Source organism: Apodemus sylvaticus, chromosome 1 (genome assembly GCF_947179515.1).
Source record: "Apodemus sylvaticus chromosome 1, mApoSyl1.1, whole genome shotgun sequence".
Classification (NCBI taxonomy): domain Eukaryota; kingdom Metazoa; phylum Chordata; class Mammalia; order Rodentia; family Muridae; genus Apodemus; species Apodemus sylvaticus.
The window spans coordinates 555,982-700,160 of NC_067472.1; the positions used below are offsets into that span (position 1 = coordinate 555,982).

General features: G+C 40.9%; 1 protein-coding gene, 2 long non-coding RNA genes and 1 other non-coding gene across 7 annotated transcripts; 2 read left to right on the top strand and 2 right to left on the bottom strand.

Moving 5' to 3' along the window:
* Positions 1–6,267: 6,267 nt before the first annotated feature.
* LOC127675427 (uncharacterized) lies at positions 6,268–15,661 on the bottom strand. Its single transcript, XR_007975480.1, has 2 exons — positions 15,410–15,661; positions 6,268–6,625 (listed from the first exon to the last, which is right to left on the bottom strand). It is a non-coding gene; the product is annotated as an uncharacterized LOC127675427 (long non-coding RNA).
* Positions 15,662–16,048: 387 nt separating this feature from the next.
* LOC127685328 (uncharacterized) lies at positions 16,049–21,232 on the bottom strand. 2 transcript variants are annotated; one of them, XR_007977821.1, is made up of 4 exons: positions 18,957–21,232; positions 17,972–18,115; positions 16,566–16,746; positions 16,049–16,160 (listed from the first exon to the last, which is right to left on the bottom strand). It is a non-coding gene; the product is annotated as an uncharacterized LOC127685328 (long non-coding RNA). The 2 variants fall into 2 exon arrangements; XR_007977819.1 differs by having other exon boundaries at positions 16,049–16,746.
* A 5,911-nt stretch (positions 21,233–27,143) lies between these two features.
* Cacul1 (CDK2 associated cullin domain 1) lies at positions 27,144–96,173 on the top strand. 3 transcript variants are annotated; one of them, XM_052182446.1, is made up of 9 exons: positions 27,144–27,925; positions 53,469–53,595; positions 54,426–54,528; positions 76,614–76,709; positions 78,995–79,097; positions 84,762–84,851; positions 88,000–88,078; positions 93,607–93,650; positions 94,014–96,173. In XM_052182446.1, the coding sequence occupies exons 1-9, from the start codon at positions 27,544–27,546 to the stop codon at positions 94,052–94,054; spliced, it is 1,065 nt and encodes a 354-aa protein (XP_052038406.1). In that variant the 5' UTR covers positions 27,144–27,543; the 3' UTR covers positions 94,055–96,173. The 3 variants fall into 3 exon arrangements, with proteins under 3 accessions (XP_052038406.1, XP_052038407.1, XP_052038402.1); XM_052182442.1 differs by having other exon boundaries at positions 27,147–27,925; positions 87,940–88,078; XM_052182447.1 differs by lacking the exon at positions 84,762–84,851 and having other exon boundaries at positions 87,940–88,078.
* On the top strand, positions 59,821–59,927 carry LOC127676508 (U6 spliceosomal RNA). Its single transcript, XR_007975984.1, has one exon. It is a non-coding gene; the product is annotated as a U6 spliceosomal RNA (small nuclear RNA).
* Positions 96,174–144,179: the final 48,006 nt, after the last annotated feature.

A 144,179-nucleotide genomic window follows, 5' to 3' on the forward strand; every position in this document is an offset into this window, starting at 1 on the left:
AAGGTGAGGTGTTAGCTGAGAGTTCAGGGAAGAACAGGTGTTCTGTGATCATCTTGTCAGCAGATACCCAGATATTAGGCTGGAATAAGGGCTGGGGAGATCCCAACTCCAGGACCTGTCTACAAACCATCTGGAATCCCTATATCCCAGGCAGTACTTTTCACATCAAACATTTGACCTAGCTTTGTGAGGGTTGTGATTGATGTCCTCTTGGTCCCCTAATGGATGCAAGCAGACTGCTTGCAAAGCCATGTCCTGGACATACCCAACCCAACTCTACTTGTGAAACAGAAAGCAAAATCAGACAAATGAGTTGGGTAGGACAAGGGCAAAATCCAGTGTGAAGCTCTAAAATAAAATTCCTGGGGTTAAGAACCCAAGCTGACTCCGGGGGGGGGGGGGGTGCCCTCTTGGGGAGAGTAGGTAACATGCTTTAGGTAGATGTTTTAGGGGAAGTTCATGTGTGTATCATGTGGGTATTGTGGGTAAGGCAGTAAGGGTTGCTTTTCCTAACACTTTGAGGATACAGTCCATCATTTCAGGGAATATGTGGGGGTGAGAACAGCTTTAGGCTGTGGAGGTAGGAGCACAAGGCAGTTTTGATATGAGTCTGTAGTTGGGACACAGAGAGATGGTTGCTGGTGCTCAGTTCACTTTCTCCTTTATTTTTTATTTTTTACTCAGTCTGGGCTCACATTTAGAGCAGGTCTTGGTTAAAACTCTCTGGAAACACCTTAGACACACACTCAGTGTTTTATCTTCCAGAAGATCCCAGTTCAGTTGACAAGGGAGGTAAACCACCTTCTGCCCATCATACTTCTAAGTCACCAGGCTCCAGCTTGGGATGAGTAGTGGGGTCTGTGTCCTGTGGTCAAGCAGGGCTCACATGAACACAAAAAATCATGGGTCTTGTAAGTAATCTGGGTGGCACAAACCAGAGCTTGGGGAGGCAGAAATGTAAGCTTTGGGGAAGCCTAGGGTTATGGAGGAGGTCTGAGGTAGCTAGTCAGATCTTCAGGGGTGGAGAGACCCTGGTAAAACTAGACAAGTGACTTTAGGTACATGAGCCTGCTGTGTTAGGTAATGGCTTGTTCTGCAGAAGGCTTTTAAGTCTCACTGTCTGTATCACATTGGCTTTTAAAGGGGTAGACCAGCTCTCTGTCTTGAAAAGCCGGGGCTAGGGAGATGGCTCAGTGTTTAAGAGCACTGACTACTCTTTCAGAGGTCCTGAGTTCAATTCTCAGCAACCACATGGTAGCTCACAACCAACTGTAATGGGATCTGATGCCCTTTTCTGGTGTGTCTAAAGAGAGAAACAGTATACTCACACACATAAAATAAATCTTTAAAAAAGACACCACCTCACACCAGTCAAAATGGCTAAGATCAAAAACTCAGGAGACAGCAGGTGCTGGCGAGGATGTGAAGAAAGAGGAACACTCCTCCACTGCTGGTGGGATTGCAAGCTGGTACAACCACTCTGGAAATCAGTCTGGCGGTTCCTCAGAAAACTGGGCATGATACTACCAGAGGACCCTGTTATACTACTCCTGGGCATATACCCAGAGGATTCCCCAGCATGTAATAAGGGCACATGCTCCATTATGTTCATAGCAGCCCTATTTATAATAGTCAGAAGCTGGAAAGAACCCAGATGTCCCTCAGCAGAGGAATGGATACAGAAAATATGGTATATTTACACAATGGAATACTGTTCAGCTATTAAAAACAATGAATTTATGAAATTCTTAGGCAAATGGGTGGAACTGGAAAATATCATCCTAAGTGAGGTAACCCAATCACAAAAGAACACACATGGTTTGCACTCACTGATAAGTGGATATTAGCCCAGAAGCTTGGAATACCCAAGACACAATTCACATATCAAATGATGCCCAAGAAGAAGGAAGAACAAAGTATGGATACTCTGGTCCTTCCTAAAAGGGGGAACAAAATACCCACAGAAGGAGATACAGAGACAAAGTGTGGAGCAGAGACTGAGGGAAAGACCATCCAGAGACTACCCCACCTAGTGGTCCATCCCATATACAGTTACAAAACCCAGACACTATTATTGATGCCCACAAGTACTTGCTGACTGGAGCCGGATATAGCTGTTACCTGGGAGGCTCTGCTAGTGCATGACAAATACAGGGGGGGACACTCTCAGCCAGCCATTGAACTCAGCACAGGGTCCCCAATGGGGGAGCTAGAGAAAGGACCCAAGGAGCTGAAGGGGTTTGCAGTGCCACAGGAAGAACAATGAGCCACCCAGTACTCCCAGAGCTCACAGGGACAAAAACATCAACCAGAGAGTGCAAATAGAGTTACCCATGGCTCCAGAAGCATAGGCAGCAGAGGATGGCCTTTTTGGACATCAAAGGGAGGAGAGACCCCTGGTCCTGGAAAGGCTCAATGTACCAGTGTAGGGAATACCAGGACAGGGAAGTGGGAGGGGGTTGATTGGGGAACAGGGGGAGGGGAGATGGCTTATGGGACTTTGGGGGGGTGGGAACCAGGAAAGAGGAAATTATTTGAAATGTAAATAAAAATATATCAGTTGTAGTTTGTAGCTCCCTGCAGCTACTACGAACTGGGTTGCTGGAACAGAAGCTGAGGGCTAGATGGGGAAGGGGCGAAAAGAACAAAGCCAGGATGATAGGCCCCAACTTTAATGGGGGTCAGACCTTCTAACAGTTTGGGCAAGCCCCTCCCCCAAGATTCCAGACGGAGTTCCTATGAAGTCCACGGGCTTCGCTTGGGGGTCCCTAGGCGCGACTGCTCAGGCAGCTGGGTGGGTCACCTGCTTAATTCAGGAATTTGAAGTCCTGGAGGAACAAAGAACTTAACCTTCACTCTGAGCTTCTCCACCCTAGGTGGAGCAGGATTCTGACTAGGTGGGGTAGTCTTTCCCTCAGTCTCTGCTCCAAATTCTTCCGGGAATCTGTGCTCAGCAAAGACTAGGAGTTCACCTTGACCAATGTCAAGTTCACTCAGAGCACTCCACCCTAGGATAAAAATTCCTGCTGTAACCTACTTCCCTATTATGCCCTAAAATCAGATTCTTGCCCGAAACCAGGAATTGTCCTTGGCCAATGTCAAGTTCCTACTATGTAGCATGACACCCCAATATGACTCTGTACATATATCTAATAAAAGAAAAAAGAAAAGGAGAGAGAGAGAGAGAGAGAGAGAGAGAGAGAGAGAGAGAGAGAGAGAACAGAAGGCTTTTAGTGAATACCTCCAGCCTTCAGGCACCAGAAAGGAACTTAAGACACTAGAGTATCTCTGCAGGATTTGAAAATTCAAAAGAACTGTTGTGGCCTCAGTACAATTGGACATAAATATGGGCTTTTCAAGAGGAGTCATCATTAGTGTCTACGATGACTGTGTGTTTTGTGGCTTTTATAATTATGTCAGTCAAAAGATGTAGTTCAAAACAAGGTTCAAAAATGGAACAAAGTTTAAAATTCAAGTTTAAAAAGTAAGTTAAAGCTGGTTACTTATTTCTCATACAATAAATTTTTTTTGTAAATGTGTGTGTGTGTGTGTATGTGTGTGCGCATGTGTGTAGCTTGTTTCCAGTTGGGCACACATGTGTAGGTGATCCCTTCATGTGGAGGTTAGAGAATATCTTTGAGTGTTGTTTTCAGACAGTGTCTGTGTTTTATGTATGTCTGTGTATGTGCACATGTGTGGAGGTGCAGATGAAGGTCAAGGGAGTTACTGCATCTCTTAGAGCTGAAGTTGGCATTTGTGAGGCAAACAGAGTGGGTTCTGGGATCTGGACCCCAGTCCTCTGATAGAGCAGTAAGTACTTTGGCTGATGAGGCATTTTTTTCAGTTCCCATGCTAGTTTTTGAGACAGGGCCTCTCACTGTCCTGAACCTTACCATGTAGGCTTAGATGACTGGCCAAGGATCTCTGCCTCCCCAAGGCCAGGATTGTAAGAATGTACCAGGCCTGTGTTTTTGTTTGTTTGTTTGTTTGTTTGTTTGTTTTAAGCATGATTTTGTGGATCAAACTCAGTGTTTGCAAGGCAGGTACTTGACTAGCTGAGCCATCTCAGTAGCTCTGTAAGGAGATTTAATGAGGCATATTGTTTAGACTTAGAGATGAGAGAGGAGTGCTGATGGAACTAAACTCAATGTCCAGACATTCTGGCCTTGATCATCATTTTTTGTTGTTCTTGTATTCTTTTTGTACGTGCACACCAGAGCATGCGCGTAGAGCTCAGAGAACAATGTACAGGAGTTAGTTCTCTCCTTCTACCATGTACGTGGGTCCTAGGGGTCAAAGTCAGGCTTGGTGGCACGTGATTTTACCTGTTGAGACTTCTTGTTTGATAAGTCTCTAGAAGTTAAGCTCTGTCTCTATAGGACATTTAGGTTTTTATTAGTTATGTTGAAGTTTCTAAATCTTAGATTGCCAATGGACAGCCTTCTTTCCCTTTCTATTGCCTCTTATTTCCCCAGGCTTGGTAGATCCAACCTTAATTTGAACAATGGTGGCAGAAGTGTAAGAGGAAAGGAAAAAGAACAGCACTACACTGAATTGTGAGCATGCAGTGAGCTCTGAACGTTAATATATCTCTCACCCCTCAATTCCTGTGTTGAAATCCTCATCCCAAGGAAAGAAGAGGTAATTTGGTCATAGGTACGGAGCTTTAGCACCTACATAAGGGAAGCCAAGAGAGACTCTGAACTGTTTTCTGCAGTGTCGGGACTAGGCAAGAAGTCTCTCATCAGACAGTGACCTCCCCTGCCCCCATCCCTACCCCCACCCCTGCTGCAGGAGCATGGTTGAACTCTGTAGCTTCCATACTACAGGAAATATTCTTTCATTCTTAATAGCTCTCCTTCTCTCCACCCCATTGATGGCATTTTACTATATAGGCCAAGTCAACTAAAATGGGGAAGTTGCAACTTGGGGTGAGAGGGCAGGATCCTAATACAGTTTGAGCTATTAGGTACACTGAGTTGTGAGTTCCCTTTAGTGGAGATCCTCTCCAGAGCAGGCTGACAACTGGGACTATTTTTATTCTTAATCTGCGAGGAGAATCATAGCCATTTCGAGAAGGTGACATTTGAAGCGCCTCCTGGTGTTTGGAGGTTTGGGGGTAAGCAACACTGTACTCCCTGTCAGCAACATGGAAGGGAGCAGAGGGGTTCTGGCAAAAGTTCTAGAACCAGGGTGGATCCTGGCCGCCTCCGGGGGAGACCTGGCGTGGCCTCCTCTGCTCTCTGGAAAGTCGGTCAATTTTTGTCACCGCTGGAGCTGCTGAGGCATTGGACATAAGAATGCACTGATTGGGTGAACTTCCTAGGGGAAGCAGCGGTCCTTGGAGGCTCAGCAAGGAAGGGGAAGACAGCATTTTCCAGTTTGCTGCCTTCTGCTGGGGAAGCCCAGGCCAGGGAATCTGGGAGGTGGCTCTGAACAGATTGTGTGCCCAGTTTGCTTTTCCACACCCACTGTCCGCTAATCTAAGACTGGAGAAAAGAAAGCTCCATGGAGGAAAAGTGGACTCTGAGGAGAGAGATGGAAGGATCATGGGGGCTTTTCTCCAGTCCAAGATCCGGGAAGGCACCCTAGAAGCAGCCTGCTCCAGCGGTAAAGAGCTTTGGGCAGCAGGTAAGAGCAGACTCCTATTAGAACGGGCTCAGGTTTCTGCAGTGCCTGTTGCCATGGCAAACAGCCATTCACAGAACCAAGCTGATGGTTCCAGAATCCAGCAGTTTAGCCTGTGACCCAACCCAGTGAAGAGGAAAAGCTAGAAGCTGAGCCTCTAACTTCAGTTTAAGCAGTCTGTCTCACCTTCCATGTGACCCATGTGTCTCTTCCTGCCTGAAAATAGCTTTTCCCTCAGCCTACTGTTTTGGAAGGAATGTGTAATGTTCTGAGGTTCAACATCCCTGCGCCTTAGAAAGGTGTTTTTCCTCTTGGTGACCAGACTGAATCCTCACCTTTGAAAGGACCCCTGTGTCACTCCTGAGATGCTTGTGGGGTGATGCCCTGAATCTGGCAGATTCTCAGATAAAGAAATACAGATGATATTCTAGAGAAATGAGTACCCAAAGTCACTAGAGGTTTTTGGAACCTGGTAGTTAGACTTCTCAACTACACAGAGCTTGGCTGTTAAATCCATAGAATAACCCGTCCAGCAGGTCCAGTTATTCCTGGGTCCCGAAGAGGCACTACCTGAGGGTCAAAAATGGGGGGGAGAGAAAAGGGAAGCCAAGCATGCTAATAAAGACAAGTCAGTCTGGGTTATGTCAAGGCTTCGTTTAATGTCGGGGAGGTAAGTGGGTTTTAAGGCTTACAGAGAAGGAAATAACCTTCACACCAGACAAAGGAGGGAAGGGCAGAGACACCCCTAGGGGTTGAAGCAGGAAGCAAGCGAGGTGGTCATCTGGTCATCTGGAGAGGACACCCGGAGTTAACGCCAGCAGGTACATTCCGTGGTTAGGGCAGGAACATCTTATGGTATTCTCGGAATCTTCTCACACTGATAACTCAAGGAGAAGGCTCTAGTTAATTGTTCTTATATTTTAGCAGCCACCACCTTAGGGCCATGAGTAAGCATTAGTCCGAATAGCTCAGGACGGCATCCCACAATAGAAGATCTCTGTTTTTAAAAACATATATTTATTTCAGGAGCTGGATAGATGGCTCAGGGTTAAAAGTGCTGTTTTTTTAAAAAAGAGGTTCAGAGTTCAGTTACCAATACCCACATGGGGACTCACAGCCATCTGTAACTCTAGTTCCCAGGGATCCAACACCCTCTTCTGACCTTTATTGGCATCAAACATGCACATGTATACATTCAGGCTGGAAATACATAGAATAATAAATCTAAAATATTTTGACTATGTGTATATGTGCCTGTCTCTGTGTGGGTATGTACATGTGCATGTGTGTGCCTACAGAGGCCAGAGGTGGTGTATCCACCTGGAAGATGGAGTTATAGACAGTTGTGAGCCATCAAATATGGCTGGAAACCAAATTCTGGTCCTCTATTAGAAGAGCTGAGCATCTGTCTGGCCCACAGATGCTGTTTTTTTGTTTTTTGTTTTTTGCCATATTAGTGTTTGTCCTGGGTCTGATCCCCCCTCCCCTGCAACTCCTTTCCTCTCTCTCCTGATCATGTAACAGCAGCATTTTTACCCAGGGACACAAGGCTCTTCTCCTCTCTGCTCCCTTTATCTCCTTTCTGACTTTAGTAAGTGATGACCAAGACTTTGTCCAGCTATTGAGCCACAATATCCAGACTCTGAAGAGAAAGGAAACAAGTTCAAGCTGAAAGACAGGCCATAGTCAGACCAGGTAACCAGCTATGGGGAGAGGGCCAAATGCATGCCAGGTGTAATCTCAGCAAGGCTATTCAAATGACTACTGTCAGGTCTATTATTTGCAGCAGGGCTGGGAGTCCAGGAAGGGCTATAAGAACACAGGATTCTGGGTAACATCTATTCAAACAGGAGCTAGGCCAAATGCTGCTGGAATGCTGAATGGAGCGGGTGTGGAAACTGAGGCAGGAATCTTGTTGGATTTGCTGGACCAACCCACATCTAGGCAAGGTTATGCCTTTTAGGATGACTTGGTCACACAGCCAGGCTGTGAGCAGCAGGACCTGTCCTCAGCCTCAGGGCTGGCGTTACCAGTGCTGTCAAGACACTGACTATCAGCAGGCCCGTGCAATGCTAAGACTGCCACAGGGATCCGTACTTGGATAATAGATGAGAAGAAGTACAGGTTATACTTCCTGCCTGCTCCCAAACCCCAGCAGCACAGCTTTCTAAGGACATCTTAGTACTTCCATCTCCCAGAGGGAGCAAAAAGCCTGACAACCTGGTTGTAGGGCTTTAAGGTGTCCATAACTAACTATTTGTGTGCTATGATGCCAGGGAAAGGCTAGAGGATACATACTTAGATGCCAGCAGCCTGACTGGAACCTTGTATCCCTCCCCATCTGAAAGCCCTTGGAAATCTCACTTGGAATGATTCATTCCACAAACCATTGAAACCTATTCTGTGCCATGAGCACCTGCCAAGTTTCAGATGGAACATTTGACATATGTTCTATCAACCACCATAGTAACTTCCTATCCCCTTCAAGGCACACATCCTAAAGACCTCTCATTGGTTTTCATTTCATAAGGTTTCTACCACCTGCTGATGGTACCACAGTCTGGGGCACAAACCCTTGCCACACAGATCTTTACGGGACACTCAGCATGCTGTAACACTATCTTATGTTTGGGTGAATGTTAGAGCTGTCCTCTGTTAATGTCATGCACAAAGGCACCTAATCTGCCTTCCCAGCAAACCTGGCCTGTCATGTGCCAGCTACTGAAACTACAACTTTAGCCTCCCCCAGGTGGCGCTGCCTGCCAGCCCACAGCAGGCACAGCTCTGTTCAACAGCATGTGTGCACCTACTTCAAAATGTCATTGAATTTTCTCTATGTTGCTTTATCAAAAACAAGTTGGTACTGGGAGAAAAAGAAAGTGCTAATATTAGAGCTAAGCCAAACAACATTTCTGTGTGCACTGGCTACTTTTGTGTCAACTGATGCCAGGGAGTTTGGTAGCTGGTTGGCATTCTTCCTTTGTGGATCAGCCTAAGGTTCTGGCGTCATCCATTAGTGGTCCCTACTTCATTGGACAGGACACCACAGAGTCACACAGCTATGGTAGAACCCCTCTATCAATCTCACAGGCAACTGCATGAGAAAAATTTTAAAACTCTTTTTCTTCTTTCTTCCTTTCTTTTCTGTAGTGAGAATTTTTGTTTCAAAAACAAAAACAAAAACAAAAAACCCCTGAACTATGGGAATATGTTTTTTGTTTTAATCTGAGGTGTGGGATATAGGCCTACTTTAGATTTTCTGTAGCAGCTGACTATGATTTTTCTCATGCTCTAGCAGGAATGTAATTTTGCTAGCAGCAGATATTTTCTGTAGTTGTGTGATGTTTGGAATTCTGGGGACTTTTCAGAGGGTATATATGCTGAGAGCCTGCCTGTCCAGGACTAGTTTGAAGTGGGACATAGCATTGGATGTAGAGGTAGCTTTAAAGACTTATGGTCTCTGGCCTTTAAACTTCTAATTCTGTTGAATGCTGAAGCTGCTGGGATTCTTAAAAAAAAAAATCTTGCTTACTCTGAGGTTAAAAACTGCTGATTTGGGCGACTAACACCTGTAGCCTAACAGTGGAAAATTAAGTAAAGGATTAATTGCTAGGGCTTCTTTCTCTCTTGCCCAGAAGCCTTGCCTCTGCCTGTCAGGTAGGAGGGAGGTTTGGCTCAATAAACTTTTATTGTACCAGGAGAAGAGTCATGTTTGCAGAAAGAAAAACTTTTACACATGAAAATATGCATAAACTCACATTCATATACGAATTCACATACACATATACCTTCATGTAGTATGTAGGGCTCAGCTACTTATCTCATAATTACATGCTTACACATGCATACTTAGATATCCACATGGAGCAAAAGCCCAAGCGCCAATGTAGAAAGAACTCTGGATGAAAAAAAAAATGAGCAGGTGGTGGTGACGCACGCCTTTGATCCCAGCACGTGGGCAGCAGAGGCAGGCAGATTTCTGAGTTCAAGGCCAGCCTGGTCTACAGAGTGAGTTCCAGGACAGCCAGGGCTATACAGGGAAACGCTGTCTTGAAAAACAAAAACAAAAACAAAAAAAGAGGTTTTTGTTTGTTTGTTGTTTTGTTTGTTGTATAAACAAACAAACAAACAAACAAAAAACCCTTCCACCATTTTATTGCTAAAACCAGGTCTGTAAGAAAAAAACATTTTTAGTAAGACTAAGCCTGTCTTGCTGTTAAGAAAAGACCTATTCTGTCCTATGGTAAGGAGAAGCCTGCCTGCTTGTTCTGCTCTCTCTGAAGCTTCTTCTTTGTCCCTCTTTCTCTCTGCATTCTGAATATTGCTCTCTTCTTCTACTTGTGCCCTAATCTCCTCTTTATTTCTAAGGGAAAGTAAAAGGGGAAACTCAATCAGGTTATATGCACTCTAAATTTCTAAGTTGCTCTCTTGATTTCTAAGTTCCCTTTTAATTTCTAAGTTACTCTACTCTTCTGTCCTTTTCTTTCCTCCTCCTAATATTGCTCTCTCCTCCCGAAAGACAATGTTTGTAATGTCATTCCTATAATGCATGTAATGTATTCCTAGGTTTTTTGTACCTTTTCTAGGGGAATAGATCACAAGGATTTTTCCAAGCATCTTTTTTTTTTTTTACAAACATTTGCTAAAAGTGAAAGCATAAATTCAAATCATAAATCGAATAACAAATTTACAACAGAGATGTTTATACTTACACATATTTTCATAAAGAATTATCTGGCTAAACATTAATTTTCTTTCATTGGCTTCACAGGTTCATGGAGAGTTAAAGATTATAATTTTTGTGACTAAGCATTGAAGTTTTGTATAAATAAACCCAGTCAATATTTTATCTCTGTCCTTGCACCTATAATAAATTATTAGTTCCCCTTTATGACCTTTGGTTAATTGTTTTACAACTTTCAGGAATATGTTCTAAGTTACAAATGCCTTCTTTCTATGTCAGAAGCAATTAACTTGTGACAATTGAAGACTGGCAGAGTTCTCATTGCAGTTTTTGTATCAGAGGAGGCTTTAATAGCTAGCCTATTATAAAGGATTTAATAATTCCTAGTATAATTTTGGGAATTCCTATAGGATCACCATTAAGAATTAAGAAATCATGTATTTGTTTATGTAGCAACACTACAAGACAGTACATCTTCACTGATCTGCAGAAATCTGTCCAATAGGGTGGGCTAATACCTAGTGATTGTAATACATATTTAATAATAACAGGAAAAGCATATTCATAGCAGGAATTTTTCCTAAAATGTTGTCCCTTTTAGAGAAGAGTAAAAGAAAGAACCCAGAAAGTAGCCAAAACCCAGCTACACTTCTCTTCCTTTCCCTTCACTTCTCCTTCATCATCCCTCCCTCTCTCCCTCCCTCCCTCCTCTTTTCTTTCTGTCCTCCCTTCCTTCTCCACCTGTCTCTCCTTTCTTTCCTCTTCCTCCCTTCTCTCTTCTTTGATTGTGTTGCTGTATGTGTGTTAGTCTCTTTTCCTGCTTCTGTAATAAAATATCCTAACAAAAGCAGGGAAAGGTTTGTTTTAGCTTATAGTTTGAGAGTACAGTCCATGGTAACGAAGAGGTCATGGCCAAAGGATCTCGAGACAGTTGGTCACATGGCATCCAGTCAGGAAGCAGAATTGAACGCTGGTGATGGGATCCCTTTCTCCATTTTAGTTGGTTCAGGTCTCAACTCGAGAAATGGTGCCACCCATATTTAGAGTGGACCTTTCTACCTTGATTAATCTATTTTAAGAAAAAACCTTATAGGGAATGGGGGTGGTTATGATTAAAATATACTGAAGTCATGTACGGAAATTTCAAAGAACAGATTATTTTTAAGGCCCCTTACAAGTATGCTCAGGGGCTCTTTTCCTAGGTGTTAGGTTTCTGTATAAACTCCACCCCAGAGTTACCTGGCAACAGCCAGTTATGCTCCTGCCAACACCTGTCCACTCCTGCCAACACCTGTCCACTCAGTCCACTCACACCTCAGCTTGAGATTCTGTTCCCACAGAAACAGATTCCTACTATCATAAACCATTCTTCCCATGCTGTCCTAGGAATTTGCCTGTCTGCATTCCAGCATTTATACACTACGGGCATACACTGCCATATCTAGATTTTTGTGTGAGCACTGGGGATCTGAATTCAGGTCCTTGTGCTTATGTGGCAAGCACTTTATTCACTTAGCTGTCTACACAGATGTTGGAAATTTTAGTATATGAAAAAAACACATAGTTGTTCTTGACAGAACAAGTCCATATTCTTCAAATGGAATATGATCTACTGGGCTTTATGGAGACTTTGATGTTAAAAACTAAGAAAGTAGGCTGGACTGAGGGTTAAGAACACTGGCTGCTCGTCCAGAGGACCAAGGTTCAAATCTCAGTACCCACATGGTAGTTCACAATCGTCTGTAACTCCAGTGCCAGGGGATCCAACACCCTCACATAGATATACATGTAGGAAAAACACCGATGCACATAAAATAATTTTTTTTAAATTTTATTTGTTTATTTATTATATGTAAGTACACTGTAGCTGTCATCAGGCACCTACAGAAGAGGATAATAGGTCTCATTACAGATGGTTATGAGCCACCATGTGGTTGCTGGGATTTGAACTCAGGACCTTCGGAAGAGCAGTCAGTGCTCTTAGCTGCTGAGCCATCTCTCCAGCCCATAAAATAATTTTTAAAAAAAACCAAGAAAGAAATTTTCTTTCTTTGGGTAAGTGGAGGATACCCAACCAAAGAAAGTTATGGGTCCTGCATACACATGTATGCACATACCCACACACAAAATAACATCTTCTTTCTCCATATAGAAGCACCAAGAGCCAGTGAGGACATAGTAAGGAGATGGCCATTTGCAAACCAAAAAGAGAACTTAGCAAACCACCAACAATTCTAATTAGATCCCAATCACTCTGGTGTTGCATTCTTGGACTTTAGAGTTATAAGAGAAACTTGTCTATTTGTTATGGCTGCCTGAACTGACTAATTCAGGTTTTATGAACAAAAGCCATTTGGGGACCACTTAGGAATGGGTCAGTATGACCATGACAATTAAAACTTTTTTTCTTGATCACTGGTTCCATGCCCCTCCCAGAGGACTCTGACCTTGGTCTGATGATTTGCTTTGGCCAATGAAACACAACTATTATGCATGCAGAGGCTTGAGGGTGCTTAGTATGGAATCTTCTGACATCTGGTGTCAGACATCACAGCTCCATGGAGGTTGAATGCCTTGTGGCAGGATGATTGCAGATGTCCACACTGCAGCCAGAGCCTTATATTTAAGACCATCCTCTACCACAAGCTGTAGCCAATGTCACCCAGTCCTTAACAACTAACCAGATCACTCAACAGTCATGAAAAAGTATAGAGCCATGTATTACTTGAAGCCAACATTCTGGGTGCTTTTCTTTGGTTACTCAGAAGAGCTGAGGCACACAGGGCAGTGTTAGTCTACCTGAGATCTTCAACCCAGTTTAAATTCTTCCAACTTTATTTCCTTTTGCATCCTCTGAGGCTAGCTGACAGATGTATTTACCGTGTTGCTCACAGGCCACAGGAGGCTCACAGTAGCTATGAATACAGTCCAAACTGTATTTACTTGAAATATGAGTTTTTTGTGTGTACATGATTGGTGTTTTGGGGGGAAGTCAGTTCTCAAGCATACTCTGCAGGTGATGTCATATTGTCACGTCTAAAGGTTGTACATGCCTAAATGTTTAGTCTAGCACATAGTACATGCCTAAAAACATTTGTTGGAGTGAATGAAGATAAGTGCAGAAGTCATGCATTATTTTTAAATGCACTGCATGGATTATTTTACTTAATCTTTGCCTCGCATATGCAGTAAATTCCTTATCATGCCCATTTTACAACAGGGCATTTGAGGCTTAGAGAATGCAGTATAAGTTACTATGCAGTAAGACATTATGCAGTATAAGATCAGACCACTAGAACTGCTAAATAAGGGTGAGCTCTCTTTCATCCACCTGTCTTCAAGCAGCCTTAGAAGTACTGCATATATCCCCAGGATTTCAGGCAATCCATAGTTCCACATGGAATGTGATTTTAGCTGTGGGAGCTGTAAATAACATGTTCATACTCTCTCTGTTGCTTAAACCACTCACCAGGTCCTTAGGGCACACAGTGGAGGCTGACAGCTCATCAATTTGACCTAGGACTAGGTTACTTGTGACAGGGACAGCTGTGGACCTGTCGTGTCTACAATGGAGGTCATTGATAGAGGTCATTAGGAGTAAAAAACACCCAGCCAGGAGCTGGCAGCTTCCAAAGCCAGTAGTTATGAGAGGAGCCAGGGTGCTGCTCCAGCTTGGACTTAGAACTAGTTGATGCCAGATGCAATCCCTGGAACCCAGGTGGTGCCCATTATGTGAAGAGCTAAAGCCAGCTTCAGTGGAGGGGTCTATGCCAGGCAGGAATGACCAATCACCATGCTGGAACAGTGTGTGTAAAGCCTTCTGTTTGTCCATCTTGCTTTCAGTCCAGGCTTGGAAGGACAGAAACAGCCCAGATTGGAGGGCAAGGTCTATGCCCAAGCTATATGCTGTGCCACTGGCTTTAATAATGGTGGGCTCTAGTCCTTGCTGGCTAGATTCAGAGGAAGACTTTTCTGGTAACTGGTTGTTCACCCAAAGCCTTCCATATCTCAATTCCCAAGTTTCCTTTCTGTTGTTTACTTCAGTGTTCTGTCCCTAGACCCATTTTGCCTTTACTAAATGACACTTGTGACTCAGCACCTCACACATGCTGGGCAAACACAGTATCACGGAGCTACAGCCCATTTATATATGTTTTCTTTACCATCTTTCCCCAACTAACCTTAAGTTCCATGAATTCAATTTTTTGTATGTCTTTTCCTCCATCCTATCTTCAACATGATGCCATGCTGAAAATTGGTTGGAATTAAAAAATTCTGGTTGTGCTGGAGAGATGGCTCAGAGGTTAAGAGCACTCAATTGCTCTTGTAGAGGACCTGAGTTTGGGCCCCAGCACCATTGTTAGGCACCTCGCAATTTCCTGTGGCTCCAGCTCCAGGAGATCCAGTGCCTTCTTCTGGCCTCCTTGTACACTTGCATTCATGAACACTCCCTCCCCCAATACATACTTTTAAATAAAATATTTTAGAAATTGCTAGGTGGCATGTATGCATAATTAGTACTTGGAAGGTTGAAGCAAAAGAATCTTAAGTTCTAGGCAACTCTAGGCAACACAGGAAGACCCTGTCACAAAAATAAGAAAAAAAAAATCTGTTAAGTATTTTGGGAGACAGGGTGTCTGGCATTGTCTGTGCTGGCCACAAAAATTATGATCCTCATGCTTTTGACTTTTGAGTTTTGGGATTTCAGAACTATGCACTACCATACCAGGCAAGGTAAATTCTTGAAGACAGACATTGTTGTTGTTATTTTAATTACATTTTAATTTTTATCTATGTGTGTGTGTGTGCCACATATATGTAGGTGCCCCTGGAGGCCAGAAGAGGCACTGGACATTGGGACTCCTGGTGCTAGAGTTACAAATATTTGGAAGCCACCTGATGTAGGTGCAGGGAATAGAATTCTGGTCCTCTGAAGGAAAAACAAGCTCTCTTCATCACTGAGCTATCTGTAGGCTTGGATTTTTTTTTTAAAAAACCTACTTATAATAAGGGATTTTGAATGCTTCAACCTCCCTTCTAGCCCACTGTCCAAAGGTAGGGGAGAAAAGATGGTAAATAGGACAAAGGGGTGTAGACCTGTTTAGAAGTAGTTCTTTGAGGTGATTCCAATCTCCATTTCTCAGGATACCAGCAGTCCAGTTTAGTAAGGCCAGGATAGCAAACGAGAATCAGCAGCAGTGGCACGATCCAGCAGAAACAGCCAGACCTCTGCCAAATCGGCAGGAGTGACCAGGATTACCCAGGGACTTCAGGAAAAAGTTCTTTGCCATGCCACACTCAACAAAGCTAAGATCAGCCAAGACCAGTGACCAACAATGTGCTGCAAAGCTAGCTATGCAAGCGCCCACATCACTGTCTGTTGAGTCCTATTTATACTCTCTCCAAACATCATATGTCCTTTCATGGATCTTGACTAAGCAAAACACATGAGTCTGTATCACATGACATATCCAGAAACTTCCACTTTAGCTATCTTTCCAATTCCTGTTTTCACTATTTCAATAAAACAGGAAAGTAAGGTTTAGAAACATTGGTGACTTGCTCATGTTTGAACAGCCAGCAAGTTTACCATATTCTCATTGTGTCCAACTGACTATGAGGACTGCTCTTTCAGAATGAGGCAGGTGCCCCTGTGGTGAGAGGAAGTCCTTGCTTAGTGCACAAGCCTCTTTAGAAAAAGCAATAATGTCTCACACACCATTTTCTTTCCACACATCTTTAATAATAATTAAATAAGTAATCTCAAGGAATTTTTTTTTCCAGGAAAGAGTCTTCAGGCTCACAATCAGACTTTCATGGTGACATTTGGCTGTGAGAGGCAGAAAACCTGAAAAGAAAGTTGTGTAAATGAAACAGAGACCCAGAGACCCAGACAGCATCTCAGGACTAGAAAGGTAATTAATTCCACCATTGACATAGGACTCCTGCTTCTTGACCTGGCTCTCATCAATCTATGTTACAGTCTAAGATGCTGCAGTTCCAGCCATCACATTTACCTTCTAACCATTAGAAAGAGAGAAGTCTTCACCACTTTAAGGACCACCTCCTAGAAGTTAAATGCAATGACCCAATTCATTCTCTTTCTACTAGAAGACCTAATGAAAGAAAGCGGTAGGGGGAAGAAGCAATAATTTTGTTCCATCCCTGTGTTTGAAACTACTCATGACACCCATGGCTCACTGCCCATGACAAGCCCTAATCAGAAGGCTTCTCCTTTAAAGACAGGACTTACCTGTGATGGGGGTCTCGGGCTGATAACAGAAAGTTATAGCCGGGCGGTGGTGGTACACACCTGTAATCCCAGCACTCTGGGAGGCAGAGGCAGGCAGATTTCTGAGTTCGAAGCCAGCTTGGTCTACAGAGTGAGCTCCAGGACAGCCAGGGCTATACAGAGAAACCCTGTCTCGAAAAAACTAAAAACCAAAAACCAAAAACCAAAATCAAAAAAAAAAAAAAAAAAAAGTAAGTTACTCTGTGTATGCTTCCTGGGAAAGGGAGACTTTATTTTCCTCCCCAAGGTGTGTGCATAGGATGCTGTATCCCCTCATTGCATTGAAGCCCAGTAAAGAGGAAAAGTTGGTAAAGAATTCTTGGTAGTGTCACTGGGGTACTGGGGGTGAAGGTAGGGGACTATCACTGTAGGCTGATCAGATAGGACTCTGGATGATCCAATTTATTGTTGCCATATTAAGCAGGGAGAATAGGCCTGGAAAGAAATTGAGGGAGCAGATTATTTGATGCCCTATTAAGCAGGCAGGACCTGAAGCCCAGTTGTATGAGCTTACTGTGCAATCAGGTGTATAAAGGTGCCCTCAGGGTAAAGGGCCCCTAGTTCTAGACAACTGTGGCTATAACTCAGGTTATACTTGCTAGCTAGTTAAGTTCTGAAAGGGTAGGAGAATGGAATTAGGCTGCTCAAAAGAGGGATGGAACATGGGAGTAACCCATTTGGGCCCATGCAAATGTATGTCTGCATGTAACAAACCATCAGCATCTGAAAAGCAAGGCAAACGGCCCCCCCACCCCTGCCCCAGGGAATACCACCGTCACACTGAAATAAAAGCCCTATGCCCAAGATACTAGAGGAAGAGGGGATGGTTTCAGGGTAGACTAAGCCCTCTCCATATCTTCTCAGAAAGGAGGAAAGTGACTCCCTTCCCGATAAGTCTGGTTAGGTGAGTCCTCACCAAACATGTTACCCCCACCAAGGGCCAGGGCCTTCTGGTGAGGGCAGAAACCTGGACAAGAAGGCTTGGAATAAACAAGGCAGGACTGGCTGTGCAAAAAACTGTCAACAACCACAAGGAGGACACAAGAGACAGCCACTTATTTAAGGACTGGACATGGAACAAAGTTTTCACTAGAAAAGTCCTTGTGCCTGCCTGAGAAAGACATTCATAGGGCACACTGGCTCTTCCTTCCCTGGGCAGGTGTCCCTATAGGCTTGGTGGGGTCTCCCTGAAGGGAAGGCAAGTTATTTGATTTTCAGATTTCCAAAACCACTCCTAGAATTCAGATTTTGAGGTGTGGTGATATAGACAGAGACCTTTCCTTAAAAAAGAAAAAAGTCTAAGAACCACTAGCAGCTCACACTGAGTCTCAGTTTTCTTAACACACACACACACACATTTTACTCACTTTATAGTAAGCATAGGTCCAGACATGTGAAATAACTTGCTTGAAGTATGAAGGTAGCATCTGGGGTAGTGAGCTGTGATAGGCAGCCTGCTTCCTGGTTGAGTTCAGGCTTAAAACCCCAGTGACCCAGCAGGTGACCGGAGCCTGCAAGGAGTGGTAGGTGGTTTGCCATGCTCCTTGGGTTCCTGTCATGTAGCTACAGCCCCCCCCATCCCCCCTGTAGAGAGGTATGTAGCCATCAGTCACATAGGAGCAGCACCCCAAGCCCTTCCACATGCAGATAAGGTATCCCCAAGCTCTCAGACCAAGTCAATGGGAAGTACCTGCTGTCAGACCCTGACTCACCCCAGAACTGTATATAAGAATCTGATCAAGAAGGAATAAAGGTGTGAGATCTACTCTGTCGTCCTCTGAGAGCTTCTGTCATAGGAGCTCTAACACTGCCACTTGGGAAGAGATCTGCTCTTCTGCTTCCCACATTCCTCCCTGGCTAGTCAGGCTCTTATTGGCTCAGCTAGGCCCAACTCAGCGCATGGCAACTTAGAGCAACTGAGACAGCAACAGCAGCTGAGGTGGAGCCAGCTGCAGCAGCAGAGATGACTCCCCCTCCCTGCTGGAACTCTCTCTCCTTTGCTTGAACCCTTGCACCCGGCTGGGCCAGAGATCTTCGTGGATAGCCTCCAGTACACAGGCACACAGTAGCACATGATGAAAACAGGTCATGCATCTGCCCTGGAGTAATTTAGACACACTTGCAAAGGGAGGCAGCCACATAGGGCAATGAGTGCCAGGTGACAAGTAGATGTGTACCATACTCACAAGGGAGGCAGATGATACACACATTCCAGTTGATGGGATGGAACCACTTAGCATGGCTAACAAGTTCAGCTGGAAGCAGTTCAGATAAGAAGGCAGTTTAACAGTGTGGGACAGAGGCCAAAGACCACATGGGCCTGCCTAAATGGAAGTTGGACACAGTACTTACCTTGATTCCCTGCGGCTGGACATCAGGATCATTACCAAGGGCTAAGACAAGAAAATGGATCTGGGGACCAGTTTGCCCTGAAATGAATACTAAACACACAGAAATAGGTTTCAGTGTCAACCTATTTAAAGATGGTAGCTCAATGAAAACTTAAATAGGTGGGTTGAGGATATGACTCAGCAGGTAGAGCACTTATTTAGTGTTCATGAAGCCCTGGGTATGATTATAAATGCTGCACATGGTTTTATATGTGACTATAAACATGCACATAAACTACATGGTGGTTTATGTCTATAATCCCAGAACTTGAGAAGTGCAGGTAGGCAGATCAACATTCAAGGCCAGTCTGGGCTTCAAGAGATCCTATCTGGGAAGAAGGAAGGTGGGAAGGTAGGAAGGAAGGAAGGGAAAAGGAAGGAAAACCAAAATAGTAAAATACCTTTTATAGTTCTCCTGTACAGGTACTTAGGGACACATGTCCTTTCTTTACCTTTTTTCTAATTACTTGCAGGAGGCTCAGATGCATGCTGTATTCTTTCTCCAGAGATCACCAGGTCTCAGCAGTTAAGTGTGCTTTGTTTGGTTTGGGTGTCTCTGCTCACTGCAACCCACAAATCTTGTGTGGAGGAAGAATGGACATGTGGTATGTTGAGCTCTACCTCCGTGGCCTCAGCTGATTCTTTTTTATGCCACAATGAGTGGTTATTGCTGGTTGCTTAGGCTTTATCCAGAGACTGGGTCTTTATATCTGCCTTGTGGCCTTTTCTTTTTGTAACTACTTGGAGTCTTCGTAGTCACCCTTAAGTGGTCTGCTCTTATGGCAGTGGTTCTCTGGAGGCTTAGAGTTTTCTAAACCTCCTTTATTTAAGGTTCTTGAATGATTCAAACTCCCTTCTAGCCCACTGACCACAGGTAGGGGAAAAAGAAGGCTTATAGGAAAAGGGAGTTGTGGACCTGTTTAGAAGTTGTTCTTTGGGGTGATTCCCTGCTTCATTGTCAGGATATCAGCAGTTCAGTTCAATAGCAAACACAAAACATGAGTTGGTAGCAGTGGCAGGATCCACCAGAAACCACCACTGCTTTGGCATGAATCAGTGGAAGGAACCAGAATCAGCTGGAATACCATGAGAAGTTCTTTGGTGTGTTTCCCTCTGTGAAGTGAAGCCCAGTGAACCGTAGTGAAGTGTTGCATGGTATCACAATGCAAGAGCAAACTTTGTTTGTGGGTTTCAATTTATATTCTTTCTAAATATCAATGCCTTCTCACTTATCTGCTTCAGCAAAACATCCTCTCACAAGACAGCTTCCAGAAAAACATGTGAAACTACTCATCCTTGGTGAGTAGTAACAGAGAGAGGGAGAAGGGGAGACGGTAGAGGAAATAGAGGGGAGGGAGAGAACAGGAAAGGAGAGAGAGAAACAGTGACAGAGACAAAGATACAGTAACAGAGAGAACATGAACAGGTATGTGTGGATGCACATGTATGTGCAAGCCCTAGGTTAATATTAGGTGTTCTCTTTAGTTTCCAAAGAAACCAGAAATTTCCACTTCAGTTCTCAATCTTCTAATCATTTTCTGTTGCTACTTCATAACTATAATTTGTTACTGTTATGAACTGTAAATCTGTTTTCTGATGGTCTTAGGTAACCCCTGTGAAAGGGTGGTTTGACTCTACAGATTGAAAATCACTTTTAGGGAAGAACTTCTACCTGCGTGTAACAAACTTGTAGGGAGAAGCAGTCACTGATCTCCATTAAAATACTAGTGTTAGATGTTTCAGGAAGTAATAAACCTGTCTGCAGACAGTAAACAGGACAGACATTGTCATTTACTCCTGTAAAATCAGCATGGGGAGGCTAAGCCATAAAAAAACTTATAGCAAGATACTGTTCTACCTTCCCATTTAAAAGAGCTGAATAGGATTATTATCACCTTCATTTATTATTCTCATTGTTGTGACAGGAAAATACCTGAAGAAAATAAGATTGGAAAGATTTCTAGTCACAGTACTTTGTGGAGGTGGAGGCTTATACATGGCTTGTTCACTTCTTGGTAGGTCTGGAAGCAGACAGCTTGATCCATATCACTTTTAAGGCCCATCCAACCTAGCTAGGTTCCACATCCCAGAGTTTCCATAACCCCCTCAAAACAGAGCCAGATGCTGAGGTGTTCAAGCACACATATTATATTCAAATTATATCATCTGATTCAGCAATTTCCCTTCTAGCTATATATTTCATTCCCAGTTTAAACATAGGCATCCAAGTGAAATTGATAGACATGTTTGTAGCAGCATTAGTTATAATAGTCCAAAGGTAGAAACAACATCAATGTCTATCAGTGGATAAATGAACAAATAATATTGTGTCCATTCAATGGCATATACAAAAGGAATGAAATACTGATTAATACTTTATAGCACAATGGGATGGAAGGTATTCTGATTAGTTAAAAGCTCTAGATGTAAAGGTCACATACTGACTGATTCCATCTATAAGAAATAGCTACAATTGCTAAATCCTTGAAGATGGAAGGTTAGTTGGTGATTGCTGGAGGCTGGGAGAAGGAAGGATTGGAGAGTAATTTTGTAACAGGTACCAGGTTTTCTTTTAGTTCCATAAAATCATTCTAAAACTTGGTGTAGGGAGCATCTGGATAACATAGTGAATGTACTATACACCACGGGATACTTTACAAAAGTTAATGCTATGCTATATATGGTTTATCTGTATTTTTAAGAATGCAAGGGATGCTGTATGCTTCCTGCTGTAAACCCCATGCTCTAGAAGGGGCTCATGCATCCTTGGTGAGTAGTCAATGTTTGTGTTCATATTTCTGCTGTTTCCCCCATGCTCCAACATATATGTTTATTACCTTATGTGTGTGTGCACACAAGTTCTTTATTACAACAGAGAGAAGGAGAAGGGAATACAGTAGAGGAAATGGGAGGGGAGGGAGAGGACAGAAAAGGAGAAACAGAGAGACAGAGACAAAGACACAGTAGTAGAGAGAACATGAACAGGTGTGTGTGGATGAACATGTATGTGCAAGCCCTAGGTTAATATTAGGTGTTCTCTTTAGTTTCTATTTACCTTATTTTCTGAGACCAGGTAGGTCTCTTCCTGAATCTGAAGCATTCTGACTAGGTCATCTGGTCAGCAAGTCCCAGAGTGTGTAATATCTCTGTGTTCCTGGTACTGGGATTACAGATTATTATATCATGCCCAGCTTCTTCTGTGGGTCTTGAGGATCAGATTCAGGTCCTCAACCTCTGAACAAGCACCTTACCATGTACAGAGAACCATATTGGGGCAGTCATGCACATGGTTTGAATTTGACATTGGTCAAGGACAATCCCTGGCTTCGGGCAGGAATCTGCCTTCGGGCAGGAATCTGCCTTTAGGACATAATAGGGAAGTAGGTTAAAGCAGGAATTTTTATCCTAGGGTGGAGAAGCTCAGTGAAGGTTAAGCTCATTGTTCCTCTTGGCCTAGGAATTCCTGAATTAAGCAGGTGACCCACCCAGCTGCCAGTTGAGACCAGGACCTCCTAGAGAAGCTAGACAACTTCCACTGGAACTCAGCCTGGAGTCTGGGGGGAAGGGTTTGCCCAAACTGTTAAAAGGTTCGACCACCATTAAAGTTTTGGCCTTGATCAGTGAAACATTGACCTGGCCCTCCTTTTCGCCCCTTCCTCATCTATCCCTCAGCTTCTGTTCCAGCAACCCAGTTTGTAATAGCTGCAGGCAGCTATATAATACAGCATTACCACATCCCCACTTTCCTCATCTCCCTTTTGAAGTGAATGGGCAGGGCACTCCAGGCTGAGGGTGTGGCTTCATTTGCTTCGAAGACAAAGGAACTTCCCGGTAAAGTTCAATATGCAGAAGTTATACAGATATAATACTTAGGAGCCATTGGCCCTGAGATCTGAGATCTTACTTGGCAGACATAGAGCAGATGTAAAGATGTCTGGGAAATCCCTCCTTAGAGTCACCTCTGATGCTGAGAGGGGCTATTTAGGCCCATTGGTCCTTATGGTTCTGACAAGGATTTCTCCTTGCTCAGCCTCGCTCAGAACCTATGGAGTCACATGCAAAGTATGTGAATTTGCTTTACTCAGTGGATGCACAGCATTCATAAGCTGGCTTCCTGCCTATGAAGTCTTGGGCCCCCAAGTTGTGCAATACCTGAACAATTAAAACATTTCCTAGATTGTATTCATCAATTTTCTGACAATAAGGTGCCCTCAAAAGTGTCAGGCTAGGCTGGGCATGTGGTACATACCTTGAATCCCAGCACTTGGCAGGCAAGCTCTGAGTTTGAGGCCATCCAGAATAACAGTGAGACCTTGTGTTTAAAAAAAGTGGCCCAGACTTCTTACTAGACACGAATTGATACTTACTGCATACTTTTAGTTATATGACATTCATGACTAGGCGTAATGAGTTTTAGGAGGTGTTTAGAATTACAGTGCTTATAGGACATAAAGACCTGATTGAGATTTCCAAAACCCACATAAAAAATTCAGGTGTTGTGTCCTGCCCTGAGATGGAGAGAAGTGGATCCTAGGGATGGCTTATAGCATTACTAGTCTGAATGGGCAACTTCCAGGCCAGTGAGGAGCTCTGTGTCAGAAAACAATGTGTATATAGTATTCCGAGATTTACTTCTGACCTCAGTACACAGGTGGAACTCCAGGTACAATATACAGTGCACACACCTGTGCATATGTATACCTCCCACTCATAAGAACAGGTAAACCTATCTGGGCATGGTGGCCTTTAGTCCTAGCACTCAAGAAGTAGAGGCAGGTGGATTTACATGAGTTCCAGGCCAGTCTGGTCTACAGATTGAGTTCCAGGACAACCAGGACTACACAGAGAAACCCTGTGTATCAGTAGGGTTCTCTAGAATCACACAACTTGTGGAATACATAATTTATTAGAATGACTTACAGGCTGCAGTCCAACTAATCCAACAATGGCTGTGAATAGAAAGTCCACAAGACTGGTTGTTCAGTCTCAAAAGACTGGGTGTTTCAGCTGGTCTTCTTTGCTGGAATCCCAAAGTAGCCTCCAGAGACAGTGAAGGGAATGGGCTTGCCAGCAAGGCAAGGGCAAGCAGTCAAAGAGCAAAAGTTTCCTTTTTTCATGTCCTTACACAGGCTTCTAGCAGAAGGTGTGGTCCAGACTAAAGGTGTGTTTTCCCATTTCAAGATTCTGATCTGAGATGTGACTTCCTATCTCAAAGGTTCAGACTAGAAGTGGATTCACTCACTTCCAACCAAGCAGAATATCTCTTATAAGCATATCTTTGATATCTGAATTTTAGTACATTCCAGATGTAGTCAAGTTGATAACCAAAAGTAGCTACCACACCTATCTCAAAAAACAAAACAAGAATAGGCAAGACTAAGTGATGATTCTTTGTGTAATGCCATATGCTATCTAAAAGAGTCTCTTTGATTTGGAATTTGACAGATGAAAATACAGTGAGAATCAGAGGGTCTAAGGCACTTGCTTCAAGTCACACAGTCATTGAGAGCAGAGACAGGACTCAAACTCAGGTCTCCTACTTTGAGCTCTCACACCCAACTCCAAGAGGAAGCAGTAGAAATCCTAGATAGCAAATGCAGCATCTCCTTTCTATGATTTTAGTTAGTGTAATATGAAACACACCACCATTCTAAGTTAATCATAATTAGGCAACCAGAAGGCTGGTTATGCTGTAAATTCAGATTAAGGAGCTGTTGTTTTCAATTAGGCTTTATAGGAAGCTTCTCTGACAGTTTTCTTGGCCTCTGAGAAAGTTCCACATTTCATTTTGTCCACAGGTCTGGGATGTTGGTAACTAATGTTCTTGGGCACCCTCAACCTAATGCAGACTTGAACCTGGTATATCCCATTGGTAGCAAAGGCTTTCTTTCTCTTTTCTCTCAAAGAGAAATAACTCAGACCCCAAGGGGGTTTAAATATTATGCAGTGAGAAGCTCAGAGGTAAGTCAGTTCCAAGGTTGACTGGTCTACTTTTGAAACATCTGTGACTCAAGCACTCACTTGTCTTTTTGTGCAGCAAATTTATTAAGTGCTGACTTCCAGCCTCAGGCTTGACCCTATTGGGTTTTAGATGGTTGGTTCTGGCCCAGGCTTTTCCCTCAGAGGGAAACATTCCTGTCCCACATCTCATGATGTGTATTTTGGTTTCCATAGACCCTTCTAAATTCTTTGGGCAGAACTGCAGTGCCAATTTGTTCTTGAGTCAACCCTCAGCAACATTCATTCTGTAGTTCATTTTGGAGGCCATAGTTTACTGAAACCTGTGCAGACTAGGAGTGGAAAGACTGAAAAATGAGGAAGAGAAGGGAAAAGAGCCTTTCACCCTGGATCTGGTTGAAGTATCTCACCCCAGAGACAGGCCAAGGTGAATGGGATTTACTTGCACTCCAGCTTCTCTTACCCACAACCCAAGGCGTGGGAGGTTCCTTCCATCAATTTAGTCTCAGTAACTCGAGGTTTCTTGTAAAAATTAAATAAGATACTCTACAGAACATGCTTAGCAGAATGTCTGGCATGGAGTTAGCATAGGGGTAAGCAGGCTCTAAGTTCATGTAACATGCCTTGTGGGCTTAGATTTTTTAAAAAATTCTACTTTTAATAAGGGTTCTCAAATGCTTTGACCCACCTTGTACCACTGTCCAAATGTATGGGGGGGGGAGGGTAAATAGGACAAGGGGATGTGACCCTTTTCAGAAGTAGTTCTTTGGGGCAATTCCAATCAGGATATGAGCAGGCCAGTTCGGTTCAGTAGTGTCAGGATATCAAACAGGAATCAGCAGTGAGGGCACGATCCAGCAGAAACTGCCAGACCTCTGTTGGATTAGCGTGAGTCAGTGGTATCCACCAGACCATCCAGAATAACAAGAGTTTTCTGCTGTGCCTCTCTCAAGAAAGTGAAGATCAGCAAAGGCAAAGATTAAGGACTCTAGATCAATGAAGCATTGCAAAGCTAGTCCTTTTTATACTTTCTCCAAATGTATCCTCCTACCTGTCTTGCCTCAACAAAACAACACATGAGTCTGCCTTAGCAAAACACCATGTGAGTTTACATCACATGGCATATCCAGAAACTTCTACTCCAAGAGGCAAGCAGATCTCTGAGTTCAAGCCCAGTCTGAGATAGCAAGTTCTAAGTAAAGAAAAGCTTAGGTCCAGGTATGGTGGTAAGCATCTTTTAATCTGGGCCATACCTTCTGCTGAAGGCCTACATAAGGCTTTTCTGACAGGAAGATCTCTGAGTTCAAGGTCATCTGAGACAAAGCAAGTTCCAGATCCAGGCATGGTGACACATACCTTTAATCTGGGCCACACCTGGAGACCTACATCAGGATTTTTTAAAATGGAAGATTTGCTCTTTTCTTTGCCTGCTTGTCTCCTAGGACTGAGCAACTGCTAGATCCTTGAACTCCGATTCATGGCTGCTGCTGACCATTTTTGGGGAGTTGGACTACAGACTGTAAGTCATCAACAAATTCCCTTACTATGTAGAGACTACCCTTAAGTTTTGTGACTCTAGAGAACCGTAATAGTTCTGCACACTGGTCAGAGAATGTGGTTATGTTATTCCTCAGACACGCAGAGACACCTGCTTAGAAACACAGTATGTTTATCTTTTGTAAATGTTTCACATACTCTAGGAAGGAATGTGTATTGTGCAATTTCTGAAGCAATATTCTGTCCTTTTCAGTTTGGGATACCTAGGGCTAAAAAAGGGCGCACACCAACTGTCTACCCTTTTTAGAATCTGTACCCAGGGCCTACTGCCACACTGTCATTTCATCCCCAAGCAAAAGCTCAGGCTGTGAGGTCAAGGCCTGGGTCGCAAAAAGCACGTTCGGTGGGGGAACCTCACTATGGAAAGGTTAGCCAGCATGGGGCATGAAGGGACACTCGGGAGGCTGAGGAAAGAGGACTGCTTGGAACAAGGCTGATATAAGAGCTACGGTGCGCCGTTTTTTCGTCCATTCTCGGGTACACCCAGACTAGTTCTGGCAACAAATTAGAGAATGCGCATGCGTTAACCCAAGTCCTTTATCACGTAATGTCGGTCGGGGGCGGGGCCAGCGAATCCTGGTCTGGACACCTGGTCTAAACTGATGGGGGGGGAGGGGAGGGAGAGGGAAACTTGCGGCTGGGTGCAATCGCATTTAGGTGACTCATTGCTCCCTCCCCTTTTTCGCCCAGCTTTCTCCCGGCCGTCCCTCGCATCACGTGCCTTCCTGGCCGCTTCCCCCCCCCCCCCAACCAGAACCCTTTCCAAAGGCCCGAAGAAACTGCTGAAAAATGTCGTGAGGGACGTCGCCCCTTTGCGGCTGCCTCTCAGAACCAGACCCCGGGAGTGCCCACCGCAGTCAGCGGTTCCTCCAGCGGAGTCCTCCTGACGGAGGGCCGAAAGCACTCGGCGCGCCACTGGAATTTTTCCGCCACACCCGCGAGGGCTCCGGGCGATGTGAACTCGAGGGGGCTGTGCTCCCAGGCCCGGTGCTGAGGTGGGCGGGCAGGTGCCTGGGAAGCCGCGGCCCGGCGGGATGGAGGAGAGCATGGAGGAGGAAATGCTCACCTACGAGGCAATGATGGACTACCAGAATCACAACAACTGGGAGGCCGCCGCAGACAGCTTCCGGCAGCCTCCGCCGGCCCCGCCGCTGCCCCCGCAGCCACCACGGCCCTCGTCGTCCATCCCGGATCCAGGCCACGAACTCCCGGGGGGACAGCTGCTGGCTGTGCACGCGGGCTCCTTGGAGAGGAAGTGTCCTAAGGAAGGGCTCCCGATGGGGTCTCCGCCCTTGCCTGAGCCAAACGGGGTGATTATGATGTTGAAGAGCTGCGACGCAGCCGCGGTGGCCAAGGCGGCCCCTGCCCCCACACCCAGCTCCACTATCAACATCAACACCTCCACCTCCAAGTTCCGTGAGTCTGCCTCCCCCCTTCCCCACACCCCCCTTCCCCAGGCTTCTCTTCAGCTCGCTGAATACACCCCCCCACCCCACCCCCCAGGCCTTAAAGTAACTCCACTTCCTTTGTTCCAGGTTTAGTTCTCTTTCCTTCTCTTAACCCTCCCACCCTCATTTGGTGTTTGCGGCCAGTATCTGGCGGCCCGGGTTGACTGTTAGACCAGCGCAACCTTAGATTATGCTTCAGAAAAGATCTTTATTACTCCTGGTCATCTCTCAACATTAGTAAGCTCTTTCCTAGTGCGTCCTCTTTAAAGTTTCATCTTACAAAGCGAGAGGGAAAAGTAAGGCGGTCTTGAGTTTCATTAGTGACAGGCCTTTCGTCTGTTTTTGCAGCCAGAGAGCAAAGAAATGTGTTCTTGTATTCTTAGCCGCTGTACTTTAAGCAGATCAGGCATCTGAACGTTGGTCTTTGTCATCTCTTTGTTCTCCGTGATATTTTGCATCCTATCACAGAATTCTGAGTTCTACTATGTAGTTGGAATTGCTACAAGTATTTTGAAGTTGATGTATAAAAAATCACGTTCCAGAGAAGCGGTTCAGCAAGTGACCATCACCAGGACCCAGCCGCATATTGAACTTTTTAGCGGTCTGCCTTAAAATTCATTTGCAGACAGAAGACAAAAATGACCCCAAAATGTTTACAATCAGGTAGTGTGTGCTTCCAAAGCTAGGTAAAGAATAGGTAGGTACTTTCTAGCTCTGAGTGGTAGGGTAAAAGCAACGTGACCATTACTGGTAGCCGGGTCCTTGCTAACTGCAAATTTAAAATGACATCTCGTTGGAGATTTTATTTCTAGTTAAGAAGTTTTTTTTTTTTTTTTTTTTTTTTGGTTTTTTTGAGGCAGGGTTTCTCTGTATAGCCCTGGCTGTCCTGGAACTCACTCTGTAGACCAGGCTGGCCTCGAACTCAGAAATCCGCCTGCCTCTGCCTCCCAGAGTGCTGGGATTACAGGCGTGCGCCACCACCGCCCGGCAAGAAGTTTTATTAAGCTATAACAGTAATTGCCCACCTAGCTGTGAATTTTTTTGTCCTGATGCTGATGTGTAGTCACAGCCTTAGAAAAAAGTATTTATGGGACTGGCATACTTTACTTATTTGTCTTCAAGATACTGCTTTAGGCAAAGACACTTTGGTGTGGGTATAGATAGGAACATTTGCATATGATTATCCCCTGTTATACATACATAGGACAATCATTTACATAATGCAGTTTGTATGTTGGTTAAGTTGTGAAACTAGATTTTATAGTTTTGGTGTTACTTACCTTAAATGCTGCAGGCAGTTTGGATTAATGCTTAAGTCGAATTTCTTTGATGACTTAAGAAATGAACATTAAGAGCAAAAGTCATCAACCAAGCTGAGAACAAAAGGATTTGCCAAACCAAAAAATTATTTCTTGAAAAGATTAATAAGGGGAGTTAGGGATGCAGCCTGGTTGGAAGAGTGCTTGTCTAGCAGGCAGGAAGCCCTGGATTTGATCCCAGCAACTTACAAAACCTGGTGGCTCACAGCTACAATCCCAGCACTCTAGAGGTAGAGACAGGATGATCAAGAATTTCATCTTCTTTAGCTGCATATCCTGTTACAGGCCAGCCTGTGATATGTGAGACCCTGAAACAAAACAAAACAAAAAGGCTGGTAAACTATGCAGACCTGTTAAAGATTGGTCAAGGGGGAAAGTTGTAAATAAATGAAAAATAAAAAGAATATTAGATTTTAAAAAGTTACTATATGGTAATAAAATTGAACTATTTGACTCAGAACACAGGTATCAGAAGTTATCTAAGCTTGGATGGACTAAGCTTTGACTCATAGTACTAGTAGTTATGAAGATTTTCCCTTTCAAATCTCCTGTACACAAACTCCATCACACTTCCATAACCTTTTCTTTTTATAAATTCTGGAATGTAGGGCACAGAAGCAAGGCAAAACTAAAACCCCAAGCCCATTTTAATTTGCTTAGTGAAATCTTGATTTAAAACTAGGTAAGATTATAGTTGTGTTACACCTATTAGCATAGAAATGAAAATCCTGTATACTATTAGCTCATCAGATCTAACCATGTCAAAAGAATCTTGATTCATGGTTTGTCCAAGTTTTTTTCAATATCGATATATTGCTGTAATTTATCTCAGTAGTTTGGAAAAAAATCATGACTTGATAGCTTTTTTTTAATGCCAATTGTCTAGTACCTAGTTGATACTGTGATATTTGAAATTATGATAACTCTTAGTAATTTAAAGAGTGCAGGATAACTATTTAAAAGTCATTACCAGATACCCGTAGCTAATAGGAATAATAATTTTCAATAATTCACTAGAAGATGGTAACTACCCATGGATGTTCCTTAATATATTAAGAAAAGTCCCTGTTGCTTGTATGTCAGCTCACATTTTTAATCCCCCTCACAGAAGGATCATTTGAGTTCCAGGACAGCCAATGGAGACTCTGTCTCAAAAACAAAACCAAAAAAAAAACCAAAAAACCGGAAACAAACCCTTTAGAATTTGATAATAATATCATATATCAAGAACTACTGAAACCAAAAGAAAAACTCAGTGTAGATGGATTGTTTGGTTGAAGACTAGGATAGAAAAGAAAATGTATACTTGTAGCAGTGGTACCAAAAGTAGACATCTATATAATAGTTTAACAAAAATATAGTGTCTGTAAGTGAAATAACCTCAAAATACACAAGACTAAAAGATAGTGAAATTTTAATAAGGAACTAAGGAATTTGCTAAATGGCTGAAGTTTCCATGTTCTTGAATCTAATTATAGAACTGCCCCCTTTCTCCATTTGAATCTAGAAATTCATTTATATACCACCAACATTATGTTTGATTAGTTTGACAAACTGTGTTGTTAACTCCAGTACTTCTGACACAGTACTGGCTGACAATTTTGTAAGAAGGTAACTAACTGACTATATATAGATTTCAATTCTGTCCACCAACCCCTTATATGGTATATCATGTTCAGGATTGTTGTGTCCTGGACTGGGTGTTTTATGATGGAATGTCCGTCTATCCTTGGTAGTGCCCAGTATCTTTAGATTTTCAGTTTCATTGTGTGATGTCTTTTCCAGTCCTTTTGTTTTTAATCTAAACTGCATTTATTGTACACAAAATGTGGTTGGATCTTGCTTTTTTAAAAATTTATTTATGGCAGCCTTGTCTGTCCTCCCTCCTTCTTTCCTTCCTCCCGCCCCTATTCCTTTCCCTCCCCCCTCCCTTTTTTCTTTCTTTTCTTTCCTTCTAATTTTGAGACAGGGATTCTCTCTTTGTAGCCCTGGCTGTCCTGAAACTCCTAGACCTTGAACTCTATGGAGATCTACTGGCCTATGTCTTTGAGATTAAAGGAATGGCCACCATGCCCAGCCCTCAGCCTCTTCTTTCAAAAGCCCAGTTGAAGACTTTTCACATTTACTGTAAGGTTGAAGTCCATTATCTACTTTCTTTCTCTTAGTTTTTTTATCTTTTGCTCTTTTTTTTTTTTTTTTTTTTTAAGGCCTTGGCTGGCCTTAAAATGACCTTTTAAGACTCCAGTTCCAGGGAGGGAGTTCTTGGCCATACCCATACATTGTGTGGATCTTAAGTGTTTTGCCCACTTTTGATGAAATGTGACTTCAGTTTGGCTTATCACCATCTGTTTTGCTCCCTAGTGGTTACCCAAAGAGTTGTAGTGTGGAAATTTAAGTAAAGTATGGCCTTTGCTAGACTCCCTCACATAGAGTATGAAAATCTGTAGTTCTTCATCTCCCTTTCTTTCATTCTATTTGTGTGCTACTGCTGTATATAGCCATCAGACACTTAGGTATACCATGACCCAGGTAACTATTGTTTAATGGTAGCCATTTAATATTTTTAAAATGAAAACTACGCAACTTATTGGCCATCTTTGGGTGAACAGTTGTGAGGCATTCAGTACATTGTGTGGTACAGTTATTGCTTTGTCTAGTTCCATGCTACCAAATAAATGTTTATACCCATTATGCAGTCAGTCCCCACTCCTCCTCCTAGCTCCTGGCATCTCCTAATCTGCCTTTTTCTGTGCTTATCTTTTCTAGAAACATAAGATGAGATTTACTTTTAAGAGAGTCAAAACCTAGTGTTTTCTAAATAAGAATGGCCTTTGTAAGTTTTTATATTTGTATGATTAATAATCAGGAAGTGGTACTATTTGAGGATTAGGATTAGGAGGTGTGGCCTTGTTGGAATAGGTATGGCCTTGTTAGACAAAATTGGTCAAAGCCCATACCAGGCTCAGTCTCTGTCTCTGCCTATAGATTAGGATGTAGAACTCAATTCTCTAGCATCATGTCTGTCACCATGCTTCCTCAGGCTCTGACACTGTAAGCAAGCCCTCAGTTTAAATGCTTCCCTTTATTAGAGTTGCCATAGTCCTGGTGTCACTTCACACCAATAGAACGCCTGACGATAGCTGGGAAAGAAATCTTTTATCCTTTGTGTTGCTGTTCTTTCCTTTAGCTTTTGGCTTCCTTAAAAAAATTAGCTAATTTTCTTTTTGTATTTTATCCTAAAACACTTCTATTTGTAACCCAGGTCATCCTGGAACTCATTTAGTAGATCAGACTGTCCCCAAACTCTTCACCTGTCCCTGCCTTCAGTGCTGGGTGACTTTCGTGTGCCACCACCACCCAGCATGGTAATATTCTTTCCCCCTACCCACCCACCATTTATTTCTTTACTTTGCAAGTCCATTGCAGTCCGCTCTCCTTCCAGTCCCTCCCTCCTATACCCCCTCCCCCCACCCTTCTCTTCACCTTTGAGAAGGGGGAGGTCCTTCCCTTCTAAACAACCCATCCTGGCACCTCAAGTCACTGAGGACTAAGTAAATCCTCTCCCTCTGAAGCCAGACACCACAGCCCAGTTAGGGGATCACAGTCCATAGGCAGGCAACAGAGTCAGGGTAAGCCCCTGCTCCAGTTGTTGGGGGGCCCAAATGAAGACCAAGCTGTACATCTACTATATATGTGGAAGTAGGGTTGGTGGCAGCTAGGTCTAGCCCTTGAATGCTCTTTGTTTGGTGATTGATTCTCTGGGAGCCCCCAAGGTCCAGGTTAGACTCCGTTGATCTTTTTCTGGAGTCCCTGTCCCTTTTGGGTTCCTTAATCCTTCCCCCAAATGTTGCATATTTTCTGAGCCGAGTCTAGGTCTCTGCATTTGTTTCTGTCATCTGGGTGGAGCCTCTCAGTTATGCTAGGCTCCTGTTTATGAATCCAGGCTGTGCCTCCAAAGGAAGGCAAGACTAGCAATGTGTCTCTAGATCTGAGTACAGCTTGGCACATTTCCCTCCAAATTGGCAGGGGTTGCTTTGGTTCTGTTGTCCTTGACTTAGTCAGCTTTTGCTTGTCTGTAGAAGTCTTTATTTTCTAAGAATATGTTTTACTGAATTCTATATGCATAGTCCCCCTTTTCCCATTAACATTTCAAAAAATGTCTTTCCATTGTCTCTTGACCTTTACTGTTAACTTAAAATCAGTTATTCTTTGAGAATATCATACATTCATACAGTGTATCTTATTTATTTATTCTTATAGGATCTTTTGGCCCTAGCTGTCTTTGTAACTGAGGATGACTTTGAATTTCTCACTCTTCTGCCTCCACCCCAGGAAGTTTGGAATTGTGCCTAGTTTATGCCTGCTGATTATCTAACCCAGGGCATTTTGAAGCACTCTAGTAACTGAGCCACATCTCTGGCCCTGCTTTATCTTTTTAAGTATCAGGAATTTAACTGTGGTGTTCCCTAAGGGCCAGTTTTTCTGCGCTTATCCTCCTTGGTTTTCCTGAATTTAGAATTTGTCAGATAATCTCCCCTACCCTCACCCATTTCCACTTGGCAGAGTACTGCTTTATGAGTAGTGAAGCACTGTTCATTTGTTTGCTCTTTGAACAAAATTAGTTCTTTAAAACTTGTATGTGCCTGTGCATGTGCTTCTGTAAGCAAGCCCTCAGTTTAAATGTTTTCCTTTATTATTTAAATGCTTTCCTTTATTATTTCCTTTATTATTGTAAGCAAGCCCTCAGTTTAAATGCTTTCCTTTATTGAGTTCTTTGTATATATTGGATATTAGCCTTCTATCGGATGTAAGGTTGGTGAAGATCTTTTCCCAATTTGTTGGTTGCCGTTTTTGTCCTTTTGAGGTGTCCTTTACCTTACAGAAACTTTTGTAATTTTATGAGGTCCCATTTGTCAATTCTTGATCTTAGAGCATAAGCTATTGGTGTTCTGTTCAGGAACTTTTCTCCTGTGCCTATGTCCTCAAGGATCTTCCCCAGTTTCTATTCTATTAGTTTCAGTGTGTCTGGTTTTATGTGGAGATCCTTGATCCACTTGGAGTTGAGCTTAGTACAAGGAGATAAGAATGGATCAATTCTCATTCTTCTGCATGCTGTCCTCCAATTGAACCAGCACCATTTGTTGAAAAGGCTATCTTTTTTCCACTGGATGTTTTCTGCTCCTTTGTGGAAGATCAGGTGACCATAGGTGTGTGGGCTCATTTCTGGGTTTTCAATCCTATAACATTGGTCCACTTGCCTGTCACTGTACCAATACCATACAGTTTTTAATACTATTGCTCGAGGTCCAGGACACTGATTCCCCCAGAAGTTTTTACTGTTGAGAACAGTTTTAGCTATCCTGGGTTTTTTGTTATTCCAGATGAAATTGAGAATTGCTCTTTCTAACTCTATGAAGAATTGAGTTGGGATTTTGATGGGGATCATGTTGAATCTGTAGATTGCTTTTGGCAAGATGGCCATTTTAACTATATTAATCCTGCCAATCCACGAGCATGGAAAATTTTTCCATTTTCTGAGGTCATCTTCGATTTCCTTCTTCAGAGACCTGAAATTCTTGTCATATAGATCTTTTATTTGTTTGGTTAGAGTCACACCAAGGTACTTTATATTGTTTGTGGCTATTGTGAAGGGTGTCATTTCCCTAACTTCTTTCTCAGCCTGATTATCCTTGAGTATAGGAAGGCTACTGATTTACTTGAGTTAATTTTATATCCAGCCACTTTGCTGAAATTTTTTATCAGTTGTAGGAGTTCTCTGGTGGAGTTTTTTGGATCACTTAAGTAGACTATCATATCATCTGCAAATAGTGATAGTTTGACTTCTTCCTTTCCAATTTGTATCCCTTTGACCTTCTTATGTTGTCTAATTGCTCCAGCTAGAACTTCAAGTACTATATTGAAAAGATATGGAGAGAGGGCAGCCTTGTCTAGTCCCTGATTTTAGTGGGATTGATTCAAGTTTCTCTCTATTTAGTTTGATGTTGGCTTCCAGTTTGCTGTATTGTAGAGTCCAGCTCACACATTTTTAACTGTGGGTTTTCTGGAAGGAGAGATGGGTAAGGAACAGGTTGCAAGAGAAATCACTTGGAGAGACACAACATCACATGGCTTCTGGTTTAAGTCTCCATCTTTAATGCCTCTTTTCCCAACCAACAAAGGCAGACCAAGCCCCTCCCCTGAAGGCTGGAAACTGGTTCTTCTTGTTCTTCAGGAGGTGGGTGGTCAGGTTGCTGGCTGCTATTCTTGAGAGCAGTGGGCAGGGGGCAGTCACAGTTCCTCCCTTCTATTCTTGAGAGCAGTGGGCAGGGGAGGTCACAATTCCTCCTTTTTTTTTTTTTTAATTAAAAAAAAAAACCAGTGGATAACTATATACGTCAAAAGACATGGGCGTTGACCAGTGAGGGAAAGTATTGACCTGGACCCCCTTAAACATTAATTTACATCTTTTTCAGGGGAGGGGAAATAGACTGCCTTAATAATTTAAGGACAATCTTTCAATGTCAACCCCTATGCAGCCGGACATGCTTTTCAGGGAAACTGGGAAGCAGGACATTTCCTTTTCCCTTGCAGTGCCTCACTTCGCACCTCAAACTGATGTCCATGTTTGTTAAATTAACAAACATGCATAGATCTGGTTCTATGCAGCCCCCTCTCTCGGGATCCACTGGTAAAGTAAATACCCTGTGAATATGAGTTGGCTGGCTTTCATAGCTGCCCATCTTCGAGTCCTGGAAGCCATTGTTGTAGCAGCCCACCTTTGAGTGCTGTATCTGAAAGGTATCTGCTTGAAACACAAAATAAGAGATTAAAAGGAAAAACTGCTTGGACCGTTTCTCTAGAGGGCCCATGGTATTTAATTTGGTTGTAAATTAGTAGCTCAGGAATAAAACCTGGCTTGCAAATTAATGGCTAGAGGGAAAGCAGCCTACCTTCCCAATATGGGAGAAGTAGCCTTAAGAACATTATTGAATTAGTCATACTTACCAGCTGATTCAGGGTCTCTATTTACCTACCATATCAATCTTTCTGGTAGCCATTGGGCTCCATCTTCTTTTTGAGAGAAAATATAAATAGAACATCTTTTCTATAATAAAACAGGATCTGGACCGTTCCATGTATTGGTTAACGAGTCCCACCATTTAACCATGGCAATCCCTTGGTATAAAAACTTGTGACAATGATTGATTACATTTAGAGGCTTCTTTCGAATGTAGAGAAGTGAAAAGAAATCTTGAACAAGTATCAATGCAAACATGTATAAATTTTAATTTTCCAATTTTGCATAGCAAGTTACATTCATTTGTCAAAAATGATAGGGCATAAGGCCACATGTATCAACCCCTAAATGAGGAGCTGGAGATAAGGAAAGGCAGTTGGGCCATTGTTTTACAATAGTGAAAACAAAGATCCTGATGGCGTATTAAAATTAAACATGCCATAGGTTTCTAATAAAGGACAAATTTTCCAACATACAAGTTAATTGTAAAATGATAAAAAATATAATTTATACGTTGAAAAACATTTAATATCATTGTCAGCTCTGCTAACTGAGCTGAGCCCAGGTGTTTCTATAACTACCTGTTTATTATAAATAAGATATCTAGCTCTTCCTTCAGAAGAGCCATCTATGAAAATCGAGAGTATTTTTATGCAGAGGCTATAAAGATCATATTAGGAAATAGAACCTCATGCATATCTAAGAAACATTAATCTATCTTGAGGACAACAGCAATGCCAATAAATGAATTCTTCTATCTCATCTAGGCATTAGCATGCCTGGTGATAGGAAGCCATATACATTTAGCAAGATTTCCTTGGCATCCAAATTTTAAAATTTTCTTAAAAATATATATACCTTAAAAATATATATGCATAATTCAAATTATATGCACTTTCTTTTCCCTTTTTTCTTTTTCTTTTTCCCTCTTTTTCTTTTTTAAGAAGATATTGTTTTGTTTTGTACAAATGTTTTATATTTCCTCATCTTTGAAGACTATAAAGAATCAAATTGTCAAAGATATCTCAAATGAATAGCCTTTATCAAATGGCCAGTTCCAATGTTTGTTCTAATCTAAGTTGGAACACCAAGCATATACCATAACATAGGCAATAACTATGTAACTATAGAAAATAAACATAGCATTCTTAGTTGACTTTTGCTAGAGCCGTTGCAATTACAATGCCCAAAAATGAATCATAGTTATATGCACATATTTTGATTTTCTAAATTAGAAATATGAGTATCATTTATCTGTAAAAGTTAATTAAGTCCTCTAGAATCAACACCATTATGTGGTAGAAGTAGAAATTGAGGACATCAAGAACAAATCTTTATAATTTGATGTACATAAAAATATAAAATTATTTTTTAAGCTTTTACTCTTTTGATGGTACAAATAATAAATGTGCTTGTACATCTGAATGTTTCCATATAGCCTCTTTGGGATACAAACTTTATGTGCCTTGCCCCAAGGGGTCCTGTCCAGGCACCTTTTTAAAGATTAAATTATAAATAAGTATATTGTAGTTGTCTTCAGACACACCAGAAGAGGGCATTAGATCTCACCACAGGTGGTTATGAGCCACCACGTGCTCGCTGGGATTCGAGCTCTCATGCTCCTTGAATGAGGGCCTAGCCTTTAGCGGCTGAGCCATCTCTCCAGGCTTACAAACATAAAATACAAGAGTCTAGCTCTCAGCACCCATGGCTATCTATCTAGCCTTTGGGTTAGCTTATAAATATCTAAAGGATAGTAATTTAGAGAACATATCCTTTGTAATTTGAATTATATTTGTATAAACAATTGTAAAAATTAAGAATTAGCAGTATTAAAAATAGAACAATTTTAAGCAATTGTAAACCATGAGCTTTATATATATTTACTATTATTAAAAGATTGATTTTTAACATCTTAAAAATAGCTGCTATAGCACCCAAGTACTGAAGCAGGAAAAACTTAAAGGAAGAGATGTTATATAAACTTTATTTCCATAGTTGATAAAATCTTTATGGGATGTATGTATAGAAATGTAAAGCAAATTGTAACAACTTGTAATAGATCAACCATTAATAATAATTAAGTTGATTGCTGCTTGAAGCAAGGAATAAACGTTTTGTTAGGCTCTTAAAACATTTCTTTAAAATATCTCTATAACATTTTAACAACACATCAATATCTTTATTGAAGGATGTAAAAACTTTATTTTATGAGCAAAAAATGTGATTCTATATCAACATTATTTTTGCCAAGGAATGGCAGTGAATACATACCATAAACATCTGATTATAGCAGCATTATCTGCCTTGAAAACAGAGGTTTAAGTTCTCCTGTGGCAAGCTTAAAGAGATGTCTTAGCCAATTAACTTATTTTAATAACCTTTAAAAATTATTTAAGAAATTTAAAAAAACCCATAAGGAATGGCCTGTGTCTCTATAAACAAAACATTTTTATAAACTAATATTTTTATAAAACAAAAGAGATTTTTATAAATAAAATATATTAAAAAATGTAAGATCTCAGCTTCTTTTATTGAAGCAAAGACAAAACACTCCTTTTCACATAAGGCAAGGCTATATTTGAATTGTATTTTGAATTATATCTATATGAATCTATCACAATATTTTCTAGACCAGAGCGCACCTGGTGGGAGAGCACGAAGGCGGAGGAGACAGTCCCTCTTAAAACCAGCTGCCCCAGGTGTGGCACGCAGAGAAGAAGTGGCAGGGGAGACACTTCCCTTCTGCTGTCTCACGAAAAAATTGAGTTCCTCAGGCCATGGCCAGAGGCCGAGTACTCCCTTTCATGGGCCGTACTCCTTTCATGGGCTGGCCTGGGATCCCGCCTGCAGCATGTGGCCCCCTGACCTGGAGCAACTGGCACGCGCTCCAGCTCTGTCTCTAGCAGCTCGCCTGGGCCACCCCACTGGCCTGCGGCCTGCACTGTGACGTGCGCCACCTGGACAACCTGCTCGTGGCCCGCAGAGTTCTGGACTCTCTCTTTGCTGAGTCAAAGTGACCGGGGCCTACATGGCAGGGACTCCACTCTAGCCTCTTCTCTACTCGCTCAAGCAAACGCTCAAACTTAGCAGTCTAAATGGCTGCAACTCTAAGCCATCAGCCAAAACCAGCCTCTAAATCTATATGGTTTAGGATATATATGGTCAGGATATGTAAATCCTTATACCGTTAAGACCAATTAAAAACAAGAACAAAGCAATTACCTAAATCTTATAAGTTAAACCAGAGTTTTCCCAAAACTGGAGGCTACTTGTCCTTTAAGAGAAAAAAAAAAGATTGAGCACACCGCAGCTGCCGCCACCTGCCACCACCGGCCCTCTGAGCTCTGGGCTCACTCCCTGCGCTCTGCCTCCTAAGTGCTGGGATTCTTGGCGTGCGCGCTGCCTTTTCCCGCTGCTGCACCCAGCTTTGAGTCAGCTTGTGGCCTGCCGGCTCAAGGCCCCAGCAGACTGAATTTTAATCAATTTTTATTTTTAACATGAAACAAACACTCATTCACACAAAACACAAATAAATGTACATGTAGACAGATAATGGTGCACTGGGACAAACAACATAGAAAGGTACACAGAGAAGCGCGCTTGTTGTTAAGCAATTGCATCCATTTTCCTTTTTTCTTTTATGTTTCTAGAAATATTTTTTTTTGTTTTGTTTTTTACTGTTTTTATTTTGTTTTATAATTTATGCCCTATTTCTCTTGCCTGATGCAGTTTTAGACTGCGGACAATTGCCTAACTAAATTCCCTGTTCCAAGTTGTCTTTACATCCTAGCTGATCTCAGTGCAGGGCCTATATACTGAGTCAGTCTAGCCTGTATCTTTACACACTTCTGCAGCAACATTCTTTAGAAATAAATGACATTATTAGCACTAAATTAATACCCTGTTGCTTACTGTGCCCGATATATAAACTTTTTCCTTTTCTTTTTCCTTGGAGCTCCTAAATTCAGACAAACATACCTCATTCTGCCTCTCCGTTTCCAGTTATAATCCACGTTGGCGTCATATGTAGAGTCTAGCTCACACATTTTTAACTGTGGGTTTTCTGGAAGGAGAGATGGGTAAGGAACAGGTTGCAAGAGAAATCACATGGAGAGACACAAAATCACATGGCTTCTGGTTTAAGTCTCCATCTTTAATGCCTTTTTTCCCAACCAACAAAGGCAGACCAAGCCCCTCCCCTGAAGGCTGGAAACTGGTTCTTCTTGTTCTTCAGGAGGTGGGTGGTCAGGTTGCTGGCTGCTATTCTTGAGAGCAGTGGGCAGGGGGAGGTCACACTGTACATTGCTTTAACTATGTTTAGGTATGGGCCTTGAATTCCTGTTTTTTCCAAGACTTTTAGCATGAAAGGATGCTGAATTTTGTCAAATGCTTTTTCAGCATCTAATGAGATGATCATATGGTTTTTTTTTCTTTGAATTTGTTTATGTAGTGGATTGCATTGATGGATTTCTGTATATTGAACCATCCCTGCATGATCGTTTTGATGTGTTCTTGGATTCGGTTGGGAAGAATTTTATTGAGTATTTTTGCATCGATATTCATAAGGGAAATTGGCCTGAAGTTTTCTTTCTTAGTTGGATCTTTGTGTGGGTTTGGTATCAGCGTAATTGTGGCTTCATAGAATGAGTTGGGTAGTGTTCCTTCTGTTTCTATTTTGTGGAATAGTTTGAAGAGTATTGGTGTTAGGTCTTCTTTGAAGGTCTGATAGAATTCTGCACTAAAACCACCTGGTCCTGTGCTTTTTTTGGTTGGAAGATTTTCTATGACTCCTTTTATTTCATTAGGGGTTATGGGACTGTTTAGATGATGTATTTGATCCTGATTTAATTTTGGTATTTGGTATCTGTCTAGGAAATTGTCCATTTCCTCCAGATTCTCCAGTTGTGTTGAGTATAGGCTTTTGTAGTAGGATCTGATGATTTTTTGATTTCCTCAGTTTCTGTTGTTATATCTCCCTTTTCATTTCTAATTTTGTTAATTTGGATACTGTCTCTATGCCCTTTGGTTAGTCTGGCTAATGGTTTATCTATCTTGTTGATTTTCTCAAAGAACCTGCTCCTGGTTTTGTTGATTCTTTGTCTGGTTCTCTTTGTTTCTTCTTGATTGATTTCAGCCCTGAGTTTGATGATTTTCTGTCTTCTTCTACTCCTGGGTGAAATAGCTTCTTTTTGTTCCAGGACTTTCAGGTGTGCTGTTAAGCTGCTAGGGTATGCTCTCTCCCATTTTTTTTTTTTTTTTTTTTTTTTTTTTGGAGGCACTCAGGGCTATTAGTTTTCCTCTTAGCACTGCTTTCATTGTGTTCCATAGGTTTGGGTATGTTGTGCCTTCATTTTCATTAAATTCTAAAAAGTCTTTAATTTCTTTCTTTATTTCTTCCTTGACCAAGGTATCATTGAGTATTGTTCAGTCTCCGTGTGTATGTGGGCTTTCTGTTGTTTTTGTTGCTATTGAAGACCACTTTTACTCCATAGTGATCTGATAGGAGGCATGGGATTAGTTTGATCTTCTTATATTTGTTGAGGTCTGTCTTGTGACCAATTATATGGTCTATTTTGGAGAAGGTACCATGAGGTGTTGAGAAAAAGGTATATTCTTTTGCTTTAGGATGAAATGTTCTATATATATATACCTGTTAAATCCAATTGGTCCAATGCTTCAATTAGTTTCACTGTGTCCCTGTTTAGTTTCTGTTTTCCTGATCGGTCCATTGAGGAGAGTGGAGTGTTGAAGTCACTCACTATTATTGTGTTAGGTGCCATGTGTACTTTGAGCTTTAGTAAAGTTCCTTTTATGAATGAGGGTGTCTTTGCATTTGGAGCATAGATGTTCAGAATTGAGAGCTCTTCCTGGTGGACTTTTCCTTTGACCAGCAAGAAGTGTCCTTTCATGTCTCTATTGATGACCTTTAGGTTGAAAGCCAATTTTATCTGATATTCGGCTTGTTTCCTGAGATCATTTGCTTGTAAAATTGTCTTCCAGCCTTTTACTCTAAGGGAGTATTTGTCTTTGACACTGAAGTGTGTTTCCTGTATGCAGCAAAATGTAGGGTCCTGTTTACGTATCCATTCTGTTAGTTTATGTCTTTTTATTGGGGAATTGAGTCCATTGATGTTAAGAGATACTAAGGAATAGTGATTATTACTTCCTGTCATTTTTGATGTTATTTTGTATATTTGATAGGTTATCTTCTTTTGGGTTTGATGAAAGAAGGTTACTATCTTGCTTTTTCCAGGGTGTAGTTTCCCTCCTTGTATTGGTGTTTTCCCCCTATTATCCTTTGTAGGGGTGAGTTTGTTGAAAAATATTGTGTAAATTTGGTTTTGTCATGGAATATCTTGTTTTCTCCATCTATGGTGATTGAGAGTTTTGCTGGGTATAGTAGTTTTGGCTGGCATTTGTGTTCTCTTAGAGTTTGCATGAGATCTGCCCAGGATCTTCTAGCTTTCATGGTCTCTGGTGAGAAGTCTGGTGTAATTCTGATAGGTCTTCCTTTATATGTTACTTGGCCTTTTTCTCTTATTGCCTTTAATATTCTTTCTTTGTTTAGTACATTTGGGGTTTTGATTATTATGTGACGGGAGGTATTTCTGTTCTGGTCCAGTCTGTTTGGAGTTCTGTAGGCTTCTTGTATATTCATGGGCATCTCTCTCTTTAAGTTGGGAAAGTTTTCTTCCATAATTTTGTTGAAGATATTTGCTGGCCCTTTCAGTTGTAAATCTTCACTCTCATCTATGTCTATAATCCTTAGGTTTGGTCTTCTCATTGGGTCCTGTATTTCCTGGATGTTTTGGGTTACCAGCTTTATGCATTTTGCATTTTCTTTGACTGTTGAGTCCATGGTTTCTATGGTATCTTCGGCATCTGGGATTCTTTCTTCTATCTCTTGTATTCTGTTGTTGATATTTGCATCTATGGTCCCTGATTTCTTCCCAAGGTTTTCTATCTCCAAAGTTGTCTCCCTTTGCGATTTCTTAGTTGTTTCTACTTCTGCTTTTAGATCGTGGATGGTTTTGCTCAGTTCCTTCACTTGCTTGTTTGTGTTTTTCTGTAATTCTTTAAGAGATTTTTGTGTTTCCTCTTTCATGACTTCTGCCTATTAACCCAAGTTCTCCTGTATTTGCATTTCCTCCTTATTGGTTTCTATCTTTTGACCCATATTTTCCTAAGTTTCTTTAAATGATATATTTGTTTCCCTTGTAAGGGCTTCTACCTTTTGATCCATTTTCTCCTGCATTTAAGAGATTTATTTATGTCCTTCTTGTGTTCCTCTAACCGCATCGTGACCAGTGATTTTAAATCCAGATCTTATTTTTCTGGTATGTTGGGGCATCCAGGACTTGCTGTTGTTTGAGAATTGGGTTCAGGTGCTGCCATAGTGCCTTGATTTCTGTTAATAACATTCATAAGTTTGCCTTTTGCCATCTGGTTATCCCTGGTATTAGTTGGTCCTGTTGTCACTGGCTGGTGCTTGAACCTCCTGTGAGCCCGTAAGGCTATTTCCGCACCACTGGATGACTGGGCTTCCCCTGGCCCAGATCGCTGATGTGCTGCCCTCCTCTTGCTTGCCATTGGGGCCCTGGTGTGTCCTGCCCCAAGCAATGTTATATTGGGGTTGTCTCTGTGAACCTGGTGCTTGCTGCCTGTCTGCTCCGTCAGGGAGTGAAGAGGCGGGGAGCCCCTCCAAGTGCAGGGGCTACCCTGCAGGGCATAGGACCCACGCCTGCCTGGCACACAGATGAACGGCCGATCTGCCCAGATCCTGGGTGCTGGCAGCAGTCTGGCTGTCTGCGTCCCCAGAGATCTTAAACTCAGGATATCTCCGTACCTGGGGCTGCTTGTCCTGTCCTACCGGGAGCAAAGATCCTATTCTATTTTTTAAGGCAGAGTCTCACTGTGGCTCTGGCTGGCCTGGAACTTACTAAGATCTGCTTGTCTTTCTTTGCCTTTCAAGTGCTGGAATTAAAAGCTTGTGCTAACATGGGTGGCCTGCTCATACTCTTACAACTTCATCAACTTCATCAGATTCAACATCTAGTGACTTGGTTTTTGCTTTTCCTTTTGGTTCCTTAGAGCTGAGGTATCCTTATACTCAGCAGCTTCCCTTGTACTCAGCAGCTACATCAGTAGATGTAGTGACTGCACCTACTCCCTGCCTTTTCCTCTCCCCTCCCTACCCCTGTGCACACATGTGGGTGTCTGTGTGTGGGGTGTATGAAGATCAAACTGAGGACCTGTATGTACTAGTCAAGGGCCTGCTGCTCATAGAGGCCCTCAGCCTCTATGGCTGCATCTGCATTTTTTATTGGTGCATTCCTGTGTGAGTATGCATGCATGTCAGAAGCCTTCTAGTAGGTTCCTGATAAAGGGCTAGATTTTGCCTGGCTGAAAAGATGCTGCATAGTGTCTCATTATTTAGCTCTGGCCATCCTGGAACTATGTAGACCATACTGGCCTTAAACTCATAGAAATTTTCTTGCCTCTGCTTCCCAAGTACTGGGATTAAAGATGTGTGCCACGGGGTTAAATTTGCCCTGGAACTTTTAAAATGTAGCATCCTTGACTTTAAACTTGCTACCTTGATACCTATGAATGGCATCCGATGCTACTTTTACTTTTGTAGTTTGAGGAAGCTTCTGGGATAATTTCTTATGTTGACCTGTCTTCTTTTACATTTCTCCTTTCTCTTCATTCTCTTGAATTATTGATAGACCTGTGGAATTTCCCATTCATTTTTCTGATAGTTAGCTAGATTCTGGTGTCTTCTATTTCTCTAAATGATCTGGGAAAGTTCCCTGATGATTTCTTCATCCCTCTCTTAGATTTTTAATTTTTGAAACACCTGGATTTTTGTCATGACAGTTTTTAATTGTATTTTTTTTTTTAAAATTACACTTGCTATTGTGTATATTTGTGTTCATGTTAGCATGCTCCTGTATACTACAGAGCACATGTGGAGGTCACACGACAGTTTGTAGGAGTTGGTTTTCTCCTTCCACCACTTTGTTTCCAAGATTGAACTCAGGTCCTCAGGTTTATTGGTAAGCATTTTGAGCCTTTTGCCAGCTCTATTTATATACTTTTGAGAATAGTAATTACAGATATTTTTAAAAAAGATTTCCTTTATCCTTTGAATTACCTTTGCTTTTAGCTTGTCATTTTTTGTTTTGTTCTTCATGACTGACCCCTTACCATCTATTCTTATTTAAAATTGAGACTGGTAGGTCTGTGTTTGTAGGGCGCTTTGCCAAGTTGTTAGTGTTGTGCTTCATTTTACATTGATCAGGTGCAGAGTATAGTTTTGCTGACTAACTGCCAAGTGCTAGTATATACTCATAGAGTGTCTTTCTTTGGGGGGGGGGTGTTCAGTTTCTAAGAAAAAGATATTGACTCAGAAAAAGAAGGGGTGGAAAGTGGAGTAGGAAGTATAGTGTATTTCTCTTGGTTGATAGCCCTCAGAAGTATGGGGTTAGGTTTGATAGTGAGCACTTTTGACCTCTGCATAGTCTATCAGCTCTGGGCTTCACATGCTCTTGCCAGTCCTCATCTGTCTAGATCTTTCAGAACTCTGTTCTAACTTTTTACTGTTTATTCTCCAGCTGTGTGTGGAAGTAACAATTCCTGGCTTCTGGTCTTAAATGTTTGGCTTCTGCTTTGTTCCATCTTCAGACCTCAGATATTTTAGGATTTAGTACCAAAGAGTGATCAACCTATTGAAATGTTAAGAGACAATAAAGAATTGTAAAGTGATGGTATACTTGTAATTAGTGTAGTTTAGAACAGATTTCCTTTTTTAAATACTTTCACTTTGGTGAGAGTTTGAATTAGATGGAGTCGGTACCATAATAGATGTCATTATAGCCATGACTATTTCATAAATGTACTGTCACGATGGGTTTTTGTTTATAGCTGTCTCAAGTTAAAATGTGATGCTAGAATTATAGAACAGTATTTGTCGCGCAGTCCCTGTAGAAATTTCCATCTTACACAGTAGCCATGGCATTGAGTGTCCTGTTGCAGGCAATTTACTATCCTAGTCTATTCTTCATGAAGAAATGGGTCATAAGCAGAACAGTAATGATGTTGTTATCTTAATGCTTTACAACGCTTCAGTGTCTGGGAAAATGCACTTCATTTGAAGCAAAAATGTATGTTAGCTAGTGACAGAAAGTTGGCTGGCTGTGATCTTACCTAGACTACAGCACATCTTTTGGGGCAGGTGAGTAGCATAGAACTCTTAGATGCCAGTGTTATCTGGTTATATGTTTATGTGAATGTAACTCTAGAACACACATGACTTTATAGTATCTACAATAGACATTTAAAAAAATGAAAAACAGCTCTTGGCCTGCTATTGGGCCTTAGTGGAAACTGAACATTTGACAATAGGACACCAAGTTACTATGTGACCTGAACTGCCTATCATGAGCTGGGTGTTATCTGACCTTCCAAGTCATAAAGTAGGGTGTGCACAACTGCAGTCTGTTATCAAATGGAAGAGGTATATCCTTGATCGGGCCAGAGCAGGTCCTGAAGGCACAAGCAAGTTACATGAAGAAGTTGCTCAGATGCCTATGGTTTCTACTCCTGTTACAATGCCATCTGCTGCCAAGCATGCACCTATAGCCTCATGGGGTGTTCCCTATGACCAGTTGACTGAAGAAGAGAAGACTAGGACCTGGTTTACTGATGGCTCTGCACATTATGCAGGCACCACCCAGAAGTGGAAACTGCATTACAACCCCTTTCTGGGACAACCCTGAAAGATACAGGTGAAGGAAAATCTTCACAGTGAGCAGAACTTTGGGTAGTACATATGGTATTACAGTTTGTTTGGAAGAAGAAATGGCCAGATGTACGATTGTTCACTGACTCATGGGCTGTAGCCAATGGATTAGCTGGATGGTCAGGGATGTGGAAAGATCACAATTGGAAAATTGGTGAGAAAGACATCTGGGGAAGAAGTATGTGGATAGATCTCTCCAAATGGGCAAAGGATGTGAAGATATTTGTGTCCCATGTAAATGCTCACCAAAAGGTGACTTCAGCTGAGGAGGAGTTCAATAATCAAGTTGACTTCAGCTGAGGAGGAGTTCAATAATCAAGTGGATAAGATGACCCGTTCTGTGGACAGTCAGCCTCTTTCCCCAGCCATCCCAGTTATTGCCCAGTGGGCACATGAACAAAGTGGCCATGGTGGCCGAGACGGAGGTTATGCTTGGGCTCAGCAACACGGACTTCCACTCACCAAGGCTGACCTGGCTACAGCTGCTGCTGAATGCCAGATCTGCCAACAGCAGAAACCAACACTGAGCCCCAGATATGGCACCATTTCTCGAGGTGACCAGCAAGCAACCTGGTGGCAGGTTGACTATATTGGACCACTTCCCCTGTGGAAAGGACAGCGTTTTGTTCTTACTGGAGTAGATACTTATTCTGGTTATGGATTTGCCTTTCTTGCATGTAATGCTTCTGCCAAAACCACCATCCGTGGACTCACTGAATGCCTTATATATCGTCATGGTATTCCACACAGTATTGCTTCTGACCAAGGAACTCATTTCACAGCCAGAGAAGTGCGACAGTGGGCCCGCGATTATGGAATTCACTGGTCTTACCATGTTTTCCATCATCCTGAAGCAGCTGGTCGATAGAAAGATGGAATGGCCTTTTGAAGACACAGTTACGGCGCCAATTAGGTGGCAACAGCATGGAGGGCTGGGGCAGAGTTCTTCAGAAGGCAGTATATGCTTTGAATCAGTGTTCAATATATGGTACAGTTTCTCCCATAGCCAGGATCCATGGGTCCAGGAATCAAGGGGTGGAAAAGGGAATAGTTTCACTCACTATCACTCCTAGTGACCCTCTAGGAAAATTTTTGTTTCCTGTCCCCACAACTTTAGGCTCTGCTTGCCTAAAAGTTTTTGGTTCCAGAGAGGGGAGTGCTCCTACCAGGAGCCACAACAAACATTCCATTGAACTGGAAGCTCAGATTTCCCCCTGGCCATTTTGGGCTTCTAATGCCCTTAAACCAACAGGCTAAGAAAGGAATAACAGTGTTAGGAGAGGTGATAGATCCAGATTACCATGGAGAAATTGGATTGCCTCTCCACAATGGAGGTAAGCAGGATTATGTCTGGAGTGCAGGAGATCCCCTAGGGCATCTCTTAATACTACCATGTCCTGTGATTAAAGTCAATGGGAAACTACAACAGCCTAATCCAAGCAGGATGACAAAAGGATGACCCATCAGGAATGAAGGTATGGGTCAATCCTCCAGGAAAAGAACCAAGACCTGCTGAGGTGCTTGCTGAAGGTGAAGGAAATACAGAATGGGTGGCAGAGGAAGGTAGTTATAAATACCAGCTAAGGCCATGTAACCAGTTGCAGAAACGAGGATTATAAGTAATATGAAAGCTTCTATCTTATTGTGTTAAGGATACATTTGTCTTTCTTCCAATTACTTTAACATCAATTGGTATTGAAACACTAAAAGAATGTTCCCAAGGGACATTGCCCCTTTGTAAATTCACAAATGCGTTTGCGATTGTACAAGAAATAGTTATATCATGTTAGGTGTATTCACAATCTTGTTATTCTTTCATGTGGACATGAGATATTATTTGTGTCGAGTTAACAAAGGGTGGATTGTAGTGGCTATTCCTGGTTGTCAACTTGACTATATCTGGAATGAACTACAATCTAGAATTGGAAGGCTCACCTATGATCCTTATCTGGAGGCTCAGAGATATGTTTCTGACCTGGATCTTGGCATGGAGATCTTGAAGCATAGTGGCTATGAATTTCAGAAGATTAAGACAAGGAGATCCCCGAGTTCAAGATCATCTGGGATTAAAGGCTTGGAGGCACACGCCTTTAATCTGGGCCACACCTCTGCTGGAGACCCACAAGCCTGTAATCTCGGCCACACCCTCTGTTGGAGACCTACTGCCTTTAATCTGTGATATACCCTTTGCTGGAGATATATAAGGACATTGGAAGAAGGAAGATTTACTCACTCTTCCTTGCCTGCTTGCCTCGTGGGACTGAGAAACTGCTAGATCCTTGGACTTCTATCCACAGCTGCTGCTGCCCATTTTTGGGGAGTTGGACTATAGACTGTAAGTCATCGACAAATTCCCTAACTATATAAAGACTATCCTTACGTTCTGTGACTCTAGAGAACCCAAACTAATACAAGTTCTCTATAGTGTCTCCAAACCCCTGCTTAGAAGTCCTCCAATACCAAAGCCTTTTCATAGAATTTGGCCAAATAGAAAGAAATGTGATTTCACTAGGTTTCAGATAGCTGCTCTCTTCTATTGGCAAATGTAAACATTACCAAGTAGGTGGTACAGAGTTGGGTTTTTTTTCTCCTCAGAAGCAGACTATTTACAATGGGGAGTTTTTGTTTTTAAATTGTTCTCCTAGTAACAACTGTTTCACTGTTCTGTGTTCTTTTGTTTTTGTTTTGAAATGATCTCATACCTTTACTTCTGGAGTGCTGAGGTTGCCAGTTTGAGAGTCAGCAGTATTTAAGGTGGCTTTCTTGGTAGGGAATAGGGGTACCAAGTGGAACTTTGATGAGTTTGCATGAAAGGATTTCTTTGCTGCTCTTTTAATATTGTCTTTAATATATTTATTTATATATTTAATTGACCACAGTGTAAGATGACAACTTACTAACAGTTGAGAGAAGAAAGTAGGTGTGACCTTCCCTGGCTACACAGAACTATTTGTGATATGGGCCAGTGGTTCTTAAACTTGAGCAGTCCTCAGAGTCATATGGGAAGGGCATGTTGAACAGATTCCAGGGTGTCTTTCAACTCTGGTGTTCTGATTGGGCCTAGGGTGGAGTCTAACAGTTCATATGACTAGCTGCCTTCCCCATAATGCTCCTTCTGTTCTAGCCATTAGGCTTTGAGAACCAGTGTTGGGAGTGGAACCATCAGTCTGCTTTAGATAGACCAACCTGATGAAAGTACAAGTAAATTCGAGAGGATTGTGGAGTAAAACCAACTTGATTTGCAATAGCCCATGTGAAATGGAATAGTATATGTTGCATTGTTTCTCCAATAAGTAATAAATTTTGTCTAAGGTAGTTCATTTCACAGACTTTATGACTACTTATCAGCAATTTGGAGTTGGGGCTCTATGGTGCTTGTGTCAAATGCTTCCCAACTCCTAGCAGGGTTTGTCTGTAGTCCTACCTGTCTTGGAACTTGCTCTGTAGATCAGGCTGGCCTCAAACTCAGGTCTACCTACCTCTGCCTGAGATTAAAGGTGTGAGCCATCATAGCTGTCCAGCTTGTGTCATTTTAATAAGGTATTTGGTTAATGAACGTGTCTGCTGTGTGACTCTGATAGTTTCCTAGCTTTTAGCAGCTGTATAGTATCTCCCAAGCCTCCAGGTTCCAGCTATATGTGTTTTAGACTTAGTTTCATTTTGTTGCAGTAATGGTAGGTTTAACTATTTTAGCAGTCAGGTTGTTTGAGTTTGCTGTTTCCCACATATATTTTGAACCTCACCTTTGTGGCAGTTGTTTTGAGAAAACACAAATTTTATTTTTTAATTTAATTAATTTATTTATTTTTGGTTTTTTGGATTTGGTTTTTTCGTGACAGGGTTTCTCTGTATAGCCTTGGCTGTCCTGGAACTCACTCTGTAGACCAGGCTGGCCTCAAACTCAAATCCGCCTGCCTCTGCCTCCCAGAGTGCTGGGATTACAGGCGTGTACCACCACCACCCGGTCACAAGTTTTATCTTTAGTTTGAATGTCTTTGAACTCACACCTTCCAGTTCACTAGCTTTTCATTCTTTTTCCATCATGCATTCCAGGTTGGCCTTGCACTTACTGTGTATTTCAGCCATCTTCCGTCCTCAGCATTCCAAGCACTAGGATTGCAGGTGTGCACCATATGCCAGGCTGTGACAGTTCTCAGCCACTGAGCTTAAATTTCCCAAATAGAGATTTAGAATGTCTCTAGGAGACTTGCCTTCCTCCTCCTGCACCCCAACATTTGGAAGAGTCAAACCCAGGGTTTCATGGTAGATAAATGCTCTACAATTGAGCTATATAGATCCTCAGCCCTGCTTTAGCTTTATGTTGTCAGAACTTTCCATGCCCATTTTTTCACTCTTAGCTCTGTGATTCATTTGCCAGTTAGACTTGTCACATTTCCATTTCATCTTTACCTCTATAGACTACAACTTTGATTCATTGTATACCCTACAGTTCTGTTGGTTCTGACACAAATAGAGTGGCATATTGTTATTTCAGTTTCATACAGTGAATCTCATTGCCCTACAGATCTCCCAGTTAACCTTTTATAGATAAGCCTTTTCTTATCTATAAAAGCTCCCTGGCAGTCACTGATATGTTTTTATCCTTAAAGTTTTTCCTATGTTAATATTATGTACATGGAACCCTTACAGATATGGAGAGGAGACTTTTGGATCTGTTTTTCTTTATTTAGTACCCCTCTCCTACCATGATATTGATAACAGGACCCAGGGCTTCTCATATACTAGGCAAGTATTCTACTGAGCTACATTCCCAGTCCTAGCAAAATGCACTTAAGATTATGCTATACTGAAGCTGAACATGTTGGCACACAGCTATAGTCACAGCATTTGAAAGGTAGAGGCAGGGTGACCAGGAGTTTAAAGTCTTCCTTGGCAATATAGGGATTTTTAAGGGCTACACAAAATCTTGTCTTATTAAAAAAAATTCTACCATGTCTCATGAGTTAATAAGTCATTTTTTAATTGCCCTTTAACATACATTTGATAGCACTAAAAGCGAATTGATTTAGAGAAAACTGAATAATAATGATAGTACTGGTGTATATATCAAAAAAATCTTGACCCTTAATGTCTAAGGTTAGCTGTTAAGAGTGTGATACTAAGGTTTCCCTTGACCTGGTCTCTCTGTCTGGAATTTAGCCATATATTCTGCAGAAAGCCATTAAACTTTCCTGCTTCCCAGCTTTTTTGTAAAATAAGTAATAAGATACCTGATCTGGAAGTTATTACCTCTTACCTCCCTAGGTATTTAGGGTTCCCTGGATTTAGGAACACCTTGCTGAGGCTTTGAAAGGACCCCTGGTAAGGGTTTGAGTCTGTCCATTGGAATGAGGTGAGCCTTCTGTGCAAGATTTCCAGGCCATATCTTTTTCCTTGGGCTTGTTAAAATTCCAGGTACTTAGAGCCCAAATTAGTATGTCTGAGTGCAACTGGTGATACAGTAAATCTCAACATATTTTGTGGAAGCCTCTTTTGGGACTACAGCATTATTTAAATCTCAGACCCTGTACTCCAGTCATTAGATAGGTTTTACCCAGGCATATCTATAAAGATTAATTATGGGAGGCCACAGTTCCTGGAATCTTTTGTAGTTCATTAATGAGTCATTATGGCACATAATTGTGAAAATAATGTACTAAAGGTTAGGGTATATATATATATATTTTTTGTTTGTTTGTTTGTTTTGTTTTTTCAAGAGAGGGTTTCTTTGTGTAGTCCTGGCTGTCCTGAACTCACTCTGTAGCCTAGGCTGTACTCGAACTCAGAAATCCGCCTGCCTCTGCCTCCCGGGTGCTGGGATTAAAGGCGCCACCACACCCTGCTGATTAGGATATATTTGAACGTGCTTTACTGATGATAGAAGCTTATAGCAAACTGGGAAAGTAACCACTGGCTGCTTAGTATTACTGACCAGATTCTTTATGCTTTCTTTCTCTCTTCAGCTCATTCTCTCTCTTCCCTTCCCCTCTCCTTTTTTTGAGACAGTGTCACTAAATTGTCTCAGTGCTCACTGTATAGATTAGAATGTCCTAGAAGTCCTAATTCTCATTTATTCTCTCTCTCTCTCTCTCTCTCTCTCTCTGCTGTTTCAAGACAGAGTTTCTCCAAGTTGTCCAGGCTGTCCTGGAACTCTCTCTAAACCAGGCTGCCTTCAAACTCACTGCCTGCCTCCCAAGTGCTGGGATCGAAAGCTTGTGCCACCGCTGCTGGGCTAAATTTCTCTCATTTTAAAAATTGAAATGGGTTGGGTAAATAATGGAAGGAAAGATTTTGATTTAATATACACTTGCTATGATTTGTATTTCCATGTGGCACATGGTAATGTTTGTTTTACTTTTACTTGTAGTAATGAATGTTATAACAATTGAAGATTATAAGAGCACATACTGGCCAAAATTAGATGGTGCCATAGATCAACTTTTAACCCAGAGTCCTGGTGACTACATACCTATCTCCTATGAACAGATTTACAGGTAAGTCACCATTTAATTTTCCTGAGTTTGAATGGGATTTGATTGCTGACATGAATGTCATATATAAAGTATGTAAGATGAAGTTGGACGTTTATAATCTCCACACCACTGTATTGGAGATTTTAATCTCCACACCACTGTATTGGAGATTTGGTTCAGAAGTGGTTTTCAAAATACTTCAACTGCTTCTGCTTGCTTGCCTGCCTTTTTGATAGAGTAAAAATCCTGAGGCCAGTTTAAAACAAAACAAAACAAAACAACTAGTGGAGTATCTGCTATAAAAATACATGTTTTTTAAGGGAGATCCTTGTTAGCTCTGTTGATGATGCTTAGTGACATGCAATTCTAGTTCTCTTTGATATTTTTGGAAGCATCAGATTAGGAACTAGGGTGGGAAATGAGATTACCCAAACAGTGACAGGAAGAAGTGACAGCTATGTTGTTCCCCACAACTGGTATACAAGGAGGATGTATTGCAAACATCTTTGTGAGTTAGAAACTTTCTCTATGTTGGTACTAATCTATTTCTTAGTTTGAAATATATTTTTTAAAAAGAGTGAGAGCAGGTGGTTTATAAGGAGTTACCATATTTTTAAGGAGTCACTCAATTTTTGATTTCATGTGCCTATTTAATATGTACTACCCAGGTCATCTGAAGTTAGTTGGCAATGTCCTTCCCATCAGAGCACTGACTAGGGAGGGTAGGTTTTTCTTAATTTCTGGTTCATTAGCATTTAGGTTGGTGATTAATATTTTGTATGTGTGCTTTAACATGGGATTGCATGGAATGCTTTTTCATTGACTTGGTTTCTGTGCCTTGTTTCTTGCAGTTGTGTGTATAAGTGTGTGTGCCAGCAACACTCAGAACAGATGTACAGTGATCTGATTAAAAAAATAACCAGCCACTTAGAGCGAGTTTCCAAGGAGCTGCAGGTAAGAAGTTGAGTGCATCGGGTGTTTGCTGCTTTGAGTGTTTCTGATAGGGTGGAGCTAGGCTGTCGAACAGTTGGGATCTTATCAGTTTGATTTAACACAAAAGTTTATACTTTCTAGTTAGATATTGACTAAATGATCTAATCTTCAGAGCAGATTGAAAATTTGACATAGATTGTATGACTTTTTCTTTGGGATCTATTTTATCCATAACTGGTTCCACTTAATACCACGTCTGCGTTTCTTTTACTTAAAACCTTGTTTTTTCCTGTTAAAGTCACTATCTGGTGAAATTTAAAAAAAAAAAAAATCAATCTATCTATCTATCTATCTATCTATCTATCTATCAAGAACATTTTCTCCTACTAGTTTCTAACACTTTCAGTATGAACAACTGAAGCCAGCTATTGGCAAACTCTTACAGGTGATCTTAATATCTGGGTAACAGCAGAGAACTCTGATTGGAGTGCCTGGCCTACCAGTCTTTCCCTCAAACACACTACCTGTGCCCCAGAGCCGGATACTACTCAGATTCTGAGTAGAAGTAACAGGGACATTAGATAACCAGGGTTCACATTAAGGTGAGAAATAGCTCCAACAGTAGACTGTTTGGGACTTGTTTTCCATTTACCTTGTATTTTTTTTTTTTTTTACATTTATCTTGTATATGGGGTGGGCAGTGTGTACATGTGCCACCTGCTGTTGTTTTGCACTTGGTTTTCTCCCCCCACTGTGTGGGTCCAAGGGTAAACCTAGGTCATTAAGCTTATTAAGCTTATTAAGCTTGGCGTCAGGTCTCTCATCTTTACATACTGAGCCACCTCATTGGCCCAAGGATATTGTTTTGTTTCCTTTTTTTCTCAATTATAGCCAGAGCTTCATTTTCTAAAATACACAACTTTGCCTATTAAAATTTTTTCACCTTTTTTTTTTTCTTTCTTTTTTTTTTTTTGATTCTTTGGATTTGGCTTTTTCGAGACAGGCTTTCTCCGTATACGGCTATAGCCCTGGCTGTTCTGGAACTCACTCTGTAGATCAGGCTGGCCTCAACTCAGAAATCCGCCTGCCTATGCCTCCCAGAGTGCTGGGATTACAGGCATGCGCCACCACCACCACCACCCGGCTTATTTTTCAGCTTTTTTAACTGAATACAATTTTCTCATTAACACACACACACACACACACACACACGCACACGCACGCACGCACGCACGCGCGCGCGCGCGCATATAGTTGTTGTTGTTTCTATAGCCTAGGTATCGTGTGCCAGTTGTAGATGAAACCCAAAAGCTATTATGTTTTAAATAGTTTGCTTTTTAATTGTCAACTCTGAATCCCTGAAAGAGAGCTTTCTGTTCTGTTCTTTGTATTTGCCATTCCTCTGGTTTCTATCACTATCCTTTCATGAGTGCTTTGGTGATTTTTCTCCCTTACATTATGTATATAAGTTTATTTAGCCATCTTTTGATTGATTGGTCTTTAGGTAGCTTTTAAACTAATAACACTTTGAACAATCAGTTTGGTAAGTATCATCTTGCCATTCACAAAGTAACCAGATTAGACTTCCAGGTTTTAGTCATGTCCATGTCAGAGTCCTTGTTTCCTCACCTAGGTAATATAGCATTTCTTTAGGAAGAACTTATTAAAGATTAAAACAAAACAAAGGTGCTCTTTTTAGTATTTCAAAAACTAAATCAGTAAATGTAAAGGTATATATAATATAATACCAGGGACTTTATTTTTAGAGTCTACACATTTCACTAAGTTTGAAAAGTATTATTTAAAACCTTGTCTTTAAGGTTCTGGGAATCAAATTCTCAGGGTCTTGTTCATGCTAAGCAAATGCTCCTCCCCCCCTTCCCCCCAGTTGTACTAGCTGTTGGCTTTTTTGAGATAGGCTCACTGGGCTTCACCTAACAAACATTGCTGAGTTACAGTTGTGCTGGCCTTGATCGGGATTATAAGCATGCCCCACCCTGTCAATTTTTAAAGTGACTTAGTTTGGAAGATTGTAGCTAGTTCTAAATAGCTTTAAAGTAGGAAATTTTTAAAGTAGCACGGGGACCTCAGACTGGTCTTGGCTTTGTCACTCAGCATTTGTAGGCCCTTTTTTTAAAAAAAAAAGTTAACATCATTTTGTCAACTTTAATGCATTAAGGTCAAGTAGCTTTATTGAAATACTTGTGATCCCTTTATACTAAGTTGTAAGATGCTGTGTTTTCCTTCTGCTTCCTGCCTTGTAGAACCTTCTTTCTCAGTATTATATCATTTCTGGTGACTTTTTTAAAAAATAAATAAACCTATCATCTATCTATTTATTTATTGTATATGAGTACACAGATGGTTGTGAACCTTCATGTGGTTGTTGAAAATTGAATTTAGGATCTCTACTCGGCTCTGCTTAATCTCGCTTGCTCCCGTTAACCTTGGTTCGCTCAGGCCCAAAGATGTATTATTACAAGTACACTATAGCTGTCTTCAGACACAACAGAAGAGGGTGTCAGATCTCATTATGGATGGTTGTGAGCCACCATGTGGTTGCTGGGATTTGAACTCAGGACCTTTGGAAGAGCAGTTAGTGCTCTTAACCACTGAGCCATCTCTCCAGCCCCATTTCTGGTAACTTATGGATAGCCTTCCTGGAATTCTTGTCCAACTCTCAAAACAATACAGAACAGAATAGAACAAAATAGACTGTTGGCATTTGTCTGGACCCAGAGCCTCTTAGCAGTAGCAAGCCTGTTAGGTCTGTGGTTGTGTACTGTGTTTGTATTCATACCTTCTTTGGCTCTTCTCTGAGGTAAGGATTCTGTCCTGGTTTTTTTAGCCTTTTTTTTTAAAAATTATTTTTATTTATTTATTTTTTTATTGAAAAGGAAAGTAAGTAAAGGGAAGTAAAAACACTTTATGATAAAATTAAAGATTTACATGGAAAATAATTCAGATAAACATGTTAAAATTGACAATTATCATGGAAAATGAAGGAGTAAAATGGTAGACATGTAAAACATTGCTAAATTATTTGAAATATGGGATAGAAACATTTTATGATAGAATTGAAGATTTACATGGAAAATATTTCTGATAAAATTGTAGAAAAATGTAGAAAAACCATGTTAGAATTGAAGATCATCATGGAAAATTTTATATAGATATAATAATGATAGGCATAAAAGTATTCCTAAGTTGATTAAAAGTGGAATTATAAACACTTTCTGATAAACTTGAAGGTTTACATGGAAAATATTTCAGATAAAATTGTAGAAATATATAGAAAAACATGTTAAAATTAAAGATTATCATGGAAATTATATAGATAAAATAATAGGCATAAAGATAATACTAAATTGATTGAAGGTGGAATTATAAACATTTTCAGCTAACATTGAAGATTTACATGGAAAATATTCCTGGAAAATTCAAGAAATAAATAGACAAACACGTTAAAATTGACTATTTCATGGAAAATTTTACATAAAGAATGGTTGACGTAAAAACTCTTTCTAAATTAATTGAAGGTGGAATTAGAAACATTTGTGATAAAATCAAAGATTTATATTGAAAACATTTCTGATAAAATAGAGGAAGTATATAGAAAGACTTAAAATAGTTATATATAGTATATATATAATATATATTATAGTATATATAGTATATAAAAAGACTTAAAGAATTAAAATCGAAGATTATCATGAAAAATAATGCAGATACAATGATACACATAAAACATTACTAAATTAATTAAAAGGGAAATTACAAAACATTTTCTGATAAAATTGAAGATTTGCATGAGAAATATTTCTGTTAGTCTATGAGTTTTTAAAGGGGAGTTGAGTCCATTGTTAAGAGATATTAAGGAATAGTGATTGTTGGCTTCCTGTTATTTTTAATGTTACTGTTATGATTGTGTGGGTATCTTCTTTTGGGTTTGTTGGAAGATTACTTTCTTGCTTTTTCTAGGTGTAGTTTCCCTCCTTGTGTTGGCATTTTCCATCTATTATCCTTTGTAGGGCTGGATTTGTGGACAGATACTGTGTAAATTTGGTTTTATCATGAAATATCTTGGTTTCTCCATCTATGATTGAGAGTTTTGCTGGGTAGAGTAGCCTGGGCTGGCATTTGTGTTCTCTTAGGGTCTGTATGAGGTCTGCCCAGGATTTTCTAGCTTTCATCGTCTCTGGTGAGAAATCTGGTGTGATTTTGATAGGTCTGCCTTTATAAGTTACTTGCCCTTCCCCCCCCCCTTTACTGTTTTTAATATTCTTTCTTTGTTTCTACTTCCACTTTTAAATCCTGGATGGTTTTGTTCAGTTCCTTCACTTGGTTGTTTATTTTCCAACCAGTAATTCTTTAAGGGATTTTTGTGTTTCTTCTTTAAGGGCTTCTGCCTGTTGACCCCTTTCCTCTTTAAGGGCTTTTACCTGTTGACTGATATACTCCTGTATTTCCTTAAAGAGTTATTTAAGTCCTTCTTAAAGCTCTCTATCAACATCATGAGATACAATTTTAAATCCTACTCTTGCTTTTCTGTTGTGTTGGAGTATCTGGGACTTGCTGTGGTGAGAGAACTGGGACCTGATGTTACTAAGTAGCCTTGGTTTCCTTTGGTAAGGTTCTTTTTTTTTTTTTTTTTTAATTTCCTGGCTCCCTGGTGCAAATGGCAGTGGGCAGGCAGACTTCAGTCCCAGCTGCTCCACTGATCTTAGGCCCTGTGTGCTCCTAGCTGGTCCCCTCCAGAGAGAAGGTGGAGATCTCACCTCTGTGCTCAAAAGTGAAAGCCAACTGTGGAATTTCCCAGCTCCCTGGTGCAAATGCCTCCCTGGTGCAGATGCTCCCTGGTGCAGATGGCTCCCTGGTGCAGATGGCTCCCTGGTGCAGATGGCGGCGGGAAGATATTTGTCCCAGCTGTGCCACTGATCACTGAAGGCTGTGGAGTCTCCTGGCTCCCTGGTGCCTTTTTCTAGCCTTAATATCTGGTACAACTTTAACTTAGAAAACATTTGTTGAGTCAGTGTTCATTAGCTTAGTTTGACTTATGCCAGTGGTAGGAGTATTGATTAATCTTTCGAGAACTGATCTTCATGTTCAGTAGATGCTGAGGTAGTTTTGTACAGGGCAGGACAATGTATTTGGGTGGAGTATGTTATTTGCAACCAGGGTTTTTAAATCTTGAGCCAAAACAGTATTGTGGGATGAGTTGCATTTGGCAGATAAGTAGATGCAGTTGACAGATCAATGGGTTGGACCCACAGGGCATCAGTTTTTGTAAAAGGCATCTTAAAATAGCTACTGGTGCTCGCTTTGGCAGCACATATACTAAAATTGGAACAATACAGAGAAGATTAGCATGGCCCCTGAGCAAGGATGACACGCAAATTCGTGAAGCCTTCCATATTTTTTATACCTTTTTCTTAGTACCTCATGGTACCTTCTCCAAAATCGACCATATAATTGGCCACAAGACAGACCTCAACAAATATAAGAAGATCAAACTAATCCCATGCCTCCTATCAGATCACTATGGAGTAAAAGTGGTCTTCAGTAGCATCAGAAACAACAGAAAACCTGTGGAAACTGAGCAATATTCTACTCAATGATACCTTGGTCAAGGAAGAAATAAAGAAAGAAATTAAAGACTTTTTAGAACTTAATGAAAATGAAGACACAACATACCCAAATCTGTGGGACACAATGAAAGCAGTGCTAAGAGGAAAACTCATAGCCCTGAGTGCCTCCAAAAAGAAAATGGAGAGAGCATACACTTAACAGCTTAATGACATACCTGAAAGCCCTGGAACAAAAAGAAGCTATTTCACCCAGTAGGAGTAGAAGGCAGAAAACTCAGGGCCGAAATCAATCAAGTAGAAACAAAGAGAACCATACAAAGAATCGACAAAACCGGGAGCTGGTTCTTTGAGAAAATCAACAAGATAGATAAACCCTTAGCCAGACTAACCAAAGGGCACAGAGACAATATACAGATTAACAAACTTAGAACTGAAAAGGGAGATATAACAACAGAAACTGAGGAAATTCAAAAAATCATTAGATCCTACTACAAAAGCCTATACTCAACACAACTGGAGAATCTGGAGGAGATGGACAGTTTCCTAGACAGATATCCGACACCAAAACTAAATCAGGATCAAATAGATCATCTAAACAGTCCCATAACACCTGAAGAAATAAAAAGGGTCATAGAAAGTCTCCCAACCAAAAAAAAGCACGGGACCAGATGGCTTCAGTGCAGAATTCTATCAGCCCTTCAAAGAAGACCTAACACCAATACTCTTCAAACTATTACACAAAATAGAAACAGAAGGAACACTACCCAACTCGTTCTATGAAGCCACAATTACTCTGATACCAAAATCACATAAAGATCCAACAAAGAAAGAGAACTTCAGGCCAATTTCCCTTATGAATATTGATGCAAAAATGCTTAATAAAATTCTTGCCAACCGAATCCAAGAACACATCAAAACGATCATCCACCATGATCAAGTAGGCTTCATCCCAGGGATGCAGGGATGGTTCAATATAAGGAAATCCATCAATGCTATCCACTACATAAACAAACTCAAAGAAAAAAACCATATGATCATCTCATTAGATGCTGAAAAAGCACTTGACAAAATTCAGCATCCTTTTATGCTAAAAGTCTTGGAAAGAACAGGGATTCAAGGTCCATACCTAAACACCGTTAAAGCAATATACAGCAAACCGGCAGCTAACATCAAACTAAACAGAGAGAAACTTGAAGCAATCCCACTAAAATCAGGGACTAGACAAGGCTGTCCTCTCTCTCCATATCTTTTCAATATAGTACTTGAAGTTTTTCTTTTTTTAAATATTTTTATTTTCTATATTCTTTGTTTACATTCCAAATAAGTTCCCCTTTCCCGGATCCCCCCTCCCCATATGTCCCATAAACCTTCTTCTCTCCATCCATTCTCCAATCACCTCCCTCCTTTTTCTCTGTCCTTATATTCCCCTCCAATGCTAGATCAATCCTTTCCAGGATCAGGACCCTCTCCATACTTCTTCATGGGAGTCATTTGTTATGTGATTTGTGCCTTGGGTATTCAGGGCTTCTGGGCTAATTAATACCCACTTATCAGAGATTGCATTCCATGTGTATTCTTTTGTGATTGGGTTACCTCACTTAGGATGATATTTTCCAGATCAAACCATTTGTCTAAAAATTTTGTGAATTCATTGCTTCTAATTGCTGAGTAGTATTCCATTGTGTAAATATACCACATTTTCTGTATCCATTCCTCTTTTGAGGGACATCTGGGTTCTTTCCAGCTTCTGGCTATTATAAATAAGGCTGCTATGAACACAATGGAGCATGTGTCTTTATTGCATGCCGGGGAATCCTTTGGGTATATGCCCAGGAGAGGTATAGTAGGGTCCTCTGGAAGTCTCATGTCCAGTTTTCTGAGGAACCTCCAGACTGATTTCCAAAGTGGTTGTACCATCTTATAGCCCCACCAGCAGTGGAGGAGTGTTCCTCTTTCTCCACATCCTCGCCAACACCTGCTGTCTCCTGAGTTTTTTACCTTAGCTATTCTGACTGGTGTAAGGTGAAATCTCAGGGTTGTTTTGATCTGCATTTCCCTAATGACTAATGATGTTGAGCACTTCTTAAGGTGCCTCTCGGCCATCCGAATTTTTTCAGGTGAAAATTCTTTGTTAAGATCTGTACCCCATATTTTAATAGGGTTATTTGGTTCCCTGGGGTCTAACTTCTTGAGTTTTTTGTATATATTGGATATTAGCCCTCTATCAGATGTAGGGTTGGTGAATATCCTTTCCCAATTTGATGGTTGCCTTTTTGTCCTTTTAACAGTGTCCTTTGCCTTACAGAAACTTTGTGATTTTATGAGGTCCCATTTGTCAATTCTTGATCTTAGAGCATAAGCTATTGGTGATCTGTTCAGGAACTTTTCTCCTGTGCCCATGTCCTCAAGGGTCTTCCCCAGTTTCTTTTCTGTTAGTTTCAGTGTGTCTGTTTTTACATGGAGGTCCTTGATCCACTTGGAGTGAAGTTTAGTACATGGAGATAAGAATGGATCAATTCGCATTCTTCTGCATGCTGACCTCCACTTGAACCAGCACCATCTGTTGAAAAGACTATCTTTTTTCCACTGGATGTTTTCGGCTCCTTTGTCGAAGATCAAGTGACGATAGGTGTATGGATTCATTTCTGGATCTTCAATTCTATTCCATTGGTCCACTTGTCTGTCATTGTGCCAATACCATGCAGTTTTTAATCGTTAATTTTTCATAATCATTGTCTGGCATTCTATCAGAAATAGTCAAGAGTTAAAGATGCGATTGTAAAGTCTTTAGAAATATCAGACAAAAATTGAAGACCAGCAGTAGTCTCTTTAAAGAAATAATACAGATCTTGGTGTGATGGTTTTTGCTTTATCTTACTACATTTTATTTTGTCAAGTTTGGTGGCTGTCTCTTAGAAGCCTATTTTTTCTAATGAGAGACAGAAAGGGAGTAGATCCAGAGTAGAGGAGAGATGAAAAGGAACTGGGAGTGAGAAGAGAATGATGAAATGTATGTAATCAGGATATTGTACGAGAAAAGAATCTATTTTGAACAAAAGGAAAAATGAAAAAAAAAAAACACCAATAAGTATTTGGATAGATGTTTATAGGTGAAAATTTGGTGAAAGGTTGGAGGTGAACGACAATAACAATAAGACAGATAAGCTGAGTTTATATAAATGTGATGTCTATTTTTATATTTATTTATTTATTTGTGTGTGTGTCTGTGTGTTTGTGTGACAGACATCCAAGAACATCAGGGTAGGGACAGGGGAAGAGGAGAGACTCTTTCACATACTACAGTATACATGTGGCAATCAGAGGATAGTTACAGGAGTTGATTATCTTCACCATGTCAGTCCGAGGGATAAAACTAAGGTCCTCAGGCTTGGCAGCAAGGTAGCTTACCCACCGAGCCTCCTCACTGGCCCAAATGATTATTTCTTAGAGGGTATAAAAGATACAGGTAAGCAGAACTCATGGCAATAGTATGTAAGGCTTTGATATGTAAGGGTTTGGTAGCATACAATCTGTAATTGTGGGATAACCTCTATAGGCATAGTAAAAGTCAATGTAACATGATAGAGAAAATGTAATTAAAAAACAATCAAGCTTGCAGATACTTAGATCCAAACAGTGGACAGAAGCCAGGGTCCCCTGTGGTTGAATTAGATAAAATTGGATGTAGCTGAGGAGGGGGGTAACCCCATAGGGAGGCCAGCAGTCTCAACCAACCTGGACCCCTGAGATCGCTCAGACACTGAACCACCAACCAGGCAGCATACACTAGCTGGTCTGAGGCCCTGACACATAACAGCAGAGTATTGCCTGGTCTCGTCTCACTGAGAGAAGGTGCACCTAACCCTCTAGAGACTTGAGGCTCCAAGGGAATGGGGAGGTCTAGTGGGTGGAGTGGGGTGGGGTAGGGACATCCTTTTGGAGGTAGGGGAGGAGGGATGGGATGAAGAACTGTCAGAGGATGGATTGGGAGCAAGGATAATGACTGGACTATAAAGAAAAAATATGATGATGAGGATGATGAGGATGAGGATGATGAGGATGAGGATGATGAGGATGATGAGGATGATGATGATGAGGATGATGATGATGATAAAAGTAATACAGAAAATAATCGAGCCAAGAAAAGGAGGAAAAGGCACAAAGAACAGATGAGGCATAGAATAATAACTTAAACTTTATCCTATCTATCATTAGATGAAATGCTAAAAGCTAAGGGATGCATTAAGGAGAAGCAATAATCAGACAACTTTATGAAATCCTGCAACGTTACCAAATATTGCTGCCAAGAACCACACCTGAAAGATAAGGAAGTAGAAAAATTAAGTAAATGTTGGAAATGTTAGACAAGGGCTGGTGAGATAGCTTAGTGAGAAATTTAAATCCCCAGAGCTCGTTCATAAGCCAGACACCTTCATGCTTCTACAGGGAGATGATGGGACCCTTGGAGGCTTATGGGCCAGGTAGTCTGTCATCCATCAGGAATAAGCAGCAAAAAGAGGCCCTGTGTCAAACAAAGCAAAGGTGGGGTATTGGTTTTAAGAAAATTTAATTTGGAATAGAGTTTAAAACATGAGATTAGAAAATAATAAAATTTGGAAAATCAAATACCTTGGCATTTATCTCAAACGACAGGTGGAACCTAAAGAAAGCATTAAAGCACAGTGGCTGTTTGTTATACCACTGCATTGTTTAGAACCATCCAGACAGCCATGATTCAGAACAAAAGTTGACCAGTTTCTGCTTAATTAGGGTAGTGAAGAAGATGGCAGAACCAACAAGAGTTGTCATGGATAAGGGACAAGAAAACTTTATGGGCAGAGGCTCGTCTGTGGTGATTACTCGGGTCTTAAGGAGTAGTCATGTGAAGGAGACAGGGAAGGATGTTCCAGTGGGGTTGGGAGAGGGGAAAAGCTGGACAAGGTAGACCAAATTCAGATGGCAGAAACCATTGAATGCCAGGAATTACACCTCAGAGCATCAGTGCTATAAGCATAGAAAATGGATTGGAGTAGGAATGATGGGATATGGGGAAGTGCTGTTGGTGACAGACTAACAGGTCATCTGCAATTCCAGAATCTAAAAAATGAAACTCTGAAAGGAATGTCTTTAAATTGGTATTGAAACTCATGTATTAAAACTTGACATGGGGTGGGAGAGAGATGGTTCAGTGGCTAAGAGTGCTTGTTGGCTCTTAATAGAAAACCCAGGTTCAATTTTCATCACCTCCATGGTAGCTTACACCATCTGTAACTTTAGTTCCAGAGATTCTGATACCTCCTCTGACAGGTCTGAGCATCAGGCTAGCAAGTGGTACACATGCATATATGCAGGCAAAACACTCATACACATAAATTACAACCCAAAACTTGATTTAAATTTGTGTGAATAATTTACTGGTACCCTTAAACTTTCCCCCAGAAATAACTGTGTGGTCTCATGCCTTACTGAGGCCCTATCATAATGCCTTCAAAATTTACCAAGCTCTGAGTAAAGTAAGGTATAAACTTGGCCCTAGTCTTAGTATCAAAACCATGGACCAGTTGGTAATAAAAAGGAGAAAGTCTGGCCATAGTGGTTCATGCCTTTAATCCCAGCACCCAGGAAGCAGAGGTAGGTAGATCTTTGTGACTTAAAGTTAAAGGCTAGTCTGGTCTAACAGTGAGTTCTAAGCTATCCAAAGCTTCATAGCTGTAGAACCCAGGCAGAGATCAAAATTTCTGTGCTCATTAGAGGTGGGAAATAGTGTTTTATATTTGATATGACAGATATTTGTGCTATGTATGCTAGGCCTTGATATGCAGTGCCTAGATACTAGGGTTATAGAAAAAAAATTACAGCTTTATTCTTTAGCAGCTTTTATTGAAAAGATATAATGATCATTTTAATATTCTGAAATGTAAAGAGTGACCAGGTAGAAGATAAACTAAGTTCCAAGTTCTGGCTAATTTTCTCTACTGTGAAAAATTTGCAAATATATCTGTGCCACTTTCTATCTCCTTAATTTAAGCTGCGTTGGTGGATGCTTGAATGGACAATCAGAAAAGATATCTTGTATCTTGGCTTCATACTTTCCCCTGGTCCATTATGATTTTCAGATTTTCTCTGCCACCTTTCTTTAACTCTGACTTCATTCCCTCCAGAGCAAGGCAGTAGCCCTTGATGAGGGGTTCAAGGCTCCTTGTGTACTTACCTCTCCATGAGAACTGCACAGCAATATTTTGCTTTTAAGTTTAGGTGGATTGCTGGTTTTCACCTTTACATTTTCAGATCTTTTCTCCCATCTAGTTTCTTTTGCCAGTAGCTCCTCCTTCCTGCCAGGGAAACATTCTGCTGGTCTGCTAAAATTGCCTCCACTTTGAATCCTCAATTCTTGGCAGAGTTTAATATTTATGTTGCCACTCTTAAGTTAACTATTGTGCAGGTTGGTGTGTTTAACTACCCATCAGGATGCCATCTTTTAAGCAATGTGTACTTTTGAGAATAGCTATGCCGAATGACTCATGCTGGTGTCTGCCAGCCTATTATGGCCTTGATTTAGGACTTGAAGTGAGTGTGCCAGTTGTAGTGTTGCTGACCTTAAAAAGTTCTCAGTTCCTAGTTCCTTCTGCAGATATAGTTGAGTTGTACTTGCCCACTACCTTGAAATTAGGCCAATACCAAGTGACTTAGTTTGGCACGTGAATTGTGACTGAAAGTATTGTGTCCACAAACTCAGGGACTTAATGTTGGCTCTGCAGTACATTGCTGCTTCCTTGCTTTGGTGTTCCCAGTGGCAAAGGTTCCTTCCTTTTTTTTTTTTTTTAATTTTTTTGGGGGGGGTATTTTATTTACATTTCAAAGTTATCCCCTTTTCGGGTTTCCCCTCTGCAAACCCCCTGTTCCTGTCCCCGTCCCTCTACCCCCCTGCTTTTCTGAGGGTGCTCTCCCACCCACCCACCCACCCACTCACTCACTCACTCACTCACCCACTCATTCACCCACTCACTCTCACTCACTCACTCACTCACTCTCTCTCTTGCCTCACTGCCCTAGCATTCCCCTATGCTGGGGCATTTATCCTTCACAGGACCAAGGGCCACCCCTCCCATTGCCAGATAAAGCAATCCTCTGCTACATATGCCCCTGGAGCTGTAGATCCCTCTATGGGTATTCTTCAGTTGGTGGTTTAGTCCTTGGGAGCTCTGGGGGAGGGCTCTGGCTGGTTGTATTATTGTTCTTCCTATGGGGTTGCAAACCCCTTCAGCTGCAAAGGTTCCTCTTAACTCTGGTCCTAAGTAAGGATAATGTAGATCAAACTCTCAGCACAGGTTGGTCCTAAGTAAGGATAATGTAGATCAAACTCTCAGCACAGGTATACAACATGAGTGAGCAAGACTCACTGCCCCCCCCCCCACCTCCCCATGTGTTTGTGTATGTGTATGTGATGCAGAATCCATTGGAACAGTTGTGAAGCACTTTTTCCTAAGCATTTTATGGATAAGTTCAGTGCACGTGGTTGAATTGTAGTATATCTTCACTTTATCCACCTGAGCATTGTGGCTTTTGAAGCAGTTCACTGACCATTAAGAGTTGCTCATTTTCAATAGTTCGGAACATTACTAAGTTATTTAAGCAGAGACTGTTTCCCGGGAAAGACGATAATATTAAAGTGGGCGGAACAGCACAGATAATTTTCTGTTCAGATCCTGGTAAGGAGCAACCAAAAACAGAGCAAGGGGCCTGGGGAATGGTACACGTTTTTATTCTTAAATCTATAAACAGTAGTTTAGAGAGGTGTTGTTAGCTGTTTTAATTAAAAGGAAGTTTATTGGGTACACTTTAAATATTTTAATAAAATTAATACTTTTGATATGTTTAAGCTAACTGTATCTTGGGTTTCTAGTTACTATAATTGGCAAACTAATCAATAATGAAATTAGTTGAAACTAAGCTATAGCTAGTCTCTTTTACTTAATTTTATTCAGTCTGTACAAACATTGGCTTATATATAAGCCTTCTTGTCTAACTGCCAGTAAAGGGCCAGCCATGTTTTGGTGAGTGTTAAGATCTGGGCAGGTGTTGCATTACTATTTGCTTTTTGCCCAGTGGGTGGCAGTACAACCCAACTGGTTGCTTGCAGTTGTCTTGGCAAAATTTAAAAAAAAAAAAAAGGAAAAAGGAAAAAAAAAAGGCCTTAAATTTTAAATCTGGTGATGTATACTTCTTTTAGGTAATATTTTATGTAATAAAATTACTGGGCTGAAGAAATGGTTAAGTGTTTGTAGCTCTTGTGCAGTACTAGAATTTTACATTGGGCAGATCACAGCAGCCTGTAACTCCAGCACCAAGAGGTTCTGATGTACTCTTCTAGACTACATGGATACCCATGCACATGAGGTTTCAGTCTCTGTCACTCTGTCTCTCTCTGTCTCTGTCTCTCTATCTCTCTGTTCTGTCTCTGTCATTCTCTCTCTCTCTCTCTCTCTCTCACACACACACACACACACACACACACACACACACACACACACACACAGCCTCCCTTCCTTAAAAGAAAATTGCCTGGTTACCTTTCTTCCTAGCTTTCAAGCAAATAGATATCATTACCATTAGTAACTCTTACTTGTGAATTCTGCTGAAGGCTTTTCACTGAAGCAGTTGCCATCACAAAGTAGTTCTTATAGGAGAATTTTCCAGTGAGATAATCTGACCGTAGCCAGTTACATAAGTGCTCATTTAGACAGTGGTTTTAATGCTCATCATCCACCTTTGAGGGTAGAGACTTCTCCTTAACCTGTTCCATCACAGACTTAGCATGACCTTAGGTCCTCAGGCAGATTCAGAATGACATTCTTTAAGTTGCTACAAAGCACATAACTGCAATACAGTTGAGATTTTTGAAGCATCTGCTTGTTTTAGTTGAGACAGATCCTGAACTTGGAAAAACTACCAGATACTACCTACATTTGCTTATTATCAGAGGGTGTAGAATATATTTATGTAGATTGTATTTTTTAAAAAAAGATTTATTTTATATAAGTGAGTACACTGTCACTGTTTTCAGGCAGATCAGAAGAGGGTGTTGAATCCCCTCACAGATGGTTATGAGCCACCACGTGGTTGCTGGGAATTGAACTCAGGACCTCTGGAAGAGATTATTAGTGCTCTTAACCTCTGAGCCATCTCTCCAGCCCTAGATTGTATTTTTTGCTTAATTTTTAAGACCTATTATTTTTTAAAAGTTAATGTGTATATGTGTATTTGTACCCTTAGAGGCCAGATAATGTTGGAATCCCTGGAGCTGGAGTTACTGACAGTTGTACATACAACTGTACTGTATGTATTGTATGTTGTGAGCCATACAATATGGGTATTGTGTTATATCAAAGTTTAGGTCTTCTGCAAGAGGAATATTCTGAGTCATCTCTTACTTCTAAGTCATTTCTTTTTGCTCCCATAGATCATATTACTGTTTTGTTTTGTTTTGTTTTGTTTTGTTTTGAGACAGGGTTTCTCTTTGTAGCCCTGGCTGTTCTGGAACTCACTGTAGACCAGGCTGGCCTAGAATGGCCTTGAACTCAGAAATCCGCCTGCCTCTGCCTCCCAAGTGCAGGGTTTACAGGCATGCACCACCACCACCCAGCTGATTATATTACTTTTTAAGGTTTCTTTTAAGACAGCTATGTGCTTGTTTCAAAAGATAGGGGAAATTTCCTTTAAGAAATAAATTCTTAGGGACTGGAACTATGGTTCAGCTATTCAGAATGCTTGCTGCTCTTCAGAGGACCTAGCATTGCCAATCTTTGGAACTCAGTTCACCTGATGTGTTCACAAGAGTAACTCTGGGGGCCCTTAAACTTGTTCAAGGCTCTGCTAAAAAGAAGCTTTCTACTTTGTATTATTTCCCCTGTAATTTTGTTGACACTTGCAGTGATGATGCAAGCAGTGGTGGGTCAAATTGTACATGTGTGAAATAGAAAATAAAAAGACCAATCTCACTTAGGAATATCCTGTATGGTCGGGTATGATTGACACACATTGTAATCCTACCACAGGGATGGCAGAGGAGAATCCATGCAAGTTTCCGGCCAGTCTGGTCTATATAATATGATACAATCTTCAAAAAGAACTGTAAAAATTACTCACTTGAATTGTGACTTTGGGGTACTAAAACATTCTGTATTAAAAAGTATGTACTAAGAACTTTTATACTTCTACAATGTCTGAATGTACTATCTACTTGTTTAGTCTCCATATTATAGTAGTCTAAAAGATAGAAGACAGGTTTATGAGCAAGGTTTGTTCACAAGAAAGTGACTGCAAAGAATGCTACTTCCCATATCTCCTTTGTATTTTTAATCTTTGTAGCAGCTGTGGTGGTTTGAATAAGAACAGCCCCTATATGTTCCTATATTTGAATGCTTAGATATGCACTCATCTATAGACTACATGTTGAGAAAATTACCTTCTCTATGGAGCAGTTGAAGAACAGACTGAATAAGAGACCTAGGTACTTGAAATGAGTCAGCAATTAGAATATCTATGTAACTCATTTTTTTTTCCTGTGGCCAGTGTGCAGTGGTAGCAAATAATGTATATTAAAGACTCACTCAAAATAGAAGATAAACCAGACTTCATATAGTATTTAATGCACCTTTTGGTAGTTTCATGTGTTTGAATTCTCATTGCAACAGATTTTCAAGGAATTGCCATTTTCTAATGAAAATGAAGGAATATTAGTTGTGGCATGAAAAGGTATACACCTTCTCCCCATCCGCATTTACAAATTTCCGACATTAAATTTTCTTTCTTTGGGCTGTAGAAATGGCTCAGCAGTTAAGAATACTGACTACTCTTCCAGAGGTCCTGAGTTCAGTTCCTAGTAACCACATGGTGGCTCACAACCACCTGTAATGGGATCTGATGTCTGAAGACAGTTACAGTGTACTCACATACATAAAATAAATAAGTCTTAAAATAAAATAAGTCTTAAATTTTTCTCCTTGACTTCAAAACATACAATTGATTAAGTACTGAAGCAGATGGAAGAGTCTAGCAATGTTTTATTAAGTTGTAAGAGATTTGTTAAAATATCAAAATAATTACTAAAGTTACTTAAATTTGGATTTGGAAGATTATTTTTTCTGAAATTATGTTCAGATTTAATGACTTTATTATTGTCATGTTAGGACAAATTAATATACATTTTTAAATATGTAAATTGTCAAAGAGTTTCCATTTTATACACACACATACACACACATACACACATATATATGTAATTGTTGGGGTGAGGAGAAGGTATATACCTTTTCATGCCACAACAAATACTCTTTTTCAGAAGGTTTGCAAATAGCACATACAAGGAATGACAGTTATGCCTCAGACTGTATTCTAGGACTAAGGCACTAAATGCTGATATCACTTAGAATATGAGTATCAACTCTTTTTTTTTAAGATTTATTTTTATTTATATGAGTACACTGTCTCTGTCTTCAGACATACCAAAGGAGGGTATCGGATCCCATTACAGGTGGTTGTAAGCCACCATGTGGTTGCTGGGAATTGAACTCATGACCTCTAGAAGAGCAGTCACTCTTAACCTCTGAACCATCTCACCCGCCCTGACTTCCCGCCTTGTCAACTTTTTATACATCGAATGTTCAGATGTTCATAGTTACATTTCTAAGAAAATTTTTAATGAAAATTATTCAACTTTATTCTCTCCCCGAAAGCCAGAATTTTAAACAAATGTATACTGTATCCTGTGAACATAATGCAATAGACCTTCTTTCAAAGATATGTCTTAACCTTTGAACTTAATTTGTTTTATCATAGCAATATACCAACTTCCTAAAACACATTAAAGAATAAAGGGTTATATAATATTACATAATGTAAAAGAGCCTTAGGATGTTGTTGATTGGATAATTTTATCAAAAATGATCTTTTGCAAAACATGGTCCCTTTTTGTTTGTTTGTTTATTGTATAGCAAAGAAGGTCAACCATAGAGTAAAAATGCTTTTAGCTGCTTATAATAAATATGAAGCAGTTGGGTGGTTTCAGTAACACTCAGCCTTTGCTCTTTACAATAATGCACAATGAAGTGGCAGTGATTTGGCTGCAGCAGAAGAGACTAACTAGACTCATGGCAGAATAGCAGCTCATAGATTCTTGATAGCAGCAAATATGTAAGAAATATGTGTGCTGGTGTACTTTTGAAGATCTTAGTGGTGGAAAAAAAAGCATATCTTGAATAGTTCTTGAATAGCCTTTGCAACAGAGTCAATTTTGTTGGGAGCTAGTATGGTTACCATTGTTAACAAGTCACTCATCTTAAGAATGTCTATAATTTGACTTTAGGGATTGTATATGATTTGGTGAGGAGTAGTTTAATGTTTACTAAATACATTGTCTGCTGTCTGGGCTCTAGATGGTTAAGAGGTGGAGTGTCCCCAGTTGATAAAGTCCAGTTTTATTCGCTCTTGTATTACACATTCTCACTTGTTGCGCAGGCTGTTCTCAGTCTCCTTGGGTGTACATGTGCTCTTCATTGTACCTTTACTAATTCCAGATAGAAAAAATATTTGCTATAGCCCACATAAAATTATAGGCTTTTTGGAGCCGTCAGGCTTCAAGATTTATCATTTATTTTCATGTGTATTTGTACAGCCACATGAGTTTATTATGGGTACAGGAGTATGGCAGCAAGAAGACAGCGTCAGATTCCTGTGAACTGTCATGCGTGAGCTGGAAATCAATCCTGGGTTCCCTATAAGAGCAGTAGGTGCTCTTAACTACTGAGCCATCTCTTTAGCCCCATCTTCAGTTATTTTAAATAGTGTGATTGTTTCCTGAAGCCAAAATGTTTAAGATGCAATAGAATAAAATAGAATAACACACTTACTCCAAGATAGATTACAGATTGATATTCACATTTGTATAAAAAGATATTTGACTCTTATTATTTCTACAAGCAACATTTCGGAAGGATAGAAAATAATTAGGTCGTGGTTTCAGGGAGTAGGAAGTTAAAGTAAAACACTAAACCCATTTGAACTGACTAAAATTTTAAACTAAGGGGCTAAGAGTGTGGCTGTGGGTTCTGTCCAAAGCACCTGTACTTCTTCCCCTAAAAATTGAAAGAAGTTTAGAATAATTATTTTTTCCTGCAGCTTGTTTCTTCCTGTTTGATATGATGGATTTTTTTTCCCCAACTACTGTTCAAGCCAAATAATACCATTTTGAAATAGTGGAACTCAACAACTAGGCATCGTTTTTTCTACTGGGGATCAGAGTTTATTGGTTGTAAGTTTTAAAGAGGAACAATTTGATTCGGATTTTCAAAGTGGCATTTATTTCTAGGTTCCTGGAATAGATGGAGTTTATTTTCTCAGACTGTCATAATTTATAATCTTGTCATTTCAAAGGTTTTGAGTAAGTGCTGCATGAAATGTGGAAGTAAAATATTTAAGTGTTCTGACATTTGATTTAGCACAAAAAGTACTTTTTAATACTCCTAACCTTTGAGGCTTGGGAACTTTGTAAAGGAATAAGGAGTTCAATTGTATTTATTCTCTCTGCTGTTAAATGTACCTTTTGATCAGTGTTCATGTTTTCTAACACTTAAACAAGATTTGTCCTTTCATGAAAATGAAAAAGTATTTTAATGTAACAGCTTTTCATATTTTTTTTTCTTCTATATGGGTAGAATTTACTTCTTTGAGTGATGAATATCATTTCCTGAGTTCTTTGAAGCTGCTTTGAGGAAGATGATGTATGCCAGTCTGTTCATTAAGGGTGGTTAGGCTTGCCTGTAATGCAAGCCATTTCCCCCAAGTTCTCTGGTTGACAAAGATTGCTTTTTAAAATATTAATAGATTTTTCTAAGTGTTAGGCACATGGCTGCTGTGCACCCTCACTCATACTGATTTTTACAATGTGTTTCCAGATTTTCTCTGATTTTTGACACATCCTCAGAAATAGTATAATGTCAGTATTACTCCTTAGTATGGAAATTGAAATTCAAAGAAATGAATTAGTTACTCAGTACCACAGAACCTTGTTAATACTAAAGTAGAAATTTAGATTTAAACAGTGCTAGGTTAGATTTAGATGTGAACTTTAGATTTCAAAAGACCCTGCCTTTGAAAAATATACCTTTCCATCTCCTATATTCTATGCATTCTGGTTGGATTGGAGAAGAGCAGATAAGGTACAGATTCTTGCCTCAGGGGCTTGCAGTTAGTAGTAGAGATTACTCAGTAGTTGCAGTTCCACTGAAGGGCCATGGAACTCAGATGTTTTGGGAAAGTGATAAATCTTGAAGGAATAGAGCAAGTCTGATGAGGGGTGGGGAGAGATGTTTGAGCAGACAAAACAACACTGATAGTACTTGGGATTGGCTAGTTGGTCCATGTGCTGAGGTGGGCTGTGTATAAGAAAGTGTAAGCTGTGGAATCGTGTCCTAAATTGAGAGGTCTGAACTTAAGAAAAGATGGTAGTGGGGTTTTCGGAGTACTAAGAAGGGACTTTAGGTAATTTCAGTTGCCAGATTCTGATTGAGTCTTAGTGCTTATTAGCTTGGGATCACACTCAAATGGTTAAGTATTTCTGAGCTGTTTCCCTCTTATGTATGATAGAGACAACCTTTATTCTACAGGTAGTTGGGAGGACTAGGAAAAGAAATGGAAAGATAAACAGCAGACCTTTAAGTACTCTGTAATGAAAGATGAAGTAGAGATAGTTCCCAACATATTTTCCAAACTCCAAGGTAGAAGTCAAAGCGTTATAAGGTGACTGCTTTAGAGCATTAGAACATACAACATTTCTTTAAGACACCACTTCTATAATTTTACTTATTTTATGTGTATGTCTCTGTGTGGGGGTGGATGATTGAAGAGGCCAGTAGAGGGGCTGGGATCCTTGGTTCTGGAATTACAGGTGTGAACTGTTTGATAGGGGTTCTGGGATCCAAACTCAGGTCTTCTGGAAGAACAGCAAGCAAAGCACTCTTAACCACTGAGCTCTTTCTCCAGTCCCCTAATTTCATGTGGTTGAACTTGGTACTTAGGAGTCTTAGTGTGGTAGAACTTGAAAGCATGATGCTGTCTTTAAGGTCTGGTTGTCAGGTGGTGAAGTTTCCAAAGGACAGACCTTATGTGGAATGTGTGTTTTTGTTTTTGTATTTTATACATTCTCATTCCCCAACACCATGGCTCAGGAATTTTTAGTTGAATACATGTATCTTATCATTTGCTAATATTTTAATTTTTTAATTTGATATTTTAAAATTTAATTAATATTTAATTTAAATTTATTTAAATAATTTAATTATAATTTAATTTTAATTATCATTTGCTAATATTTTAATCTTTTTAAATTTAACAATTTTAATCTGTTTTATTTAGGCTTCTTTAATGTTAAATTAACTTAAAGAATAAAATAAAGTAGTACATGGATATGTAAAACATATCATCTTAAGGTACTACAAAAAAAATACTAAAGACTGGGCAATTTAAGTTATTTCTTATAGTGGTTTGGAAGCTGAGAAGTTTCCAGATTGAGGTTCTGGCTTAAGGGTTCCTGGTCAAGACTCCTCCTGGATTGTAGATGAAACATTCTCACCAAAGCTTTCCCTGCCACATTTTGATATCAAAGATTTAGAAACCCTTTGTTGTCTCTTTCAGGGCATGGCCTTGTAGCATGAGGGCCATGCCCTATAACTTCGTAGAATTTTACTTACTTCAGATATAGCTGTACTGGGAGACAAGACATGTTCAGTCAACATACAGTAAATTTGGAGAGGTTCCTTAATGACTTTGTGACTTCGTATTTTGTAGAAGTGAGTGAAGTTAGGTGTGCATTATATTGTACTTCAGTCTAGACCTGCAGGTATATGTAAATCATTGAGTCCTTAATTCTCTTGTTGACAGTTGGTTAATTAGAGAAGCTGTTTACAATGGAGATAAAATTTAAAAAATGTATTAGCCACTCTAATAGTGTCTTAAAAGATTGGTTTGTTTTATTTTATACATATCCGTACTTCATTGTATGTTTATACACCACATGATACAGTGCTTATGGAGGCCAGAAAATGGTGTTGGATTCCCTAGAACCAAAGGTTCAGGTGGTTGGAAGCTACCATGTGGGTGTTAGGAGCTGAACCTGGGTTCTTTTGTAAGAGCAGAAAGTGTGCTTAACTGCTTGGCATCAATTCAGCCCCTCTGGTAGTATCTAGAGCCTGTTTTACTTGCTTGAATTCTTTCCACCCTAATTCCAGGTCCTAATACAGTTTGATTCTTTTAGGAAGTGTCTCTAATTCAGTGGTCATTTTTTAAAAAGTGACTAAAATGAAATGTCATATAATAGACTTTGGAACAAACAAATCTGAACTGACTTTAGTATAAGTACCTCCCCCATCTTAGATTCTTTCTGAGTTGGTTTGTATTGCAGAGCCTGAAGAACGACTTTCAGCTGGTTTCCCAGGGTATTTATGTTGATGTTCTTTTTCACAGGCCAGCCCTCCAGACCTCTATATTGAAAGATTTAATATAGCTCTGGGCCAGTATATGGGAGCATTGCAGAGCATCGTGCCTCTTTTCATATATATGGTAAGTTAGAACTCTGTCTCCCTTTCCCAAACCATGCAAGGTAAATTGTGTTCTGATTTCATTAACTGTATGTAGTAATTTCGCTTCCCATTCCTGAGTCAGATGATAGATGGGTGTGTTTATGAATATGGAGTCTCATCACCACCTTATTCTTATAGCACATCTAAGTGGAATAAACCAGAAATTGGAGGTGAGAAAGTTAGAAGTGCATTTCTTCTCCATCCTTCCCACAATTTTCTTTTATTAAATTTGTTCTTTAACAGTTTCATACATGTATATAATACATTCTGCCTGTGTTTTTCTCTAACCCTCTTCCTCTGTGCTGCCTCCCCACCCCCAATATTCCCACAGGTCCCATTCCTTACATACTTGCTGAGAGGAGACCTTTAAATCCTGTCAGGAAGGAGAATATTAGATGATGATAGCTTGAAACACCTTTGTTCAGAAAAATACCCAAAACAAAAGTAGATGGGGAACATTGTAGGAAATTTGTAAAACACTACACACAGGTTTATTGTCTTTTATAATTAATTTTTGTGGATTAATTAGAAAAAAGTCAGCAATACTATATTTTTGTCTGGTACGAATTAGATAGTTCACAGAAAATATATAGCATAAAAAGGAAAATATATCAAATGCCATTATTAAATATAACTTAAAACTACTTTTAAATACTTTTTTGAAAGATGCTTGAAAATACTTATTTTTGATGAATCTGTCAAAAAAACAGACTTATAATTTAGAGTAGAAATGAATTGCTAAAATTGCGTTGAGAGACTCATTTTATGTATAAAATTTCTCAAATTCATAAATAGATTTAAACACTAAGTGTATATATACATATATATGTGTATGTGTGTGTGTATATATATATATATATATACACCCACACACACATACATACATGCATGTGTACATTTTAATAGCAAAACATTGGACATATTTGTTTTGTCATCATTTTGGGATCGTTTTAACAACTTATGGAAAAGAAGAGAATACACAGTTAATACAATGGCATATATGTTTGTGGAGAAAAGTCTCCTAAGTCCTAACATTAGGGTAAAAGTACCAGGTAGCAAGGTACAAGTAGTAGGTGCTCAACAGGGAGAGGAGTGGTTCCCATGCAAAGAGTGCTTCAAAACAAGTGTACCATCTCATTTTCTCTATAGAATGGGACCTATAAGCTAAAACAGGATCAGCTGTGGAAGGCTTTTTTTTTACACACCCATTGGCGTAGTTTTTAACCTAGTGAGTGCATCTTATTTTTAGTCCCGTCCTCCTCCCCCCACCTTTTTTTTAAACAGAGGAAAATACTACTGAACTAAGAGTGAGTAAAAAACTTGTTTTTATTCCCTTTGTGTTTTCTACTCTTTGTCATTGAGCTAGCATTTAAAACATGAACACATTTAACGGGTTTCAGATTTTTGTGTTTTCCAAATCAGATGGACTTTGGTAAGAAAGAGAAAACTTGATTCAAAGTGGCTCCAGTAAATAAGGATAATGGCAGTCCATCTTGTAACAGACCTTGAGAGTAGGTAGTTCCCAGGGATGCTGTTTTATCCCTTGCTGTACTCTATATAGTTATCTTTTATTGGCTATAAGTGAACTTTTCCTTCAATCACTGCTTGCTCTCAGCCTGATTAGAGTGTCTGCTTCTGAGCAGAGATGCTATCTAGAATTACAGTGTACAGTGGCCATTCTGAAGGGCATGTATAAAGGGACTTTTCCTAGTTAGTGGTTTCCACTACTTGCCTGCTTTGGATGCTGAGGAGTGCCTTTCTCGGGTCTTCCAGCATTGCCTTTTGATCCTGGTGATGAGCTTGGTTTTGTTTTTTAAAGATTTATTTATTTATGATATATACAGTGTTATTCCTGTGTGTATGCCTGTACAACAGAAGAGGGCACCAGATCTCATTATAAATGGTTATGAGCCACCGTGTGATTGCTATGAGTTGAATTTAGGACCTTTGGAAGAACAGTCAGTGTTCTTAATCTCTGAGCCATCTCTCCAGCCCTGGTGATGAACTCTTAAAGGCATGGCACACAGCATGGTTCTATACTGTTTACATCTTATTGTGAAGTTAATATTTGGATCTTCCAACCTCACACCAAAAAGACCTGTGACTAGGAATGGCTGGGTTTTGCTGTTTGCAGGGCTTTTTAATTTTATTAGTATTTTATTAATACATTTATTCATTCTCTAAAACTGTATATAGTTCTCCTGTTTATGGGAATGATTACTTTCCCCTATTGATATATAAAAACTTCTTTACTTTTCTTTTCAGAATAAGTTTTACATAGAAACTAAGCTTAACAGAGACTTAAAAGATGACCTTATAAAACTGTTTACGGAACATGTTGCAGAGAAGCACATTTACAGCCTAATGCGTAAGTATACTTTTACTTCCTGTGGGGGTGAGACAGCGCTAGCCATGGTTTCCTTTTTCCTTCCCTTTCTTTTCCAGCTCACTCTTACTCTTTCTTTTCATCTAAGAACACTGTCTCTAAAGTCCAATATTGACATCTCTAGAGCCAGAAAGCGGGAAGTTGTTAAGTCTACCTTAGTCTATAGAAAGAGACATGATTGAAACTGATTTAATAGTAACCTACTGTTCTAGGCCATTTAGGCAGGTCATTTATTGGACAAGGTCTTGTACTTGGCCTGTTCTGTGTTGCCATTTCTTCCCTGAGGAGGGGTATGATTAAGAGGGTCACATGTCACCAGTGACTTCTGAAAGAGCACTGGGTGTCTGAAGGCGAGCATAGGCTCTCTCTAGTTTCTACTGTTAGTCTAGTGAGGCTGCTATTCACCATGTTAGAAAGTTGTTAGCTTCCTGTGGATTAGCATTTGTAAAATATTTACTACGGCTGTTTAGATAGCTAATTAAGATCCAGGTTCCAAGCTCAGTCAGTCTTTCCCAATTCCTGACTAACAATAGGTGGCATCATTTCCTTTTTAAGGGAATTTCCCTCTCCTGAGTGGACTCCAAGCAAATCATCACTAGTCACTCAGCACCTCCAGCAGGTCATGGGGTTGGGTTTCTTTTTTTTTTTTTTTTTTTTTTGTCAGTATTCAGCATTCTTTAGTTTTCTATAACTAATGTGGATTGTAGTTTATATTTTCTTGAACACTTTTAGTTGTAATAGTTGCTGCCACACAAGTTTTATTGAAATTTATAAAGTAATTGTTTTAAAGCTTGACCACAAGCTCTTTGTTTTAACTTTTGCTTTTAAATGAAGACAAGGATTTATATACTGGGCTGGTTCACTTTTGCAAGGCACAGTTTTCACACAATAATGTAGATTCAGTTGACATCATACTCCCAGAGAGTCCAGAGTCCAAAATAGGAGAACCATAAGCTTGGATTATAACATGCATTATTTTTGAGTCTGGTCAGATACTTATATAAGATTTTTGTACAGTAATTCTGAGATACTCCATTTGTTTTGGTTTTGAGAGAGGGTCTTGATCTACAACCCAGGCTGGCATGGAAGTTTTAAGAAATCCTCCTGCCTGAGCTTCCCAAGTGCTAGATGGTAGAAGTGTGCTACTGTACCAGCTTCTAGCCATTGAATAGCATTGAATACTGACATTGTTTTTAGTTTCCTAAAGCACATTTTCTTCTTTGTTAAAATTCCATAGAGAAATGCTACATCTAGTAGAAATATGTATTTCCTTTCTAAATATGTCTTTATACTGCTAATAATTTGGAAGTCAATTTTATTGGATACTTGGGAAGAATATTGATGAGAATATTGTACTTAGTATTGTACTTCCTAGTCTGGGTTTCTAATTGCTATTTAAAGGCAGATATATCCTTTTCCCAGCAAATGGAAAAAAACCCTTAAGTTTTTATAAGTTGGATAATTATTAGATATTTATTGAACAGTTACTAGGTATTATACTTATGGTGGAGGACACAGAAAGTGACTGCTAATCACACTGGTTTGGGTCCCAGGAGAGGAAGCCCTATAAATGTTTTAACAGTTGGATTCGGGATCATCACAAAGATTTTTAAACAGATAAGACACACAGTTTACATGTAGCAGGACCTATTCTAGATTCTTTACAAGTATTTAAAGTACTATATTTTATGACACTGTAGGATAGGCGGTCATTGCCATAAAAATTGAGTCAGATAAAAATAAAGTCCAAGGTGCTGGAGAAATGGCTCAGTGGTTAAGAGCACTGACTGCTCTGCCAGAAGTCCTATATTCAATTCCCAGCAACCACATGGCATCTCACAACCATTTGTAATGGGATCCAATACACTCTTCTAGTGTGTCTGAAGACAGCTTCAGTGTACTCATAAATAAAAAATAAATCTTTAAAAAAAATTAAGTACAAATATTAGTGACTCAGGGTTTGTGTCTTGGCTCTAGTGGCTACAACAAAACAAGTAAGTGTACCCAGTCTCTGTCTAAAAGTCTGAGCATTAGTTTCCTTCCTTTGGCTTTTACTCATCTGAACATGCTGCTATTCCATTAACTGTCATTTGGAAACAGTGGCTTCAGCCAGCAGCATCTTAGTTAACTGTACAGTCTGAAAAGGGCTTAGTGAGGCTGATGTGACCCAACTGGGGCTTTCTATTGGTGGCTTACATGATTCAGACGTTAGTGTGGTTTTTAGTTTTCTCCAACAGTGAATGTTCTAAGATTCAGAAAGTAGCAACTTGGTAACTATAAATGTCTAAAGTCCTGGACTCAGAAAAAATTTCCTGCGTTCTATTGGGCAAGCAGTCACAGAACTTAGGCTCCTGGGGGTAGATCATGGATACCCATTTCACAATGGGAGGTGTTTCAAACTAGTCTGGAGTTCATATCTTAAGCTTAGTAAGCCAAAGCAAAATGATCTCATGTGCCAAAACCAAATTTGTTCTCAATGCCCTCATGCTCATGAATTAATGTGTGAATTTGTCGGTTGAGTGTCATTGTAGGTAAGACTAGTTTTTCCTCAGTGCTGTGCATACTCATGTGTCCTTAGAAAATAGAGTGACTAATGGTTTTGATTGGTAACAAAATTACTTTTCTTACAAATTAGTTTTCACCTTGAATTAAACTGAAAGCATAGCTAGGAGGTTTTACATTAATTAAAGTATTTCTTGGTGCTGTACCGAGCAGATGTGATAATCAATATGTAGCAATTAGGCTGGACGTTTCCAGAGAAAGTATAATGTGTTGACTTTTGCAGTTAAAGATAGAGTTTACTTTGCAGAGTCAACTAACTATACTTAAGTTTACCTTAGTTTTTAACCCTTATATTTTGGCACTTTTTGAATTCATGTAGTTTTAGTTTTCATTTCCAGACCAAATTACTAAAAGGATCCCTCAGACAATGAAGTCAGTAAGATGGCTCAGTATGTCAGGTTGCTGTAGAGTAAATGAAGAGAAGTGGCTTTTGCAAGTTGTCTTCTGACCTTCACACAGGCAGTGTGGCATTGATGCATGTGTGTGCACTATACACACACACACACACACACACACACACACACACTAAATTTAATAAAAATGTGTAACATCCTAGCAACAAGGAACATTTGAAATATCAGAGGATCTCAGGACCCACCAAGATACTTAAGACTTTAATGTTATAACATTAGGACTAGACATCTATCCCTAGGCTTAACACCCTATGATTGATATACGTCTGTGAGTAATAGGCTTGTTGAAAGACACTGCTTTTTAATACATGGCTTTCAGAAGAAACCAGTTACTTTTCTAGTACCAGTCCATGTTTGAAGTACAGGGATTATAGGGAATACCAGGCTTACAGCCTCTTCTGCCATCAACTAGCTCTGTGTTTTAGATAGGTGTGTGTGTGTGTGTGTGTGTGTGTGTGTGTGTGTGTGTGTGTATTTTGTGTAGGGAGTGCTGCTCATCTAGTTTGCACTCAAAGATACAAAGACTAACCCTTAACAGGGTTCAGTAACCATCCCCCACCCCAACCCCCAAACACACACTCATTGCATCCTCAGCAAGTCCCAGTTCCCTAGGGGGGAAAAAGCTGGAAAATCCTTTAAATTTAAATACTTTTTCAAGAAGAAGAAGGGATATTAGCACATTATTAAAATAATCAACTCTTTATAATCCTTTCTTTACAAGTTAGAGGCTTTATTTTGCTTTATTGAGATATGGAATCTCTTATAGCTCAGGCTGGCCTGAAACTCTTAAAGATAACCTTGAAATTCTGATCTTCCTTTCACCTTCCTGGTTTGTGTGGTGCTGGGGATCAAACCTAGGACTTTGTACATGATAGGTAGTTAGGTAAACACTACCAAACTGAGCTACATCTTATCTTCTAGTAATATTTATTTTTGAATATAATTATTTACAGTTAGCTCATCCCAAATTGTTTATACCCATTTCATAAGTCACATGTGTCTTTAAAATTTGTGGTTTCTTCATAGCTGTCAGGTTGACATAGAAATTATGGTAGAGGCTGTTGGCAGAGGTTATGACTTAGCCACAGTTTGTGTATGTAGTTAAGTATGAAGGCTTCAGGCATTGGTCAAAAGAATAGGATAAACGAGCACTTATATTTGGGCTGCATGCTGAATATCTAAGGCTTTCAGAATATAATAATTCATTTAGAAATTCCATTTTTAAACATATTTTAGAGTATCATGATTTGTAAGTCTCCATTTATCATCTTTAAAATTTTTCACTCAAAATTTAAGTTTGTTATCTGTGGATGATGAGATGGGAAGAATAAGCAAAGAAACCTATGACCTTTGTTAGTAAACCTCACGGAAGTTCCTTGAAGGAAGAAGATACTTCCATTTTAAAAAGACATGGATAAAGGAAAACAGTTAACTACAAATCTGGTTATATAAAACTCTGCTATTTAGTTTCCTTCTTCCTCCCCTCCCCCCCTTTTGATTTGAAAAGTAAGATAGAGGATGTTTTAGGTTTTTTAGTCTTTAGCTTTTTGGTTTTTTTTTTTTTTTTTTTTTTTTAATCTTAGATTAGAAATGAACTGTTTTAGGGCAGTAGCACTTGCTGTGTCCAATAAATAGTTATTAGTGTCTGTTAATGATACAATCTAGAAATGTTATTGAAATAATTACTTGTTTTCAAAATGAAGGAAATGTAGTAGATGATAAATATAAAAGAAAGCTAATTCTTTGTTCACAGTCAAAAGTCAGGGTTAGTTAGCTTCATCGTTGCCACAGTAGAAAAGTAGAAAAGGTAAATTATCTTCTCTTGCCTTTTGTGTAGGAAGGTTTTTTTTTTTTCCTTGCAAGAAAAATGGAGCTATGGTATTTGCAAAAGTAGGCTTTGATACAGTTAATAAAAATTGCTGTTGGTTGAGTATCCCTAATCTGCAAATCCAGAATGCTCAGAAATCTATAATTTACTTTGTTTTTGAGGGGGCGGTTCCAGGATGTAGTTATGGCTGACCTCTAACTCAGAAAGATCTGCCTGCTTCTGCTTCATGAGGACCAGGATTAAAGGCATATACCATTTCCAGCTGAAGTCTGTAGTTCTTTGAGCATGACAGAAATTGGAGTATTTCAGATTTGTTGCATTTAGGGATGCTCGCGACTTGTGATCCAAGCATTTTAGATGAGAATGATTTGAAGACAGAAGGGTCAGTGCCATTCATTTTCTTCCCACTTAGGCACGTTGTTACTTCATGAGTGCCCTAGAGCTCTTCCTTTAGAAGGCTTCACTTCTCTGACTCCTCTCTTTTCACTGCTTTGCTTATTACTGCTGCAGCAAACCAGTGCAGACTCTGTTTTATTGAGCACTGTGCTGAAGGCTTGTGTAATCTTTTGTGTATAAGCTCTTGCTCTGTCTTGTGCTGTTCTTTTCTTGTGGTATTTACTCAGACAGCCATAGAAATACTAATAGAACTTTTACTGTTAGCAAGTGTTACATGCTTTTTTCTTTTTTTTTCTTTTATTCTTTTTCATTTGTGGTTTTTTCTTTTTTTTCTCTTCTGATTTTTTCATTTTTCTTCTTTCTTTTTCTTTCTTTCTTTTTCTTTTTTCTTTTTCTTTTTCCTTTTTTTTTTTTTTTTTTTTTACCTGTTTTTTCTTCTTATTCCAGCTTTACTTTTAGAAGCCCAGTCAACACCATTTCAGGTCACACCTTCAACTATGGCAAATATTGTGAAAGGCCTGTACACTCTCAGACCAGGTAAACACCTGTCATTTCTGTTGGGATTGGGCTTGTGTTTCTATTTATTACAGCCTTATCCAAGAGGGCAGTTGTTGTCTTTACATGTTTCATGAGGCTAAATGACATTTGGGATTATAGTAGCAGAAATCCTGGAACTCAGTTCAGAGTGAAATGTTGGTTTAGGATTCACTTGGAACTATTTTCTACCAGTAAAAAGCAGCTGCTTTGATTTTTGTAGCACCTTGGGAGAGTTCCACAAAATAATTGGCTGGATACATTTATTGGGTGTGGTGGTGCCACTCGCAAGTACCATCATTTGTGATGCTGAGGCAGGAGTGCAGTGAGTCTAAGGCCAGGCTGAACACTGCATACTTAGATTGTTGCAGAACAAATCAAGAAAAATGAATCTCATGTTTGCTCTTAGTTTTGTCTTTGTTGTTATGCAATTTCTTCATTTCACACTGTAAATATGTATAGGAATACATACTCAAATTATATTTTCTAGCCTATTACGTACTGGCAAGGGATCTAGAACAGGTGATAAAGGGAACATACAGTGCTTTTATTTACAAGCAAGGCCTATAAATGACCTTAGTCTGCCTATTTTATAGTAAATTTAGGATTAGATGCAAAGAAATCAAAGAGCCCTGTAGTTGTCTTCCTGTTATCTAGCCATTTACAATATGCCCATAGGGGAAATTTTAGAAACCTCAGGGCAAAGCATTGTCCTACAGTCAGTAAACACAAAGGATACTTTTTTTAAAAAACAAAGATAATCCCCCCCCCAGACAGAACTTACTGTTCTATGAAATTTTGATATCTACAGATTCAAAGAAAATGTGAATGAAATGTGTTCACCAATAGTAATACCAATGATCAGCATTTTTAGCTATAGTTACTCACCACTTGAATTTGATTATTTTAATGAAGTCATAACTGATGGTAATTAATTTAAAAGATACTTTAAAATTTGGCTTGCTAAAATAAGAACCAAGTGAAACTGGTATTAAGGAAGTGGATTCAAGAAATTGTCTCTTTCTGAGTCTACTATAAAATGATCAATGGCATGTAGAGTGTTCATGTTTATGTAACTTTGGCTTTGGTCTTAAGCTTTATTCTTCGTTACTGTTAACAAATCATTTGTATAAAATAATTGTATAAAGTTACCAAAGAACATGTTCTAGTAAGCTAGTATTTTTCTTCTAGTTTTTCTAATATTTGAACTTCATTTTTTATAGTGTTATTAAAATGCCTTGTGATTATTTCTTGTATACTAAGTTATAAATGATGTTTTCTTCCAGTGTAATATGACAAAATCTGCCTTCTAAGGAGGCAGGTTTATTAGTTATGGCCTTTTACACATGCAGCAAAATTGCAGAATAAAGCTATTATCACTGTGAGTAGGAGAAAAATGTAGGTGCCTGTTTATCTAAATGCTATTTTATCCAGGTTGGTCTCTTGTAATAGGATTTATACTCCTTGTGAAGAAAATTCTGTGTTTGAGAATTGTCCTTTTCAAAAGGTGAATTTTATCACAGACTAGCCTTGTGCTGCCCTAGGCGCTTTCAAAGGTGCTATTAAACTTGTTTTGACATTTCCATGTCTTGGCAGTACCTATTATGTTCGGGGTCTAGTAAAATTCTAGACACCTGACAGATAAAGGTTGGAATATTTCAAAGCTGAATTTTAAATGAATTTTAAATGTAGAAGTGTCTTCTGTCAAAGTGTCCTCAATAATGTTAGCCTTTCTGTACCATAGTTGAGTCACCTTGGGAGGTTTTCAATCTTAGATTCCTGCCCCAACCCACTGGCAATTTGGAGGATTTAGCATTGATGCTAAGTTTTCATCAGAGTTTTTAGAAACTCAACTAGAACCAGCTTCAGCCATCTTACCCTTCTTCTTTTCATCTACTGTACACACTTTTGTTTCTTTATCTTTATTTTAATGACTAGAATTCACACCAACTGGTGGAAGGATTTGGCTTCTGTGCCTCAGATGATTGGCTAGTCATTACCCAGAACACCCTAATGACTTTCTAAAATCACATGCCAGAGGGGTACACCACTGAGAGTGTTTGCCATGATGCTGTGCAAGGGAGATGTAGGTTGGCTTGCTCCAGTCCCTACACTGCATGTTTCCTTTAATTTAGCTCTTCTCCAATTGAACATTTTCCCCCTACTTTTTAACTTGCTGTTGGCCTACTGCTATACAGCATCAAAACTGTGGCCATTTCAGATTGCAGCTTTTCAAGTGGGCTTACAATCTTATAGAGCATTGACATGTTGGTGGTTTTTCAGTATAAACAGCCACACTGTATACAGAGGAATCTTGAAAGCCTTAACCTGAGACATTTGTAAAAGGGTGAGCGGTGGGTGTTCATGGAAAACCCAGATAGGCATTAGTGCCATCCTTGAGTGGAGGACCAATGCACATATGTGCTTTACCTTGCATAATAAAACTTTTTAATTCTCTGTGTCTTTTTTTTCTTCAAATAATCCATTCCTGTCTTTTACTCATCCCCAACCTGACATTTTTGTCATGTCTGTTGAAAAATGTATTCCTATGGCCTTTCCTTGCCTTTTTATTTTCTGTAGATTATTCTTTTGGTTTCTTTATGACCATGCAATTTTCCTTGCCTTTACTGTTTTGCTCCCTCTCCCACATGGAGTTGTAATTTAACAGGGATTGAGAAGATTTTTATTTCTAAAGCATCTGCTGGTTCTCTGCCTCCTTGCCCTCTGAAGTGCGGTCTGGGCTGTTTTATTGTTTTGATTAGTGAGGTCCTAGGGCTGGGGTTGCCGTCAGGCTGCTCCCCTCATATCCTCTTCTACTTGGAATTGCCTACTATCTCATTTATGTTTGCCTACATCTTTAAAAGTTACAGATTAAGTGTCTTGAATCAATAATATAAAAATGCCCACTTTCATTATAATTTTAGATACAATTTTGTATAATACATACAAAAATAATTTTGTATGTTCACCAAAACAGGGCTACACTAAGTTTTATTACTTGGTTTAATTCAGGTTTTTTGTTATTTAAATAAGAAACTTGTTTGTTTTATTTAAATTATTTCCTTGATGAATCATTTGTTTTCTTTGACAGAATGGGTTCAGATGGCTCCGACATTGTTTTCTAAGTTTATTCCAAACATTCTGCCCCCAGCTGTGGAATCTGAACTTTCTGAGTACGCTGCCCAAGATCAAAAACTTCAAAGAGAACTTATACAGAACGGTTTTACCAGGCAAGTTGGCTTTTCCTTAGTGATGATTTCCCATTTCTCTAGGCTTCTAGCCTGGCCTGGCATGCTGCTGAGCATCTTGGGCAGAGGAGTCGCTGAGAGCTGGGGCTGCAGGGTCCTTACTGTGGTGGAAGCTGCTCATTTCTGTGTGCATTTTGGAGAATGGGCAGTTAGATGGACAAGGGTCTTCCATCTTGGAGTTTCTAACATTAATCCTAAACACAACAAAAACATTATTGAAACATTGCAATGAATTACTGTGCATTTTCACACTAAAACATTTTTCATGTTTTCTCCAAATCTAAATGTTCTTTAAAAGTAGAGTATCTCTTTATAAATGTTCAGAAAATTTGCTTCCCTTGCTTTTGGTGTATATGCTTTATTTTTCTAAAATGTTTGCAATTTGATATTATGCCCATACCTCAGAAAAATCTGGAAAAGAATAATTCTTTTTTCTTTTTAATATTTAAATTAAAATGAATTAATATAAAAGTTGGGAAATCAGTTGCTCAGGGATACATGGGTAACATCTATTTCCATATTTTTTACGTTTAGCTATCATACCTATCTTCTGGTATCTGAATACTCTGAATACCTAATATTGAGGAGGCTCATAAAAAAGACAGGAATGAATATTGTTCTAAACAATTCTGAGGCCAAACTGAATTTCGGGAACAAAAAGCCAGAAAAACAACATCAACCCCCCTTCCCCCAAAACCAAACCAAAACAAAAAAAAACAGCCTTTACCTTTTCTTAATCTGTTTTGGTTAAAAAAGGGAGTTTTGTAATTGTTGTTTGGTGTTCTTTGCTGATCCACAGATTAGACTTTATTGCTTTATTTATTTATTTATTTATTTTGGTCATGATAGCATCTTGTAGTCATGAGATAGTGGAAGTGGTAAGGTAGTCAGTCTACTGGCCATTCACTTACCTCCCTAACAGCTTACACCAGAAATGTCAGTGTAGAGGGGTGGTGCTACAAATATGAGTAGATGGCTTTTTTCTTTGAGATTGAGGAATCATTTATCTCCTGATATTATCAACTTAGAGTATTTATGCACAGAGTGAAGCTATTACTGCTCTATTTTTGACAATTTCATGACTGTCTTTAATGTACCTTAATCATAGCTATCTCCTCATTATCTGCCATACTTCTTAGTATATCTCCCTTCCAACAACTTAATGTCCTCTTTGTCTTTTTGTTTTATTTTAATAACTCAGAATCCAATTAGTGCTGTCTATGTGTACATGGGTATAAGATTACCTCCTAGGGTATGGGCAACCTGCCAGCAGCACCTACATGGGCACGCACGCACGCACACACCCATCCCAAAAGTAACTTTGCCCCTAGCGTCCATCACCTGCCTCAGTTAGAGGTGGAGCCTCAGAAATTTCTCCTCCTCATATTTATCTTTAAACAATATAAGATTAAACAGTAATTTTTATTTCTACTTGTTGTCTACCTCAACCGATTAAGTAACCATTGTTAATAGATTTTTTTTTTTAAAGATTTATTTATTTTATGTAAGTACACTGTAGCTGTCTTCAGACACCAGAAGAAGGCATCAGATCTCTTTATGGATGGTTGTGAGCCACCATGTGGGTGCTGGGATTTGAACTCATGACCTTTGGAAGAGCAGTCAGTGCTCTTACCAGCTGAGCCATCTCTCCAGCCCTGTTAATAGATTTTTATTGTAGTTTTTTAATTATAAATACAAGGAAACATAAGTATTCCCTTATATTAATCCTCCCCTCTCCCAAGTGTTCTACTGTATGTCCTATTAAGACATTTTACTTACTTAACAAGGTACTTATTAGACTCCAAGTAGATTTTTGGTAATGCAGACAAACAGAACTGCAGTAGAGAAGTAAAAATATGCCTTATTAAGTGCTTGTTGGATGTGTATTGCAGAAATAGCTTGGCTGGGTCAAGGGTAGATACAATTGGAAATGTGATTAATGCTGCCATTTTGCATATGCTTTTCATGGTCACTACTGAGCCCTTGAGGTTCATCCAGAGGCATCTCTTAGCCCCATTTTGGAGACTAGAAAAAGTGAACAGGGTGTGGAGCTGCTGGGTATATGGTTTGGGTTGGGAAGAGAGGAGTAGCTGACTCTGAACACCATCAGACAGTATTTCTTTTTGCTTTAAAAGGAGCACTGTAGTAGTGTGCTGCCAAGCCCAACAGGGTCACAGAACTGTCTTGGATTTTGCCATAAATTAGAATTTTTATTACTCAGTGGGATTCTTGAAAGCTGTTTTAAAGAAATTAGATAGTATTCCAAGTTGTAGTAAAATTGCAATGTCTATATCACAGACTTAATCAAGCCACTTTTATAGTTAATACCCTATTGCATATCTATTGCAAGACTTAACTGACCTTCCAGCATTTCAATAATGACACGGAGGCTTCTAATATAGTTTGAAGTGTATGGTCTTATACTAAGGCAGTCTCCCAGCTACTGTGTAACTATTCTAGCATTATGACTAGCACTCCCTGCTCCCTGTTCTGTTCACAAAAGTTCTGCCCCCTTATTTCCTGCCCAGCTACTGGCTGTCAGTCCTTTATTATAACCAGTCAGCAGTATGATAATGCCAGAAATCTCTTAGCTTGCCTTTAGGTGATGAGGAACTGCCTGACTTTCATGTTTTGGGAAGGTGGGAAAGGACTATATAGAAATGACATTACCAAAATATTGTCAGCACTTAGCTCTCTGCCCTTATAATCAACAATTGAAAAAACGGACACACCATAAGACAATGTAAGAAAGGTCATCCCAACACACATTTACTGTGATGATTAAACTCTACCTTATAAATAGTTCTCACAGGTTCTTTGAACAGAATAGGCCCTGCTAATGTTAACCTCCTAGGACTCGTTCTTTAGGCTTGCTTAACCACCTATCAAAAAGGACTGCTATACTCAGACTCTGTAGAAAGCCTGTTTTTGCTTTTGTCATGGATCTTCTATGTAATGCCCTCTCGCTCTAATGTTCTCATTAGTCATTAGCTAGCTAGGATTATTTTAGAGAAAAGTTATGTTCACTAATGGTGAAAGGGGAGAGAAACTCAAAAAACACAGAGTCAAATAACACCTTTACTGTTTATTTGTATGCTCTGCACTTTGTGTCAAAATGTTTGAAATGATTTTACATAATATGTAGATGTCTTCAGATCTATCCTCTGTAGTGGATTTTTTAGATGTATAGAAATACAAAGAAGACTAGTATAGACACAGTAAGCAAAAAGCATCATAGCCTTTCTTGTGAGCAACTGAATTGACTGGGGAGAAGAAATAGATTGGTGTCTATTAGAAAGTTACCTCGTGGAGATTAAGCTTATTGGGAAACAGAAAAGGAGGGAACAAGGAGCCTGCGCTAGAGTGTACCATAAGGCTACTTCCAAGTCCTGACAAACATCTCACAAACAAAATATTCCATCTGAGAACTGGTGTCCTTGGTTTCTTGAGCATAGTAGAACCTTGTGAAAGATACTGCTGTGTTTTGAGTCGAGATGGTAGCCCCTGAATGAGGGCTTTTTCGTTTCCTAGCAGAAGACAGCTGGCCAACTTCACAAATCAGGTATTATCTTTGGCATCTACATCAATTACTCTGTTCTGCCTGTTTTCACATCTGCATTTCAGCCTGTTGCTTACTCATCTTCTATTTTTTTTTAACCAGTGAGAAGGTAGAAATGGGTGCTTTGTTTAGAAGTAGAGGTTCCAGACATAAAGTTGTATATGTTTGGTTTTAATCAGCATTATAACCATGTAAGTTGCTTGTCTGGCTTTGGTAGGTCACAAAGTTGAATAACTTCTTTTTAGACTGTTGAGGGCTATTCCTAGAAAACACAATGGATTTTTTTCTAGATGCTCATTGTAAAGAATCCCATACTTCAGTCAAGTGATATAGTTTCCCTGCCAGCCATCAAGGATTCTTAGCCTAGCAAGAGATGCTTGTCCTGGTGTGAGAGAAGGAAAGAGTGAACTTAGAATATCTGGAAAATTATTTTAAAATTATCATTGGTGTAGTAATCAGATACTGTTTTCTTGTATGCTCAGGTCAACATTTCAGTAATTATTTGAGATTATGAATTACTGGCAAGTTTGTTAATTCTCTTATGTGCTAGACACTGAGGCACCAGGGTAGTCAAGAAAGGCAAAGTTCTCACTTTCATGTACTTATTACTACGCAATACTGTTGGCAAACAAATAATAAACTTGCAAAAACATTTAATTTCAAGTAAAAAAAAGTGCTATGAAGAGAATTAGAGAATGAAGTAAAGTTGGGGTTATCAGTGATGTGGTATTAGCCTTCAAGTGGATAACTGAACTGAAGGGAGGAGAAAGAGACAGCTATGTGACTGACTTGGGAAGAGAGTGGTAAACAGAAAAAGATCACCAGCCCCAAAGCAAGCTGGAAAATGAGGTGGGAAAGACAGGCCAGAGCCATGATACTGGACTGGAAAATGAATTGGAATTGATTTTGAACTAATAGAAAGCCATGATGAGTTTTAATCAGAGGTGTGAACTATCTTATTAATACCTTTATATATGTTCACTGTTGCTCTTAATCAAGAGTAATAGCAAGCCTGAAGACAGCTTGGGGATAGAGCTGATTATTATATTGTGGATATAGTAAATTTTTATTATGTGTCTAATGATGAAGATACTAGGCCTTCAGATCTCAGAAATCAGGGCTGCCTATAAATCTGAGAGCCACAGAGCTGGAATGCTCTGCATCTTAGAAAAGAGGGAAGAATGTATAATGGAGAAGAAAAGGTGACTTGTGACATTATTCAGCAGAGCCAACAACAATGGGTAGGAGAAACCTCAGAAGAAGCTAAGAAAAGGGTTCAGGAAAGATGGGATGAGTTGCACCCTTGGTTGATTGACAAGCAACTGGTGCCATTACTATTCATTGCTTAAGCATTGGAATCTGGGTTAGTGTCTGGGAAGCCAGAAGTGTGATTTGTAAGTGACTTATAGCCCATTCACAACCACTCTTAACTGTAGTGCAGAACTTGGCTGCCAGTAGGCTGGGTATTATATCTGAAGATTTGTATTTTCTACCCAGAGGTCTTCAAGCAGCATAGATTAGGACTTTCAAAGGCTTTGAGACTTTCAAAATCTGAGTTTGGGGCCTGAGGGGAATATTTTTAACTTCTGGTTGATATTAAAAGTTTTGCTAATTCATGCAAGTTAGTTACTAGGGATATTGTTATCAGAATCCTGAGTTGTTTTCAAAAACGTTAGTTTGCATCTGTTTCTCGTACTCAGTACAAACTGTCTTTATAGATAATCCATCACCTAATAACTTTATATATTTAGCAGACTATATACACCCTTGAGCTAAGAATACTCAGGGTAAAAGACTCAGCTGATGTTCAATGTATTTAAATAGGTTATTGGGTTAGAACCTTAAGCATTTGCTGTTTGTACTATCACATACATCAGTTTATTTTTTGCTGGTTTTATGTATAAAGAGACCAGTCAGTTTTATTGACTACTTCCTCTTTTCTTATCCCTAGAGGCGACCAGTCCCGGAAGAGAGCTGGAGATGAGTTGGCTTATAGTACGTGATAATGCTTTTCCTGTTTTGATGGGTTCATGATGTGGGCCAACTTCTAGGGATGAGTATGGAAACCGTGTGGGTAGGGGTATATAGTCAAGATGGCACTGCTTGACATGTGGAGTTGGGGTCATTCGGGCCTTGGGCTTAAGCAGGTGCCAAGACTGCCCAGATTCTTTATCATACTCAAGGGTGAGGTAGTACCCAAGATCAGTTCCTGGCAGTATTGGTTCTTTCACATGTCTCAGATCTGTTGTTTTTCAAAAATTTTAAAATACACCAGGGGATAGAGAACAGGCGGAAAATAGACTTGCATGTGCAGAGTGCTCTCTGTCCCTCACGTTTTTTCTTCTGACTTTTTTTCAGACAGTCCATCTGCTTGTGCAAGTTCCAGGGGGTATAGATAGTGACTGTCGAACTATGTTTCTCCCAGGAGAAGACACACTGGAGCTACAGAAACTGTTCCGGGCACAGTGAGGCCTGCACCACTCAGGAGCTCTGTCAAAGGCTGTTCTCAGAGAGGATACCAGACTTCTTTCTTTGATTTTCAGTTTTTAAAAACAAGAACTAACAAAAACAATTGCTGCTAGACTGGGGGGGGATGTGATTTTGAAATGGGACAATCTTTTAATCTACAAGCAAGTGTTTTGGAGAGTGGCCGTTGCTAAAGTGAAGCTCAACATTTGAATCAGCTTCCTCCAGAAATACAAGAACAAACGAAAGAATCTTTTTTTTTTTTTTAAAGCACTCATCTTGTTCATTTGTGGACTTGGAACATGGTGTCTCATGTCAAGATATCTTTGCTTAAAACCAAGCAGATGTTATAATACAGTGTTTTCACCCATGGCCCAAACAATCTGTTTTAAATTCAGATTGGTCTATGTTTAGCAGTTAGTCTTGTGGAGGAAAATGCTAACAACTGCTTTCATTATTACTTTCCCTATCAATTCCCGTTTTCAACTGTGTGCCTTGAGCTTTGTGCACTTTGCAGCTGTGTGACCATGTCATCAATCTCACAATGCTTCCTGGAGAAGTTGGTATCTCACATTGGCCCACCAAAGCCTCTGGTATGGCTTTGTGTTTGTAGCAGAACAAACCTGATTTAGAAAATGGAAGCACTAGAGGCTAGTCAGAATTCACCCTATTGTCCCAGCTCTCATGGGGACCAACTCTGAATGGTTTCCGTTCTGCTATCCCCTCACCTGATCTCAGCCTTGAGTCGGGTGGAGCCCTGGTTTTGGGCTATGATACTGTAGAGGTTGCCCAACAGTGGGGGCTGCTCCCTGGGTCCCTCTTGGGATGAATAGTTTTTAAAGCCAAATATGGTGAATAGTTCTTGGTCCATCTCATTTTAATGGGTGCATTTAATATGTATAAAAGGTCAGCTCCACCCTTCATCTTGTAAACATCATGTTTGATATTTTAGTGCAACAGGGAGAGTTTGCACTGTTGTTTGAAGGCTCCTTTTAGTTGTGGTAAAGCTGTATTAACTGTTTGACTACACCAATAGTGCTCTTTAGTTCTTCACAAAAGTCTGAAGCTTATCTAGTTGTGTTTCAATAATAAAACTAGACAGGGCAAGGGAAAAGTATTTTATTAATTTTGCTTGAATGTGAAGTGAGCATTGGCTTTGTGTTACCAGGCTCCATCTGACAGTGATGCTGACCATTCAGAGAATGGCGCCCCAAGCTACTGCTATCAACTCGATGGGCAGCAGAGTTAGAAATGGAACACCAGGGACAGGAACATTACCCAGTAGCAGTCCTGTGTTTGTAAACAATGTTCCAGGGGAGGAATAGTTAAGATTTGACAGCTTGATTCTTTCAGGTACTTGTCTGCAGTTGGTAGAATTTATGGGGGGGTGGTTTAATTGGCTTCATTCCATTTGGATTATATTGAAGAATCTGAGTAGGGACAAGTGGACTCTATGGTTTGCACAGCTTTTTCTTCTCTAATGTTGAGGGAAAAGTTTTCATTTTATCAAAAAGCCCAGTTTACTTTTTCTGATGGAATGCTCACCAGAGTTGTAAATATCATTTTGAACTGGTTTCTTCTATACAGCTTTAATATTTTTGACAATAGTAAAGTTGGAACATTTCTTGAAACATAATAGTTTAGTGGTTCCGTGTCTTAATTATACCCTCCTCCCCACAGGAGAGAGTGTTCTTCTTTTTCTCCAAAAGAACTTTGGCTATATAAAAGCATTATATTAAATAAATTGGCATTAAGTGGGTGCTTTTGTGTTAGTAAATTAATGGAGAAATAGTTATACTAATTCTGTGTTAGCACAAAATAGGCAGAGGAAAGCCTGTGAAATTACTCTCTGAGTCAAAGCTGGGTACCACTGCTGGTACTGAAAGGCATGGGGAAAGTAAGTGTGCTCCTGATGGATGTGTCCTGGTGCTTAAGTTAAGCAAGGTTTTACAGATTGTAAAACTTCAGGCAAAATTGGTACTTCTTGTTAATTGAAATATTTACAGAAGTCTTAGTCTCCAACTATGAGGAAATAAAATCTGTTCTCTCTCATTTTATATTTCCTGAAAGTATTTTTATGTGTACTTGTGTTCTTCTCAGTACAATTTTTCTATCCCTCTGAGAACTCAGATCCTTAAAAGTCAAATTGTGTAGATCAGTCATTGAAATATAGTTGATTTGGCTAAATGACTAGTGTGTACATTTGCCTAAAAGTATGCCTTTAAAAAAAAAAAGGGCAAGAGGTTCACCTTCAAGTAATGGTTTGAAAAAGTAAACAAATGATGTTGAGAGACAGTGCTTATTTTAAAGGTTGACTTTATACTTCAGTAACCATGTTATCTGGTGACCTGCTGTCATAACTGCACTCTGACCTGACAGCAGTTATTTTCTTGGGGGGCAGAAAGTAAAATTTAGTTATCTGACTTGTCTAATAATTCCTAGGCAGGGTTAATAAGAAACTCTCACTTGCATGCAGTTAGTAATGATTGTGCATTACTAAAATTTCTCAAAGTCTTTTATTATAAGTCACTCAGTCCCCTTTGTGCTAGAGTGAAGTTGGTTTGTGTGTGTAGGTGAGACTGCAGAGGAATAGATGTCCCTGGTCATGACACTGTTTACGTCTCAGACCTGTCTAGCTGCTGCCCCTTGTCATTTACTTTCTGCCAGGTTGCACATTTGCACACATGAATGATTCCTCAGGAACAGTTTGCACACTCCTCACCTCAATATACTCTGTATAGACCAAACAGCATCTAAAGTTACAAGCACAAGATGGAGGATTCATATACCTACCGGCAGAGGCCATGCTGAGCTTGCAAACAAAACTGGTTTCTGCAAGTAATGGGAAGAGGATGGTGTTTGTTTAAATGACCCGGTTCTCCCTATAACCAGAGTAAGAAACCTTCCAGATTTTGTTGGCGTACTGGGTCTGTGGATTTTGTTTTGTTTTGTTTTTTCTGCTGTTCCATTTCCCCTCTCTCACAGTAATTATTTCCATGGTTAGTATGCAAGAGGAATTGCCCTTGAGCCAAGATTCAACTGTTTATTAAGCAGCTATCATTAAACTAAGCATTATTCAACGAATGTGCACTAATCTGAGATAAAAAAAAAAAGCAAACAAAAATTGTACATCTGTTAGAGTTTGTTTTTTAATGGTGTGTTCTTGAGCTTTTAGCTTGGAATATTGTTTGCTTTTACCCAGGTGTAGGTCTCTTAGGGGGATGTTAAAATTCAAGGTTGGAATTACATCTGAAAGAAGTATTGACCTTTCCTGTTAATTACTGCTTTTAGTAATACTGTGTAAAATGTTCATTTTTTTACCAGAAGTTCAAGCAGTACATAGAGGTTTATAGAAAAATGGCTCTCTTGTACTTTCCACATAAAAGTTTTTCTTGGTTTCTGACCCCTAGAATATTTGGAAGGAGGTGCTTGTTCTTCCCCAAAGGAAATGCTCCTTCTCTGGTCCCTACTGCTTAGCTGCAGTCACTGCCTCCTCCCCTCTGCACCAGCTGAGACCATAACTTGAACCTCTTTCCAGAGCCAGTGATGGGTCTGCCCCCTGGGTGCAGGACCTGTTATTTTACAGGACCAGTCTCTGCCTTGAAGATTTTCATTTTAGGATGATTCCATTGTTAAAAAGAGTACTGCTGGATTACACCTGGGAAGGTTGTCAGTGTGGCTCTAAGGTTAAGAGTTGAATGATTTGTGAGAAAAAAACAACTTTTTATTGGTTCTTACATGTTTAAATATTGTGACTACTAAATTTAGTAAGACTGGGTATTTTTCTAAAGGTGGTGATGCTTTTGGTTCTTTTTAGTCTTATATGTCAGTGTTAGCCATGGATTTTCAGAGAAATTATTTAACATCAAGTCCTGGGAAATTGGCTCAAACAAATGCTTATACAAGATTTGACGATCATGTGCAGGCTAAAGGAGTTTGCCATGGTCACCTACCAGCATAGCAGAACAAATGAAGCATTGCTGTCTATTCTCCAACATTAGTCATAAGTCATGGCAAATCTGGCACTGTCCTTCACCACTTATTTACAGAATGTGACTGAAGCACCTTCTTGAGCTGGGGTACAAAGCTGCTTGTCTGGGCACTCTCATTATAAACATATGGTGGATTTTTAATCACTCTTCTGTATTAGGAGTATATTCTCACTCTAAAATATTGTGGTCAATGAAAAATAAATCTTGTACAGTTATCATTAAACTTGTTTTTAAGTTTTGTGCAGGTGTCCCTGGGCTTGATACCTGGTTTACTGTTGTAACATGGACCTTCAGTTCCACTTAAAGGGTGCTCTGTAACATGGTAATTACCACTCAGACATAGTCAGACTTAACTTCTATATCTACAAAACTGTTTGACATGTGCTTTAGGCAGGATAGTATCTTTATACACATGTAATATGGGTATTTATATTTTGTGTACTATAGGCATATAGTGCATATTATGAATCTACTGTAGGTGATTCCCAGCATGCTGTAGGTGATATAGTATGTATGTGCACATTTACTGTATAGTGTGTATATATACATACTGTAGTTACAGTGTATAGTGTATAGACATGAATGCACTACAGGTGTAGTGTAGCACATGTACTATAGGTATACATGGTGTGTATGTATATACAGTGTGCTTTGGGCATATATAGTATGAGTGTACACATTTGCTATAGGCATATATAATGTACATGATTTCCTTGGTGGAGGAACCCAGAACCTTACAAGCATTTGATAACATTTTGCCTATTGTAAACATCTAATTTCCTTTTGGATTAATATGTGAGTCTGGTTCAGAGACCAAAAGACTTGTTTTAATATAATTTAAAACCTCATATGTAAGTGTAAACAGATGAAAACAGGAAAATATCGTTGAAAGAAGAAAAATAGAAGGAACTTGCTGTACCAAAAAGATACATCATTTTTTTTAAGTGTTATTAAATTTAAAAGTTATAATGGTGTAAACATAGACAGGTTAATAGGAAATGGGTAAATAGGCATACATTAACAATGGTTTTTGAGTGTTATTCTGGCCACGAGGAATTGTTCATTGGAAACTGCTGGAGAAAATTAAATTGATTGCTGTCAGCCCATTCATCAAACAAAGCCCAGATGAACTAAAAATTAAATTTAACAGCATAGCACAAAAGTGTCAGTATGACTCCCCATCTCCAGGAACTGATAAGTTTCTTTTAAGGACAATTATGAGTCACAAGTTCTGTAGATGTGTCATCTTCCTTTGTGCTCTGGAGTGTTCAGTGTGTGTATTTATTGATACATTTTAAAAATTTTAATTCATATGTATTTGTGTGGCCTGCGTGACTATATGTACCATGTATATAGAGATGACAGAAGACAACTAATTTAACTATGGCATCAGTTCTCAACCTGTGGGTTTTTAGGGGTCAACCGACCTTTTAACAGGAACGGCTCATCAGAAATTGTGCCTATCAGATACTTATGATTCATAACAGTAGCAAATTTATAATTATGACATAAATGAATTTTTATGGTTGATATCACCATAACATGAACTGCATAAACAGCAGCGTTTGGAAGGCTGAGAACCACTGAACTAGAGTTACCATTACAAGTTGGTGTGCTGGGAACCAAAACCAGGTCCTCTATAAAAGGAGTATGCACTCAATGAGGAGCCATCTATCCTGCTCCAAATTGTTTAAATGTGCTCATATATTAGTACACAACAAAAAGAAAGCATTTTAATCCGTTTTGGGTAGAATGTGTACCTTTTAAAACTCTCTGTTTTAAATGCTTTTTTCCTTTTTTGTTTTGTTGTTTCTTGAGACAGGATTTCTCTGCGTATACCCTGACTGTCCTGGAACTCACTCTGTAAACCAGGTTGGCTTCAGACTCAAAGATCCGCCTACCTCTGCCTCCCAAGTGCTAGGATTAAAAGAATGGAGGCGGTGTTTAAGTAAGTGGCATGCAATTGGAAGATGATTTGGGGCTGAGGAGATCACCCAGTAGAGTTTGCTATGTATATGTGAAGACCAGTTTGAGTCCTAAGGACTGAATGCTATCTGCTAACTAGCATTCCTACAGCAAGATATGAGGTATGGACAGAATATATGGAAGCTTGATGCCCAGTTAGCCAAAAAAAAAAAAGATGAAAGACAAGTAGCCACACCCAGGGTTGTTCCCTGATGACTTTGAACTGTTGCATGTGTTCAGGGGAATGCATTTGGTCACATATACACAATATTTTATAAACTTTGTCTTTAGTTAGGGTTAGAATTACTATTGCTATGATGAAACACCATGACCAAAAGCTGGTTGGTGTTATATAACACGTTGTTTTGGAGCCTTTAATCCCAGCAGAGGCAGGCAGATCTCTGAGTTTGAGGCCAGCGAGGTCTACGTAGCAAATTCCAGGATAGTTGGAGCTACACAGAGAAACCCTGTCTCTGTGCAAGTGTAGGGGATGGGGTGGAGGAAACAACTGGGACAGGAACACAAAAACAACAAAACCATTCCATCCTGAAGAGAAACTCTTTAAATAAAAAGGTAAAAACTCATCAAAATAGCTTTAGAAAGTCCCTAAAACTGACCAGATACCCCTTCTGCCAGAGTAAACAAAAGTTGAAAGTCCCGTTTAAAAGGAAAGTGCTAAACTGCAAAGATGTATAATCTGAGCTGCAAAAAAGAAGTTTAAAAAAAGGGTTCAGCGATGACTCTGACCCAACCAGCTGCCTGGAAGTAGAAACCAGTTCAGTTGCCTAGAAGAGATTTAGACCAGAATCACTTGGAAATCATACAATCTAGCCTGTTGAGCTGCCTCAGATTGTGCACTGCTTCCATGTTTCCCAGGTTTTGTGAGCTGTCAACCATGTTGGAATGGGCCTTGGTGATGCAGCTGTCTGTGGGTCATTTCTGATCCTGTAACTCCAATAAAACTCATTGGTTCAAGTTGAATTTTGGTCGTATCCATATGTTGGTCTGTCTTGATATTTCTGTCAGGGGTTCCTCTCCCCAGAAAGTTACACAATTGGGGAGGAAAGGATTTATTTGCCTTACACTTCCAAATCATAATTCATGTAAGGAAATCTGCAGGGCAGGAACCTGGAGGCAGAAGCTGATGCAGAGACTATGGAAGGGTGGACCTAAACCATCCATCAGCCTAGAACATTAGAACCTAGGACCACCAGCCCAGGGATGGCCACCCACAATAGGCTGGGCCCTCACTCAGTCACTAAGGTTTGCTTGGAACCCCTTATGGGGACATTTTTTAAAATAGAGGTTCCCATCTCCTAAGTGACTAGCCTATGTCGAGTTGACACAAAATAAGCCAAAACTTGCAAATAAAAACACACTAAGTCACACGCAAACACATTTTTAAAGATGCAGTTTTTAAAGGTTTCGTTTGATTTGGTTTTAATGTGCTGGGAACCACTGAACTACATACAGCTCTAGCCTTTAAAAATGTCTTATTTCTGGAACTCCTTTTGTCACATTATGCAAAGATCTTGTTTTGGTTGAAGGTAAGTTTAAGGCTTGATTTTAGAGGATACTTAGTGGCTTGTTTCATACTTGAAAGCAGTTAATCTCGTTAATACCTTCTGGTGCAAAATGGCAAAGTTTTTTAGAAGAAAAACCACCTGGTTTGCAGAGGTGTTTCTCAAACTTGATATTTTCATACTTCTCGGTGTCAGTAGTTTATGTATTCGGTCTTTATCACTGTTGACAGCAGCCTAAAAATCAACAGAAACATAATTCTGGGGTTTTATTTCCTAGCTTTAGAAGTACAGGTTTTCATGGAATATTTTTGGCCCCATATTGTGCTGGTTGATTTTTTGTCAACTTGTCACAAACCTAGACATCTGGGGAAAGGGAATCTTCATTGAGAAAATCTCTATAAAATCAGGCCAGTCTGTGGGGTATTATCTTGATTAATGAATAGGTAGTACCATACCTAGGCTGATGCTGTAACAAAGACTGAGCAAACCACAAAGAGCAACCTAGGAAGCAGCATTCTGGCATGGCCTCAGTTTCAGTTCCTGCCTCTAGTTCTCTGCCTTGAGTTCCTACAATGACTTCGTTTAATGATGGATTATAATGCAGAGGTATCAGCCAAATAAACCCTTTCCTTCCCAACGTGCTTTTGGTCATGGTGTTTGTCATAGCAACAAAGACCCAAAATATCTATCCTTAACATGGATTCCTTTTGATTAACTCACCACTTCCCTTTTTCTTTTGTGTTTTATATTTGCCTTGAAGAATCAGGTGCCAGGACTGGAGGGGTGGTTCTGTGGTTAAGAGCATTTACTGTTCTTGCAGAGGATCCAAGTTCATTTTCCAGAGCCCACATGCTTACAACTGGCTCTAACTCCAGTACTAGGGGAATGCAATGCCTCCTGGCTGAGGGTGCCAGCATGCATGTATACTTTCAAACCAGCAAAATACTCATAAGACTTTTTTATTTTTTATTCTTTAATTTTTTTTTTACAGTCAAAACTTTATCCCCATCCTGTCTGCCCTTTGACTGTTCCTCATCCCATATCTCCCCTTACCGCCCACCACATCTCCAAGAGGATGCCCCCCCAGTCCATCCCCACCCCACCAGACCTCCCCACATCATGGGGTCTCAAGTCTCTCAAGGGTTAGGTACAGCTTCTTGCACTAAGTCCAGACCAGGCAGTCCTCTGCTGTATATGTGTTGGGGCCTCATATCAGCTGGTGTATGCTGTCTGGTTGGTGGCTCAGTGTCTAAGAGATCTCAGGGGTCCAGATTAGTTGAAACTGCTGGTCTTCCTAGGGTCGTCCTCCTCCTCAGCTTCTTCCAGCTTTTCCCTAATTCAACCACAGGGGTTACCAGATTCTGTCCGTTGGTTGGGTGTAAATATCTACATCTGACTCTTTCAGCTACTTGCTGGGCCTTTCAGGGGCAGTTGTGCTAGGCTCCTGTTTGTAAGCACACTGTTTTAGAGTGTTACTACTGTTAACAGACATAATAACCAAGGCAACTCTTATAAGGATAACACTTAATTGGGGCTGGCGAACAGGTTCAGAGAGTCAGTCCAGTATCATTAATGTGGGAGCATGGCAGCAATCAGGCAAGGCATTGTGCAGGAGGAACTGAGAGTTCTACATCTTCATCTGAAGGCTGCTAGCAGAATACTGGCTTCCAGGCAGCTAGGGTGAGGATCTTAAGCCCATGCCCACAGTGAAACACCTACTCCGACAAGGCCACACCGCCTAATAGGACCATGCCTTGGGCCAAGCATATACAAACTATCATGTACACCATAGCAGTAGTGTCAGGCCTTGGGGCCTCCCCTTGAGCTGGATCCCAATTTGGGCCTGTCACTGAACCTCCTTGCCTTCAGGCTCTTCATTTTTGTACCTGCAGTTCTTGCAGACAGGAACAATTCTGTGTCAGAGTTTTTGACTGTGGGATGGTAACCTATCTCTCCACGTGATGTTCTGTCTTTCTACTGGAGGTAGACTCTACAAATTCCCTCTCACAATTGTAGGGCATTTCATCTAAGGTCCCTCCCTTTGAGTTCTGAGAGTCTCTCCCCTCCTGGGTCTCTGGTACATTCAAGAGTCTCCCCATCTCCTACCTTCTGAGGTTGCCTGTTTCCATTCTTTCTGCTGGCCCTTGGGGCTTTAGTCCTGCTCCCTCCCCATTGCTTATCATATTCCCCTTTCCCCTTCTCTATCCCCTCTCCTGTCCAGATCCCTCCCTCCTCCTGCCCTCCCTGATTGCTTTATTCTCACTCGGGGGGGGGGGGGGGATTAAGACATCCTCACTTGGGTCCTTTGGCTTGTTAACCTTCTTGAGTTCTGTGGATTGTATCCTCAGTATTCTGTACTTTTTTGGCTAATTTCCACTTATCAGTGAGTACATACCATGCATGACCTTTTGGTCTGAGTTACTACACTAAAGCCATCTGGCCCTGGGCTTTTTTTGGTTGGGAGGTTTTTAATGACTTCTATTTCCTTAGGGAATATGATCCTGATTAGCTTACCTGCTCTTGATTTAACTTTGGTTTGTGGCATTTGTCTAGAAAATGATCCATTTCATCTAGATTTTCCAGTTTTGTTGAATATAGGCTTTTGTAGTAAGATCTGATTTTTTTCCCTCAGTTTCTGTTGTTATGTCTCCTTTTTCATTTCTAATTTTGTTAATTTGGATACTGTCTCTGGGCCCTTTAGTTGGTTTGGTTATGGGTTTATCTGTCTTGTTGATTCTCTCAAAGAACCAGTTTTTGGTTTTGTTGATTCTTCATATCATTCTCTTTGCTTCTATTTGGTTGATTTCAGCCCTGAGTTTGACTATTTCCTGCTGTCTACTCCTCCTGGGTGTGTTTGCTTTTTTTTTGTTCCAGAGCTCTCAGATGTGTTGTTAAGTTGCTAGTGTAGTAGGATCTTTCCAATTTCTTTCCCAGGGCACTTAGTGCTATGAATTTTTCCTCTTCAGGCCTTGGGGCTGCCCCCATGAGCTGGATCCCAATTTGGGCCTGTCACTGGACCTCCTTTCCTTCAGGCTCTTCTCCATTTTTGTCCCTGCAGTTTTTTCAGACAGGAACAATTCTGGGTCAGATTTTTACTGTGGGATGGCAACCCATCTGTCTACATGATGTTCTTTTTACTGGAGGTGGACTCTACAAATTCCCTACAATGGAAGCACTGCTTTCATTGTGTCCCATAAGTTTGGGTATATTGTGTCATCATTTTTATTGAATTTCAGAAAGTCTTTAATTTCTTTATCATCTCCTTTGATTCTGAAAAAGCATTTGACAAAATACAACATCCCTTCATGTTAAAAGTATTGGAGAGATCAGGAATTCAAGGCCCATTCCTAAACATAATAAAAGCAACTTACAGCAAACAGATGGCCAATATCGAAGTAAATGGAGAGAGAGAGAGAGAGAGAGAGAGAGAGAGAGAGAGAGAGAGAGAGAGAGATACTTGAAGCGATCCCACATAAAAATCTTGCATTAGCCATTCACTTTATGGAAATTCATTCTAGATAGCATACTAACACTTTACAAACACTTCTCATCCCAGGATAAGACTGGCAGAATCATCAAATATTTGTTCTTTTTGTTGTTTTTAAGCAGAAAAACAACTTAGAGTGTCTTGTAAGTTTGACTATTATATATATATATATATATATATATATATATATATATATATATACACATATATATATAATTTATGTGTAATAGGTATTTTATCTGCATGTATTATTTGAACAACGTATATGCCTATGCCTTTGGAGGCCAGAAGAGGCTGTTGGACCCCTGGAAATGAAACCCACATCCTTTGATAGAGATGAGGGAAGGGAAGTGAAGCTTAGAGGCTGGAGATTTAGGGTAGGGAGTTGGGTGGCAAGTGCTGAGAGGAGCGAGGACCCTGTAATAGGTGCTTGCAGTGCTGAAAGAGCTTGGTGGCCAGTGTCTACTTTAATATATCAATAGAAATCTCAGGCATTTGTCCTGGGTTTCTTTGGAAACTAACAGTGGGCTGCTTCTCACTTTGTGTAGGCAGGCTAGCCTTGGCATGATGGCTGGGGAGATTTGATAGACAAATGGGTTGAAGAGAGCTTGATGATAGTAAAACACATAGATGTTTCTGAAGGTACTTCAGAAAACATTAAATAAGGACTTCAGTATCTCTGTATGTGGGCATCACAAGCCTACAGGCTGTGGTTCCAGATGGAATAAAATACTAAAATAAATCTTAGAGAGTTGACATTCTCTGGTAGCAGCTCTCTCTACAACAGTGGGGTGACACCCTTGAAACATGAGTAAAATCAGTCCTCCTGAAGTTATTTTGAGTATTTGTCCCAGAGACAGAACATTTAATATTCCTGTGTTGGCTGGGTCATCATGTGCCTTTGGCTGCTACAGTAGTCAGCTGCTACACCAGCCAGCAGAAGAAGAAGCCTCTGTCCACAAAATGTCAGTTTAAGAGCAGCAAAATATCCTAGAGACTTGGTTCTTGTACATGTTAATAGGAAAGGACTGAGTGTAGGGCAACACCAGAACATACTCAAAACTAATAACCAAGGAGAATGGGCCTTTTGTTCTGAGATAGTTTGAGTTAGAATATGCCAGTGGATCTCTCTCTCTCTCTCTCCCCCTCTCTCTCTTCCCCCCCCCTCTCTGTGTGTGTGTGTGTGTGTTGGGGGAGATTGTGGATGTGTGGCCTGATATCGTGTAATGCCTTTTATCTGCTGAGTCATCTGGTCAACATGAGTTCCATTGTGTTTTATTCTCAGTGGTACCTCCTTACCTTTGACAGTACATTTTTGGTTGTCAGTCGGGGATTGGAGAGTAGAGGTAGTATTAGTTTAACTTTATCCATAATGTCCTTGTATCTAGTCAGAGGAAACATAAGAAAGAGATGTTTCAAGTCACTAGCTACTGATTATTAGTGTCTGGGGAAATTCCCTGAGCACTTGGCTCCAGCACAAACTGCTCTTGGGCTTTTCAGCAGTGATTTCTGTGACAGTCTTTCTTCTACTTGGAGTTCCTAAGCTTGGGGATGAGAAATCAGACTAGACCCTATGGTAGTGTGAAGAATTGCCTCCAGCCTTTAAGTAAAGCCTGGAGAAGAAAGGTACCAGCTCTGTCTGTCAGTACAAGAAAGAATGTCAAAAGCTTGGAAGCAGACATGACTTTCTCCTGAAATGGGACAGCTTACTGGGTACACAGAGTCAAGAAAAGAAACAGAAACAGTGAGGCAGGTACTGTGAGGTTTGTCATAAATATTTTTTTTTGAGGTATGAATTGATTTTATTTTTATTTTATTTTATTTTCTATATTCTTTGTTTATATTCTGAACAATGTAAACAAAGAATACTTTCCCGGTTCCCCTCTCCCCATCGGTCTCATAAACCCTCTTCCCTCCACCCATTTCCCAATCACCCCCCTCCCATTTCCCTGTCCTGGTACTCCCCTACAAAGCTGGATCAGCTCTTTTCAGAACTAGGGCCCTCTCTTTCCAGCTTCTTGGGTATCATTTGATATGCTAATTGTGTCTTGAGAATTCAGAGCTTCTGGGCTAATTAATATCCACTTATCAGTGATTGCATTCCATGTGTATTCTTTTGTGATTGGGTTACCTCACTTAGGATGATATTTTCCAGTTCCAACCATTTGCCTAAGAATTTTATGAATTCATTGTTTTTAATTGCTGAGTAGTATTCCACTGTATAAATATACCACATTTTCTGTATCCATTCCTCCATTGAGGGACATCTGGCTTCTTTCCAGCTTCTGGCTATTATAAATAAGCCTGCTTTGAACATAGTGGAGCATGTGTCCTTATTGCATGTCGGGGAATCCTCTGGGTATATGCCCAGGAGAGGTATAGAAGTATCATGTCCAGTTTTCTGAGGAACTGCCAGACTGATTTCCAAAGTGATTGTATCATCTTGCAATCCCACCAGCAGTGGAGGAGTGTTCCTCTTTCTCCACATCCTTGCCAACACCTCCTGTCTCCTGAGTTAAAAACAAAACAAAACAAAACATAAATATATTTCAAAAGATCAGCCTGCAAGCCACACCAGGCCTTGCTCAGTTGATCAAGCCATCTCATACCAGGTTGGCATGCTGGATGAGCCTTTATGGATATGAGACAGAGAACTCTTGTATAGGGACTGAGGCCATGGTGAGGCTGGGATCAGGACTTCTGGGAGGCTCCACACTGCAGTGCATGAGCCAAACTTAGACCTGGTTATCTTTTAGGTCAGGTAGTTCCTGATCCTACAAGTTGTATCCCTGTATAGGTCATTTCACCTCTTTGAGCCTTAGTGTATTCTTCAAAATCAGCAACCCATTGCCTTGTCTTTCTTCTGGTTTTCTCAGCCATGGGGCTCAACATGGTTCCCACTTTTACTCCTGTTGCCACTCACTCTCTTGTTCACTGAATGCTGGTGATGTCCCTTGCATGGCAGAGCTATTTGTCCTTAATGGTCATACTGCCCAGCATTGGTATAGGGCTTCAAGGTGCAGCTGGGCCACCACTGGATAGATCAGGAGGCCTGGAAATACCCACATCCTCCCTTGTATCCACAGAGTAGGCTATGATCCATGGTGGCAGAGATGCTTAGTCTGTGAGCATAGCCTCTTCCTCAACAAACAGCAGTGGCCAAGCCCTTGAGCCACAGGCTATCTTTAAATTGTGGCAGAGCTCCTGGCCTGGTGACTGTTCCAATTAAGTACCTAGCATGTAGAGGCGCAAAGCTATACTTTGTGGGCACAAGAAGGGAGAGATACCTCATAGGACTATCCAGAGCACAATTTTAGTGAGGCCAGAGACTTCCTCAACTCCAATGCCTATCTGTTCTGTTGATAGGACCAGAAAAATAGGTCACCATGGAAAGATTGGTCATGGATTATTGAGCAGAGGGCAGGAAGTATATACCAAAGTCATGTGTGTTAGGGGAGGATGGACACTCTTGCAGAGAGGGATCATCAGAAAATGGCAGAGCTATTTGTCCTCATCAGGTACACACTGGGAATCCTGGCTGTACCATTAGTTCACTAGGCAAGTCATCAAACCTTTCTAATTGCCCATGTCTCTATGCTTTAATAAATAGAGAAATTAGCTATGGTAGAGGACACCAAGACTGGGGTATAGTTGGCCTCTTCCCTGACATTCATGTCATTTGCTTGACAGTACTTCTGTTCAACATAACCATAGGACTATGGTGAAAGGAATTGGCCTCCCTTATCCAGAAGATAGATATGTGATCCTAGCAATTAAGCTTCTGTCTTGGAGCTGCAGCTGGTTAGGAGCTGAAGTCTGACATCCCTCACCAGGAGTAGACACTGTTGGACTCCTGCTGTTGAGATCCTGGTGTTGTCTGTTACTGGCCCTTTTTAAAGCCTCAGTTTTGCCTTCTCTTTTATGACTGCCATTCCTCATCAGTCTCCATGCCTGCTCTACTTCACTCATCTTGAAAGATGAGTCAGTTTTTGTAGCTTGAAATCTGAGACTCTTAGAAAAGCTCCTGTGGGCTTCTACATTTCATAGTGTTCCTTCCTCAAAAGTGGGGTTTTTGTTACCTATTTTGGAGCAGCTGTGCAAAGGGTGAGCAAGGGAATAAATGCATCTAAAGAGGGCCACATGATAAGTCTTTTCATCTCTTTGTAGACAAAAGGGACACTTTCTAGGTTACTTCCTGTCTTGGCCATCTTTGTGTTATAACAACAAAATTCTTGAGACTTAGTACATTATAAATAATAGATTTAATTAGCTCAAAAGCTATAGAGTCAGAGAATTTCAAGAATGTTTGAAGGACTTTTTTGCAGGGCTTCTAGAGAGGGAGCCCTGGGCATCAGTTCACAGTAGAGAAATGGATGTGGAAATGATGCTGGGTGGTATTTATAGGAAACTCTTTCCCAAGAACGAGATTCATCAATTGACATACATAATCTCTCTTAATGTTGTCAACAGGTCCTTATAAAGGCCCCATCTTCCTGCTCTGCTGCACTAAAGAATGGAGTTTCTGTATGAGTTGTAAGGACAGAATGGAGTACCCAGGGATTGAGTCTCTAAGAGCCCCCCTGATCCTTCATCACTCACCAGAAAAAAACAACAACAAACAACCCCCCCCCAAAAAACAAAAAACAAAAACAAGAACAGACTCTTCTCATAAGTCCCTGCCAGTTCTGGATTAGTGGGCGCTGATGCACGTGCCTCAAAACCTTGGCCCACACTGTTTAATGAACTGCCAAGCACCTCTAGCTACATGTTATCTCTGGCTGACCGTTTGTAAATTGATTTTGCCCTCTCTCCTGACAAGGTGAAAAACGTGTTTCCCAACACCAGGCTGCAGCAGGAGTATCCTAGCTGCCACCGTAGCAATTGTTCACAGGGCTGGCCTACAGCCTTGGATATGGTCCACAGTATAGAGCTTCCCTGGCTTTCAGAAGGCTTGTCATGTTCTACAGGGTGGGAGCCAGACCAAGGGGATAGAGACTAGCCCCAACTGGGGATTCTTGCCCAAAACAGCAGACTTTAATGACAGCTAGAGGCAGCCCAATCACCACCAGCCAGGGAGGAGCCACCATGGCCACTCTGTGTCCTGAGCAGGACACCATTCTCTATACAGGCTACTCATGAGAACTTGAAGACAAGACCTGTTCTCAGCCCTTCTCACAGTGTGCCACATGTCCCCACATGTTGCTGTCTTTTCTCTGTTCTCCAGATGAAATTCCACTGCTGGGTCCTGATAAAGGCTTCTGACCTCAGGGGCTTCTTTAATACTGTTGGGGGGGGGCAGCTGGTGATAGATTTGAGTCTTTTGTTCCCACTCCCCCACACATGGGCTATCCATTCCTCCACACCCAGATGGCACAGTGGTGTCTACATCCTTTGAGTGCTTTGTGGACCTTCTGCTATTCCTCCCATGAGACAAGAGTCTCATGAGGAATTAACAGTTGTATCACTTTCCTGGGATTGAGCTTGGGATGCTGAAAGGATTGGGGAGATCAGAGCAAAGTGTCTGAGCTCTGCCCCTGCAGCTATATGACCCTATCCTGAATCCCCAATGGAACAGGGACACATCCTGTCTAGAACTAGCAGGAAAAAATGATCATAACTATAATCGGCAGTCAAGGAAGGCTTTTGTTCTTTAGAGGAAGGCAGTTTCCTTTAAGTGTTGAAAAACTAAATTATCATGCTGTCTAGCCATAGCCCATTATTCATGTTGCTTTTAAACTTTCTTTTGGGGGACTCAAATTAGTCTTATTTTCTCTTAATTCAATGAATGCTTATGGAGCAGCCTCCATGTATTAGATTAGATGATTGCCATGATAATCCAAAGCATCCACATGATGTTATAGTTATACTAAGGCCTCATCCTCAGGTGTGGGGAATAGCTTCCAGTTATTGAGTGTTTCTTCTGTTAGGCCGAAGAAACACGTCTTATGATCAATGACTTTTAATTTTAAGAGTCTTTTGGTGGGAATTTTTAGTGTTTTAAAAAAACAAAAACTAACAAATAAATAAAAAACTCACTCCCATTAGATCTTATGTAGCCCAGGCTGACCTCAACTTGCTATGTAGCCAAGGATGACCTTGAACTTCTGATTTTCCTACCTTCCTCTAGACTCCTGGGATTAAAGGCATCATTCTTAGTTGATGGAGCACTGGGAAATCACCCCATTGCCTCCTGTATGTGTGGCAGGTAGTGTACAAACTGAGCTATATTCCCATTTCTGGGAGTTGCTAACATATACAGCCCAGGGCAGGTAAAGAAATGTTCAGAGAAATCCGATGCTGGTCTGTCTGGGCTGGAGCCCTGAGCAGACATTGGGCACAAATTCCACAGCCAGTTCCACAACATGCAGAGGAAGCTCCACTCCCAGGTGCTCTAATTTGCCCAGTATCACAGGATCAGAGGTGAGGAGGACCCAACATCTGTCCCAACACTGGGAGTAACTGGGACCAGCAGGACCTAGGCACACAGGAACTCCACCAGACCAGTGGCACATATTCCATCAAGTCTGTCTGGACTGGGGCCCTGAACAGACCTTGGGCACAAACTCCACAGCCTGTTCCACAACACCCAGAGGAAGTTCTACTGTCAGGCTCTCTAACTTGCCCAGGATCCCAGGATCCTGGGATGCCAGTATCACAGTATCCCAGGAACTTGGTCATACCAGGATCTCATGGTCCCAGAAGCAGCTTGATCCCAGGAGCTCAGACACACCCAAGATCTCAAGATCCCAGAATCCCAGAATCATAGGATCACAGTGACAGCTGGACTCTGAGGAGTTTTGACACAAACAGGATCACAAGAAGGATAGGCTCTAGTCAGATATAGCAAGGGCAGGTAGCACCAGAGATAACCAGATGGTGGGAGGCAAGCATAAGAACATAAGTAACAGAAACCAAGGCTACTTGGCATCATCAGAACCCAATTCTTCCACCTTAGCAAGTCCTGGATACACTATCACATGGGAAAAGCAAGATTAGGATCTAAAATCACTTCTCATGATGATGATAGAGGACTTTAAGAAGGCTATAAGTAACTCCCTTAAAGAAATACAGGAGAACACAGGTAAACAGCTAGAAGCTCTTAAAGGGGAAACACAAAAATCCCTTAAAGAATTACAGGAAAACACAGTCAAGTGGGCTAAGGAAATGAACAGAACCATCCAGGATCTAAAAATGGAACCAGGAACAATAAAGAAATCACAAAGTGAGACAACCCTGGAGCTAGAAAACCTAGGAAAGATATCAGGAGTCATAGATGCAAGCATCACCAACAAAATACAATGGATAGAAGAGAGAATCTCAGGGGCAGAAGATACCATAGAAAACTTTGACACAAGAGTCAAAGAAAACACAGAAAGCAAAAAGTTCCTAACCTAAAACATCTAGGAAATCTAGGACACAATGAGAAGACAAAACCTTATGATAATTGGTATAGAGGAGAATGAAGATTCTCAACTTAAAGGGCCAGTAAATATCTTCAACAAAATTATAGAAGAAAACTTCCCTAACCTAAAGAAAGAGATGCCCGTGAACAGACAATCCTACAGAACTCCAAAAAGACTGGACAGAACAGAAAGTCCTCCTGTCACATAATAATCAAAACATCAAATGTACTACACAAAGAAAGAATATTAAAAACAGTAAGGGGAAGAGGTCAAGTAACATTTAAGGAAAAAAAAGACAAGTAACATCCAGTGGCTTCCAGAAATTGAAGTCTGGCATACCCATCTGCTCCAGCTCATTGGCAGTTGTGTTTCCTAGAGTTGGGACCCAGGCCTTGGTCTTGCCTGGCTGAGACCCCGGCCACCTAGTTTGTTTCTTTACTGGAAAAAGAAGGGAGCTCTTGAGCTCCTGTGAGCAGAGCTGCCACTAAAAGGGTTTGTCAGTCACATGGCTTCCTTGCCCATTACTCGTGGCTGAGGTTGTGGATCTGTATATGTACAGTGGTCCAGACATCTGTTCTTTAGCTCTACCCTCCAGATGACTTGGGTGTGCATAGCAAGCCTAACCTCTTGGAGACACAGAAGCTGGATCAAGTCTCAGATTCCAGTTTCCATACTGTCTAATTAAAGAGGTTTTTTGTTGTTGTTGTTGTTGTTGGTTTGCTTGTTTGATTTTTTTTAAACATGGGGTTTCATGTAGCTCAGATTGGCCTTGAACTCTTCTGTCTACTGTCACCACATACCAAGTACTGAGATCAGAGGCACATGATACCACAGCCTGCTTGAAGACTAATTCTTTTTTTTTCTTTTTTTTTAATTGATATATTTTTTATTTACATTTCAAATGATTTCCCCTTTTCTGGGTCCACACTCTCTGCAAGTCCCATAAGCCCTCTTCCCTCCCCCTGTTCCTCCATCTACCCCTTCCCGCTTCCCTGTTCTGGAATTCCCCTATACTCTTGCACTGAGTCTTTCCAGAACCAGGGGCCACTCTGAAGACTAATTCTTAAGTCATCTTTTAGTTTTTTTCATCTTAGGACTAAAATTAGACTCCTAATTTGTATGACCTTTCTATTCAATTCTGACACTGTTCCCTGAGCTCTCTTTATGGAGGATGACTTGGGGCAGGGCTGATGGGGACACAGAGTGCAAGGTCTACAGGATGGAGTCAGCAGCAGCTGCTAGAAGAGCCTGGGGGCCCTGGTAGGTCTAGCAGACAGCCATGCAGGGCCCTATTGGAATGCATGCAGTCTCTCTCCTTAACCTTGCAGCTGGGACCTCATGAGGAGCCTTCTAAGGCTCCCTCCTTCCATCAGGCCTGAGCATGCACGCATGGGAGAATGTCCCAGTGGCTGCTGGCTTAGCTAAATTGCAGAGTTACTCAACTAGCTTGCTGTAAGAGTAGGGCTTTGGGGTAGAGCACCCCTCCTCAAGTGCTCTTTGCAATCAAAGGTTTATATCAATGGATGTAAATAGAATGCTTGACTTCCTAAATAGATTTGAATGGTTACTCTGGCAACCAGGCCCAGGCCCATTCTTTGCTGAGGGAGGAACAATAGGATTTTTGTTCTTGCCATGGATTTTGCAATCAGTGAATCTGACTGTATAGGGAGGAGAACCATCGATTAAGGGATGCTACCTCAGGCTGTGAGGAAATAAGTCAGACGCTGAGTGATGCTTAGGCAATGCCTAATCCTTAGCCACTGCGCTTCAAACTAGGAAGGTGTGTCTTATCTTCTGGGTCTTGTATTGAAGTCTTTAGAAGACTAGAAAGAGAACACAAATGGGGAAGTCTCTTGCAGTGGGGTCCCGGGGTTCTAATATGGAAGAGCTTACTGCAGGGAAGCAAGAGACCCTGTGGGTGCAGGAAACTGCCTGGAAAGTCTCACTCCTCATCCCACGTAATCTGGGAGTGACCTGTTAAGGTTCTCCAGAGGGAAGGAGAGCAGGAGTTAACAACATTCTATTGTCACAGGCAATGGACAATATCAGTGGACAGAGAAGGAGGTGTTTGGCCATTAGAGCTCAAAATTACCTCACTGGTGGCTTAGGGTCCTCTCTGCAGAAACAATGGTGGCCTATAAGCACCGTCAGTGATTCCTGATGGTGGCAAGGGTAGGCTGGATGGTGCCCTGTCTTCAAGAGATAGGAAGAACCATTGTTCCCTTCTTCATTATAGTGACAATGGCCATCTTGAGCAATGTGTGAAATTCTCTCCACTAACATAATCTCTGTCCCTTCTCCCAGCAGCTCCATGAGGCCCAGAGAAGTTATGCTATGTTTCAGTGTCACACAAACAGCAGACATGGATGCAAACTGTGTGCTCTGGTTCTGACCCGCACACCAATTAGTTAAGTTGTTCATGCAGCAATCATTTATTGTCTAGTTTGTGCTAGTTACTCGCACACCAATTAGTTAAGTTGTTCATGCAGCAATCATTTATTGTCTAGTTTGTGCTAGTTACTGACACCCCTTCGAGGTCCTGATACCTCTGAACCCAGACCCAGGGCTCTAGTCTCTACTTTGCCCTATCTACCCTATTTGTCTCTCTCCATTCATTCCCATTTTCGCTATGCATATGTATGCACATGGAAGGCCAACTTTGAGTAAATATCCTCTTTGTTTTTTGAAGTCTTTCATTGGTCTGACACAGATTAGGTTAGGCTGGCTGGCCAGTAAGACACAGGGATCTGTATGTCTTTGCCTCCCTAAATTTGGGATTACAAGCACAGCCCCTGCTGTGAATAGCCCTGGGTGTGTATTTTGATGCTAATTCCACTCCTCCGAGGGGCTGCAGTTGAGGAGTTGCCTTGTGAACCTTCTCCCCACCTTAATTTTTCAAATAAAGGCTTGAGCCAATGATTGGGCAGGAGGAAGGGGAGGAGCTAAGGGTTTGAGGGAGGAGAAAAGGACCGCAGGGGAAGTGGGAGGAGCTATGGGGGATTTTGGATGGAGAGGTTGCAGAGAGAGAAGCTCATGGCCTGGAGAACCCGCAGTTATATGGGATAATATAGATGGAAATCAAGTAGTATAGTGGGAGATCTGCCCGATCTAGGCTTATAGCTTATTTTGTTACTGATTGAGTTGAGATTTCTTTTACCGGGTAATTGGGTTGGAAACATATAGCAACACAGCCACCTCATCTGATCTGCAGTTATTCGATTCTAACTGTGGAATGGGAGCAACTGAAAAACCCAGAAGTACTGGGAGAATTTCACATATACACATACATAATACATACATACATACATACACACATACATACATATATACATACATAATATGTATATACTGAAGGCTGCACTTTGTGTGCAGATGAGAATGTTCTAGAACTACAGTGTCTAGAGTGGCCCTTGGACCCTGTGTATAAGGTCAGTGAAACAGAGGAACTGGAGTTTATATCTGGTAAATGCAATGATTGCCCAACAGTCATGTGGTTGCTGCCCCTGCTGGACCCATTCCCATCCCCATCCCCAGTCATGGCTAGTTCAGGGTCAGGTCACTTCCATGGCTATGAAAAGGCAAGAGGGCAACTGAGGCTGAAGCCAGGGTTTAAATCCAAACTCTATCAGCTGTGTGACTTTGGGCAAGTGACTCTGCTTCTCTAATCAGGTTTCATGTATGTAAAGTTGGATATTACTAGCATTTGGCCTCGAGGTTTGCTTTAAAAGAAAAAGGAACGTGTTAAAGCACTCTTGATCCTTAGAAGGAGAGAGGATCACAGACACAACTTCCAAGACTAGTGTGTGCCATAGCTCAGCGCATTAGCACCAGGGGCCTTCTGCCAATGTTCAGCTTTGATACTACAGGGTAAACTGAGGCAAACAGGCAGTGGGGGGTCAGTGATGAGAGAAGCTGACAGGGGTCGGTCCAGATACCAATGGGGGCTACTGCCTATGGTAGTATTGCTCAGCAGGCTTTTCTCTGAAGGAGCAAAGCTTAATTTACTGGGGCTGGCACTCCCTGTGGCCAGCAAAAAATTCCGATCTTTTAACTCTTAGGGGCCAGTGAGAAAGAAAAGGAAAGAGAGAAAAATCTTCCACACACATACACATTGAGTGGATGGAGCAAGTGGCAGACTTTGGTAACTTCATACATACAAATACATCCATCCATGCATACAGACCTACAGACAGACAGACATATTCATACTTACACAAAGAATGACTGGAGCAAAACTCTGACATGCAGGCTCCAAGCATTCATTTCACACATACACATACATACATACATACATACATACATACGTACGTACATAAATATATACACACAGTTCATGGATGGAGCAAGCTCCAACACATACCCACATAAGCTTTACATATATACATGCGTACGGATTGATGGATATATATATATATAATTATATATATATAATTAATGGGTGAAAGGAACAATGTCCCGACAAGCAGGCTCCAAGCATTTCACACATACATATATACATATACAACTTTATTTTCTCTCCCATATTTTATATATCCCAGCAAAATTTTTCAAGCAGTATAGAATTACAATGTAATTACACTCTGGTTTTCATCTAGTGAGTGACTATGAAAAAAAAGTATGCTTCTTAGTACTTTTATAAGAAATAACATTATGCAATACAGGTAGACAAAACTAATTATTTCCAAGAGCCCACATACATTTGTAACAAAGCAACTTACTATATATTAACAAAGTGTGAGCAAAGAACATAGTTTCCTCAACCAGTTTCTCCTTGTGGTTTGAATATGCTTGGCTCAGGGAATTGAACTCTTAGGAGGTGTGGCCTTGTTGGAGTAGGTGTAGCTTTGTTGGAGGAAGTGTGCCACTGTGGACAGTGATTTTAAGACTCTCATTCTAGCTGCCTGGAAGCCAGTCTTCTCCTAGCTGCCATTGGAACAAGAGGTAGAACTCTCAGCTCCTCCAGTGGCATGCCTGCCTAGATGCTGCCATGCTTCCCAGCATAATGATAATGGACTGAACCTCTGAATTTGTAAATGAGCTCCAATTAAATGTTGTCTAAGAGTTGTCCTGGTCATGGTATCTTTTCACAGCAATAAAACCCTAACTAAGACACTACTACTGGCAGGCATCAATTTGCAGTTATAAAGAAAGAATTAGTTATTTTATTAGTTATCTTTAAAAGTAATCTTATAAGAATCTTAAAAGAATCCCAAATCTAAACTTTTATATAAAAAATAGTCATTTCTACCTTGAATTCTCCGAATGCATTATTCTTATCAGCAATTCTTATTAAATCATATCAGGAAGCTGAGAGCAAAAGTGGGTATAAGAAACCAGTCATTACCAGTGCAGCCTCAGTGAGGGTCACACCAGCCAGTACTGCCGTTGTTCTTGTTCTCTGACCATAAAAGCTCCCTAGCTTAACTAATAAGAGTGTGCCTTTCTGAAGGCACTTCAGAAAGTGAACTTTCAAATTGTTCCCTAAGATTTTCTACATCAGAGCCAGTATCAAAAACATCTTAACCTAGATTTACTAACAATTTTTCCAAATGGTTTCTAAGGGTGATGCTCATTGCTGACAATCTACATCTGCTCCAGCAGCAGTGCCTGAAAGAAATCAAGCACTATTGTTGTGAATGCCTGATGCTGCCCAATGAGGGGCTGGAAGCCCCCTTAGAGCTTTCACACTGTTCTTAGATAAAGAGGGATGTGAGGGCAATGAGTAGAATAGAATTCCATAACAGCATGAAGTGCTAAGGTCATTTAGTTCTCAGAGTGCCTTAACCAAGGCACACCCTTCATGGCCATGCTAACCTAATTGGTGGGCCACATTCCATCAGTTCTAACGTCATTTATCAAATTGCCCTTGGCAGCCTTCCTTGTGCTGTGGTCATTTTTCCTTACTTGCTCCATACTAGCTCTAGGGCACAATTACTATCCTTAGCTTTATCTGGCAGATGAGGGACTTTAGTACGCAGAGAGATCAACTACTTGCCAGGGTCACACAGCAGAAAGGGCAGAGTGAGGCTTTGAATATATTAACAATTGACGAGTATAACAAGCTGTCTCTGAAGATGTAGGTCTTTGGTCAGCAGTGGTTCACCAGCACAGACTTTATGAGGAGTGAAATTCCTGGGTCCCTTCCCAAGTATCCTGAATCAGGAACCCAACCCTTTCTAATAAAGGCCTTGGTAGTCTGATGAGGATAGAGCTAGAAAGGTTTCTGGATAGACTCCCAGAACCTTGTCTTTAAGCTGCAGGGGCCTAGGCTCTGAGCTTTATCACTGTCTCCTGATCCTTCTTCCCAGCCTCAGCTGACTCCCTGTTGTCTGGGCTCCCTAAGAGATGAGAGCATCCTTTCCAGATCTGCTGTCAATCAGGACAAGCCCTATCTTAGTCAGCATCCCATCACGTCAAAGAGATACTATGGCTATGACAGCTTTTATAAAGGAGAGCATTTAATTGGGGGTAGTTTACAGTTCAGAGGTTTAGTCCATTATTATCACGGCAGGAAGCATGGCAGCATGCACACAGGCATGGTGCTGGAGAGGTAGCTGAGGGTTCTTTGTCTGAATCTGGCAGAAGAACTGAGTCTGATTCCAAGAATCAACATCAAAATACTAAGTGTGACACATGCTTGTAATCACAGCACTGGGGAATTAGAGACAGATGGATGCCTGGAGTTCACTGGCCATTCAATCTAACCTAAGCAGTGATCTCTAGGCCAGTGAGAGATGTGCTCTCAAAACCAAACAAAACAAGACAAAACAAACCAAATCAAACCAACCAACCAAAAAAAAACAAAAAACAAAAAACAAAAAAACAAAAAAACAACCTCAGGTATGTCTGAGGAATGGCAGCTGAGGTTGACCTTTTACACACACACACACACACACACACACACACACACACACACACACACACACCTGGGGAAGCTTAATTCTGGCCAGTGAAACTAGATCCTGGAAATAGCACCTGTTGCTAATTTTGCTTTTTTAAAAAAAGCTAGTGGTGACCCTGGCTGAAAACCTTTTCTCCAAATTGAGTGCTTTTCCAACTGGAAGAACAGAAAGGGTCCTCTGGGGGTTGCATTCTGACCAAACTCACCCATCAATTGGCCTAATGGCCTATCTGTCTGCATAACTAAATTTCATGTTTGATTTGCTGAATATGGTGGTTAGTAGCTTATGAAAGGAAAGAAAGTCAACTATCTACATCCCACATAAGAAGTTTATGGTTTATGCTAATTTTGTTAAATATCTGCATGAAATTTACATGTGTGATATTTTATCTTATCTGAGTTGGTTGATACTTGGCAAATGACTCTTAGTGAGTGGCCATTTTAAAGTCCCATGGAGGATCTTGCAGACAAGCCAGGGAGAGGTGTGTAGTAAGATTGCATAGGCAGTTGGGTGAGTCCCCAACTGTCTCAGAACCCCTCAAAATTTCTGGGCTCTTTCCCCTGCTTATCTTTGAGGTATCTGCTATAACCATGATTAAAAATAGAATAGTTTTATCTAAATGTTGCATTTGATACTTGAGCATAAGAAATGAGTAGTTTGGTTGGTATTGGCCAGGTTGACCCATGAGCTCAGGCAGATGCCATAGGGCCTGTAGAGCCAGCTCATGGCACAGTCAAGTCCATGGCTCAACGCCTGTCACACCCAGTTTCACCTCAGAGAGGACAGTTGACTGACAAGACAGAGCAGGTCAGAATGAGTGGGGATTTAGCACCTTCCTGTTCCTTACAATCCTAGCAGGCCTGATTGCCTTCCTCTGAGATTCTGCATCCTGTCTTCCTCCATAGCCAGGAGAATTTTGGAGAATAGATCATTGTAGTTAAGCCATTTTAAATTTGTTCTTGTCTAACTTGCAAATGAATGAGGCTCAAACTATTGTTATTTTATTTGGCTTTAATAATTACTGGGGGAGGCAACCCCTAATTTACTATCCTACCTGCTGGCCTGGCTACCTTCCCAGTTGTGTACCCCAAATACTTGCTGGTCATGTTGTCATGGTATCTCTCTTCTCATGGCAACTTCCTCCTCTCTCCCCTGTCCTCTCTCCTCCTCCACCCTACTCTTTTCCCTCTGACTCCTAACCAGGTAACTCAAAACCCACCTACCTCTAATCTCTCCAGTAATTGACTGTACTATTTTGATTTAACCAATAGTTTTAAATTAAGGAACAAGGTTTGCACACCAAAAGCTGGTAAATGTGAGAATTTACACATACAATTAGTCCTTTGGGTGCAGAATTTAGTATTACAACATAGCAACAGACCAAATCTCAATAGATCATGAGGCCCCCACTTGCTGTGCCTTTGCCTGCTGTTTTCCTCTGAGGGAAGGAATCTCCTGCAGTTATCAGATGATGGTGCTGACTGAATGGCAGCTGCAATGAAGGGATGGTAGCAGTCATTCAGTCCTCATCTGGAGACTGAACAGTTGTCCTATGGGCTGGCTGTGCCTCTCTTGCTGGGAGGTGTAGAGGGGAGGGAAGAAGCCTGAAGGGCCTGCCACAGTACCTGGGTTCTGTCACAGACAGGCAAGGTCTGAGTCATGTTCAGGAATCATGGGCAAAGGAATTAACTTCACAGCTTTTGCGGAGCACCTGCAGGTCTTGATGCCACCTGAGACCTAAATCTGTGACTCTGACTCTGTGATCAACACATTAAAGAGTCTGAGACAGGACACACCTTCAGAGGGTCACATGGTTCAGCCTCTGCCTTCAAGTGGTGGGTAAGTGTCACAGCTATTGTGTAGATAAAGGGGTGCATGGGAGAGAAACAGTTCTGAGCCTGGTGTCTTTAGATTGAATGGAGGTTCTAGGGTCATAAAATATCTAGACCTGGCTATTCACAGACCCTCCTTCTCCCCAGGATCCTGGCAGAGAGCAGACAAGACAAGGCAGATACATCAAGGATGAAAGAAAGAATGGAAATGTCTTGGAATAATGTGCTGTGGGTTCAGGGGATGGAGCAGCTTCTGGGATATAGAGCTTGTTTGGCCTACTCCAGATTCTTGAATATGGCAGGGCAGGCATATTCTCAGCCATCTTGGGAAGCTTCACCTGGCTGCATTGTGTTGCCATGAGGTCTTTTTAGGGTGAAACCCACCCTAGATAAGGGTATATGTTGTTTTGTCCGCTATGATCAGACAACCAATGTGAGGAGGCTGGTCCATCTGTCCTGATCAAGGACTCAGTACAAAGGTAGACACAGGTGAGACTAGAGAAGCATCTAAGGGAAGTTCTTATATTTCCATTCTGTGGACTTCCTCCCTCTATCACCTGGGGACCACCCATGCTATGCCAGTGCACAGAGACAGAGCTTCAGGCTCAGGAGCACCTTCCTTCACTCTGTTCCTTCCTGTGGGTAGGGAGAGAATTAACATATTCCAGACAGACCCACTGAGCTTTCAGTGAGGTTCAAGATCAGTGTGCCTGCTGCTCATTGTAACTGTCTGGAAATGAGGAATGTGGGCTTTTTAAAGACAGCTTTCAGCCCTTGAGGAGAAAAAAAGGTTGAGGTGGCTTGAGGGGATGAGGCCTAGTCCACCCTAACCCTCACATAGGACATGATATAAAGAAGAAACAGAGGCAGGGAGCCATTTATAACTTCTCCACCTCCCAAGTGGTAGTGATGGTGATGGAACTATCCACATGATAAGTTGTAGGGGCTCTGGCCGGGACCTTGGAGTGTTCATTACGGTTGTGGGAGGGTTTTCTTATTAAGGCTTTACCGACCCTCCAGAGATCTTAGGTTTGGTTCTGGATTTTGGAAGCACATAGCCTTGGGGAGCCTGTAGCTCAGACACCAGCTCTGGTGTATTTCTCACCTTCCAGTTACAAGTGGGACATTTCTATTATGAAAAGCTGGTGCTGAGAGGGAAGGCAGTATTGGAGAGGACTATAAACAGCTAGATGGTGGTAGCAATGTTTTCTCCAATCTGTTTGGGAAAAAAAAAATCGGCTGAAAAGCCGGTCTGTGTCTGATTCAGTGCTATTATCTCTAATTGTCACATCGCTGAGGTCCGAACTCTGCCAGAACAATTTCCTACTGCAGTGGCTGGACCATGGGTGAGGAGAGAGAGAGAGCCTGGGAGGCCTCAGAGTTAGAGAAGCTTTTTGTGAGATAAAACAGGCTTGGGAAGGAACCTGTCCCAGAGTAGGTATAGTAGGGCCCAACTGGTCCCAGGGTAGGTAACATCCTTTTTTACTCAGTGTCAGAATGTAGGAACTGCATTATGGAACTTCTGAGAGGATTGCTCTAAGGGGGGTTTTGAACACATATATTTGGACACACATTTTCAGTGGCAGTAAAGATAGAGATATAACTCCACAATGCTGGGCCAGTAGCCCTAGGAGTTCCCTTAATATTTAGGGATACTTAGGGTCCGTGACTCAAATAAAATTGTATCCATGGCCACACTACATAGAAAGAATTCCAGGACAAACAAGTATGAAGTAGAATTGGAGTTATTAAAGATAGGTAGTAAGGCACTTAAGAGAAAGAATGGGAAGCAGGGCCTTCTCAAAGAGGAGTCAGAGTTAAGCCATTGATGAGTGTAGCCATTCATGTAGATTGCTCTCAACTTGGTAAGGAACTTTGTTTAACAATTTTTTGAATAAATGAGATTATAGTGAGGCTTCAGAGACATCTGGTAAAATAAAATGAAAAGATAAAAAACAGGAGCCACTATAGTTACAGGAGAAATATATAGGGTGTTTCTATTTATGGTAAAGATGGTTCCTATTGATATTCTTGGGAGGTTCAAAGCTGGGAAGGGAGAAAGTCCTTAAACAAACAATAATTGTGTATGTAGACCAGACTGACTTCAAACTCATAGAGGTCTTCCTGCCTCTGCCTAGGATTAAATTCATACTCAGCTAGGCCATTACTTGTGTTGGAATTCTTATTTCTCAGCTGGTAGGAGAGGCTTCAGCCAGATTCTGAGGTGCTGAGATTTTTCCTTAGAACCATAGTTTCTCTGTCTTTCTATCCTGCTTTGAGCTGAAAAGTCTTGCTGTCAGAAATGCCTATGTGGTAGCATTAGGAATGGTAAGGAAGCCAGTATAGGAAAGGAGCCAAAGATGTTTGCCATGTACTACTGCTAAATGAAAAAAGGCAGTCTGTGACAGTGCACACAGTGTGTGCATGTTAGTTAATACAGACTACTATGGCAGAATACCACAGATTTGATGGCACAATCTCAGCCACTGTTTTCCTCAGTGTCTTGTCAGCTGGATGACCAAGGTCAAGGGGCCTCCAGGCCAGATTTCTGGTGAGCCTCTCTTCCTGTTTACAGAACATGTGCCCACCACCCACAGACAGGGTTTCTCTGTGTAGCTGGTTGTCCAGAAACTCACGCTATAGGCCAGTGTTTTAGTTAGGGTTTCCATTGCTGTGAAGAAACACCATGACCAAGGCATCTCTTGTAAAGGACAATATTTAATTAGAGCTGGCTTACAGGTTCAGAAATTCAGTCTATCATCATCAAGGCAGGAGCATGGCAGTGTATAGGTAGGCATTGTGCTGGAGGAGCTGAGAGTTCTATATTTTGTTCTGAAGGCAAACAGAAGAAGACTGGCTTCCATGTGGCTAGGAGGAGGGTCTCAAAGCCCACCCCCACAGTGATATACTTCCCCTAACAAGGCCACACCTACTCCGACAAGGCCACACCTCCAAATAGTGCCACTCTCTGGGCCAAGCATATTCAAACCACCACAGCCAGGCTAACCTCAAACTTAGACATCTGCCTACCTCTGTCTCTAATTGTTGGGGGTTAAAAGTGTATACCACAATGCCTTTCTTCTTGATGTGGACTAAACAACATATTTTCTTCCTTTTAAAGACACTAGTCTTATCTGTGGGATTAGGTCAGCCCAAAAGAATTTATGATCTCATGACAACCTGGAACGTTAATGCCCTCTTGTAATAATGATTTTTCTCAATGCTGTCACCAAGTACCTGACACTGCCAAGTGGCAATTTATCAAGGAAGAAGGTTTATTTATTTATTTATTAACTCACAGGTCTGAGGGGAAGGCACAGAAGACAGCAGGAGTTCTAGCTACTTCTAGGTGATTTTTCACATTGTATTCAAATCCAGGAAGCAAAGAGAAAACAGAAGGTAGGGCCAGACTAAAGCTTCTAGCCTCACCCAAATATCCCTGGTACTTCCAAGGATAGTGTAGGAACTGGGTACAGGAAGGCTGCCACAGGGGCAGTGGCCCACCCAAGCTGAAATGCATGAGAGGCCTTCCCATGAACATCAGTGATGCTGTGCTGGTTAGTTTTTTGTCATCTTGACACAAATTAGAGTCACCAGGGAAGATGGAAACTGGATTGAAGAATTGCATCTCTCAGATTGGCCTGTCTATGGGGCATTTTCCTATTAGTTGAAGTAAAAGGTACCAGTCCACTGTGGGTGGCACTACCCCTGGGCAGATGGACCTGAGCTGTATAAGGGAACAAGCTGAGAAGGTGGGAGAAAGAAAACCAGTAAGTAGTGTAGTCTCTGCTTCAGTTCTAACCTCCAGCTTCCTGCCTGCAGTTCATGCTCAGCGATAGACTGTTACCTGGAAATATAAGATAAAACAATTCCTTTGGTCTCCAAATTGCTTTCAGTCATGTGTTTATCACAGCAATGGAGAAGTGGATTAGAACAGGCACCACAGCCAGGCCCGTGGTGGTGGGAGCAGAAAGCAGTTGGAGGTGAAAAGCCAGTGTTGGGGGGAACAGGAACAAGATGGCCCCCAAACTAGCAGAGCTGAGGGCTGTGACTGTGAGGGGTTGTGAGTCTGTACTGTGCTGCCAACCACCTTTGAATCTCTGGCAGGGTCGGGAGTGATGGCCCCACATCACTCAGGGAATGTTTCAACACTAGAGAAAGAACTAAGGGATGGAAGTACACATATGTTTCAACAAGTGTTTTGATATGACTGGAACTACACAAAGAGGCTGGGATCGGAGTCAGAATTACCCTGCAAGGTGATGTTACTTGTGTGTGTGTGTGTGTGTGTGTGTGTGAGTACCTGTGTATAGATATAAAACTGGAGGTGTGAGATCACCCTTGGGAATTGTTCCTTCCTTTAAAATTACGTTACTTTATGTATGGATGTGGGTATGGGTGTGATCGGGCACACGCAGACCATAGTGTCTGTGTGGAAGTCAGGCAGCTTGTGGGAACTGGTTCTTTCCCTTCGCCATGTGGGTCCCAGAGATGAAACTCAGGTTGTCAAGATGGACAGCAGGCATTTTTACCCACTGAGACATCTTAATCCCCCACTTCATAGCTAGCCCATCTGTGCAGTCTAAATATTAGTTATTGTCATAGTAACATGATTATCAGGGGATCATATCTAAAACATTGTATTTCAGGTCTGATCAGTAGGGGGTCTCATTGGTCTGGAGCTTACTGGTTAGGGCAAGCTGGATTGCCAGTCAGTGATTAATTCAGGAATCCATCTGAATACACTTCCCTCAGCTCTGGTGCTGCAGGTGTACACCACCATGCTCAGCCTTTTTTACATAGGGTTTGGGGATTGATAGTTACACAGCAAGTGCTTTACCCACTCACTGATCCATTTCTCTGGCCCAGCATCTGATTACTCTCTCTCTCTCTCTCTCTCTCTTCTCTCTCTCTCTCTCTCTCTCTCTCTCTCTCTCTCTCTCTCTCTCTCTCCAGCATTGTTTGGTAGGAAGTTGTCCTTGGATACATACCTGGTGCCTTTTCTTTATCTGAAGCACTTTCTGGCCAGCTCTAGGCTGCCTGCTCCTTATGAAGAAGATAATCCTCAGATGAAGATGTCACAAATGTTGCCTCTCCCTGTCTCTCATCCTTCTTGTTCTCAGCCCCACTGTACAGCCTAAGCATTAGTTATTATCATGGTAACAGGATTAGCAGGGGAATTCATCTAAAACATTTTCTTCCAAATATGACCAATAGGGCTCTCCAGGAGACAAATAAGCTCATTTCATTATGCCTAAGTGCCCCATTTGGTACCCGATTCCCTGCCACCCTTAGCCTCTCCAGTGCCTCTCGGGGGAGGATGGGCATAAGGCAGGTGTCCACGACTCCTTAATAGTGTCCAGGGCTACTTCTCCATGAATCTGTGCTCTTGAGAGTGCAACTGTCATTTATTATGTGATTAGTCTCACCAGGGCCATCTAATTTGTCCTTCACAGACACGTGTTCCAGCCAAACAGACTGAGGAGTTGCATCTCTGTGCTGAGATAACACAATGCCTTCAGCAGAGCCCTGAAGCACAGCAGTGCATCCTGAACATGGTCACAGCCTTAATTTCCATCTGGACTGAGAAAACACGGACATTCTGAGAAGCAGCAGCTTTCAGATGGTCAGTATTCTGAGGGAAATGTCAGGCAAGGAACTTGTCCCCTGTGCTTTTCTCATGGGCTTTGGAGGGCTTTTGGAGTGGTGAGTGGGATGAGCTTTGTGCTCAAACCTAGAATGTTATTTCTGCCCTATGTGTGTGGTCCTAGCAAAATGACTTAATCTCTCTGGGACTCACTTTCCTCATCTGTAAAATGGGCAATTTATAAGCATCCCGTGTATTTGGTTAGCCTTGCTGTTTCTCAGCATCTCCATAAAGCCCTCCTGGGAGTCTGTTCCTTGGTTTCCTTTTAGTGAGACCCATTTTATTGTGTATGCCCTCATAGGGGTAGAAATCAAGGTGTCTTGCCTTGGTAATGCCAGGATGGATGTAATCAACCTGTGCAATCTGAGCAATTGTGGGAACATTCTCAGAATGACCAAGTTCTTTTATTCTGGTGGCCACAACTGTGCCCAGACCAGATAGATGTTACTCCCCAGACCAGGGTTTCTCCAAGGGGCTCTACTGACCCCATTTCTCTAGCTTTCCTGTCTCTTCTCTAAGCTAACCAGTTTCCCTTGGAGATGATCTTTTCTGTTTCTGGCCTCCAGAGCTATCTCTCTTTCTTGTGACCAAAGTTCTCGTACTACAGCTCTGAGCTAGCCCACTTGCCCTCTTCCAGAGGATAGTACAAGTTACGGCGATTTTGAATTGCATCTCTGTATGTTAGATGGGCCACCTGAAGTCTCATCAATTTGATTAAACCTTGGGAGAATGGGGATTGTAGTGCTTGACCCTGCTATGCAGCAAATCCAAATGCTGTTCAAGTTGCATTAAATGTGTGAAACCACTTCAGAGCCACCACCTTCTCCTTTTCAAAAAACTAAACTCTTTTGAGAGAAGACAGACTTCATAGAAAACTATACAAAGGATCTGACAATCACATCGTCACCCACCTAAATTAATAGCTGTGAATATATTGTCTATTTTCTTCTACACATTAAAAAAATGAATTCTAGGAATGGAGATAAAGCTCTTTGAAATGGCAGAGGATAATTCTATTTTATTCCCCCATGCTTCTGACTTAACCTCCAGCAGACACGTGCCAGGAAGTACACACCACTGAAATGACACTTATTCCTGAGAGAGCACCAACGACAGATCAAAGTAATAATTCTACCAAAATCCAACTTGTTTTTTATTGAGGTTACTTACAGGAACAGGGGTGACTCATAGACAGCTCTGAGTTTCTGCAAAGCCCGCCCCAACATGGATAACGGTTCACAGAAGCTGTGTCTTTCCAGCTCTATTCATTATTTGCAGATAGCTTCTTAGGTCTGAGAGTTTGCTCTTTCAGCAATGTGCTGCTTTTATAAACTTAGAAGGTGACTTGTGAATCTTGGAAGTTTCAGCTTTTCTGGGACTTGTGGGGTTTGTTTACTTCTTGAGTTTCATGAAGCTCCATTACCCCTCCTAGAAAGAATGCTTTAATTTGGAGGAAATTTTCATAATACACACATGCACACATGCACATGTCCATTAACAAGACTCATATTAGTGTACTGGTGTTTTTAAAAGATCCTGTCTGTAACTTTTGACCAATCTTGCTTTTTGTTCAACATTTATTTATTTATTTATTTATTTATTTATTTATTTTCCAATATGGGTATTTTGCCTGCATGCATGTCTGTGTACCACGTGTGTGCCTAGTACCTGTGGAGTCCATAAGAGGGCACCACAACCACTGGGGATGGAGTTAGTTGTGAGCTGTCATATGGGTCCTGGGCAAGGAACTCGGGTCCTCTGGAAGAACAGTCAGTGCTCTTAATTACTGAGCCATTTCTCTAGCCCAATATTGTTTGTATTTAATTAGTTAATTAATTTAGTGTGTGCAGCTGAGCCGTGGTGGCGCACGCCTGTAATCCCAGAACTTGGGAGGCAGAGGCAGGTGGATTTCTGAGTTTGAGGCTAGCCTGGTCTACAGAGTGAATTCCAGGACAGCCAGGGCTACACAAAGAAACCTTGTTTCGAAAAAACCAAATCCAAAATTTAGTGTGTGCAATTTGGTGAAGTTTTATTTATTTGGTGTGTCATTGTAGTGCATGTGTGTCATGGCACATGTATAGAGGCTAGAGGACACCTTGTGGAAGTTGGTGCTCTCTTTCTACCATGAGGGTCCCAGGAATTAAATTCAGATTACCAGGGCTGGTGACAAGTATCCTTACACAGTGAGTCATTTCACTGGTTCCTGAACATTTTAAAAATATGCATGTATGTGTGTGTATATGTATGTATGTATATATGTATGTATGTATGTATGTATGTATGTGAGCCTGCCTGAACTTATGTGCATCATGTTCATCCAGGTACCCTAATAGGCCAGAAGATATTGGATCCCCTGGAACTGAAGTTACAGGGAATTGTGAGCTATCTGATGTGGCTGCTGGGAACTGAACCTGGGTCCTCTGCAACAGCAGAAGGGTTAGAGTTAGGATTAGGGTAACTGCTGAACTATCTCTTCCACTCCTAACACTGTTATATATATGATCTCATACACATGCAAATGGAGAATATGTAGAATGTATATTTGAACTACTCAACTCTTGAAGTTTTTAAGTGCTCACAAGACCTTGCCCTACAAAGTAGAAAATTTCATATCTGACTTCTTGTGGTAGGCTTTGATCAAAATGTAGGTACATAATATACAGTTTACTCAGTATTCCCAAGGGGGGGGGAAATCCTCCTAGGACCTTCAACTGCCATAAACAAACTTTGTATCATGTACAAAAGATTATATAAATGTACCGCTGGTGTATGTACACAAGGTATACATGAAATGCACACATTTTATATTTGGACTTTGATGCTATGCCAACAACATATGTTATCCTTCTGTCACCTTGACAACCAAATATACAACACAGAAGTTAAAAGGGGGAAAGGTTTACTTTGACCAGTGATTTCAGTCCATGGTTGCTTCTGGGCCTGTGATCAGACAAAACATCACAATGGAAAGTATTGCCCACCTCATAGTGTATTAGAGACCTAGAGAGTAAGAGTGGGGCAGAGAGGAAGGAAGGCAGAGTCTCCCAGGGCTTACCTACCATGACCTGCTTCCCCAAAAGTGGCTCTACATTCTTAGATTCCATCAACTTACAGGACCATCAATGTATCAACAATTGAGGCATCAGAGCCTTTATAATCTGGTCATAGCCACAAAGCCCTGCATTTGAGCACTCTGCACTGGGACCAAATCTTCAACAAAAGTTTGAAAGAGTGATTCCAGATGTAATAGTGTCAAGCAATTTTATTAGAAATATGGAAATATTCTAACATATGAAGAGTAATCTGAAATACTTCCAATCCTACATATTTTAGGTAAGGGATAGTAAGCTGTATATTCACCTGCTGTGATGGTATTTGCCTGTGATAACTCCTGTTGGACATCCAGGCAGACATTTTTCTTGATTCTGTGTGATTGTACCCGTGTTTGTGCTCTGAACATGTGCAAGTGGCTCTTGGGAGGGACTGGATGGGCAATGGCTGCTTTACAGAAGCAATTTAAAGAAGAAAGTTTCTGTTGGCTCATGGTTTCAGACGTCTTCACCCTCAGTCTCTTGGCTCTGTGATGTGGGACTGTGGTAAAGTAGAAAGCAACATGGTGGGAACATGTAGAGAAGGAAGCAACTCTTTTCATGGTGGCTAAGAAGGAAAGAGAGAGAAAGAAAATGGCCAGGGCCCCTTCAAGGGCACACCTTCAATGACCTAATTTCCTTCTACTCGGCCCCAGCTCTAAAGCTTCCTTCACCTTCCAACAGTGCCATGGTCTAGGACAAAGCCTTGGGGGAACAGCTAAGATCCAAACTCCAAAGATGGATCTTGCCAAACTTTGGTCACTATGTCACCCCTCCATCTTAATTCCCCCTTGCTGCCCTTCTGGTCTTACAGGGAGGGACCTCTCAATCCTACTGCTGAAAGCTTAGGTTTTCTAAAGATGGGTTATACTCCCACCTCGCTGGTTTTTCTCCTTGTGTCCTCTTCCTTCCCCAGTTTCTCTTCCTCTCTTCTTCCCTATTTACTCAAGCCTCTGCTCCAGCCTCTTCAGCTTGGGTTATGTTAGGAGCCAACATAATATTCCTGAGTCACTTTGAACCCAAATTTCTTTCTTACTAGGCACCTAGTAGAGATCATTTGTTAGTGCACTAAGCATCCACTCCAGCCTCTTTCTAGGCTAAGTTCTTCTCTAGCGGTACCTGGAAAGTTGAGCACTGTATGTCCCCTACTCTCTGCAGGTGTACCTCTGATCACTGATCAGATAAAGTTATTTGGAACTTGCATTCAGAGCAGGGTTAAGCAGTAAGGCACACAGCATCTATTTCCCATGGTAGGTTCTAGCAGACACATATGGCCTTGAAGTCAGAAGTCTTGGTGACTCTTCCTGCCCTACTTAATAGTGATGTGGACCTAGGAGGCCTAGTTACTGCCTGTACCTTCTGCTTCCTGATCAGAATAGAAAAGGTGATTCCTTCTCTCACTGACACAGATCTGTAGATGTCTTTAGGTATGGTCCCTTAGCTTAGAAATTATTCATTCTTTGCAACCACATGGCTCTGTGAAACGTGTATTTTGGCACACATAGCTAGAGTGGTTCTGTTGTCTGTAATGGAAATTTGACCAATAGAGTATATTAAAAAATGGAGTGTATCTTCTCTCCCCCTTTCCCTCTGAGAACATATTTTTACAGCAAGGCCTTAAAATTATTCATTCGAATCATCTGAAAGTATATACCAAACATCCAGTAGGTTCTACCTTTATGCTGAATGTGTGTAACTGTAAAATGAGATGGTCTGTAGCAGTGCTTGGGAACACCATTCTTCCCATTTTCTAACTTAAAATCTACAGGGGTACATCAGTGGTTAATCTTGATTGTCTGCTTTATGGGATTTAGAATCACCATGGAAACACACCCGTGAGTGTATCTAGGAGGGTGTTTCCAGAAATAGTTACTTGAAGAAGGAAAACCCATCTTGAAAGTGGGCCAAATCATCCCATGGGCTGGGGTCCCAGACTGAAGAAAAAGAAAAAAGGCCCATTTCAACACTCTTTGCTTTCTGGCTATGGGTGTGACATGACTAGCCACCCCTGTCTCCTTTCCTCATGACATTTCTGCTATGATGTACTGCATCCTCCAGTTTAAGCCTAAATAGATTTTCAAGTTGCTTCTTGACAGAGGTGTTATAGGGTACCACAGTGGCTTGTAGGGCACACAGCATGGGAAAAAGTGAAGTGGGGGGAAAATCCTTGTTTTGCCAGAACTCGCCAGCTCTGGTAGATGAAGGAAACCACTGGTCGTTGCGGAATGAGCATCTGGACTGTGCCAGGCTGTTGGACCTACTGTGTGTGTGTGTGTATATGTGTGTGTGTGTATGTGTGTGTGTGTGTGTGTAAAGTGCACAGTCTCGGAGCCCCTAGGCCTCATGGGGGCCAGAGGAGACAGGTTCTAGCTCGGGGCAGCTCAGTCAGTCCCAAGGCCAAAGAAGAAAGGGGCAGCAAGGGAAAGCATGCTGGGCGGTCCTTGCTTGATTGCAAGTCTCCGAGTGGGTTAGTATTTGATCCAGTCTGGTGGCTGTAAACACTAGGAGGCAATTTACTTGTTTTAGTGCTTTTTTTTTTTTTTTTTTTTTTTTTTTTTTTTTTTGTAGAGAAGTAGAGTGAGAGAGGGGAGTAGAGAGGTAGAAGCTGGCCGTGGCCACATGGAAAGAGCGGGAAAGGAATGGGGAGAGAGGGAGAGCAGGGGACAAAAGACAGACAGAAGAGTAAGATGAGAGAATAAGAGAGAGAAGGAGCCAGCTAGCACCTTTTATAGTGGGCTGGCTACCTGGATGTTGCTGGGTAACTGTGGGGATAGAGTCCAACCAGAATACTAGGGGCTTAGGGCGTGGCCCTATGTGACTGATAGCCACAGAGTTATGGAGTTGAGGGCCCTGTGGTATCAGGAGCCTAGTGCTGGGAGCATGGGCAAACAGCCTTCCATCTCTTGTAGATTAAATCCACTGGGACACTCGGGTTTAAACCTAGCTCAACCAGAACACAGATTGCCTTTCACAGTCTGACAAGGTGCCTCTGACCTTTTTGCCTGTTGTTTTGTAAATTCAAGCATCAGAGTGGGTCTAAGAGGAATGGAGGAGTGGCCCCAGGTTCTGGAAAGACTCAGTGCAGCAGTATAGGGGAATGCCAGAACAGGGAAGTGGGAAGGGGTGGATGGGGGAATAGGGGTAGGGAAGAGGGCTTATGGGACTTTCAGGGAGTGGGGAGCCAGAAAAGGGGAAATCATTTGAAATGTAAATAAAAATATATCGAATAAATAAATAAAGAAAAGAAAACAGAAAAAAAAAAAACAAAAAGAAAAAGAAACACTGATCATTTGATTCTACAGGCTCCAGAACCTTGGGATCCCAGTCTATCTCCATACAGAAAATATGATGGACAAGCTGGAGGAAGGAGTGTGTTACCAAGAAGGTCCCTATGTTTTTGAGGTTTACAAAGAGTACCATTAACACCTGTGTCATTAATGTAATATATTCAGGAGCAGCCATGCAGGTTCTGAGATCTGCTAAACTGTCAGTTCTTCTGGGCAGCTCAGCAGAAATAGCTGCTCCCCTGACAGCCACGTTGGAATCACATCTGGGAGGATCTGTTCTGGCAGAGCATTGGCCTTTGCATTACTGATGTTTTAAGCCTTGAGATCTGTCATACCATGAGAGGGAATAAAAACACAGATACCATTGTGTAAAAATGAGTCAGGCAGTTTCAGGGACAAACATCCTTTTTTTCTTCGTTTTTTTTTTTTTTTCTTTTAAAGTCATAAAGAAGCTTATGAATTATTTAACCCAAACTTCAAAATAAGGAACACTGCTGGAGATGAGAGGGACCTTTTATAATGGGGGAAACAAAGAAACAAAAGTCTGTGTGTGATCCATCGGAAGCTTTAATATTTGTAAATATGTGTGTATTTTATAACAGGGCTTCAAAATGCAGGAAGCAAAAAACAGCATAAAGGGAGAAACAGACAAACCAGTGGGCATTGCCGGAGTGTTCCTATTCTGCTCTTAGTTACTGACAGAACAGAGAGCGTGGTAGACAAAAGCTTTGGAAGATTATGGCAGCACTAGCAACCATCTCGACCTAGATGACATTTATAGAACTCTTGGTTGAGAACAAACAGTCTTTTTCCCCATATAAATGGAACACTCACCAGGATAGATTTTTGTGCTGGACCACAAAACAACATTTTAACAAATTTCAAGAGGTTGCCAATCCTGTTAAGTATATTTTCCAATAAAGCACATTTTACTCATAATGGATAAGATCCATATTTCAAATGTATGTATACCTTATACATACACACACACACACACACACACAAGATCATACACATGACAAGAAAACACATGGGGGTACTATATACGAGAGGAAGGGACCAAAAGGAGAGAAAAATACAGAAAAAGGAGAGTAATGGGGTGAGCACAGGTACAGAAAGATGATATACATGTAATAACAAAACATTGTTTTGTATGGTAACTTAAACAAAATATCTGGAAAATCACATATTTAGAAATTAAGTAACACAATTTTATTTTACTTTTATGTTTGCCATGCTAGGGATTGAACCCAGAGCCTATGAGTGATGAGCGAGTGACTCCCCACTGAGCCACATCCCCAACCCAATAACATTTTCCCAAATGCTAAACACTCAAATGTCAAGATTAAAACAGTTATAGGTATGCATACCTGTGTGAGTTTATGTACACCATATGCGTACAGTGCCCTCAGAGGCCAGAGGTCATAAGATTCTCTAGAACTGGAATTACAGGTAGTTGAGAGCTTCCTGATGTATTAAGTACTGGGTCCTCTGCAAATGCAGTAAGCATTTTTAATAATTGAGCAATCTCTCTAGACCCCTGTATGCAATTACGCAGTTCTAAACAATCCATTGGTCAGAGAAAAAACAATCACAAGGATTGACAGTTTCTGAATTTAAAGCATGGTGGTTTCTTTCTCTCTTAGAAGTGGCATGTTCAACTCCTCTGTCTGCTTAAGTCTATGCCAGTTTCGTTCCGCAGAGTCCTAAGAAAGCTTCAAGTTATGGGTAAATAGGGGTGGATGGTCACGTAGTAAGGTGCTTGGTCTGCCTCACAGGGTCATTCTGGACTGTGAGGCAGACTGAAAGCAACTTTGTTCACTCATGATGGTTGTGTAAGTAAAGGAGCCCAGAGAAAAAGTGTCTGGTTCTCCTCAGATGGACATTGGGAGAGATGTGGGTGGCATCTACTGAGACACTTCCAGCAAAGCATCTGCCTTTGTGGACTGAGGGTATAGGGGAAGAGCTAGGGGAGGAGTTAGGGGAGGGTCTAGGAATGGAAAATTACTGAACTGGAGTAGATCAGCTGTCTTGGCCAAACTCTATCTGAACAGCGGTAGATCATGGGGGTAAGCCTGACATGTTGGTTGATGCTGAAGTATTAGTTGTCTGTGCCCAACTCCTTGTGTTTGAGATTCTGAATTTCATTTCATTGTATTTTTTAGTGTAATTATGAAAACTTCCATGATGTAAGAACTTATATAATTACCTGTAATGAAACTGGAGAAACATTGAGATTACTGTAGTACTAAATAATGCCAACACTAGATTCTTTCATGAATGGACTTTTGAGGAACATGTTATGTCCCTGTTGAAATGCGTGCACCCCTCACCTGCAGCCCCTGTCCAGGAAATACTGGACTGACCCCACAACAGGATATACTGGATGTGGTGTCTGAGATGCTTTCCTGTGAAGAACTCTGCCCAGAGGTGCTGCTCTCAGTGTTCCCAGTGCAAGCTCCATCCCTGCTGTTAAGAATAGGCACTGTTAAGCACCTCAGTGCTAACATCCCAGAGGGCCCTGAGAAGAACTAGCCTCTGTTTCTAAGGAAAGCTGCCTTCTATGTTGGACAACACGGCCTCAAAAAGCCACTGTGACAAATGGCAGGGGGTTTGTATTTAGAACACAGAACAAAGAAGCCTGCCAGAGCCTTCTCTCTGAAGAAGGGAAAGATGCTTCTGGGTGAACAATGGGGCTTGAGAGCTTTGCATGTTGGAAGAGGCTTGGGTCGGTTATACAGCATAATACGTGAAATTACATTGGCAGGGATATCATTATGTAATTGCTATCAGGTTTTAGTGCAAAGCAATATGAAGCAGAAATACAGAAATAGGTGAGAGGAATAAACCCATCTGCCTACTTGATAGACATACATAAAGCATCATGTGCCCTGTCTATGCCCAGAATGAGCTGTACAGAATGCATTAAGTGGAAGGACAGAAGACTTGGCATTTTGTTGGTGGCCCAGGACAGGATGGGAAATTAGGTCACATATAGAACTAGTAGGCATGAGGGGGTAAAACAAGGTCAGAGAAGGAAATTGGAATTAGGGCCTGGGCTCCACAGGACCTCACATTTGTGGGGAAGTTTTTCACACAGGAGTCTGGGTGGCACTGTGCTATAGACCAAAACATTTCTTGACCTAGATTCTTAGGCTAGAACTCCCACATTCAAAGGAGATCCATGTCTTCTGTGAGCCACTGGGTTGGGATTCTGCTGGCTCTGACAGTGGTCTGGGAACACATGTGCAGGATTCTAGTACCCTAGTAACCACATGGGCACCTAACACTATGAGAGCCTTGGTTGGGCAGAGAAGGGTATGTGCACTTCAGGAGCTTTGTATAGCAGGTGGAACTATCCAGAAAGCTTTGATTTTTCATGCAGAGGTAGGAAAGCCTGGTACAGCAATACTCTATTACTTCTCCATTTGGGCCTCCTTGCTGCATGAAGTACCTGCAGCAGCCTCCCTGCTGGAACCTCAGTGCCTTTCTTTACACACTTCATCCATCCTTCAACTCCCTATCTGATTGTGGGTTTTTTTCCAGGTCCAGCTCTGGCTCCCCGACAAATGTCCTTATGTACTTGACTCTGACTCTGCTGAGCCTCCTGCAGTGCTGCACCCTGATCTAAGCAGCCACCTGACAGGCATTTGCCTTTTACACAAGTCTCCTTCACTCATTTTCCAAGGCTCACTCCAAATATGACCTGACTAATTTCCTCAGGCTGTAGCCAGCCACTTCCTCTTTTGGGTAGATTGGGGGGTGGGGTGGGGAACAGGGCTTCAGGAAGAGCAATGTTCAGGTGCCCCGACAGTGTCTCTCCTTTAATCTGAGAATCAACAGAGTCTGTTCACTCCCTGCATGTGGTAACTTCCTTCACTGGATAGGAGAAAAGCTGCTCATTGCCCACAGATCCACTTTCTTCTCAAGTCTTATTTATACTCAAGGACGGATCATACTCCCTCCCAGTTTCAACTAGAAGAGTGTTAGGTGAGAACTCTAGCCTTGTTTGGGGCCATTGGCTACCTACAACTCCCCAACCATGGTTAAGGCCAAAGTTATTATTGATACAGCCAGAATGTGAGCTAGTTTTCTTATTAGCTAATTGTCACAGCGGGTTCTCACTGGTCTGGTGGCCATCTAAAAATCTCATACCTTTTTACCTTTTCCATATAACTCAATACATAGAGAATGGAATTTGCCAGATTTTCAATTGTTAACTGAATGTTTTCTACAAAACTGAAATAATATAAAAGGGGGTACTTTTCCACCTCCCCTGAGATAGGGCCTCACTGTATAACTCTAGTTGTCCAGAAATTCACTATGCAGACCAAGGTGGTCACAAACTCACTGAGCTCTGATTGCCTCTGCCTCCCATGTGCTGAGATTAAAAACATACACCATTATACTTGGCACAATGAGGTACTTTTGTGTGCTGAGTTTCCCTGTCTTAGTAGAATTAACTTCAAGGATGTTCAATTCATCTTTGCCCTGGTGCCTTCTTACCAAAGCCAGCAGCTCAACAGTGAATAACAAGGGAGGCTGAAAGAACATGCCTTGGGGGAGAGAAATGGAGTGGGAATTAAACTTTTCAAAGGAATATTCCTGTGAGACTGCAGCCTTCAGATGATAGATTCATTAGATATAATTAATTCATTCAAACCATATTCCAGAAAATATATTCATATAATTGCATTTTGTATAATATATTCATAAAGACTGTGCCTGGGTACAAGCAATTCTTTGGGCTAGATTTGCCTTATGAATAATATGTTAATAAAGAATATATTTGTGGGAACCTCCATATTCAAGATAATCTTATAAATGTTTCTCTGGGTCACTGAGTTCTCCTTACTCTGCCCCAAGTTTTACTGAGAACCTATTGTTTCTTCATTTTCAGCAGCCTAAGTGCCTTCAATATGTGGTTTCTAGATATTTCATCAATTTGCATACATTCTTGTCATTTACAGCTAAGCTGTAAGAAAGATATGACTGATCATATCTTTCTTTCATGTTGGGTCCAGGTCAGGCTGGGTCTTATGTATGTGTGTATGCATGGATGTATGCATGTACATATGTATGCATGAATGTATGTATGCACGTATTCATACATGTATGCATGCATGAATGTATACATGTACGTATGTATGTATGTATGTATGTAAATAAGTGAGGAGAAAGGGATAGTTGGTTTAAATTCAAAGTCTGCCCTATTAACCATTATTATAGAGATTATCAGTCTCTACCCCATTGTGCCAGGAGGCATAATAGTGCATGCCTTTAATCTCAGCACATAGGAGGCAGAGACAATCAGATCTCTGTGAGTTCGTGACCATCTTGGTCTGCATAGTGAGTTTCAGGATAGCTATAGTTGCATAGTGTTGTCTAAGCACATGTTATTTTCTTAACTATCCCTTTCAATGACTGCATGATGGACTTTCACCAAGATAAAACCCTCACACTTTGTTGATATAATTTTGCATTAGCCTGGGGAGAAGATTCTCTGCCTAGGATTTAGGACTCTTGTAAAGTAAAAACAAGATACCTTTCTAGTATTTTAAGTCCCTGTCTTTGACTGGGGAGTTTATTGTCTGTTCTCTGTTTCCATAATAAGATACTCAAGGCTGGATAATTTATAAAGAAAACTGGTTTATTTGGCTCAGGTTCTGGAGGCTGAAAGTCTGAACAGATGGTACCAGTCCTGGCAAGGGCCTTTGTGGCAGATGTCACTGTGGTGGGGAACAAGGGGGTCAAGTATTTCATGTGGTGAGATGGAAGGCAGAGAGGGGAAGAACAAGTGAGTGTTCCCTCTCCTGGGAACCAGTTGGGCTCCCAATGACCTACCCACCTTCATCTAAGCTCTGCCTCTTGAAATCCCAACCCTGCCTCCTAACATCACCACATTGATTTCCAAACGTGCCTTTGAGCTGGCTTAGATGGTACATACCATAATCTCCAAACTCGAGAGGAAGAGAAACATGAAGATCAGGAGGTCAGTCTGAGATACATAGAGAGTTTGAGCCTAGCTGGGCTGTTGGAGACCTGTAGGAGACCTGTAGGAGACCTTGTTTCAAAACCCATCTACCAACTCATCCACAAATTGAATACACACACCCTGGGCCAACACACACACACACACACACACACACACACACACACACACACACATACACTATAGATAGAGGAACTCCCAGTCAAGCAGAGGCTTGAAACACTGTACTTTGGCAATATTCTAATATCTGTAACATGTGATTTATACTAGGTTTATATAAATCCCAGTGTTAACCACCCTGCCCCCCAACCCCCATCATGACATCTTGAGTTTGCATGTGATAACTGTACTTGTTTGAGTCCCTGGTTTGTTAATCATGTTATGGTTTCAGCAGAGTTCTCTGTGGCACATTCTGTGGCTTAATCAGATTTTTATTTTGCCACAGCAGGGGAAAGCATATTACATTTCCAGCTGGTAACTCAAAGCAAGCATCCTCATGGAAGAGCTGGGACACTCATTCACCAATTTCTCAACCTGTTTAGCACATCTGTCTTCTGTTGCTCAAGGCATCTGTCAAAATTAGATTTTAAATGCCCATTCAATCTCTGGATTCATGGCCCAGCTTTTTACCTGTGGAGACTTTTAAATTCTTGATTGTATGCTAAAAGGTGACAGAGTTTCAGGAAATTTTTTAAAAAGTCACCTATTTCATATTCTTAAAAAGAAGCCCCTTGGTGAAGAAGGGATTGTGCATGATCTGGATTAGATTGTGGCAGATGTACTAGGCAGCAGCTGAGAGCCCCAGGAGATGAGAGAGCCTTCAGTGTCCTCAGGGGTTCAGCAGAAGGGCTGGGAGGATGGGCAGGATGCTTGAAACCTTTCAGCCTCTTTTCCCTTTGTACTTCTGTCATTAAAATATGGGTAATAACTTACTGGGACACCTACTCAGATCCAGCTGTTATTCTAAGCTCTTTGACTGTTCAATCTTATCAGGATGCTATAAAAATTACTATTGAGATAGGGAAATTGTCCTAGTTACTGTTCTATTGCTGTTGAAGAAATGCCATGACCAAGACAACTCTTATAAAAGAAAGCATTTAACTGGGGGCTGGCTTACAGGTTTAGAGGTTTAGTCCATTATCATGATGGTGGGAGCATGGCAGTATACATGGCTCTGGAGCAGTAACTAAGTGCTACATCCTAATCCTTAGGCTGAGAGACAAACCCTCCCCCAGTGATATACTTCCTCCAAAAGGTCACACCTTTCAAATAGTGCCATATCCTGGTGACTAAGCATTAAAATATATGAAGATATGGGGGCCATCTTATTCAAACCACCACAGAAATGGAGGCTGATCAGAGGTTAAAGGATAGCACCAGTGGAGAGTATGTATCAGAACCCAGCACTCACTGTATCACGTCCATGCTTAATCCCAAATGTGAAACATGAAGGTAGCCTGCCCAATCATGTGCAACTACTTATGTAGCTATGCTGGTGCAGAAATTCAATGCTGATGTCCTAGATGTATGTAGTTTTCTTGTCAGACTGAGACATAGCTTGTAAACTCCATAGCATCATTCAGAAAACAACCTCTTGGTATACATGTAGAATGGACAAGGCAACCTTACATTACCAAGGACAGCCACAAGGTAGGGAACAAGACAATAATTACTGGGAACAAACATAAAGGACTTAGGATGGATACCAAGACTTACTGTTCGCCATCTACATATAGAACCTGGACCACATAGAACCCCCTTCTTGTATTTCAAAACAGGAAAAAAGTGAGTCTTGTTAGGAAGGTTGTGTCATAGATGAAGAAGTAAGCCCATAAAGGTCTCCAACATCACACAGCCAGATTAGAATATCTGTCTCAGGTGTTCAGGCCTTGGCATGCTGCTCCCAGCAGATACCCAGACAAGGTGGTTTTGTAATGCCTCTGCTGCTGTGCGCATGAAGACTTCTCATCCACCACCTCCAGGGTCTCCCTCTTCCTGAGAACATGCTCACACCGATCTTTTCACAAATGCCAGCTTGTTCTTGACCTTCTTGTCTTAGTCAGGGTTTCTATTCCTGCACAAACATCATGACCAAGAAGCAAGTTGAGGAGCATAGGGTTTATTCCGCTTACACTTCCACACAGCTATTCATCACCAAAGGAAGTCAGGACTGAAACTCAAGCAGGTCAGGAAGCAGGAGTTGATGCAGAAGCCGTGGGGGAATGTTACTTACTGGCTTGTTTCCCCTGGCTTGCTCAGCCTGCTATCTTATAGAACCCAAGACTACCAGCCCAGGGATGGTACCACCCACAAGGGGCCCTCCCCCTTGTACACTAATTGAGAAAATGCCTCACAGCTGGATCTCATGGAGGCACTTCCCCAACTGAAGCTCCTTTCTCTGTGATAACTCCAGCTTGTGTCAAGTTGACACACAAAACCAGCCAGTACCCTTGTGTTCTCTCAGTCACCCTTCTCTGACCCATCCAATGTGTTTTGTTTGGGGTCCTCAACTTGTGGCTCACAGGCTACATGTACTCTAGGGTCCCTAATGATGTGGCCCAACACAAAATTGTAAACATTCTTACAACGTTGAGATTTTAAAGCAGTTTGGGGAGTAATTTGATTGAGTGATCCTTTTAAACTTTTTTTTTTTAATTTAAAAGCTTTATCCTGGGGGAGGGGGACAAGTCCCACAAAGCACAGGGGAGAGGTCAGAGGACAGCTGTGTGGAGTCCATTCCCTCATTTTGTTTGTTTGTTTTTGTTTGTTTGTTTTTTTTTTTTTTGAGACAGGGTTTCTCTGTGTAGACCTGGCTGTCCTGGAACTCACTCTGTAGACCAGGCTGGCCTTGAACTCAGAAATCTGCCTGCCTCTGCCTCCCAAGTGCTGGGATTAAATGCATGTGCTACCACTGCCTAGCTCATTCTCTCCTTTTTATGGGGGCCCTGGAGATTGAACCCAGGTTGTCAGGCTTGTTCAACAAGTGCTTTTAGCCTAATGAGCCATCTCTTGGGCTGGGCTGTGAAATTCTTGAGTGTGAACTTTGTGGATAACATCTTGTAACATCAAAAGGTTGGATGAACCTACTAGACTTTCACTCAGTTGCTTGGGAATAAAATGACCATGAAGACTTTCGTCTGCCATTTCTACTTCTAGTTCCTGCTCTGAGTTTTTTATTTTTCCTAAATACTTATTTTTTAAGAAAAGTGTGTGTGTGTGTGTGTGTGTGTGTGTACATTAGTAGGTATGTGTGTGCATATGCACCTTTTTAAGTATATGTGATACATATGTGCAGAAATCCATGGAGGCCCAAAGAGGGTGTTGTATCCCCTGGAACAAGTAGTTATGATCCACCATGAGGATGTTTTGGATTTTAACTCAGCCTTGTGGGTGCTAGGAACCAAGGTCCTTGGCAAGAGCAGTTAAATGTTCTTAACCACTGAGCCATTTCTACAGCCTGTTCCACTAGCTTTGATTCTGGAGTGCTGCATAGGATTGGGACGTGTGGAACACTGAGTAAAGGGAAAGTTGCTGGTCACATAACCATGGCACTAATCTTGGCACAGAGAGTCATTAACCAGAGCAGGCCACAGTTACACTGATGGAATCCTTCAGAGTGTCTGATACATTAATGCTGCTAGAACATTCTGGAGAGTTTACTGATACAGCAGGGAGTGACACCTAGCATAGGAAACTAGAAAGCTCACCAGAGGCAGGCACAGTACCTGTTTCAGCACATATCCCAGAGGCCAACACTTGAGTCAGATCCTTCCACAACCAGTGACCACTGCTTCTGCTAGAAGTTCATCCTGAGTAGAAAAGGAAGAACAGATATTGTGAGTCAGTCCTTTCCCCTGTAAAACTGATGCTCTGCCTTCAATGAATCAAAGTGGGGAACAAAGGTAGATTTCTGCAGCAGAAGGATATCGTTACCATCATCCTGCATGGAAATTTCTTTTTGATGGCATTCTGCTGACAGGAAAGAAACCTATGTCCTATGGGGATGCTGCTGCTCACAGCTGCAGCTCCTTCTGGAAATTGACAAGACTCCTTCTCTTGATGTGATTTAACTGGAACTTGCAGAATACTATGGGGGATTGGGTGGGTAAATTACCAGCTTTCGCTGGTTGCTTGGGGGCAATTAAGACAGACAATTGAATCCCAAGAGAGAGCTGAAACACAAGTGCAGATTGAAGTTGGGGCATGGGACAAGAGAGACTGTAGACTTGGGAATTCTGCAAAGCAATGAAGCCCTTATGAGCTTGAAGTGGAGAGAATTCTCCATACTTTTTTTGGTTTTCTAAGATGAATAACAATTTTAGTTTTTGAAAGTACTTTTTGAGAATTTCATACTTGTGTATTTTTTCCTAACCCTTCCTCTCTCCATCTAACCTATCCCATGATCCCCACTTCCTTTCAGATCCATGACTCAGTCTTTTAACTATTTTTTGACACATACGCATACCTCAAACAAACCAAAACCAAAACCAAACCAAACCAAAACAAAACAGGAAATCCTACTGACTCCATTTAGTGTTTCTCACATCTAGAGGTAGGGCATACCACTTGTGATTGAATAATCTATCAGGGAGCCATCCCTGAAGAAAACTGATTCTCCCTTCCTCAGCAGCCATTGATTGCCTGTACTTCTTCATCTAGAGGTGAGACCTTGTGATAAATTTCCCATCCACACTGAACAGTATTTTAAAAGATGAAAATGATTGAGGATGCTCTCTGCCAACTGGGGTGAACATGGCTGAGACACGAGTATTGATTTGGGACCTGTAGTTCCTCCCTTCCACTGCTGTGTGCTCATAGGCATCTGGGTTTGTAGTTTGAATGGGTGGAAGAGACAAGTCATAAGTGGGTGAGACTATATAAAGCTTGCTATGTTTCTTATGTTGTCATTAGTGTCCCAAGAGCATCCTTCACACAGGTG

Excerpts from the sequence above, each read along its gene's own strand:
- Cacul1 (XM_052182442.1), top strand. The coding sequence starts at position 27,544 with ATGGAGGAGAGCATGGAGGAGGAAATGCTCACCTACGAGGCAATGATG. Across the intron at positions 27,926-53,468 it reads CACCTCCACCTCCAAGTTCC|TAATGAATGTTATAACAATT; the intron begins GTGAGTCTGCCT and ends TTTTACTTGTAG. Across the intron at positions 53,596-54,425 it reads TCCTATGAACAGATTTACAG|TTGTGTGTATAAGTGTGTGT; the intron begins GTAAGTCACCAT and ends TGTTTCTTGCAG.